The sequence below is a fragment of the Clavelina lepadiformis genome, chromosome 1, assembly GCF_947623445.1.
Source record: "Clavelina lepadiformis chromosome 1, kaClaLepa1.1, whole genome shotgun sequence".
NCBI lineage: Eukaryota > Metazoa > Chordata > Ascidiacea > Aplousobranchia > Clavelinidae > Clavelina > Clavelina lepadiformis.
In genome coordinates this window covers 8980821-9121144 of record NC_135240.1, presented here as the reverse complement: position 1 = coordinate 9121144, position 140324 = coordinate 8980821, and the positions used below count along the sequence as shown (strand labels likewise).

At 35.9% G+C, this 140324-nt stretch overlaps 19 protein-coding genes and 1 long non-coding RNA gene across 29 annotated transcripts; 11 read left to right on the top strand and 9 right to left on the bottom strand.

The window, feature by feature from the left end:
• Positions 1–13017: 13017 nt before the first annotated feature.
• On the bottom strand, positions 13018–17809 carry LOC143450327 (ovochymase-2-like). The gene is made up of 9 exons (XM_076950831.1): positions 17650–17809; positions 16987–17125; positions 16473–16650; positions 15960–16132; positions 15747–15861; positions 14403–14502; positions 14090–14196; positions 13805–13975; positions 13018–13698 (listed from the first exon to the last, which is right to left on the bottom strand). The coding sequence occupies exons 1-9, from the start codon at positions 17770–17772 to the stop codon at positions 13164–13166; spliced, it is 1641 nt and encodes a 546-aa protein (XP_076806946.1). The 5' UTR covers positions 17773–17809; the 3' UTR covers positions 13018–13163.
• Positions 17810–26534: 8725 nt separating this feature from the next.
• Positions 26535–37380, top strand: LOC143450322 (uncharacterized). Its single transcript, XM_076950817.1, has 18 exons — positions 26535–26689; positions 26830–26907; positions 27024–27157; positions 27357–27489; positions 27574–27643; positions 29031–29104; positions 29231–29434; positions 30841–31025; positions 32356–32461; positions 32574–32714; positions 32866–32906; positions 33279–33390; positions 33541–33711; positions 33820–33927; positions 34141–34269; positions 36029–36136; positions 36238–36375; positions 36495–37380. The coding sequence occupies exons 1-18, from the start codon at positions 26606–26608 to the stop codon at positions 36639–36641; spliced, it is 2163 nt and encodes a 720-aa protein (XP_076806932.1). The 5' UTR covers positions 26535–26605; the 3' UTR covers positions 36642–37380.
• A 1090-nt stretch (positions 37381–38470) lies between these two features.
• On the bottom strand, positions 38471–42315 carry LOC143473187 (uncharacterized). The gene is made up of 4 exons (XM_076970065.1): positions 42173–42315; positions 40216–40336; positions 39687–39839; positions 38471–39437 (listed from the first exon to the last, which is right to left on the bottom strand). The coding sequence occupies exons 2-4, from the start codon at positions 40269–40271 to the stop codon at positions 39194–39196; spliced, it is 453 nt and encodes a 150-aa protein (XP_076826180.1). The 5' UTR covers positions 40272–40336; positions 42173–42315; the 3' UTR covers positions 38471–39193.
• Positions 42316–45720: 3405 nt separating this feature from the next.
• Positions 45721–52813, top strand: LOC143446552 (uncharacterized). Of its 5 annotated transcripts, none has more exons than XM_076946228.1 (12): positions 45721–45799; positions 46799–47094; positions 47164–47317; positions 47472–47596; positions 47820–48006; positions 48412–48525; positions 50509–50664; positions 51137–51287; positions 51377–51509; positions 51569–51748; positions 51879–51996; positions 52124–52813. In XM_076946228.1, the coding sequence occupies exons 1-12, from the start codon at positions 45757–45759 to the stop codon at positions 52240–52242; spliced, it is 1776 nt and encodes a 591-aa protein (XP_076802343.1). In that variant the 5' UTR covers positions 45721–45756; the 3' UTR covers positions 52243–52813. The 5 variants fall into 5 exon arrangements, with proteins under 5 accessions (XP_076802343.1, XP_076802370.1, XP_076802378.1 ...); XM_076946237.1 differs by lacking the exon at positions 45721–45799 and adding an exon at positions 46144–46326; XM_076946248.1 differs by lacking the exon at positions 45721–45799 and adding an exon at positions 46404–46546.
• A 143-nt stretch (positions 52814–52956) lies between these two features.
• Positions 52957–64070, bottom strand: LOC143446573 (glycogen synthase kinase-3 beta-like). Its single transcript, XM_076946274.1, has 13 exons — positions 63891–64070; positions 62144–62294; positions 61847–61942; positions 59322–59416; positions 58985–59068; positions 58524–58634; positions 58253–58383; positions 57965–58071; positions 57347–57444; positions 56937–57032; positions 54962–55148; positions 54712–54789; positions 52957–54490 (listed from the first exon to the last, which is right to left on the bottom strand). The coding sequence occupies exons 1-13, from the start codon at positions 63921–63923 to the stop codon at positions 54399–54401; spliced, it is 1359 nt and encodes a 452-aa protein (XP_076802389.1). The 5' UTR covers positions 63924–64070; the 3' UTR covers positions 52957–54398.
• An 8822-nt stretch (positions 64071–72892) lies between these two features.
• On the bottom strand, positions 72893–74035 carry LOC143466850 (uncharacterized). 2 transcript variants are annotated; one of them, XM_076964992.1, is made up of 4 exons: positions 73934–74035; positions 73550–73672; positions 73087–73233; positions 72893–73005 (listed from the first exon to the last, which is right to left on the bottom strand). In XM_076964992.1, exons 1-4 carry the CDS (start codon positions 74022–74024, stop codon positions 72932–72934), a joined length of 435 nt encoding a protein of 144 aa, XP_076821107.1. In that variant the 5' UTR covers positions 74025–74035; the 3' UTR covers positions 72893–72931. The 2 variants fall into 2 exon arrangements, with proteins under 2 accessions (XP_076821107.1, XP_076821108.1); XM_076964993.1 differs by having other exon boundaries at positions 72958–73452.
• Positions 74036–77767: 3732 nt separating this feature from the next.
• Positions 77768–79223, bottom strand: LOC143458935 (uncharacterized). The gene is made up of 2 exons (XM_076955850.1): positions 79031–79223; positions 77768–78767 (listed from the first exon to the last, which is right to left on the bottom strand). The coding sequence occupies exons 1-2, from the start codon at positions 79200–79202 to the stop codon at positions 78247–78249; spliced, it is 693 nt and encodes a 230-aa protein (XP_076811965.1). The 5' UTR covers positions 79203–79223; the 3' UTR covers positions 77768–78246.
• Positions 79224–80837: 1614 nt separating this feature from the next.
• On the bottom strand, positions 80838–83109 carry LOC143468608 (uncharacterized). Its single transcript, XM_076965941.1, has 2 exons — positions 82644–83109; positions 80838–82421 (listed from the first exon to the last, which is right to left on the bottom strand). The coding sequence occupies exons 1-2, from the start codon at positions 82876–82878 to the stop codon at positions 81901–81903; spliced, it is 756 nt and encodes a 251-aa protein (XP_076822056.1). The 5' UTR covers positions 82879–83109; the 3' UTR covers positions 80838–81900.
• A 2248-nt stretch (positions 83110–85357) lies between these two features.
• On the bottom strand, positions 85358–89287 carry LOC143458323 (uncharacterized). 5 transcript variants are annotated; one of them, XM_076955306.1, is made up of 3 exons: positions 88585–89287; positions 87125–88224; positions 85358–86634 (listed from the first exon to the last, which is right to left on the bottom strand). In XM_076955306.1, the coding sequence occupies exons 2-3, from the start codon at positions 87315–87317 to the stop codon at positions 86546–86548; spliced, it is 282 nt and encodes a 93-aa protein (XP_076811421.1). In that variant the 5' UTR covers positions 87318–88224; positions 88585–89287; the 3' UTR covers positions 85358–86545. The 5 variants fall into 5 exon arrangements, 2 of the variants coding, with proteins under 2 accessions (XP_076811421.1, XP_076811422.1); XM_076955307.1 differs by having other exon boundaries at positions 85358–86631; XR_013117673.1 differs by having other exon boundaries at positions 85361–86634; positions 88585–89276.
• Positions 89288–89516: 229 nt separating this feature from the next.
• LOC143462593 (uncharacterized) lies at positions 89517–90837 on the top strand. Its single transcript, XM_076960823.1, has 2 exons — positions 89517–89790; positions 90041–90837. Exons 1-2 carry the CDS (start codon positions 89721–89723, stop codon positions 90502–90504), a joined length of 534 nt encoding a protein of 177 aa, XP_076816938.1. The 5' UTR covers positions 89517–89720; the 3' UTR covers positions 90505–90837.
• Positions 90838–91980: 1143 nt separating this feature from the next.
• LOC143461042 (uncharacterized) lies at positions 91981–93134 on the top strand. Its single transcript, XR_013117986.1, has 3 exons — positions 91981–92110; positions 92181–92374; positions 92477–93134. It is a non-coding gene; the product is annotated as an uncharacterized LOC143461042 (long non-coding RNA).
• Positions 93135–95417: 2283 nt separating this feature from the next.
• LOC143461268 (uncharacterized) lies at positions 95418–96850 on the bottom strand. The gene is made up of 2 exons (XM_076959125.1): positions 96309–96850; positions 95418–96144 (listed from the first exon to the last, which is right to left on the bottom strand). Exons 1-2 carry the CDS (start codon positions 96352–96354, stop codon positions 95681–95683), a joined length of 510 nt encoding a protein of 169 aa, XP_076815240.1. The 5' UTR covers positions 96355–96850; the 3' UTR covers positions 95418–95680.
• A 3462-nt stretch (positions 96851–100312) lies between these two features.
• Positions 100313–101916, bottom strand: LOC143462341 (uncharacterized). The gene is made up of 2 exons (XM_076960472.1): positions 101498–101916; positions 100313–101035 (listed from the first exon to the last, which is right to left on the bottom strand). Exons 1-2 carry the CDS (start codon positions 101740–101742, stop codon positions 100921–100923), a joined length of 360 nt encoding a protein of 119 aa, XP_076816587.1. The 5' UTR covers positions 101743–101916; the 3' UTR covers positions 100313–100920.
• Positions 101917–105417: 3501 nt separating this feature from the next.
• On the top strand, positions 105418–108867 carry LOC143469533 (uncharacterized). Its single transcript, XM_076967272.1, has 5 exons — positions 105418–105910; positions 105989–106102; positions 107131–107205; positions 107302–107439; positions 107768–108867. Exons 1-5 carry the CDS (start codon positions 105652–105654, stop codon positions 108127–108129), a joined length of 948 nt encoding a protein of 315 aa, XP_076823387.1. The 5' UTR covers positions 105418–105651; the 3' UTR covers positions 108130–108867.
• Positions 108868–116048: 7181 nt separating this feature from the next.
• LOC143459765 (U1 small nuclear ribonucleoprotein C-like) lies at positions 116049–116983 on the top strand. The gene has a single exon (XM_076957038.1). The coding sequence runs from the start codon at positions 116126–116128 to the stop codon at positions 116534–116536; it is 411 nt and encodes a 136-aa protein (XP_076813153.1). The 5' UTR covers positions 116049–116125; the 3' UTR covers positions 116537–116983.
• A 27-nt stretch (positions 116984–117010) lies between these two features.
• On the top strand, positions 117011–118387 carry LOC143459757 (mortality factor 4-like protein 1). Its single transcript, XM_076957026.1, has one exon. It carries the CDS (start codon positions 117011–117013, stop codon positions 117923–117925), a length of 915 nt encoding a protein of 304 aa, XP_076813141.1. The 3' UTR covers positions 117926–118387.
• On the top strand, positions 118370–119905 carry LOC143459748 (tubulin-specific chaperone C-like). Its single transcript, XM_076957015.1, has 3 exons — positions 118370–118917; positions 119003–119264; positions 119356–119905. Exons 1-3 carry the CDS (start codon positions 118449–118451, stop codon positions 119651–119653), a joined length of 1029 nt encoding a protein of 342 aa, XP_076813130.1. The 5' UTR covers positions 118370–118448; the 3' UTR covers positions 119654–119905.
• Positions 119906–120250: 345 nt separating this feature from the next.
• On the top strand, positions 120251–123724 carry LOC143473185 (uncharacterized). The gene is made up of 7 exons (XM_076970061.1): positions 120251–120799; positions 121001–121173; positions 121455–121654; positions 122184–122277; positions 122509–122696; positions 122778–122980; positions 123269–123724. Exons 2-7 carry the CDS (start codon positions 121034–121036, stop codon positions 123437–123439), a joined length of 996 nt encoding a protein of 331 aa, XP_076826176.1. The 5' UTR covers positions 120251–120799; positions 121001–121033; the 3' UTR covers positions 123440–123724.
• Positions 123725–125227: 1503 nt separating this feature from the next.
• On the top strand, positions 125228–128136 carry LOC143453673 (uncharacterized). The gene is made up of 6 exons (XM_076954957.1): positions 125228–125545; positions 125640–125851; positions 126373–126466; positions 126881–127068; positions 127173–127363; positions 127504–128136. The coding sequence occupies exons 1-6, from the start codon at positions 125394–125396 to the stop codon at positions 127639–127641; spliced, it is 975 nt and encodes a 324-aa protein (XP_076811072.1). The 5' UTR covers positions 125228–125393; the 3' UTR covers positions 127642–128136.
• Positions 128137–135206: 7070 nt separating this feature from the next.
• On the top strand, positions 135207–137533 carry LOC143461349 (uncharacterized). The gene is made up of 6 exons (XM_076959241.1): positions 135207–135503; positions 135734–135933; positions 136069–136162; positions 136342–136529; positions 136662–136870; positions 136977–137533. The coding sequence occupies exons 1-6, from the start codon at positions 135364–135366 to the stop codon at positions 137136–137138; spliced, it is 993 nt and encodes a 330-aa protein (XP_076815356.1). The 5' UTR covers positions 135207–135363; the 3' UTR covers positions 137139–137533.
• Positions 137534–140324: the final 2791 nt, after the last annotated feature.

The following is a 140324-nucleotide window of genomic DNA, read 5'->3' as shown; positions in this document are numbered from 1 at the left end:
TCACGCATTGTTTGATCATAAAATACAAATACGGTAGCGGCTACCGTAGGCCTACCAGTACTTCTACTTTCCTCCAAATAGCTTTTCATTGTTATTTGAGACGCACAGTTTAATGTTTTCTACTTTGACAGGATTTTTGTTAAAAAATAAAAGATTTATATTTTTACTCTGTTAAAATAATGAGTGCTGTTAAGAAGCGAAAGATTGAAGACGAAAGTCGTGTTTTCAATAAGGAATGGACTGTTAAATACTATTTTATCGAAATTGGGAATAAAGCAGTTTGCTTGTTGTGCCGTGAGTCCGTGGCTGTTTTCAAGGAGTACAATTTAAAAAGACACAAGCAAACCAAGCACGCAAACTTTGGACAAAATTTCACCAGTGAAGAAAGAAAACGGAAATGCCAAGAGCTAGTGAACAAGCTGAAGAAACAACATAGTGTTTTCACAAAACAGTCGACCATACAAGATGCTGCAACGGAAGCCAGTTTTATGGTTTCTTACAAACTTGCAAAAAAGAACAAGCCGTTTTCAGGCGGTGAGTTTATCAAGGAATGCATTTCTGACGCAGCTAATATCATGTGTCCAGAACAGAAAACCAAAATGGATAGCATTGCCTTATCGAGGAGAACTGTGGTTAGACGTGTTGGAAAAATAAGTGACGATCTCATGAGTCAACTGAAGGATACAAGCAAGCAATTTTTGTGATATTCACTTGCATTGGATGAAAGCACCGATGTACAAGACACTGCACAGTTGTTGGTATTTATACGGGGAATGGATGCTAATTTTCAACTGACTGAAGAGCTACTTAGTGTCGAGTCCCTAAAAGACAGAACAACTGGTAAGGACTTTTTTCGTGCTGTTGAAAACTGTATTGCAAGAACTGGGCTGGAGTGGAATAAAATGGCAAGTGTAACAACTGATGGAGCTCGTGCTTTGACAGGAAAAAATGTAAATGCTGACATACACCAACTTGCGTGATGTTATGAGGATATCTACCAGCAAACTTGCTTCCAATTTGCAGAAGATTGTGAAAAACTGTGAACAGTTGCACAAGTCTCATTAACTTTTGTGATGATGATTGCATAGCTTTAAACGTAACTGAGTGTGAAATAAAAAAATTGTGTTTAATATGAATATGCGTTTATTTACACACCGGGTAAATTTTCCTACTTTGTAATGAGAGTGTGCGGCCCCCCGGCTGCAACATTTTTTCAAATGTGGTCCTCAGTACAAAAAGTTTGCCCACCCCTGATATAAAGTATATATATGATAAGACAATAAAGGTAGTTATATAGACAAGCACAGAAACAGAGAATTAATACCTGTAACAGCCAACTATTTTTTTAGCATCATCCGTTTTTTTATTGCCATTCAAGCATGTGCAAATAAATAACTACATATATATATATATGTACACATATAATTCTGTTATAAATTACTGCATTGTATAACAGAATGCTTTCTGGAAATGTGACATCACTGACATGGGTATGTCTGTTTTATGGTTTAATGAGAACATGAGATTGACATGGTGATACAGCTTGTACAGTACAGTAATTACTGCCGGGCCCGGCATGCCTTCCGCCTGGGAATTTTGAGGGGGCAGAACATATTCTCAAGTTGAATCTGCTGACCTTACCTACATCACTTTAGTGATAAACAAAGAGCTGCACAAAGTAAAAAGGATTTTGCTGTATTTAGCGCTATTTTGTAGCGCAAACTGTATAACATTCAGGTTCACTTAAATCCTAATAATTTTCCTCACGATCAATTTAACTTTAAACCACTGTATAATAAGAAGTAGGTAAAATATTTTCAATTTTTTTTTCGCGTAAAGGAGTTCACATGTTACTCTCCTGAGTAAAATTTTTACAACCTGATGCCCAGTATGCTTGTAACTTAAAAAAGAAAGAAAGTGGGTCAACAATTTTCATTGTTAAGTATAAGCAATCAAAAAATTCTTGCCACCCAAAAAAATAGCAGCATTAACTTGGAAATAGTGTGGAGAATGACTATTTTACCGAAAGTAGGTCACATGGCCCATAGTGAAAGATATGTGGATAAGTGAGGAGAATTGGTATGCAAAAACATGATTTTAATTATTTAGGGTTTAACCAAAATTAGACTTAGATTAGAAGGTAATTTATTTTAGGTTGAAAGATTAACAAGAAACTGTAAAATAGAGCATTGAACAAAACAATTTTTCCAGAGAAATAGGCCTAGGCTAGTGGCCAGAGTGGAATCGGCAAACTTTGTCCACCGAAGATTTACGTCAGCAATCAAAATAGTTTATACAAGAAAATCCACCAGCGTAAAAATTGCTTTTGGTTTTCCACCGTACATCTTCGGCGGAAACGGGAAAGGCCCTAGATTCCAGTCTTGGGTAGTGGTAATCTCGAGTGTATTATATGCTCAATTACAGAATTAATTTTAATCCCCGCGCACTTAGCAAACTTTCCAATCTGGGTGTACGCCGACTATTTTACTCACGACGTCGATTTATAACAAATAAACTAAGAACTGAGGTTTCAGTCCAGTGTATACGTAATACTACACAATTTGCGTGTTTGTACGCAAGATTTCTCGTCGAAAACTGGTTGTTTGAATGCCAGAATATAATAAATAAACAAAGAATTGAGGTTTCGCGCACACCATCACTTGCGTCTTTATACCCACGACTTTTCATCCAAAACTTCCCTACTTTCCAGTTAGGGGCTACAAGACTTCCAGCCAGTTCCTGGTTTGCGCATTCATGATACTTTTCTTGATTTTCCGTCACAGCCCAAAACCGTGCTAACATAAAATAGCCTACAGTGCAGGCCCTGCACATTTCCTACATTCAACCACTTCTGCGTTCTGAAGTTTCAGGTTTTCAGATTACGCCTAAAATAAAACAAGGAAATAAACAAACCAGCCCACTGTGATAAATGGCAAAATATAAACGCGTACTTGTCAAACTATAGAAATCTAACTCGTCCAACGAAACCGAATATAAAAATTAATAGTGCATAAAAGCAATCCTTTTATAATACGTGCTTGGATATAACTGCTCTAGCCAATCAGATCTTTTTGCCGCCGTCAAGGCGTTCACGCGTTTAAGAAAAAGAACAGTGATTTGAAACGACTTTGGAAACGATTTTGCGTCTTCACGATGTAGGCTGCTTGACGTAGGCCTAGGCTACTTGGATGTTAGGGGAATGTGTGCGTTAAAGGCTTTTAGTTTAGATTCTGTAAAACTTTGTAGTACTTGAAAATAATACCAAAATAGGATAAGAAAAATTAAAGGTTCGTAAAGTAAGCCATGAACAGTAGTGTTTTGCAACTTGGAGATCGCCGTCCCTTCACTTTTGTTTGATTGGGGATCTTGAGTTCCTACTTTTACATGAGTTGTTCCGCTTTTTCCCATTTCTAGGAATGATTTTCCGCTTAATTAAGCTAATCTTGTTGGTTATTGTTGAACTCTCTCTTCTTTTTTATGAATACACCACTGACTATGAGTAACCACTGCTGCATTCCATTATGTGATTCTAAAAGACCCGATCCCCTTTTTTGTGTACCGGTTAAAAAATTTTGTTCTGGTGAAAAAAGAAAGTGGGCAGAGAGTCTGGAGAAGATTATCTTGGGTCTTAGACCAGATTCTGGCATAAAGTCGCTATATGTAAGAGACAGTGTTAGAATTTGTGCAAGACATTTTGAAGAAAATGATTATGTTAAACGTAAGTTTTTCTGCATTATATTATAACTTAGAGTAATGATGAATTATTATTATTGTCTGTAGGCCAATATTGTAACCTATGCCCTATACTCAATGCCTATTAAGCTAGCCTGCTGTGTAATGGAATGAATCATGAATCTTGCAAACAGGTCACTTTGCAAGTGTAGCGGCCTTTGGGTGTTTTGTTTGGTTTGTCACAGGTTGGCGCCCTCGCGATGCTCCCAGCACGTGTTGATTTCGGCACTGCTCGTTCGTTTTACCGACCCATTCCGTTTTGCACTGCCTGCGCGCAGGACATGAGTTTGAGTAAAGGTTAAACTCAGAACCTCGTGTTCATTTATTTCAATATATGAGCGAAGGAGACAGTGAACAGAAATAACAGCCTTCTGAGTCAGGAGTCAACAACGGAACAACGCACCCGCTCTACCTTCGCCATACAAGAATATTGAGGTTTAATTCATGGTACAGATCCAAGTAAGAACATGTTATTGCGGTTATTTTATGTTAAACGCAGATAAGTCAAGATTGGAGTTATTTGTTGGATCTATTCCTAAACTTAATTTGCCAGAAAAATCTGTTACATCAAAAAAGTGTCATCCTCGTAAACGTAGAAAGCCTTACAGCCAAGACACTTCTTGCAAAACTTTTAATGGTTTTGTGAAAGAAGCTATGCAGTCAGTAAAAAGACTTCAGTTTTGGAAGAGTGAATTAGCAAATGACGGCCAGCTAATGCTGCTGTACCCGTCAGAATATGACCAGTCAAAATACAAAGTTTATATAAACAATATGTACAAGCATATGAACAGCCATTCTGTGCGGGAAATGACTGGAGAATTGACTGGCCAAAAAATGATTTTGTGGGGTATTTTAATATCTGGCTAGACATTGTAACCAATCGTTCAAAAAAATGGAGATTCTTTTACACCTGCAGAATGTAAAAAGATGGTTTCACAAGCAACCCATACGTCAGGTTTGATTATAACAGCATTATCATTGGTTCAACTGGTAAAAATGACACTTGCTGCAGGTGCAAAGTTTGTTATGCTGAGGCGTGTGTCTCAGGATGTCCTTGATGGGTATTTTGGTCAAATTAGAGAGTAAGGTGGTTGCAGTAGAAATCCCAATCTTAAATAGTTTGGTGAAAGAGCTCGTAATTTCAATGTTATAAAATCACTAACTAGATGTCATGACCACTGCTTTTTTCAGTTGTGCTTTTATTACGTCGTGCCCTTTGTAAATAAAACGTAGTTTGCATCTAATCTGTCATTCATTTTGTGTTAGCTGAAAGCTTGAAAGATCACTTCGAAATGATGTCCTTCCCTTGCATTTTCTGTGTACCAAGTGGAATAGGTTTAAACTGTGTGTATGCATAAAATGTAAGACAAAGTAAATGATGCGATTTATATGTACATGCGTTCTGGCTGTATTTGTGAAATTATAAAGACGTTCCTGACTTTTGCAGTTAGTGTTTTCCGCTTGTGAAAAAGCTCCGTTAGACGTTTAGCATAGGAATGACCTCTGATCCTAATGTAGCCTACTCTTCAAATAAATTTTTCAACAGTTCAGGGTCCATCCCTGAAATAATATCGCCGGTAATGGCGTCAACAAGCACATTTTCAAAAATTGCTTCATAATCTAATTTTGCGTTCGATTTTTGCAGGAATAGTTTGACCTGTGTTTCTAGAATCTAGAGCGTAGAACACATTTAAAGCTTTCTCATTAAGCATTAATCCCAGCAGGTTTTTACACTTGAACAATTGTTGCCTTGCATGTGCTTTAAGGACACATCACCAGTCTTGTAGTACAACGATTTTAAAACTCTGCCGCCAATGCAATTGCATACATCTTTTTCCACATCAGAAAGATCGCACGAAGTTGATTTTGCACGAAGGTGTGAGTCGATATTGCCTTTATTCATTTTTTCAGTCAGCAACGACAAGAGCTCAGTAAGCATTGTTCTTTCGACCAGAGTGAGTGAGTTTTTGTGCATAGATTTCATATAAGCTTTCATAAATTGCTCTCGGTTTCTGTTCCGTTCGTATAGCGAATGCACTTGTTGGAGTACAAAGGCTGACATGGGTGGTTTATCTAACTTCATTTTGCAATTGCTAAAGGCTAATGACCACGGATCTCCTGAACTTTTTTCTGAAATGATATTTAACTCCGTATGAATTCGACTCACATGCGACTTCAGGCCTGCTTTAGTTATAAATTTTTTCTCGCACGTTACGCAGGGATACTGCATATTGTTATGGGAATCGTCATCACCTGCTCCATCGCCTCCACTAGGCATTCATCATCGCTCCATTTTTCAAAATTATGCATTTCTACTTATACAATTATTCTAAACAGAAGTACAGTATTCAAACTGCAAACATTGCTAGGAAAAGGTTGCAAAGTTAGTACTGTAGTAGAAGTAACGGCTTAAAGTTAACTTACAAGTGCCTTCATTTTAAATACATAGAACCAAGTTAATCTTAAGGTTGCTACTTTAGTCGTTTAAACAATAGCGAAATATTTTACTTTAGTTTAATACAAACAACGGTTATGATTTAATTTAATGAGGAATTTCATTTTTATGTCAAAAAAATGTATGTGCTAAATTTCGATCGTTGTTGAATATGAATATTGAAAACATAACATGCTGTTTTTCTTTGAATGCAGTCAAGTGTGACTTGGCAGAGAAGCCGAATCCGAGAATGCTCCAAAAGAGAAAAAGGAAATAAAGAAAAAAGTAAAAACGATTGTCCAAGCCTGTATTATAAAGGCATTGATTAAAGTGAAGGGCAAATCCCGGAAGTTCTAGGTCCTAGGACAAATCCAACAGAAAGTTGGCCTTAAATCAAAATTAGTTGTCAGTAAATAAACTGAATAAAGTTGTTTCACTAATATATAGCGATTAAGCAGTTATTGCCATAAATAGGTGGCAAAAAGGCCAATTCTTTGCTCAAGCTTGACCAAATTGGTAATAATTATTACGTCACAATAATAGAAACATCAAGTACATTGTATTTACATTGTGACGTCATAAACCCCGCGATCACCATCATAAAAGAAGACCAAATTTTTGATATAATTTTGGCAATAATGGCTTAACCCAGTGGTTTTCAAACTGTGAGGTTCATAAAGGGGTCGCGAAAAATGACTAACTCTATGAATTATGACTAGGGCAAGTTTTTGTTGCACTAAAAACGTGAGAAAGTTGCATTTATTTTTAACAAAAGTTGCAGTAAAAAGTTGCATTTATTTTAGACCGCCGAAAATTCATTTTTTGCCGGTACGCAGCAAGAAAATAACGCTCAACAATAACTCAAATTTAAACGATAGTGAATTAATGAAGCGATCTATTTACATATAGTGCCAAGTATTTCCACACATTGTCTGGGGAGAAATGGCGATCGTTTGCCAACAGTTTGCGTAGCATGCTAAAACTTCGTTCCACAGAGCATGAAGTTGCTTGGCAATTTAACAATTTGGCATACAGTTCTGGACTGATGTTTGGTCGGGTCATTTCCACAATTGCTTTTAGATCACTGTTCAGTTCAAATCGATGATCCAAATACAATTTTATTCCAGATGGATCGCTGCCAAACTCAAATGTGTAACCTCTTTCATAGGCTTGAGCAACGCTATATTTTGTGCTCTCTGCTCTTTGTATTTCATCAACAAGTTTAATATAACATTGATAAATTTCTCTTAGGCTTCTAGGAAGGCTTTCAGCCGCAACTGCTTTCTTCGCTTTCATCACTAACAGCCCTGTACCTTCAAAAGCATTAACAATCTCAAGAACTTGCGGAAAATTTTTGGCATAGTATTCTGTTGCCTTCAGCCAACTTCCCCATCTGGTGACTACGGGTTGTGGGGGACTGTTGATTGCTGAAAACTTTGCTCGTCGATCTTTATTTTTCACCACTGCAGCTTTTACTGCAGCAATTAGGTTGTCAACATCCTCATAATTATTCCGGATTCGTTCGGCTGCATTATGTAGCGCATGAGCTACACAGGTGATGTGAAACAGCCTTGGAAATGTTTCTTTAACAACACGACCTGCTGCTGTCATGTACCTTGCAGCATCTGTGAGGAACAGGATAAAATTATCTCTGTCTGTTTGTAGTGTGCGTATTGCATCATCTACAGCAGTGGTTCTCAAACTGTGGTACGCGTACCACTAGTGGTACGCGAGAGCTTTTTAAGTGGTACCGCGTACCGCTGAACATGATTTTCGATGTGCTGTGAGTAATGTGTTGCCCCGGATAGACAAGCTTGTGCAGAAGAAACAGTTGCTTCTATCAAATTAAATTGTGTTTTCTTGCTATTCATTGGTGTTATGGTATAGTAATAACGGTAATAACTAATAAATACCGGTACATTTGAGTAAAATAAGTCATTCAGGAGCCAGGTGGTACGCAGTGTAGCAAAAAAAACGAACGAGTGGTACGCGATCGCAAAAAGTTTGAGAAACACTGATCTACAGCATGTACAATGGTTTGCTGATTTGGTGATGTGCCAAGAATCTTACAATGCAAAAGATAACTTGTTTGTGGCTGTTCTATATCTCCGACAAGGGTGTTTAAATATTTGGATCCTGAAATATCAGATTCATCAATGACCATGAAAATGAGCTTATCTAATAGAATATTGCAAATTCGATTAACTTCACATTTACCCATATTATCAATTCGGTTTCGGCATGCTGACTCAGATGGAGCTTTTTGACCAATATATTTAAATAGGGCCTGCAGGTCAGGATTGTTAAGCTTGTAGAGGGGAATATCTGCTGAAAGGAAAGCAGCTGTCACTTTGCCAACATAATCATTCCACTCGAAACTAGTTGTTGGTATGCTTAGCGACTGCTGTCGTTGCTGCGATGTTGACGACATGGCCTTGCGATGCTTTGTACTCTGACGATGTTTGTCTACTGAAAATTTCCTGTCATGCGACACAATTGTAGAGCATAGTGTACAAAATAGTTCTCCACGAGCAGTGGCCATGAATTCCGCATGGTAGCGTGCTACGTAGGCTCGCACCTTGGAAAGTGACGATTCCGCTTCTTTTGGCATTCTTGTATAAATATTTTACTAAAAAGGTATCTGTAGCCTAAAAAGTAGATTTTACTGACTGCTCTATTCCTTAGACCATGGATGTCCAAACTAAATTGTTAGACAGGCTAAATGCTTACCCTGTCCTGGCAAACACATAATTTAAAAAATACCAACAGTCAATCAACACTGCACTATATAAACAAGTGTCCTAACTGACAACTAGCACTCTAACCTCATTCAATCAGTCTCAGAAGCATTATTGCGCAACAATCGGTGTTGGTGAACTTCTACGGGTTGAACGGGTTGGTGAACTTTTAGCTTGTAAGCCAAGTGTTGCGTCATAGATAACATTGAGATGCAGCTAATCCATCACATAGCTCTTTGTTATGCAAATTAAAAGGAATAGAACCATACTAGAAATAGTTTTATGGCATGCTTTTTAAATCACTCCTTTACGTTTTGCGCAATACTTGATAAAAGTTGCAGTAAAAAGTTGCATGAAAAAATGAAAAAAGTTGCAAAAAGTTGCAATATAAAATTCCTACAAACAGCTTAAAACATCATTCTACGTAAATTGTGAGTATTTAGGAAGCTGCCGGAAGCTGTAAAAAAAAGTTGCAAAAACTTGCCCTAATTATGACTAAAAAATGCTTTCACAACCAAGCTGGACAGTCAATTGCTGTCGGTTGTCAAATGTTTGGTTTTCAAAAAGCAGCTACATCCTTACCATTGATGAAAGTTACATGCAAACAAAATATTTATTTTGTTTAATGGTTTTTGATTTTGCAATACTGTAAGTTGGGGCGCGAGTTATTTAGGCATCGTCAAAGGAGGACGCGTCTCAAAAAATTCAAGAACCTGTGATAAATATATCACTTAATATAATATAAAATTGTGTACGACATAGAATTCTCGTCTATCGAATCAGCGAAGCATAACACTGCGTGACGTAATCGATGCTTCCCTCTTACTGTGCGTGCATTTTGATTCATTCAGTCTCTTTTGGTTTCTACGTTCAACGCCGCAACATGTCTTTGTGCTGTTGCTGTCACAATGTTCTATCTTGATTTGTTCGTTCAATGAAACTCCAATATAACCAGATTATACAGTTGTCGAGGTGTACAATTGATTCTAAGATTAAGAGAAGCGAAACAACGACCTGAGACTCATTTCACTTCGAGGACATTAAGCAATTCTACAGACAAACATTGTAATTGAAGTGGTCGTTCTTACAGGCAAAGGAACGATAAACCTCCATTTCATTACAAACCCTCAACCCAAATACAGTCGATTCACTTCGAGAATAGGGTGCGCATTGAATGTCGTGATTCACTGAATTCGCTGAACAGAGTATTTAGGCTACATGATCAATTGGACTGTGCATCGAAAGACGTTCCAGAATATCGGGTAAAAAGTAAAAACAAGGGCGGTCCTGAGAAACAGCCAGTGTGAGACGTTCTGATTTGGCTGGTGCAGCAGTTTCACATAATCACTTGGACATTTAATCACGCCACATTTAATCACACATTTACAGTATCGAAAATTGCAAGTCTACACATGGGAAATGTGAACAACTGCACGAAGATAAACTAAAATCTCGCTTGACAGATAACGGTCAACTGTGTTTTGCACGCGCAGTTTCAGTGCCTTGTACCGCTTTGGAAAAGAAGGTTGAGTACCAGCAATTCCTTGCAGAAAAGTTGCACGTTGCATTTGAAGGTCTTTTTCAATTCCCTGTATGAAAGTCCACAATGTCGGGTGGTGGCATTGAAAAAGCGCTTGGAGACCAAAATGCCAACCTTCGACTGCATTCGTTCTTGCAATGCAACCTGCCCCGGCTTCGTAATGATTCCAACTTTCGATTGGAAAGATGGCTAAGCCGTAATTTTCACCACGTCCCGGACATCGTCTGCCTCTGATATATGTGTGTTCGAAATACGAAAGCAGCTCAGACATCTTCTCGTGATCGGGCATGCTATCAGCTAAGATCAGAAATGACTCGACTAAGTCAGAGGAAGGGATAATGGCTAAAGCTGGTAAACACCGAACAGCTGTTCTTAATTCGTCATTAGACTCGTAGTCACATTTCATGCCAGTTTCATTAACTTTGCGCAGGACGCTTTGCGTAAGGTGAAAATAACAACTCCTAACATTTGCTGTGCGGAAAACACTTACTGCGGCAGTCTCAAAATCGAGCAAAACGCATTCCGGTGCAGCAGTGGGGATCATTCTTTTAATTGCATCAAGGATGCGATCGTACGTTGCTCGCGTTTTATTTTGAACGAGGCAGTAAACTGCTGCAGGAATAATACCGGGAACAAGTTCAAAATGTACTGTGTACAGTTGAAAGAACAAAAACGGTACAACCTTGAACGTTCCATCAGCTAGCCACAATTTCGCTCTGGCCAAACCGTCTAGACTCTAGCAGATCCCTGCTACCAAGAAGAATCAGACGATTGTTTCCAGGTCCAGAGTCGTGCAAAATCATGTGCTGGAATGTTTCTGGTATTGTGAAATTAGTATCCATCAGAGACTGTAGAGCGGCCGTACAGTGTACAGTCTGCAGTTCGCGACGTTTTCTCTGCAAGGTCCGCTTCAAAGATTGCTTTTTTGGCAGCGCCATGAGTACACCTGGTTCCAAGTCTCTGCTTACAGACCCGATGACGTTGCTTGTACTGGCTGACAGTTCACCCATATTCACCTTCATTTGACTGATAGCCTGTCTTGCCAAAGCCGACTCTTTGTTGCCGCCGTGGTTATGTTCAGCATCAGCGTCAGTTATGATTTGGTCTCCTACGGTTGTTATACGAGCCTGGCACCGACTTTTTTGGTACAGTTTGCAACGCCACTGAATCGTTCCGTTTGCGTACTCACGGTGTTTGACAAACTCGTACTGTTTGTGCAGCACCGATTGTTTCCCTTTCGATGTTAAGCTAAACTGCACTACCTTATTAGTCATAGTAATGTCCGTTGGCACCGACTTTTTTGGTAGAGTTTGCAACGCCACTGAATCGTTCCGTTTTTATTAGTCATAGTAATGTCCGTTAAATTAAAATAATCACGATTTACAACGGTAAGACAGCGGCAGGCTATAGACAAAGGCGCTGTCCAAGTGCTGTCGTGTCCAAGTGATTATGTGTCGCGTGATTAAGTGTCGCTTGATTAAGTGTCCAAGTGATTATGTGTCGCGTGATTAAATGTCCAAGTGATTATGTGTCGCGTGATTAAGTGTCCAAGTGATTATGTGTCGGTGATTAAGTGTCGCGTGATTAAGTGTCGGTACACCATGTTTAACTGTTTTAACCTATGCCATAAGTACGCTTTACTTATTCGTATCACTTTTCAGCCACACGAAATATTTTGTTCATACTTGATCCAAATGCAAAGTCATTCCCATGGTTTGTTTTATGGTGACGTAATAAGAGCCGTGCTCTACGTCATAATTAAACGATAAATTTTCGATTTTTGCCATATATTTGTAGCAATAATTGCTTTACTGCTGCAAATCAGAACAAATACTTTCTCCAATATATATTTATTGACAACTACTCCATGATTTTAGGCCAACTTGTTTTTGGACTTGCCCCTCACTTTAAACTGTCATTTAAGTTAGAAGATTAAAATGGTTGTGTGACATTAATCATGGCAATTGTTGTTTGCTCCTCTACAGTGTTTCTTTGCCGTAACCTCTGGAGTCTGGAGACAAGAATTTTGTAGTCAAATCTCAAATTTACTTTATCAATGCAGACGTGTCTTTGGCATAGCAGCAGTTATATGAGCTTGCTCCAGCAAAGTGGCAGCATACCTACCGGCTTAATGGCCCTAAACTTGAACAACATTTTGCCTCCGTTATAAGAAAAACTAGGTCAGACACAATGCAGTAATATAGTTGTAGAGGCTGTCGGCACCTTACTCACAGCCTCCTCTGGAGCCGAAGCAACATAGTTACGGTCCTGAGCAAGAGTGTATAAATTAATCAACTTTGGCCAACGCAATGTGGGACATAAATAGTCATGAAGTGGAACACACATCATTCATGATGTTACAGTTTTATTAGTTTGGTTAATTGCTTAAGCACTTCGCTTTGCAATTTTGTGCGCAATAATTTCATAAACATAAACGGAATAAAGTGTAAAAAGGATGGCTTTTAGTTGTGTTGAGTACTAATACATGTAGACCGATAAAGATCCACAAGTAAGGTTTCTACGTAATGTGAGATTGCTGCTTGCCAATTTTGGTCTCTAGCATGAACAAGCAATGAAACGTCGTTCCTTTATTTGAAAACACCTTGTCATAAGTGATAAATACAAAAACGTTAACACCTAAAGATCACCGCTTGAAGGGCAAGCTTATCTTTCTTGGCAAGATCCCATAATAATGTCATATTTTGCTTTAGAGAAAATTTTATTTTGATGATCCGCTTCGATACTGACCTAAGTCGTCCTCGCTCTCTTGCGTTGGCGTTACACGCGTGGTCAAGCCATCATCGGTCGGGCAACAGCCATTTGTTTGCTCTCTAATCCAGCTGTGGTAATAGGTGACATCAGTATAGATCCCTGGCTTATACGGAGTCCTAGAGTTGCAATACTGGCTGCCATAGCTTGTGATGCCGTAAAATCCATATCTTCGAACCTGACTTGTGCTATTTGTTTTTAAGGGCATGACTAACGAGCCACCTGAATCACCGGTACAAGTATCCTTATGTGCAGTACCCCCAGCGCAAATAGTCCCTTTTTTTCGCAAACCCCATACGCGGTCTCGACAGTCCCCATGGCTAATAAAGGGAAGTTTAACGTATTTTAAATACTGGGGAGACGGACCTCGTCCCATAGTAGCACCCCAGCCGTAGGTGGTGAGAAAGTCACCTTCTTTCAAGTTGTTTACTTCTGGTATACATATTGGCTGAACAAACCGGTTGTACTGGATTGGCGAGTTTTTCCTGCACACATTTTCTTCAAATTAAACCAGGAATATCAACAAAGTTACTTTCTAATGCTATACTACCTTCTTTGGTAATATAATCATAAACACAGTTTTGTACAAACCTCAGTTTAATAAGAGCTATGTCATGTGAGAAATTTGGCGCAAGACGAAACTGCGGATGTATGATGAAACGGTCGATGTGTTCTTCCGTAAACACTTGCGTCGCAATCTCCCTGTAACCAAACAGGCCCTGGTGGCGCCCAACGTAAAGCGAAAATGTACTTAACATGTCTCTGTAATAAAAAATATTTTATATGTTAACTTTATAACTTATTGTAAATTTAGTTGACTCACATGACTTCCGCATAACCCTTTGTCCAACTTTGAAGAAAAAGTAAACACTATACCTGTCTTGGGAAAAACCATGCTCCCTAGACGAGAGGCAATGTGCCGCAGTTACCAACCAATGTTTACAAATGATGGTAATTCCACAAAACCGAGCATGCTGATCAACCTATAGTATATCGAAAAACACCATCGTCAAACGGAGCTGAAATATGACTGGATTTCAATTTAGATTTTTGAATGCATATACTCGAAAGCAGCTGTTTACCGTTGACAGGCAATCCTGTTCTTTCCCATATTCATGACAGCATTTATATTATCATATGCTTATAGGGATAATTTAATCACGAAAATCACTTTTCAAAGGAGGCTCACCTGCTGTACCAATAAACCGTGCCACGGCCATTGACCTTTTTTGGCTCGAGATCCGCCGACGATCTTCATAATAATATTTGGATAAGGCACTTGCGATAGTCTGAAAATTAAAAATTTAATGAGAGTGGCAAAATTATAACCATAATTACTTCAAAAGAGTTGCCTTTCGCATGCAATTTACTGCACAACCTGTGCCCTTGAATAAGAAGCGGTTATGATAATTTATGAATGCGGCCTTTATTCCGGGTAATTTTTTGTCTGCGGACTGAAGTAATTATTATAATGACAACTTAATCTACAGGTTTTCGATTTGAACTTTATGACGGTAAACTATTGTCGATTTAGCTTAACGTATTATTTTTGCCATAGGGTGATGAGACAGATGTTGATGGCGGTAAGCCAATTTTATTTCGGATTTCATTCCCAGACAATTATACTGTCTACGCATATATCAAGTCCGATTATAATTTCAGGCTTTCTAAAGATCCTTCTTGAAGCTGTGACAGTTATTCTACGTTTGGTAAATTAATGGTTTCCAAACTTCCACTTAGGTTGCAGAAAGTTTTTTATATAGACTTTTAAAAATAGCTTTCAACGTATGTTTGGTTTATGCTGTCATGCGACGTGCTTGATAATTGCTACGTAGATTCCATTGCACCTATTACAAATTCAATTCTTTGATTTTAGAAAACTTCAATTAACTTTTAACCGTGAAAGGTTTCACCGACCGAACAATAAAGTTTAGTGTAATAACAACACCATTTATACACAAAACGAACAACAAAGTTAAAGCACTGTTATTGTAAGGAGTGATATGTACTTGTTTAAGTTTTCAACAGTTTGGTACAGGTTTACTATAGTTTTACATTCATAATTTGTTGTTAACTTGTGAAATACTTCCGTTTGTTTTATAGTACACTTTTAAAATAATCCTAATTTTTACTGCCTTCTTGCTTGGTGTACCTCATTTTTTGTCACATAGCGCTGCATTATGATGCTGTTGGCTACATTAAATGTTTGGCATTGAAAGAATGCCGCTTTTGATGTGCACCATCACTTTTAACAGTATAAATAAAAATTTAAATTGTTGAGTTTTCCACAAGAAAAAGCGTTTATGACATCTACGTGAATATGATGAAATAAAATTTCATTTCAACAGTCATTTATGTCAAAAGTAATGTAGCTGATTGAAATAAACATCAGGTTTGTGCATAAGCTACTTAGCCAATCATCAACTTGCTCCACAGTGTAACAAATAATTATTGATCTGTTGTGGTATAACTTACATTGAAGAAAACTTTCTCAACGTTTTCAACGTTATGAGTAATGCAGGCTTAATTTTACCTGTTAATTCGTAGCCCAAAACTTCTTTTGATACGAAATTTAGGTGTCTGTCCTTGTTCGACAGGTACCGTTCCGCAGTTTTTGGGGTAACACACTTCATTGGTTGCATTGCTACCTGTAAGTTGGCAATAAGTGTTATACGGTACTTTTTGTAATTTTAATTTTATATCCAATCCTACCACCAAAATTTGAAAGATATTATTTTTTTCCTACCTGTGTTTTCGTAATTTTCTGGTTTGGCTGAATAGTTTTTCCCCAGATTGGTCGAGCCAAGAGTTCTTGCATGTGTTTCGTCATTACATTTCGAGCACGTTCTTGGACACCAGGTCGTCATATGATCACGAAACGGCCCAACGCAAAAGCGAAACAATATGTCACAAGAAGGCCTGGACAAAGGGAACATGAACCAATAATGGAGAATAATAGAGCAATTGCCCCTTTGATTTTTCGTCCTTTGACGTTGCGAAATTCTAATTAGGTCACCGAAAAAAAGGTATAGGGCTTAGGCAATGTTCTGCAAAATAGATTTACTAGGTTATTACGATATAAAACTTTTACAGCTTTTATAACACGTGTTACATCACGTGTATTAAGACAATTTAACACATAATATATACATTGAAGTATAATAAAATATGGCGTGTGATTAAGCCGAAGGGCAAACCATCCATACAACAAATTGAATTAATCTGCTTCTCAAAGCCACGATTAGTCATGCATATGTACCGTTTATTCTCACACGCAATAGCGGAATGCTCTTTGTTTTCGTGTTTGCAGATCCCGCAGCTTTGTGGACAGTTCTCTGACATCCAGGTACGGTATCTGGAGTTTTCGTGTGTGCAGTACTCAAGCCTACTCCAGTCGTGACATTCGGTTGGGTTTGTGTCAACACATGGATGCTCACCTGCAAATAAATGGAAAAAAAATTAAATTATCGTCTGGTAAGACAGGAAGTACAGGTCTTCAAAGGCGGTTCTTTAAAAATCGTTATGTCACAAAAATTTTAAGCGCCAGGCAACAAAACAGAGAAGTTTTATTTGGTCAATTCCGGTAGAAACAAGTAGCAGTCCAAACTATGTCACTTGTATTTCGTGGATGCAACGTCGGATAAACCTTATCTTCATAATTAGCATAGGCAATAGTAATTATATCAGTACACCACGTTGCATAATGGCATATTGCAGTAAGTACTATGAACTATGAACAAGGTTTATGTCCTGTCATATCGTTAATGTCCCACCCAGTTTGAATGACGTGTGTAAGTGAGATAAAAATTCAATCTCTTCCGTAAGGCTGTAATTTCCACTTGGGTCCGACACACCAATGTTTATCCAATCAGACCAATACTCGTTCCAATCATCTGACCATGTCTCCGTCGTCTGAAAAATTTAATAAATCTCTAAAACCGCAAATAAATGAAAAACACTTCTGTTTGTCTTGTCTAATAAACCAGAAAAAATGTTCGTAATAGACATGTTATTATACCGAAATTGATTTGTTAGGTTCGTTTATCAGAATAAGCCAATCGACTTTAACGTGTAATGTAAACGAGACGGAACGTTTGAGCTAAAGGCATAAACATAATTAACTTAACGACCGTTTTTTATGGCAGACTATTTTTAAGCTGTTCTTTGAGGTTAACCGTGTAACTTAATAGGTAATGCGCATTATTTCCATTAATTAAACCCTATTTGAAAACTTTTCAGGTTCAGTTAACGATTGCGAACACAAATGAAAGCCTAGAGTTATGACATCATAATCTCTCGATACAGCATTGTGACATTGGGATACTTCACTCATGACGACATTTAAAATTTCGTTATACTTACTCTTTCCATTTTATTTTTGTATCTTATGTACAAAATATTTTTTCATACGAATCATTTTAGATGAAACCACTTACGTCGTTATGTGTAGTCATGTTCTTCTTTTCTAAGTACTGATCATCCCTGGTGGCAGTTTTACCTACCGATGCGCCGAAAATAGATACCACCGCAAAGGTGAAATAAGATTTTAACAATAGCATGGCTAAAATGTCTGAAACTGAACATGCAAATAATAAACGTTGCTTTTTATACTTTATTATACTTATCGTATATATACTTAGCGTATAGTTTTTCAGTAGTTTAAAAACCTTCACTAACTCTTCAATTAATAGGCTGCTACAAAAAAAGCTATTTTTCATTAAACAGCTTGTCGGCTATAATCAATTTACGTAATGATTATTATTCGATGTAAAACCTAGCAAAAACCATATATACAGATATTGACCTAACAACTAGCCTAGCGTACGGTAAGTTATATATAAACATTCCAGAAAATACAAACTTTGTCATCTCTAAAACAACTCACAAAACGAACGTCATGCCAATACACTTTTTTGTTTCTGAGATTTGTAAGGTACAGATTCCAAACAAAGTTTGCCAAATAGACAAATATTGAAAGGCTTTTATCTAATTTTTATGAAGTGACTACAACAGCGTAAAACATCAATTGCCTTTCCAAGCTCCCGAATACACTACAACAAAAAGATTAGGCCTATATGCCATAAATTTTCGAGTCACGCTACCAACACAAGACGAACCGTCTATTATCACAAAATTGTTAAGATTAAAGGGTTACATATAGATTTCAGTCATAACCTAAAACTATTTTGCCCTGAAGCAAAGTCATCACAAAATTCAATGAGGGTTTTTTAAAAAATTGATCTGGAAAAGTCATCTGCATCATTTCAGGTAGTTTAATATTACGCTCTTTGCGGTCAAATGTGTTTATCCCTTTTGCCTATGCTGACACTTATATTCCAGGCCCAAGTAGCTTTCCAGCAACTATAACGGTTAACCGATTAACCATTGGTATGACTATACGACATCGTATGGTGCTTGACTGAAAAGTTAAGTTTTTATATTGGTTGCTATTGCTGAGCAATGTTCATAAAAGTTTTGTAAAAAGAAAAAAGGATTTTTATTTGAAAAGGTTGAGTTGTTTAATTACTATTATTTAAAGGTCGGTAGCCCACATAAATGTCTTAAAGCTTTGCCGTTACAACCTGCTTGTCGTAGCTGGCCATAGGCCACTTATATAGTCTCTGCATTTGAAGAAGCTTTAAAATAAACAATTCAAGGGGAATAATAATACGCTGTATAAGGTTACCATGTATGCGACATGATCGATAAGGAACGAAAATTACTTTAACTGTAGTCTACTGGCTGCTAACGCTATGCACGAAGTGTGTCACAAATGCAGCAGGTTTGATTAGGTTATGCTGTGAATGAAGCGGACATCAGAAATTTAAAAAAATGGTCTTAATTATATTTCTACACACATGTGCAATTATAATTATATGGTTGCAAGACTGTGAAATGTAAACTTTAACTGTAAACAACCAACTTTATGACAAAAAGTTATGCTCCAACCCCACTACTTTTATGATTCATCTCGCACTAGATCTACTAGGCTATATTCACCTTTTATAAGCTAACATTTATAAACTAAAAGTATTGTCTGGAAGTACAAGTTTAAAGCTAAAAAGTGAATTCAGATAAAAAAGTGGATAGTAATGCATATAAGCTAAAATAAACTGAAAGCAAACCAGCACCCCAAATATCCCGCTTTGGAGAGAATTATTGTATAGTATAAGCTATACGTCGTTACATAACAGAATTTTTGTGGGCTTCACGAAAAATTATTTGTCGTAGGCTTTTGGTTGCTAATTTTTAAAGTGACACTTTAACACATGCAATTGGTATAGTAGCCTGCTTTAATTGTCTGCTTGCTACGAAAATGCCAAATACTTACCAATTTCGATGACATGACACTCTTATATTGTAGTATGATTTTTTTGAAAAAAATACGATCTTCACCTTTAAATAGTATGTGGTAGAAATGTAGTCTCCTTCCTTGACTTGTTAATTACACGTTTACCTAAATAGGAATATTGATGATAATTTTTCCTGCGCCCGAAAACCTGAATTTTGTTGTTTTAACTATCGGTTAATTATTATAGGTCATTCCTGACGTTTCGGCGGATTAGATGTGCTTGACGAAAATTAATTACAATATGTCACTAGACTAATTTTCACCGTTACACCCTCTATTAGCGCAAGATTTAAGTGAAGTATGATGCATAAAATATATAATATAAAACGTCATTTTCGTCTAAGCCTTATTATGTTGAACTTTCAACCTTGATTTTATCACTTAACTCATATTGAGACATATGACTACTCCGCATAATGATACCTTATCACAGCATATTGGAGTAGGCGACTATAAAAACTTGCGGTAAGCAATTATAGTCTCAAAGTATTATAACTATTGTTGTTTGTTTTGTTAGTATTTATTGCACTTAGCATAACTAATGAAAATTGATGTATTTTTTCATTGAAAATAGTGGAATTAAAAATACCCCAGTAATTTGTTAATTCTTACAATCACGTGACTTGGGTTGTCTGTTATTTTAAATAAAGTTATTTCAAGCTGTTAGTAAGCCAGAAGCAGCCAAACTTGTTAAGTTGCAACAGTCAGTTACTCCACTTTTGCAAAGATTTGATTACCCTACTGAAGAGTTTATACGATACCCCAAATTTCTCCAGCGCAGAAAGTCGTTTCTGAGCCAATTTTATGGCGCAGAATGGCAGTAATTTCCTATGGTGTAAGTATTACGTTAGCATGGTGCACATTTTTCCTTTGCATTTATTGGCGCATTTCCGTAAACTAGAAAGTTTGCATGATGCGTCTGGCACAGAAAGTTCGCTTCTGCGCCAATTTTATACCGCTTTTTTGTCATTTTGCCTTTTATTTTATATTACGTTGACGTGTCGCAAATTTAGGCTGTACACTTATTGGCATCCTGAAAGCAAACTTTGCAGTAGGCTATAGTGGGCCAAAATGATCGACTATAGGCCTATAGAGCAGTGGTTCTTAATCTTTATTTTCCTCGACCCAAAATCTCATCTGTGGGAGCGTTGACGACCCAAGTTGAATTTTGAGTATATTATAGCCTACTTATTTTGGAGGTCTCTCGCGTATGGTATAGAATAGAACAGACATCGCTTATAAGAAATATTGACTTTCAGTGTTGTATAGCCACTACCCTGTCGCAACCCATTTTCGAAGGCTCTGCGATCCAGGGGTTAAGAACCACTGGACTAGAAGCCTAATAATTAAAAAGAAAATCTTATACCATATTCTAATTATGTCTACATTTTTAAGTAACCTACTTAACTCGTTTTGCGCAGGAAAATATTCAATGATTGTGACTTTAAAGAACAATCAGAATAATTTCCCTGTACAGAAAATAAATCAAAATACCGTAATTATAGCAATCAAGCCTACGTATTAAACTAGGTTTATCAAAATAAGTTTGAAATGATTAGCGATTGACTTAAAATTGCTAGTTGTGATCACAATCAACGTATTCGGCGCATCTTTCTAAGCTAAAGTTATGTTATTTACCTATAGAAAAGAAAAGGAAATCTTAGATTGTTACGCTATCCATGTAGCCTTGCTCATAGTCTATAGGTCTAAGCTTAACATTCAACTAATCTCATATTACTGTTACTTTCACTTAAATAAGATATTTCACAGAAAACCAAATTACCAGCGATATAACTGGTACACACAAGAAGTGCCAATGGCACATGACGGAGGAGCGTTTGGGAAGGGCAGACGCGCCCTTTATGGAGCAAATGCCACCTAAAGGCAGAAGGGCTCAAATCAAAGAGTCAATGGCATCTCAAAAGGAAGAAGGCAATGGCAAACCATTTCCTTATTGTGCCAAGAAAACTTTATGGAATTACAAAGCAACAGTCCATATAGTCAACCACGACTAAGTGGAACCCGATGTTGATGATGGCACCTAAACATTAACGAAGTTAACTGATTGATACCTTATTGACCAGACTGCAAAGTAGGCCTACTGGTATGTCGTGGCAGTTTTTGCTGAGAACTCGCATGTCTTGATATGCACCCTAGTCCCCGACTGGAAAGTACGGCAGTTTTTGACAAGAAATCATGTGTACAAAGCTACAAATTTGGTGGCGTGCACTCTCTCTTTTGTTTATTGATTATAAATCGGTGTTCAAACAACCAGTTTTTCTTTATTTATTATGTGTAGCCTAAATTGGGGTGAAAATTGTGAGCAACATCCATCTGACCAAAATTTAACCTTTTGGAGCAGTGATTCCCAACCGCGGCTCCAAGCTAGCCTTCTTGCGGCTCTCATTGACCCCTGAAAATCCCAAAAAAAATATAAAACATCTATTTATAATAATTAGGGCGATTATTTTTTGACTTGTCAGTTGGAGTTGGAGTCAAGTTGGACATTAAATTGATTTGTGTTATTTTTCTTGTCAGTTTTGCTATTCGTTGGTACATGCTTTCATGCTTTAAAATTTTAGTTATAATTACTTTAGTGTTATCATGCGGCTCCATACGTACTCTGGAGTTTGAAATTCGGCCCCGACACCAAAAAAGGTTGGGAACCACTGTTTTGGAGTGACAGACTAGTTTCACTTTGAAGCTTTTTCAACAACATATTGCAGAGATGAAACGTAACGCTTCCAGAATGCTCATTCTCTGGTGTTGTTAGAACAAAATTTTTGCATTGAATTTTTTCTCTGATTTTGTCATAACAACATGCTGTAAACCCTGAAAATTGGGTATTACCAAAAAAAGCAGCCTTAACTTCATTTTGATTGACATTTTTGTAGTTCATTGCATAGTCTACGTGGATCACTGCTTCCCCTTGCTGCAAACCATCAATGTCCAATTTACATTGCATGCGTTGTGCTCTATTAATGAAATAATGCATTTTCAGTGAAGCTACATCTTTTTTATTTTGTCATAGGCTTCTGAACCACAACTAAAACTTTTTCAGGATAGGAACGGCCACTAATTTTCTTCCATGTATAGTACGTAATAATATTTATGCAATGAATATCATCAAAATTTGCATCTGGACATTCAGAACATAGTTCTTGGGCACAGATTTTTTTCATTGGATTGCAAGTTACAGCATTTAACAAAAGGTGGCAATTTAATGGAACAGAAATTGTATCATTAACTTTATTCACTGCTTCACAAAACAAAGTAGTGTTTTCACAAATCGGGCATAAACAAGTGTTTCTTGGAATGTCTCTCTGATACGTAAATTGTTTGTTAAGTTTTATAAACCTGTACAAAGTGGAAAATTTTATGTTGTTAATTGAGTCATCTGAAGAATCCTGCATGAGTGAAGTGAGCTCTACAATTGTCCACATTAAGTAATGCTTTTGTTGGAATACTTTTTAACCATTTTTTCTTCCTATATAAACTTGGTTATTTTGACTAGGTAACACATACGATACATCAGGTCGCTGCAAAAATTCACAAATTGTATCTGCAGTAACTTCTTGGTTCACAATTTTTGGTCTTCCTGGTCCACCATTGCTAGGTATAAGGGGCACAAACTTACAATTCAAAGACCTTGCAAGTTGAGTAACTGCTTCAACCTGTTTTGTTGGGCTTGTTGGAAGAGCTTTTTCAATTTATTTACAGATCTGTTTAAGGAAGAGCAACTTTTATATCCTTTATTGATTTTTACAACTAAATTCCTTTTTTTCTGACAGTAGCTTAGTTTTTTTCTTTCACGGTCTTTTTTCAGATAATTTTTCCTTGCTTCACTGTCATGTTTTAAGGCTTCTCGCTGTTTCTGTTTTCTTTCTCTGTCTTTTTTGCTAATTTCTTCCATGTTCCATTTACTATTATTTCTAGACTTTAGTTTCCTTTCTTTGGCAGACATGGCTGTTTGCCCGATTGGTTTCCGTCCCATAGTAATCTTATGTAAAAAACTAACACCAAAAACTAAAAATATTTTGTTAAATTATTAACTTTTACCAAAAATATGGTTAATGTATTAAAATGACATTTTGTGACAGTCGGAGAATAATTTCAAAAGATATTATTTCTACCTGAAACTAGGAAAGGTCTAATAAAAGGTATTCTGTTAATTGACAGCACCAATACAGATGGTTTTTCCATACATTTACTTTTAACAACAAACATAAATCTACATAAAAAACTGAATCCATTTTTTGTGACGGATGGAGAAAATATTTAAACAATGATAATCTAAGTCATTTAAGAAATTTCTACTAAACTGCAATAAGCTTTTTGATGATCTGTTTTTGCTTTTATTCAAGATTAAATAATTTTGCATGCAAATAAAAAGAATTTTTAAATTAAATTTGCTTTTTGTTTTTTGTTTATTAAACGTTCTCAAACATTGTTAAGGTACGCTTAATAAAAAATAATAATAAAAAAACAATCGTATAAGTTTCGGAAAAAAACACAGAGTACTTCCAAAGGCATTCTAGGTTAGAAAGCAGTGTCATTGAGTTCACTGGGGTTCGGTTTATACGTCATGTCGCAGCATTTAAAATAGCATTGGTGGTATCTATTGTCTACGAATTGGAACGAGAAATCTGTACAATTACATCGTATTAGAGCTCCATTGCATCCCTCACAGTAGACCGGTTCTTCAAATTGTGGAGCCTCTTTCGCTGGGTCGTTGCTTCTCCGGACTTGAACGTAGTTCTTGCACGCACATCGGACTTCTGTAATTTCGTCTATTGGCAACTTGGCAAAGTCAAATGCCATATGATCTATCTTACTTCTTTGTGTTTCCTGTTTTTCTAGATTTTCTGTTGAGTCCCCGCTGATATCCTTTCTCTTGTTCCCTCGGTTCGCATTAGAGTTGAGCTCCGGGCTCTCCTCCGACGGGGGCTCTATTTTTGCTCGGCTCCTCCTCACGCGTAAACTGCTCCTTTCTTTTGCTCGTCTTTGCTCATCTGTTTCTGCATGGGCAGAAACCTCTTTATGATTTTCGCTGGGGGAAGGTGATGGTCCCTCCTCGTCCGATTCCAAATTTCGAGCAGTCGTCATCGGAGAGTCTTGTCCAACCGGATTGTTCGTATCTTCCTGGAATCTCTTTGGGCATTCTTTAAATTTGTGTCCCTGTTCTGTGCAGTAAGAACAAGTTGAGATTTGCCCGTTGTAGCTTACCGCACATCTTATTTTGCCTAAGTATAGATACGATGGGAGTTGGTGCCGCTCCATCGTCTTCTTGTTGACTTTGTATATCCTTCTACCGTCTTTTATACCATATTTGTCGACACCCAGTTGAGCTGGGCCTTGGATCTCGAATTCTTTGAGGATTTCATCGAGGTGTCTCTGTGGGTAGTCGATCGGTACCCATCTGATCGTGAGATCTATTCTCTCGTCTCCATGGGCTATGGCCGACTTTCCTTCCGGCCTCTTGCGGAGTAAGTCTGCAAGTCTTATAGCATTGTTTTTCCTGTCTACAGTAATATTTACCGTGTTTCCAGGTTTCTGTATGATTCCTTCGATGTACTCTATCGGTATCTTGGTTTCTTTTAGTAACCTGTAGATGTCTTCCCTCTTGTTGTCATTGATCAGTTGGATGGTTATTTCGCGATGGTTGCTGTATTCTGCAGCCACGTCGTTATTCCATTGTCTTTTGACTCTGTCTGCATATGTGAAGGTCTCGGCCATTCTTCACCTATGCTTTCCAGAGATCTAAATCTTCAATCTTCACAATCTTCAATCAATTCTTGCGGTCTGCTTGGTTCGTGCCATTTTTCTTCAATACCATAGGTTTAGGAATTTTTAAATTAAATTTGCTTTTTCATGATTTGGATAACCTAAAACTCTTAAAATTCCTGACCCTGTCTTCAAAAGTACAATTTTTATACCAGTTTTAAAATGGGATAAAAATAGAAGAAAAAAAACCTTTAACTTGTGGTCACTAGCAATGCAAAAGTTACAATATAAAATAGACAGGAGCACTAAATTGTTTAACTTCAAGTCTTCCATGACTCATATTAAGCAAAATTTCATCATGATTCCATAGTTAAAAAATTGAGTTAGATGGTACATCATTTTGAAACACACCCATACATGGTTTTGTGTTGTGTCGATTTTGGACATGTTTTGATGATGTGTTTTGATTTGTTGTGTGAAGGCATATTCATCTGCTTTCTTTTTTTGAAACTAGCAGGTGTACCTATATACACATTACTTTGGAGAATAAAACAGCCTCAATAGAATTTTCTGCGTTTTTTGTGGTGTACTCAAATTACCCCAAAAATGTTGGAAAATTGGATATAGAGAAGTCATCTGAAAAAAGGTTTTTTTGTTTACTTAAAAGAAAGAAATTATGCTTTTACAACTACATAGTTAGAAAGTAGATGCATGTAATGTCATGTTCAATCACAGTAAATCAACAGTAAATTTACATGGACCCATACAAATTTTATTTAATGCTATAGGTGAAAATTACTCAAATTACCCCTTCCCCTACTTTAGTTACCTGCCCTGCAGATACCATGCTAACTTTTATGCATTTCACATCGCATGCTACGCCGACCACGTATCTAGATGTCAAATCCAATAAGTCCAGTGGGTAGGATTCAAACCGCTGTTAAATAAATATCAGGAAAGATATTTTTTAATGTGTAGAAAATCCATATGCTATTTACCTGAGTTAAGTTGTTTCAATTCAATGCCTAAAAGGCTTGCAATTTAATGAAGAATCAAAGTGGTTCCTCATTTCTATTGTTAACTATAGACAATTGAAAAAATTTTGATGTGAAGCATATATGGTTATGGCAACTCTATATATAATATTTAATTCTTTGTAAGTGTAATTTGTAATAGCATTGCTTTTAAAATCTGAAACAACTATGTTTGTGCTGTCATTTTACTCATTCTTGAATTTCTCTTTTGTGGAACTTTGTGATTATGCAGATTTGTGACTTACTAATAGTAATACACCTTGTTACAACCCTTATAAAATTATGTCAAGTCGAATGATGTTTTGTTCTCCGCCAAAAATGATGGAAAAACATAAAGAGGGTAAAACAAAATTGACCCAAAAGGATGTAAGTTTTATGTTTTTACCTTACTGTTATCTTTCCATATGTTATGATGCTCGTCAATATTTCCCCAAATTTTTTAAAAAGTAAATCTTAAGTTTGATTTGACCTAAGTAAATACGGCATAACATTATGTGTATCAATAGGATATTCGACTGCTTCAAGCAGAAGCGGAGAAAATCAGAAACTGGCATGTTCAAGCCGAAATGACCACAAAACAATTGGTAGGCTAGATTAGAAACATTGTTTACCAATACATATAATACATGTCATAGTAACGTAGACTTTAGTTCGAAGAACAATTTCAAACCCAACAATATTATTATACAAATTATCTTAGGAAAAATCTGTGCAAAATCTAACACAAACTGTTGAATCTCAAAGAAAGTCATTAGTAGAAGTACAAATGGAGAATGAAAGTTTAAGTACCAAAATGCAAGAAGAAATAAATAAAAGAGTTGCTTGTCTTCAGAAGTATGCTTGCCAGTTCAGTTTTTTGTGCTGTTGTTTCTTAAATTATTTGTCACTTCTGGTGTTTGATACACTTAATAGACTGTCAAATGAGGTTGTTTTCGTAGTTGTATAGCTGTATATTTGTAATCGTGCATACTTTCCAATGACTGGTGACATACAATTGTTTATCTTGCACATTTTTTCCTTATATTTATTTCAGAGTGGATGCAACTCGTGAAATGTGTAACTTATTAAAGACTCAAGCTTGTGAACTGGAAGGAACATTAAATTACTGTCAAGACTTAAAAAGTGAAATAGAGTTCGACAATGCCGATAGAAAATTAGTATTTCAGGTCAGTATTTTGAAACATTTTATTGCACGTTGGTGGAAGTTGATGTTGAATAAGCAACACAAACTTTGTGTACACATTTTGTAGAAACTAGCAAGTGATTTCAATGCCATGTCTGATGCATTCAAGAAAGAAAAAGAGACGCACAATGAAACTGGTGACTTAAAATATGAGTTTTGCAGCTATGGTTATGGTTTTTCTATATACAGTCAAAAGTTGTTTACTGAACTTTATTCAAAATATGGTTCATAGAACCTCCTGGACTTCCAGTGAATTGCATATCAAAATGCATGTAAACATCCACAATAGAATCCGCTTTATATGACCATTTTGGCACGGTCCCGAATTTTGTCACGTAAAATTTTCCGTTTACTATGTACAGTCTTCGGATATTAATTATTATGACCATTTTTCCATCTTTTTCGTAGTTTTCTAATAATTTTTCTTGTCAATTATGCAAACTCACAGTTATGATTGGGAGACTTGTATTCTCAATTGACCTAATGATGTTCACTTTTATGTTACTGCCTAATGTTAACGAAATAAATGATGAATTCGATATTTTTTTCATTCTATGCTAAACTACATCGATCCTGGTGTGCTTAAACGGTGCTGTAGCAGTTTTGGTTATCGTGACCATTCGGATACTATGACCAAAACAGTCTGGTCTCAAGGTGGTCGTATTAAACGGAGTCTACTGTAATAATAACTCAAAGCTCTTAACTTAAAATTTCTGTTAACTCGCCCCAACTTGAAATAACTTCAGATAACTTGAAATATGTTAATCGGTTCTTTCAACTTTAGGTTAATGAGCTTCCATTGTTTGAAACTTCTGGAAATAATAAAGGGTCCTTTCTTAGCACAGTATTTGTAACTTCATTTAATATATATTTTTACAGTCATACTTCAGAACAAAACCAGTTTATGTTTGAAAGCCCAAAAGATTCTAAAACATTTATTTTCCAGAGTAATAAACTATTTTGTATACAAAAGAGAACTAATACTGGTAAGAGAATTAGCTCATTTTGGAGATGTCCAAAATATCCATTTCAATTCCCAAGATCCCATGATTTCAGCTCAAAAATTCAGTTGCGCTCCCAAATTTATACTACCTAATTTTCCAATGCTAATAACTTTTAAAATAATTAATAATAATGTATAGTACGCCATACGTAAGAATGATGAAAACCAAGTAATCTACTATAAGTTATTTGTAACAAATGGTTGTTTATTTACTTGTATTGTAATAAAATAATTATATATTCTAATATTAGTTTTAATTCATAAATTGTATGCAAATTCTTTTATTGAAAACATGTGCATACATAGATTATTTCAAATTCAATGAGGCTTGAGCATATCGTTTTATTTAAAGCTAAGTATTAACTGAAGTATAACTTCTTGGACGAAATATTTTTGACGGTAAAGAAAATTTAAATTCAGTGTAGAATTACTCTAACTAAAACTCTTAAGTTCTGACATATTGCTAAAATGTTTTTCTTTACTGAAATCATTGTTTAAACACTTTTAAATTTGCAAACTAGTGGAAGCTTTCAAAAAACAGTTAAATGATGAACATGCTAAACATGTGGAAATTGCTTCATCACAAACGAGAAAGGTAGAAAATGTTTGAATTTAAGTAAATTGTTTAAATGTTTTCTACAGCCATATTTGGTTAGTTCCATTGTTGTTACAGTGGATGCCTAGTCACAGTGATCACTTTAATTTGTGTTTTATGATGAAGATCTCAGATTGCTTGCAACTCGTTTCTCAAAATGACATTACTATTGAGGTTCTAACACATTCTTTGTCTGACACTAATAATAACCTGACTGAACTAGAGAAGAATTACAACCTTCTATCCAACAAAGAAAAGGAACTTAATTTATTAAACAGAAAATTAAGCTTAGAGCTTAGTCTATTGCGTTCTGTGAAGAATGATCTGACAGTGAGTATAACTATGCTCTGTTTTTGCAAAAAAGAAACTTTAAGTAAAAGTTTATTTCTTGTTGATGAACTTAACAATAGTAAATTAGAAAGTACTTCTTTTCTCGAATAATTGAATGCTTTTTGAATTAAACTATTATGCCATTATACCATCCATCTTTGTTCAAATTAAGATTGTGAGTGCAGGAAGCTAAACAATGTATTGTTTGGTAGAAGATCCATTGTACTTTTGTAAGACGCAACCCATTTATCATAATCATGTTGCAAAATATATATTCAGTCAATGTAGATCAGGAGTGCCCAACCAATCGATCGCGGTCTACCAGTGATCTGCAGATACATCCCAAGTCGATCGCGAGGTTATTAGAAAAAATAAAGTTGTTTTACATGTAACTGTTTATTTTGTGATTTGGGGTGATTATGTCTTCTAAGTAATCGAGTAAATGTTAAGTTTTACTCAATTTTGAATAGCTATTTGTTTTTTAACAGCATACTGTTGCCGCTTTAATTCAAAGTTGGCAGTGCACGTTTTCTGTCTTTATGTCATTATGATGTATGAAAGCGATTGTTTATAAGTATAACCAAAAGTGATGCTTAAGCGTGGTTGACGGTTCAGTCTGCGACCAACGCAACTTTTTATTATTTGCCCTGTCTTACTGAAACTTATTTGGCCTTAAAAACTGAATAATGAGTCGATTACTGTATCTTAGGTACCTAAACAATCCAATATTCACCCGACTACCAATGGAGAAACCTGATCAGTTTTTTTGAATAAAATTCAATCATCAAACCTTTTAAGCGATTGACAATCTTTTTCAAATAACGATTTTCTTAACTCTGTTTGTGAGAGGAGGTTTTCTGTATGTATGTGTTTGAGAGAGGGTGGGTTTGTGATGAGATTGAGATGTCTACCCTCAACAAGGATTTTAAATTTTGTGCAGGAATTCTACGCAAGGAAGAAAATAGGAAAGAAATTTAGTTTTATTGCTTCTACCATAAAAAAGTTTTATTAATAAATGTTATTACCCAATAAAGCTGTTAAGTAGTGATTACATTTTTAATTATGCAGAATATGTCTTTGTTTCGCAAAAAACTTTTTAGGATTTTGAGTGCATTTTCATTCATTTGAATTTTGCCTCCGATTTAAATTTGCCTTATATTTCTTTGTGACATCACACAATGTATTTTATGGTAGGGTTTGGAATTTTGTGTTGGGGGGATTCGAAAACGTTTGAGATTAGCAATTAAAAATTATGAAGAAACACCGAAAACGATGAGTGTGGATTTGTGATGTTGACAATGAACTAGTAGACCGCAGGAGATTGGCTCCTTGAAAAGTAGATCAGAAAAGGTTGGGCACCGCTGATGTAAATGTTTTGCATGTCGTGAGCTTAGTTGTTTTGACAGCTTTCATTGAAAGAAACGTCTGGTAAGTTAACCCAGACCACTGAAAAGCTGAAGATATCACAACGATTGAATACTTATTTAGAAGATAATTTGAATGAAAAGTGTTTTCAAATACAACACCTAGAAGAGAAATATGAGTACGATACCGATGCCTTGCAAACTCAATCTGAGCAACAACTGGGCAGGTAGTTTAAATAATCAAAGCGCTAAAGTACAACTAGTTACAAAAATCATATAGAGATTATTTTCTAAGCAGAAGTACAATTTTAACAAGTTTGAACAGTTGAGCAAATACATTTTGAACTATTTAAATAATAAGTTGCCTTACAAATAAATGAATTTAAAGTTCGCAAAAAAAAGATGTGTATACTCTGTCATGGTAGCTGCTGATGGTTTGGTAAGTATTCTAGAATCTAGATAATGTATACTTCAGTTGTTCAGCTTGTCCATGATTTAACGGATGTGTCAATGTGCTGACATGAGTTAAAAACTGAATAAGCAGTTAGTGGTTAAGAATTGGCATATTTATCATATTCTGACTTTTTGGAGTATTGCTTAATTTTTGAAATCGGCCAAATACTATTTGATATAGTAATAGTGTGTATGCACCAAATCCTTTTGTTAATCCAAACATCATCAAAATTTTAAGACATTTATGAGTTTCCTTTCTACACCCTCAATCAGTTTAAAATACAATCGTTTTACAGTTACATGTTGTACTGATCCAGTATTCCTGGGTGTTCCAAAACCAAATTGCGAAGCACTAAGGTGTTCTTTGAGTAAAAAATAAAATCAAGTGATAGATATTAAACAAAGATATAATAGACAAATTCTTTCGTTATTATATTGTTGATTGGTAGTTATGTTGTGATTGAACGATGTAAATACTGAATACTTCCATCATTTTATATTGTTAGTTGTGTGCCTTGACATTTCTTGGCTAACCCACATCAAACTACTTAGCAGCATACCAAAAGTTAGTAAACAGGTTGTAATCTGGCTATAACTGTTACTTCTCTTGTCACACAACTCCTATTTTTTTCTAAGTTCACCAAAAACCATGATAGGGTTAGTGATCTGGACCTAACATACAACTTTGCCAAGTTATTGAATGATTGTATTAACTAGGCTTACTTTGTTTCAACTGCATCATATTCTTAACAGTCTAAAACAACTACCTAATATAATTCACCTCAATTGAAGCATGTTGTCATTCTGTGAAATTTAGAATAGAATGATTGTTGACAACTCAAAAGTTCTGCAGTACTTCCCTTATCAATCCATCCAGAAATTAAGTACACAACTACAAGAAGAGTTGCATTGCCTGGTGACACTGTTACCCGCCTAAACACTTTAAAGATTTATATTGAGAAATCATAATCGCACAGTCTACATTTACTACTGATTAGTAACATCATAACTTGTAACTCATGCTTGATGAAGTAATAACTTTAATAACTATTTTCTACTTTATATAAAATAAAGGAAGACTTAAAAGTGCCATTCCTTGTTCAGGATGGAGATTTTAAATAAAGAGATTAATAACAAAAGTAAGTTGTTGGAGGAAAATCAGATTAAAATTGATCATCTTGAAAAGACATGTTATGATGCAAGTACAAAGGTATGTTTTTCTGGATCCTTGATTGTAATTTTGGTTTTATTTGTCAATTTATGACATCCTGTTCAATTCTTCAACACATTTACTAGGTAGATTTACTAGACTCATTTACTAGATTTCATTGCTTGAGGATTATAAAAATGAACTGAATGAAAAATACAACCAGCTAGTTAACACAAAGGCAGATGATTTTACTAAGCTTCAACAATACCAGAATACAATTGACCAACTGATGTTTGAATTATCTGAGTTAAAAGTATGTGTTTGCAATGCTATGTAATTCAATTTGTTGTCTTGTTAGGTAAGAATAACCAATTGGTAAATTAAGTACCGTAGTTATGAGTTCCACATTGTTATTATAAAAAGACAGTTTTGTTTCTGCAATAAATTACTTTATGTATTTCTAGCTCATCAAAGCGTCTATGGAAGAAAAATTCTCAGAGTCAAGGTAAGACACTTCTACCGTACTCTTGTAATAAAAGAAGTAGGACTAAGGATTTCATAGTGTGTTTAAAATGCTGATTTAAAACTTGAAAATGTTATGTTTTTGCTTCTTAAGGAATCACAATGGTTTTACTGTAGAAAGCATTTAATGTCATACAAAAACAAGTTATTACTGTCAAATTATACATGTACCTAATTAACTTTTTTTTGAAGCGCTAGACCATGAGATTAAACTGCCAGCTCGTTGCTTTCTGGGCTGTTTCATTAATTTAAATTGAAAATAATTGAATGTTATGTGTATCCTAAATTACATATACTGTTCAAATAGTTGAGTAACCTTGCTGGCAGTGTGGCATAATTGTGACTTTGCGTACAGATCGGGCAATGCTATTTTAAAGGAACGAAATGAGAGTCTGCAAAAAGAATTAACTGAATTAAGAAGCAATGAGACTGACTTGCATATAAAAACAACTGATTTGGTTGAAAAGGTACTTTTATCTAAATTATTTACTGTAGTTATCATTTTAAAATGGATACCCTTTTGTTTTAACTTTTACTAATTTAAAATTAAATACTTGAGAATTTAACTTTTTTTCCACTGCATTTTTTCTAAGCCTTTTATTCACCTGTACTTTTAGCTTGAAAACTTGGAGAAAGATCTAGGTACACTCAATGAAGAGCAGAAAAAAAGTTTGCATGCTCTGACTGAAAAAGAAAATTTTATTTCGACTTACCAAGGAGAACTTAAATTAAAAACACTTACTTTAGAAGATCAAACAAAGGCTCTCAACCTTTCTGCTCAGCTATATGTTGGTTTTATATTTAAATGGTTTTATTTATACAGTTATTTCAGTTCTTAAAAAAAATAAGTTTAACAAAAAAAATCTTAAATTATTTATTATTTTTTATCTCATTAGAATGAGTTGCAAGCAATTAGGAATAGCCAAGCACTTGAACTTTGTGAACTTAATAAGCAAATCAAAGTGATAAATGATGAAAAATTATCTCAGATGAAGCTACATCAGGTACGTCTCTTTTACACAAAACGTTTTATAAGAAATATTTTAACCAGTATGCACAGCGACATTGCGAAAATTTATCGTAAATTGTTTTCATTGTGCATTCAGTATTGCAGTATGATTTGCTTTATTTATGGCACAGACCATCATAAAATCATGTTTGATTGGGAAAAATGCATTTGCTTTAAGAATAAAATTCTTTCCTCAATTTTTCTACAGAATGAAAAGCAAGATTTGGAAGAAAAGCATGCGGCTGAAATCACAAAGATGCAGGATGAAATAAAAAAAGCCCAAGACAAGTTGCAAAACGAAATATCAAAAAATCAACTGCACAGCCAATGTAATAAGGTGCGGTTTTAAATAGTATGGTTTTAGACAATATCTCAAAATTGGATTCTCTCATAGCGTTACCAGTTTAGACAATTAACCAATTACAATGCATGATACAGTATTTCCTATAGTGCTATTGTCGAATGGCCTTTATGTTATGGCTGATCCCCCAAACTCTTTGAATCGTGCCTGACTTTTTTATTTAAGTTACTTTTAATGTCTGCATAACAAAGTAAAATGTTTATCAAGTTCTCCCACGACCTACCAGTCCAGATCCACACACGGCTCCCATTGTTTGCAGTGTTTTTATCGTATTCCTCCCCTGTAATCCCAAACGTTTTGAAATCCTCCCCAACATAAATTTGGAGTAACTCCTTACTTGAAGTACATTGCAATGTCACAAGTCACATTGAAAGTAATGAAGCGGGCTTAACTTGGACGCAAAACTCGAACAAATGAAAATGCACTTCAAACTCTTAAGAAAAATTTAAATTTCTTAATGAAAAAAGACATATTTAGACATTTAACCTATTTGGAAACGAAATTACCACTTACGTGTTTTATTTATTTTGTAAATACCATTTTTTTAAATAAAATGATGTGGGCACAGAAGTAATGAAACCGAAACCTTCTCCATTTCCTCCCTTGACGAGGGTAGACATTGTGGCATATTTTATGTAGTGTGATACCCACATTTCCATGTTTAATTTGACTCTTGAAAATGGGCTGTTCCCCAGCATCGCATACGGGATACAACATCTGTAACTTTATTGAGCAAAATGTACGCCTTGCACGGGGCTTTATTGAATGCATATCTAGATCTAATTCTGGAACTCCCCGAGATACATAACGTACCAAATACATCTGCTCATCAGGTAAAGCCCTGCACGAATGCCTAATTGAAAAGGTGAGTTGGTACGATCCAACACAAAATCGCTGTAGTGACATTATATGGAATTGAATTAAATACAAATAAAGTACAAAGCATTTGGGGCGAAGCCGCCACAACATCATATCACTAACCCTTCCTCTCTCAAACACGCATACAGAAAACCTTTCTCACGAACAGCGTTGGAATAATCATTATAGGTAATCGATTGTCAATCGTTAGCATATTTTTGGTAATCGAATTTTTGTTCCAATAAATCCTTTTTGTAATCAGTTGATAAATTAAAAGTATTATTAGATCTTTAACTACTTAAGTTTTAGTAATAAGTTGAATATTCAATCTTTAACGTTAACTACTTTTCAGTTTGGCATGGAAAATAATAAAATGTTGAATAGATCATAGACTGTACGGTCAATCAAGCTAGAGTGTCAACTTATATTTATGAGCAGTCCCATTGAGACAGCATAATAACGTGAATGCAGAACAACGTGCACTGCCTAATTTTGAAGTTAAGCGGTTACTATTTTTTCGACGTCATTAGGACATTACATGTCACCTGTTAAGTCAAGACAGTCTTTGGAATAAAGATGGTATCAAAGCTCAGAAACCATCATAGATGCACTGAGAAACAAAAAATCACATTAAAATGTGAAATAAGCAGAATAATTTGCAGCTGAAAAATTTAACTTCCTCTTGTTTTGTTGCTTTTCTTAAAAGTTGAAATTTTGGCTCACACTTTTCTAAGCAAAACTATGACATATTCTTGCTTGCACTTTTGAAGTGTGTTCGATTCAGTACCTTCTTATCTAAAATAGTTGCAGACGATGCAAAATATTTTACTAAATGGTATAGTAAATTACAAAAAAGTAATTATTCATTTTTATTCAGGTCCTTATTACTCCAGGTAACACATCACTTTGCAAGCCTCTCAGTTTTTCTAAAAGCAGAAAGATATCAAAACCACGGCGCAGTTTTTATGAACCGATAGCAAATGAAGTAATCATGTTTCTATTGTACCTAGTTGTATTTTGTAATAAATTTAAATTTAAAAACTCCAGCATACGTTTCCTTCTTTTGAAATGCTGCCTTTAACGCAGGTTTCTTTTTCTGGTGCTGATGAAAGTTGGTGCAAATCTCCAATACAGGCGAGTGGTGGAAAGTATACAAAACCAAAGCGCTTCACACTAAAACACAGCACTCCGATTCAAAGGGTACTAAAGCCAGGGAGCTTGATGGTATGCATTATGCTGTAAATGACAGCTGCTAGTATGCTAATACATATTCATTTACTCACGCCTCACTGCGTCATCATTCAGAACTTAAAAGCAAGCTTATTCGGTTCTACTCTGTTTAGCGCAATACAAAATCAGCTTCCGCAAAGAAATGTTCGGTTAAAAATTCACTCGCACGAAGGCCTGCAAAGAAGTCAGTTAAGGAAAATAAGAGTGCTAACGAATACAACTGGTTTGATGTAGACAAAGTTTATGGATTTTTTGAGTAACTCGCTTTGCAGCTTCATGCGACCATACTTTGCATGAAATAAAGACCTACAGATTGCCGATTGTACTAGTTATTGTGGTTATGAATTGTTACTTTCTGTTCTTCTGCGTGCCCGGAGATTTGGCTAAGCCTCTGAAATTTCTTAATGAAATCTATTACCTATACAAACATTTACTGCCAATTGTTGATGAAATGCGTAGTTTTCCTTTTTTTGTATTACCATTATATGGGTTCAGTGTTATGTGGTTTATTACATTTATTTATTCCGCTTGTATTTGAGGTACAATGTACAGTTGTACATACTTTCCTGCCATTATTTCGTATATTATTTATACTGAATATTATGTATTATAGCAATTGTTCTTTATAGTTAAACTGTTATGTAATGTTTGTTAACTGTTCTATTAAATTCCTTTAGTTAAATTTGAACGTTCCATTTAAGGCAAACAAGTGTCACTAGCAGAGATGCGTGTTTACGTTGTCGAAGGTCTAACATAATCACTTTAGATTTAGAATAATAAAAGTTTAGCTGCCACAAGGTGATGCCTTAGATGTCTTAGTCGTTTGATTTAAACGAATTTAGCTTACGATGCGAGATGGTCCACGGCTATACGCAGTTCTACCGATCCCGCAATCGTTCCATACCCACAAGTTGTCACACTATTTTATATTGTACCAACAGTTATAAATTCAGCAGTAACCTGAAAAGTATTTGCTTGCGTAGCATTTCCTACTTGAACACAAATTTTTCCATGGTAGTTTTTAATTAAGTTGAAGTTGAAAAAATGCGATCTTGGCACATTATTACCCTCGTGCCATATTCAATAACACCGCTATAATTAAATTAAATAAACATAACGAAAAATCAAAGGTTGTTTTTGCAAAATGTTCGAATCAGAACCTAGGCATTTGTGATTTTTCTTGTTTTTGTACCGGTTCCTTATTGGAACACAGAAAAACAACACAATCGTTTTAAAAAAATTGTACCCAAGACGTCACAGAATACGCTGAAGTATGCTGACGTTAAATCGTGAACAGGTGCCGTAGCCGAATTCCGAATTTAGAATGGAGGAGGCGAGAAAAGTGCGGGAGAAGAGACATATACAGTATTACTTGTCCCGGAAACATTTTATCTCGCTACAGCTTTGGATTGCAACAATCACAGTAATACCAGCGCGCGACTCAATAACTTATTCTGCAGAAAACAGGTCTTGGTTATCTCGTTTCTTGATGTTGACCCGAAAAGCCGATCTTAAGCGCTCACTGATAAATGATGATTGCGTGCGGGCGCCTATAACCACCCCATCGCTCACAGTAATTTTCGTTGACAATTTGAAAGCTTGCAATTGTGATAATGTCAGGTTACTGCGCACTGGTCCGAGGTCAGGTATTTTGCCTGTCGTGATTGTGACGAAAGTCATCTTGAAAATATTCAGGGCGACATTTAGGGAGAAAACTATCAATTGACGTCAACAACCACGTAGATATCAATCTGGTGCCTGAAGCTAAAAGATTTGCTCGGCGATGATTTACAGGTCGACGTACTTACGTAATTAGCGCCATTCTACTGTAACACGTCGCGCCTAGCAAAAATAAGGTTGCCTGGAAAAACGTTTTGGTTAAATTTTTCTTTTCCAATTGTATATCGTAACACTGTAACATGTATGTCCAGAAACGGGAGCTGGACGTTTTATGGAGAAATTTTAGGTCTAAAAATTTTAGAAACTTAGCAGAAAGCATGGAAAATTACGTTCAAATTAGATTTATGTGTTTCCGACCTCTCTTTCGTCTTTCAAAAACAAATATCAAAGTTACACAAAGTTTTAAAAATACGGCCAGTATTTAATTTATTCACAAATAAAACGCGGTCAGTAAAGACGTAATTAATGAATATTTTCACGATTCGGTGTAGTACCTGCACCAAATATCTTGAATTGTGAAACACTAAAAAACTGATGAATTGTAAAGAAGCAGAAAACAATCAAAGCTTTTAAAAGTTTTTTCTCGTTTCAAGTACGTTTCAATAAATAGCAGCCGAAAAGCGCATTCAAATTGTCACGGAAAATAAGCGAAAACGCAGAATTTCAATAAAAGAAACATTTCTGAGCAATTTATAAATGATTTTGTGTAAAGCCGCGATTGGCTACACCGTAAAAACTGACAAATAGACCGATTTGTACGACAGTGCATCATCATATAAAATATCTTAACCACTCATTGCAAAAATAAATCGCCCCTTTATACGTTAATTGTTTATGTACTATGCTTTCTTTCATCTTGGTTGATTCAAATGACTTTTTTTAAACGGATTAGTTTGTGTTCGTAAACAAATTCTTGCAGAATAATGTAGGGATTGTATGTTATGGATCGACAAGCAATGAACAATTGCAACCGGTTTTCATAACCGCTTGTCGTTGCATATGAAGCTTCCGAGGCTTTATTTGTTCTGAAGCAGAATATGATCTTATTTTTTTAAATAACTTGCCACTCGATGCTGTTGCTCTACAGTTTGCAATAAATAGAATGTAGAAGATTACAAAAGAAGAAAACGCATCAAATTTCCGTTCTCATCGAAAAATTAACGTTGACATTCATGTCCTCTCGATTGCTTAAAAAATCTCCAACTTCACTCTCTTCGTGAATGGCCACAACTGGTCCCGAAGGCTTGGGAGTTTCGTACACCGGTGGCAACTCGGGTGTGTAGCCAGGGACACTGTAACCCTCGATAGTGACCCGAGATTGCCGACGAAGAAGATTCTTTGACATTGCGTGACGCTTTCGAATCGACCTCCATCTCCTAAAATTCGACAAATTTAACCGAAATGGACAATGCATTTGGAGCCAGACAAGAATAAAAAGTGTTTTAACCGTGTAACTTGCGATAAGAACTTCATGCTTTAAGTTTTCAGTTTAAACTTCTTACGTTGCTGCTGTTTGGTTTAATAATAATCATGACAAAATTTCCCCTACAGTATGCTAAATCCGATTTAGCAGACATTTCATAAAAAATCTATGAATAAACTATTTTGCATTAATGCATCAGTACCTGTATGAGAAGCAAGCGAAGGTGAATAGAGCAAGAAAGACACATGCACAGACGACGACGACAACAATAACGGTAGAATGTTGTGACAATCCTTTGGTTGAAAATCCAAGGTAGATCTCTTCGCAATCTTTACCGACGTAACCAGGGTCGCATCTGCGCAAGCAGAATATAGGTGATCAGCAAATTAACGGAAAAGCTGATTTTCTCCGAATTAAGCAAAATAATTAAAGGCACCTGCATTTCAGATACCAATCTAAATTTACACGAGCCTTATTTAGTCTATACGTTAATTAAAGCACTTATTATTTTTAAACCACAACATGTATATAGGGATCTAGTAAGCTAGAAAAAAATCGAAATAGCTCATTGCACGTGCGAGATAAGCGTTTAAAACAAGAACAGCTGAATCACACCGCTAAAAGTTATTTGCAATATTTACAATCAACAAAATTTCATAAATATTCAAACGTCCCATAGCGTCGAGGTATTGTTTAGCAATCAAATGGAGTGTTATTATCTATACACTTACTCGCATATCCCTTCTTCTGCGTTGATACAAGTTCCAAACATGCAGTTACACGCCATTGAAATAGATGCTTTGGGCAAAATTAAAAACTTTTTGCTGTACTTTTCTGTATAAGCGTGAAAACCTGCAAAAAATTGAAATATTTAATGACGATACTAGACAAGAATTTGTTTAAAAAATAAGTAAAGCCTATGAAAAAAAACAATATAAAAAGAATGCTCATTATTAGATGGGAGCTAGGGGTTTTCCTTTTTATTTTCAAAATGGCTTGAACATGTTCGGGCCCCGTCATTTTTAGGTAATTTCTCGTGACCAAAAATACTTCCAAAAAATGGGACCACACCTTACCGAAAAAATGTTTTCTCGTTTTGCTTAACTCTAAAGCATTAAAAACGTTTAATTTTGGCTGAAGTTTTTTGGTTTAGGTTGGTTTATATGTCTTCAACATTAATAGGCCTATTTATAATGAATATCCTTTACCACGTTTCGCAATATTTGAACCAAATTTTTTCCTTTTAAATTTCTAAAAACTTCATTATTAAATTTTCAACATTCAATCTTTGTAACATGCTTTAAAACAGATTCGAAAAAAATGAAACAGAAAACAATTTAGTTAAAAAATTTGAAATGTAATAATTATAATTTACTATAAGCATATATTACTAACAAGCTTTAACATGAATAACTCAAACATTTCTTCACATTTCATTTTCCATTCTTTGAAAATTTATCCCGTACATTCTTCCTCACGCCTTGAATTATTTTATAGGCCAGGGAGGCATGGCTCAAAACCTTACCAAAATGGCATCGGGTTTTCCAATTATTTTGTTACAAAATTTGGAAGTGCAGGCAGGTGCTTTAGATTTAAAAAACAACGTTGGAAAAACGTGTCTTCTTTCCGGAGATAAATATCAGTGAACTGCCGAGGCAAAACGCCTAAATGAGCTGTAAGTTTTATTGTGCCAACAAGCAAACAGTCAATCAGACAACTATACCATGAACTTGTACGGGCTTGATTTCGAAATTTATGATCAGAAAAGAAGCCTGATGTGCACATGTCCAAACAACAAACAGCGATTTAAAAAGTAAGCGGTTTTACTGAGAGATGTCGGGATTATTTTTCATTTTTCAAAAGTGAAAATTTTTACGGCTCAGGATTACCAGGTTGCGTAAATTAAGCATTCAAAAGCGATTTTGCGTCATATTTATTTAATAACATGAACATCAATGCAAAATTTACGTTGACATGTTGTGCGATAAATGAACCTGACGACTTGCATGAAGTGAGAAAGTTTTAAGAAAAGCACTTTATGCAAAACTAATTTCTGGTATTTCACGAATTTTCAGTCTTTTTTCATCGACGCAAAATTGATTTCTGTTATTGAATTTGTAATTTTAGCGACAAACCGTGTAGCAAGGGCATTACATTTTGCTCGTTATCCGTGAAAATGACAAAAACGTGACTATTTTCTAAAATACCATACTTGGAAAATAAGTAACACAATAAATATTTGCATAGGCCTTTATACTTTACCACCATTTATAATCATCACAATTTATAAATCACTCGTTATATCAAAAACCAACAATATATAAAGATTTGTATGACTTAAACTTAATAAATACAAGCATAATGGAGTTAAAGCTGATTTATTTAAAGTCATAAATGGAAGCATATATGCCAGAAGAAATTTACATTTTGCCAAGAGCGTAGTGAAGGCGCGCATATGCAGCAACAGCGGTTAAATTAAAGTTATGCTTAAAACATTCACCAACTTCCGAAACGCATTGGGAAAATCGGGCAAGTTGACCAATAATAATCGACAAACGTTTATTTTAATCGTTCAGCGGGTGTCAAAACTGTGAATTACATTGCTTTAATCGGATTACATTTCTAAGCTAATTTATAAAGTGACGCATTACAAGCAAGCGGGAGTTACGAAGAGCCATTTTTACTTACCGTTGTGCTGGCAAACTTTCGGAATTTCTCTTGATATCCGTGATTGGCTTTCGGTGTCAGATACTTATAACGATAGTTGTTTCACTTAATTTTCTGCAAATAAATTATATTTTGCAAATTTAGAAATATGTTACACATGAAATAAGTAAAATAATGCTTTTTACATTAGCAATTGATTTAAATAAGATATAGTACTACAACTGATCGCCTATACTAGTTAATGTTATAAACTAACACATAAAAAAATACTATTCGCCATAACTCTGACTTAGCCAACAACTTATTGGCCGTTAATGAGCAACGATAAACAACTCCAGACAAACTGCCTTCACTTATAAACTTGAGTTCTCTTTTTTCTAACCGAATGTTAGCGGCTCCACTGCTTTCTGATCAATAGCTTTAGAATGTTCTTTTGCTGGTATATAAAGCGTCCTGAGCATGTTTGCTTCCAAACAGCAAATAAACACACTGTCTCTTTGTCTAAACAAGTCAGTTTGCCCCTAACCTTTCTCATTTCTAAAAATAAAACTTTTTTTCGGATGGGTCATTGACGCGCCCTCACATTAACCTATTTGGCCCAAGCTCATATTATTAGATCCTGTAATTACCCGCGTATTGCATACAATTGAGTATAAGGATCAATCGGCTGTGGAAATCTATTCGTGCTTGTACGGACCTGTCTAAGATTCTGTGTCGAAGTAGCGGATAAGCGAACAACACAATCGCAACCTTCTAACAATTGGTGCATCACCTTAGATGCGAAGCATCAACCTGACAGGCGCTGCTGATATTATCGGAAACGTGCCGCACACCACATGGATTTTTCGTGTTGCCAGTGGACCCAAGACATAAATACACCATCCGTAATTATCCACGACCCGACGCATTTATATGCACTTAAGCAGCAATTAACAACCATTTTTATTATGCGTGAAAAAGCAAAATAAATCATTAGCGGCGTTGCTTCGTAATTTGGTTCTTTCTTCTCAGGCCATGCTTTTATAGCCCACGACACTGTTATGATAAAGGCAGGGGAATTTTGATATCAATAACGGCGGTGAACTGCTGTTGCGGATCCCAATTACTATTTCCGTACGTATTTTTTTATTGAAATCATTAAATAACATGGATCAAAAACAAGGTCTAGACTCATCACTTACTCATTAATCTCTAAAAATGATCTTGTAGGAAGTGATATAGGTGCCAAACTTGTTCTTCTTATCTTACTATCTACATGGTCCCGCTGTATTTATTGTGCGCCCATCTAAAGCAAAAAACTTGCTTTCTTTCAGGGCAATAAGGCAAGTCCAACGTTAATTAATGAATCATAAACTTTACAGTGACTCACGGCGTATGTAGACCTACTTAACAGCTTAATTACGCTCTGATGTGCAGCAAAACCGTCAAAATTATTTACTGCCAGTTGTATCATTTTGTACGATAGATCTTAAGTAGTTCTCGATTTCGCTAAACCATCAGCGCCAGACTACCAAGTGGCGTCTTCCGGCAATGCACCGTGAAATCCCGATAAACTGAACTTAATATACCGATTAATAGACTTGGTTCTTCGTACTTCGCAGTGCCGCCACCGAAACGATTATCCCATTTTCGCTCCAAGTTACTTGCAATCATTAATGTCTGTAAAACCCGCGACATTTTTGACATCACTTCGCCCGCAAGGATTTTCCACCGTACTCTGTTTACTGACGCGATTTTAATCCGCGGTTTAATACAATTATACATAAAACGCCAAGGCAGTACGCAATACCTGTTGGAACGTATTTTCGCTTTGGGCATAAACTGCCCGGTTGGGAAGAAAGTAACAAAACTTAGTTTTTGTCGTTAATATGAATCGTGTGTTTTCAATAGCTTGGCATTTATATACTCAAAGACGGTGCGTACACGTGCAGTGGCAGTGCTTCGTTTCAATGCTTGCTGCTTAGTCAGGCTAAACTGAATAGTTTAACGGTTACCAATAAACATTTGCCGACAAGTCAAAGGTCACGCTCAGGACGGTTTAAAGCCTCTGTATCGCTTTTTCGCTTCCAGGTACTTTTATAAACATGTTTCCTACTTAAATCCTCTTTTGTTTAGAAAAGTATTTTTCAAAGCACGATAATTAAATTGCATTGTTTAAGCAAACTTGAAACGAGTGGTTCAGTGCTTTGTTTTATTGCTCTGTCTATAATGGGCATCGCATACCAATGGTGACGCAAGCATTACGTCATTATAGAGAAGACTTCAACTAGTTTTCGATCACTCCTCTCGGTCTTACCAGTCCCAAAAGAATTGGAAAACTTCTCTTTATAGGATTTCTAAGTCATGAAAAAGTAATTTAAATCACTTTAGGTCCGAAACTAACTTGGAAGTGTACGAACTACTCACGTAGTCGGGAAATGTTTTTTATAGTAGGCATATGTGTGATATCAAAACAGGAAGCTTGTCACGTACGTGTCTTCGTAAAGGTGGTGAGGATTCGAGAAACCGCAATTTATGTTATTTTGACCCGACACACCTATATCAGCACTTCCTTCTGAGATGGCATCAGCAAAACGGCTTAAATTGCACAAAAGAAGCAAACAGTTTTTATGCTGCGTCACGAAATTGTTTGAATTTTTCTGATAAAATCATTAAAATAATGTTTGCATTGAAAATATTATTATGACTGCGATTCTTATTTCCAAGTTCAGGCGTTGTCACAAAACAGACAAACTCTGAGCCACAAAGCATTCTGAATTTCGGTAACATTATACATTTAGAAATCTTCAGCGGCGGTTGTTGGTGAAGAAGACGATATACAGCTTGAAGCTGTGGGCTTGACAGGATGCTCGTGCTGTTCAGGAGAAAATTCAAATGATGTCTTCTTGAATAAATCAGCTTGATTTTGATGATAGAGTCACGCGCGGTCCGTGTTGATATGATAAAAATATCACAACAATGAAAACCTTCGCTCAAAAATCGCTTTCCGTCGGTAATATTTATTTCTGACATCAATTTCCCGTGTTAAAAAGTGATTTTAGTCATATCCTCGTTTCACTGATTGATCCATCGTAGTCTGTGACGCTAAAGACTGAAAACAGAACATGGCGTCCATTGTACTTCGAAAAGCCATCCATTAACGGGTTTGCTCTAGTGTAGTTAATTCTGAAGTTGTGTGCATTCTTTATGTTTCATTTGTTTTGCCCTTTTCACACACTCGGCGATAACTAGGCCTACATCATTTGTTGACCTTGCTTGTCACGATTCGATGCATTCGGAGTTATTGGAGTTGAGAACATAATTGCTTTGCTGACGTCATGTTCAAACAATAAAATTTTTGTTTTATACCGTCGTAATTTTTAACTTATAGTATTGACGTCATTTGTCACTTGTAAGTCGTAAAATGACTACATAAAGCCATAAGTTAAATTTACTCTGTCTGCAAGTGCAGGCAGTATAATATCACGTGACCAAGGTTGCGTGTTTGTTAACAAATCCTTCTTTGTTACATAACAAACAGCGGTAAGTAGCCTTAAAATTGTGCCGAAAATTACGGCGTTTAAAAATCCCAAGTACACAATAGAAAGCACAAGGTTCACAGTAAAATGAATTCCACCAGTGAAGAAAAGATGGCCGTTTCAGGTGCAGGTATGTCGAGATAATCTTTATTCGAATTTAGGCAATATTGCTATCTCATCTCCCCGCAACCCATGAAAATATTTTGTTTTCAAAATATTATCCCCTAATGACTGCGAAAGCAGAGACCCCGTGATCGAAAGTCATGAAACGATTTTCTCCCAAAACGCATTTGGGACTTGTATTGGTGGTTGTCAGGTTGTGCGCAAATGTTCGAGATCATGTCAAGTCATCGCCCCTGTTGATAAAACAAGTAATAAATACCATACGATATAAGTTCTCGTGCACTTTAACACCAGTTTGCTGAATTAATCTTCCTAGTTTTAAAATGGAAATTTGAAATTAATGAAGTCAAACTGTATGAAAAGACACTGGTATTACTGGAATAACCAAATTTCTAAGAAGTTTTCTGTACTGCCGAAGATTGTGATTTTATCTAAAGAATAAGTGAAATATTCGTGCTCTAGCTCGACCTGATAGCCTAACCTACAACGCCATGAGTCAAGTTCAACAGCATGCGGACATGCAATGCCACACAGGTCATAAAAGTCTATTTTTAACTTTTAGGTATATACTCCATATCTATAACATTCTTAAACAAACTTATCGGTTATAGTTTAGGGATTAGGCTACATGCATGTTGCTTTCTTAGAGATACTAAGCCTGTTGCTTAGCATAAGATGTCTATTTTTATATTTGGACAAATTATGCGTCCCACGCTTTTATCTATCGCATCTCTTGGTGGATCTTGATGTTTTGGTGAGTTCGTGAAAGGGGGTTTAACTGGCATATGGGCTCTCGGCTTTATCTGGGATATCAACTGCTTTAACAACTGAAGTTTTGTGCAAAACGATTTTAAAAATACACGCTAAGTACTTTAAAAATACCAAATGAATGATTTCAATCTCATCCGACTTCTAAGCGATTGTGCATTCACCATTACATAAATCTGAAAAGATTTTGAACTTTTCGTTTGGCATGACGTAATGCTCGTCTTTGTTTAAAATATAGACGAAGGGAGAATGGAAAAACTTGAAGTGACAGAAGTCGATAACACCGTGATGGTGAAAAACCTGGAAGATATAACCCCGGGTATCCCCGAATTCAAAGAGCTCCGAATTCTCGTCTCAAACGCGACCTACTTTGTCGACAATCTTGAAAAATGCGGCGATATCTTCTGGGATATCATATCAGAAATAAGAAAACACTTGAAGAAGGCTCAAGTGTTAGTTAACACGCTTGAGATTGCCCAGAAGGAAACCGTGCTCAAGTTACTGGGAATAAAGTGCTCAAACGCATCAGCACAGGTTAGATTAAGCTTATAGTGAACTTTGGCCTTTCTGAGTGCGAAATAAACAAAAAGCATTGTTGTTTAGGTTTATACGACGGACCTGGAGTTTTGTAGAAGCGAGCAGTCTTCGCAAACTACTAGCATAGCAGAACTTTTGATACTTCTGATCGCAAGGAAAAAAATGACACCAAAAGCCGAATACAACGTGCTACCTATAACATCTTTATCCTCGGTACAAGGTAATCCAGATAATAATACGTTGGTGGTCGGATTTAGATTGTCATGTTTTCTGTATAGGCCTATAGCGACATGGGACTAAGTTATCAATACCTAAGCAAGAATTCCTGTCGAACGATCTAATTTTAGAAGAGTAACAAAATTCCACCCTGACAGTTTCTGAAACGAGGGATTCTAAGAACACCTTATCTATCGTCGAAGAAAAAGAAGAAAAAGATGAAAAAGATGACGATGAGATCTCATCCGTGGGAGAAAATTCGACGAGATACGCAAGGCGAAAGGTACTCTACTAGTGTACCCTATGTTTACGTAACATTGGTTAGTGTAATTACCCATTTAAATTTTGTTCCAAAAGGTGGTTTTTTCCAAAATGCTTTTTATTAATGGACCAATATTTAAAAATTACAATGAGGTTTAGTTGCAATTAGTATATGGTCTTGCTCGTTCTTCAGTTTATCAAAGATCTAAAAGATTCCAATCTTTTGTTTGTAAATCGTTTGACAGTCTTCTCCTAAAGGCGGAAAGAATCCAAACATCGCTTGCCTCGAACCCCCACCAGTCGAGCCTTTTTTGGAGGCGAAGATTAAACGTGATCGACGTTACGTCATATTTCTCCTTCTTCTTCTGACTGGATCAATTGCAATAAACACCTTTCTCATCCTGGCTCTCACGGATGCCTTACAAAGAAAAGGTAATACCTGAAACAGCTAAAATTTCTTTGTTTTTCAATTCATGTATGTCTTGTTTTTGTTGTGATATGCCGCGTATGTTATACACTAACCAGATTTAAGACTGTGATAACGTATGGATTTGCGGTTTGTATATAGTGATGTTTACATATTATAAGTACTTAATGGTCTCATACTGCTGGGTTCATACAAACATCAAAATTATCTTTATATAAATCTTGATTAATCCGTACTGTTGAATCCGATAACAAATTACTGTAATACATAGTCATTGATGTCACGGCCGTAAATACAGGTACTGTATTTGTATGACATTAACACATGTTCGCAAATCAGACAGTTGCATGGCATTTATAGAAATATTTAGACTAATATTAATTAATATGAGGTTTACAAACTTTTCATAGAACATGTGCTAACGCTACGGGACGAAATACGAGCTGAAGTCGAAAACACTATGATCACGTGCCCGAGTATCAGTCAGCCGGCCAATGGGAAAGTAGAGTGTAGCCAGAAACCGAGTAAGCTCAGTGCTAATAGTGGTGAAGCAAAGCTAGGTAAACAAAAAGTGCAACGTCTTCTATACAGGTGGCCCTTCTTCACGCTTGTCTGTTCGTATGAGATCATTTAAAGATTAGCTTAACACCTTGATCCACCCTGAACTTGATCATTGTTTGCCATTCACCAATTTTTACGCCTTGTCTTGGGCCACTTAGCAACTATGCTAGATCCAGCTGCCGAATCGATACTAATCACGTGACGAATTGATTTTGATGGATCAAAGTAAGTTGAAAACAGGAAGGCTGTCCACGCCATTATGCACATATGTAAATAGTTTGCTGGCAGGATGTCGATGGCGGACAGCAAACTATACACCCCATTGGATTTTTCTAAGTTTTTGTATTGGGAATTTTTTGTGGAAGTTACTTGAACTCACTTCACCAGTTTTTCACTTCGATTCACACCTTCCTAATCCGACCAATAAGGATTTTCAATTATTGTTGAGTATGTAATTGATCACAGACAGCTATGTTTTGCATAGTAGATTAGCCAGAGTTTCGATGGCGGACAGCAAACTGCACACCCCATTCGGTATTTGTACGATTTTGTATTGGGAATTTTTTGTGGAAGTTATTTGATTTCACTTCACCAGCTTTTTAATTCGATTCATACTTCCCTCATCTGACCAATAAGGAATTTCAATTATGGTTGAGTATGTAAATGATCACAGACAGCTATGTTTTGCATAGTAGATTAGCCAGAGTTTCGATGGCGGACAGCAAACTGCACACCCCGTTGGGTTTTTCTACGATTTTGTATTGGGAATGTTTTTTTGTGGAAGTTATTTAAACTCACTTCACCAGCTTTTTAATTCGATTCATACTTCCCTCATCCGACCAATAAGGAATTTCAATTATGGTTGAGTATGTAAATGATCACAGACAGCTATGTTTTGCATAGTAGATTAGCCAGAGTTTCGATGGCGGACAGCAAACTGCACACCCCGTTGGGTTTTTCTACGATTTTGTATTGGGAATGTTTTTTTTGTGGAAGTTATTTGAACTCACTTCACCAGCTTTTTAATTCGATTCATACTTCCCTCATCTGACCAATAAGGAATTTCAATTATGGTTGAGTATGTGATTGATCAAAGGCAGCTATGTTATGAATGGTAGATTAGCCTTGTTGTCCTTACATTGAGACGAGTTCAAAAAGTCACTTTCTCAAACCTAAAGGTTATTTCCAATGGCACTCACGAAAACAACAACAGAAGCGCCGCAATATTTCAAACTCATTATGATTTGTTTCGAAAGCTTCAACCCCATGATTTGGGGTAAATCGCGTCAAAAATACCGCAAACTTGCTGGCTTCTATTTTTGGTTTCACACCTTTGATTTTCATGAACGAGGTTAGTTACGCAAGGGTCTTGGTCTCGTTACAAATTAGGGTTAAATCATTTTGTAATCCAATTTGTCTATGATTAGTCACTGCAATGCTTGATTATGTTTTCCAGACTTTCAGTGAGCAAGTAACCGTTGTGTACGGATTGGTTGTTAAAGTTTTTGCAATACCTTTTAAGTTTCATACACTTGGGTATTTGATAGAAAAAGACAAGATAACAAGATTTATTCTTTTCATTATCCAGTCGAAAAAAGTTACGTATTTATATCCCTTAAATTAAGCATTGTTTTGCTGAAAGCGTGGGCTTTAAAAGATAACTCATCAACTTTTAGAAATAGCCTACTACGTCACTGTAAATGAATGATCTGTATTCACATCCAATAATTGTTGATTTCGTTTTTACTTGCATTAAGTTAGTAGGCTAAGTAAATTAAGTTGCTTGCTAGGGGAGTACTCTATATAAGTTAAATACAATTATTTAAGTAATTTTTTTTAAATTAAAAATTTTGTGTTGTCGTTGACAGATATGTGTAGCAGTGATATATCGACCTCGTTAATAAGTAACATAAAAAATATTTTTCTATAATTTATTTTGGTGTCAGATGTCAAACTTTCAAATCGTGCCAACTTTGGGTCAGTTTGTTCGTTCAGTTGCGACTTTGAATATGAACTTACCGGGTCAAAGCACATGCGTTGTACTGGCGAAAACAAATGGAATACTTCCTTACCAGAGTGTCAAAAGCGGCTTTGTCATGAAGGTTGGTACAGTTGTGTAAAATATAGCTACAGATTGTTCTTAAAATTTGTTTTTGCCGAAATGTGTATCTCGGCTATCTCTTGGTATGATCAAATGGCGGCTTTCTTAAGATTTTAGATAACGTATTCTTAGTAAAATGCATTTATCATCTTCTCCAAGGGTAGCTTAGGCTATACTTTATTTTTTACCAAATTAACAATTGTTGTTATCTATTTAAAAGCCTTATTTGATTTACTTGACACACAATTTGTTAGGCCGCTTACTGGATGAAAAATGAAGGCTGTATAGCTGATCCATGTAAAGCTTGTACCAAAAATTTAGTTTGCCAAACGGACCAAAAAAAATCTTCATTATCTCAGCTCATGAATATTGTTATACCGCATGAATATTGTTATTGATCGTATCTTTAAAAAAGTTTTTTTTTTTATTAATAATAATATAGTAATATTTATTAACAGATTTATTATTAATAGTGCAAGGGCGCGACTGTGCGGGTCTCAGGAAACTTGGGAAAGCTTTCAAAAGTGGAATCTACCAAGTAAAACAATGCGGAACTTTTAAAATGCTGGAAGTCTATTGCGATTTTTCAACCCAAGGCGGTGGCTGGACAGCAATCCAAAGAAGGTAACAAGAAAACCAGATACGTTATATAATTTAGCCAAAACACACTGATTTAATGAGAAAAAAACAATTGAGCTTGCGTTCATTTTCAGGAAAAATGACCATGCTGATTTTTCGAAACTTTTTCACGATTTTGAAGAATCGTTTGGCAAACCTGATGGAAGTTTTTGGATTGGTTTGAAAAACATGAATTTTCTGTCGTCAACTGAGCCCCAGTCGCTTATGGTGAGGAGAAATTATGATATGCCACTGGGGTGATTGACAAAACTTTTACAAATGGGCAGGTTGTAATGACAGATTGGTTTTATCCCGAATATCATCGTTCAAAAGCCTATGCCATGTACAACCGATTCTTGGTGGAAAATGCGTCCGTGTCTTACCGATTGCACGTCAGAGTTTTCAAACCAATATCGCCCGAATCGATCAACGCTGGTGATAGCTTAAGCTATTCAAACGGAATGCAGGTTAAGTAAAATCAACATACTTATACACAAACTTTAACAGCCAATGAAAAATCAGCCGAAACGGGTCGTTTGTGATAGAATTTGGAGGGCATCCATCCTCTGTATGTATTGCATTCTTTGTATGTCTTAGTTCACTACAAAGGATTCCGACAAGGACTTTAACAAGTTAAGGAATTGCGCTGAAATAACTGGGGCCGCTTGGTGGCATCGCAACTGCACTCATGCCAACTTGAACGCGGAATATACAAGTAAGAAAATTATGTATTACAACAAGACAGTTCAAAATATACACAGACTATGGCCGGAGTATATAATCTGCCAGTGATTAGCCTTAGATTTACGATGAGTATCTCACCAAGCATTACGCACGTCTAGGCGATCGCATTTACGGAGAAAAGACGATTTACTGGAAGACCTGGAGATCGTTATCCTCTCTGAAATCGGCTGAAATGTTTATAAGGCCTCAATCACTGAACCATGATCCGTACAGATAAAAAAGTTTATCCCCACAAAGATATCATCTCTCCCTATCTTGTCGCTCAACGTGCTTTCCAGAAAAAGTTGTGGCTTTCTTATAAGTTACACGTTTTCCCCACATAAAGCCCTAACAAAAAACTCTCTTACATGGACGATCGGTTAAATGACCCAGGATACATTACGTACAAAATTTGTTTATATCGAGAATTGGAAAAGATCTAGTATGGACGAAAACTAGTAACAGAATAATGATTGTATATGCTCGCAAGGTCGCGCTTTCATTCAATAGTAAGGTGCAAGACAGCTTTGCCCATTCAATCATGATACGCCAGAAAACAGGACGCCAATGTTAATTCCATTAAAAGAATAAAATCCATATGAGATCAACAGCTAGTGAACAAAACAAATTATGGCGTATCAAGTTTAGTGAGGGGGAACTATTTAGTCGTTTCAATTTGTTTGCGGTGGTGATTGAAACTCTGCTATTCATATATAGGCCTACGACAAATATTCGTGTAGATTAAGTATTTTAACAGGTTATTCTTGGGCTTTTGAACTTGCACATCGCTAACTCCAATACCAGCGCATGCGTCCAGTATTAAATTTCTATTCTTAGGGCGTGCAAATTGAGTTATGTTAAAACGTCGGCGTAGATAGTCAGGTCAGGAGAGACGGTGCCAACAGAGTTTTATTAAACTTAATGGGTTATACATTTAAGTCAGTACAAGGTGTAAGATCAGACGTTTTATTAAATATTGGTCGTACGCGTACATACAGTAGCTATTTTTGCTGCCAGTGCCACCGCAATAGTTGTTACTTACAGGAAAGCGAAAAGTAGGCGAAGCTAGGAGCGGAGGGAGAAAGCAGAAAAAACACCTCGCCAGTAGAAGTAGGATAAAACAACGAGATGCTAAGCTCGTGTGAAAAAAACAATGCGGGTTCTTTGCAGGAATCCAGTGCTGGAGAAAATGGAAAGTATAACCTTAAAGGATTTGCGAATTGAGGCCTACTTTCGAAAAGCGGTTTGCAAGTGTGGGTTGTGCAGACATACAGAACAAAACGTGATATATAGGGCCTTGAAAAGTCAGTCACTTTCGGCACTGGATACTTAGCCTTAACGTTGAGTTGTTAATAAGCAATTTATGTACAAACGACGTGCAAGAGAAAACGGAAAAGACATCAATAAAACTCACACAATACACGACAACTACAGTTTTGCCCTAAAACCACGTGACGTAAACGCTTAAGGTCAAAGGTTATGGGTCACGAATTTCGTTAAAAATGATGAAACGATCGTGTCAACTTAGAGTTCGGCAAACTTTTAGCTTTCGTATTTTTCCTACGCGACACAATGGGTGGGCCAATAACAACGTTGGATGAACACAGGCTTAAGGACAACGTTTATAATACTCACACAGATACAAAATATACAGCACGTTACAATAACATCGTAAATGGTATGAGGGCGCGAAGAAATAAAACCACGTTTTACTACCCTAAAAAAAAACAAAGAAAATATGGTAAGGTTCAGAAGTGAAATAAAACCGACGCCGGGAATTCACTTCCACGCAGAATATCATTTCAAACGTCTAACAGGGACAAATTTGAATAATGAAATGACAATGCGCACATATACCGATTTGAAAACGCGAAAACGAACGAACATACGAATGTGTTAAAGGTTTAAAAGTAAAAGACAATGTTTATTATATGCCGCAATATCGATCTCACAATAGGACTTCGAACTTGGGGAGTTAAAAACTACCGACTTCTACGTAAAATTAATGAATAAAAAGAGCGACTACTTCAGCAACGGTAGATAATAAGGCCATTTACGCGCAAAACTAACCTGCATTTGAAATGCCACCGACTTCATATTTTCTTCAAATCCAAACCGAGCTAGGCCTGGCGGATTTGAGCAAAATTTGAAGAGACGCCAGCTCAAATGGTTCAGGTATGGGGCAAAGGTAAGTTTTGCTCGGTCCTTGAGAGACGCAACTCGACGGAGAGAAACACTTGAAACGGAGGAGATGGATTTGCCGACACTAAACGCGTTAAAATACAAAACAAACACCGTTAAGTTACAAAAAGTGGTTAACAAGAAAGTCAGCTACGTCGTGGAAGAAAATATCCTAAAATAAGCGGACGTTTCTTCGGATCAGTGGTTCTGTAGTTAAGCATTAGAAGTTGCGGTCGAAGCCACCCCAGTCATCATTCCTTGTGAGCTACCTCCACTCTCCAGGGAGTTGCGCAAGCTATGATCTCCTGCAAATAATGAAATGGGTGACATTTTAAAAGCTTACCCGTAAGACATTGTTTGGCTGAAAAAATGAATGTTAAATGATCAATGTTAAATGTTAAATGATGTTGAATGTTTAAATCAGTTGATGAATTCTGAACAGAATTCGTGGGAAAGGTACTAATAAACCCTTGAAATGTTGTAAAACAATTAGAGCTGATTTTCATAAAATTCATAACATTGGTACCTGGAGAACCAGAGGTAGAGGGGTTGCGCACGTGCTGAGGAACAAGAATACTGTACAGCGACGACTTCACAGGAAGTTCTGGCATGGCAAAATGAAAGTTAAAATTTCTATTTCGTTGTGACACACTGCATTAATGAAAGAACACAAGGATGCAAATGTGCAGAAAAAGGTGAACTGAGATGCAGTCAATTTTTATTAAAACTTCTCAACGTCAATCAACTCTTTAAAAAATCTTTGTTATTCGCCCAACCTTTCTCAGTGAAGTTGAACAGAGGCGGCAATGGGTGACCTCCAGGAATTTTTGTGTTTGGCGAACGAAGCTCATCAAAGAAACTATGGGCGCATGACTCAAGAGGGGTGATTCGAGTATCAGGAGAGTATTCCAACAATCGACTGCAGAGAGATATCGCCTCTGGAGGAGTTCGTGGTCTAAAGACCTTCGAAAAGATTCAGTGCAAGTTAGCAAATCTCAATTAATAGTTAAAACCTGAAAACTTTCTATGCAAATACTCAACCAACCACTTTACACACAGATAACCAAATAACTTTTAACCTGGATAATGTCAGGCTTCTTTATATTAACTGCCCTAAGTAAGTGAAGGCAAAATCTTTGAAAAAAGTTAAGTCAGCTGAGTCTGAGTGATAAAAACGTTGGAAAACTTTGTAATAAACCAAAAGGGATAAAATTTAATTCCATTTTCAATTTGTCGGTATAAAACCAAGAGCCACCTTTTATTATTTTTATTTCTATTATAAATATTACAATCTTTTGGAGTGTGTTGTACAATTTATTACTGACTACAATAGATATATTTTTAGCTCTTCAAAATACCCACATGGCACAAGAAGAGTTCAATATGCACAATTTCTGAACCTATATGGTATTCACATGGCATAAAATAAGAGCCATTGACTATATTATAAGGAAAATACAGATCATTCAAAGCCAAAAAATACCAATAAAATCTGCTTCCGATTGACAATTAATGGCAACGCCAAAGATACTGGATGTATAGTCTGCTGCATGTACAGATATTAATGACATCAATGTATTCGCGTTTATATTTTTTGTCTGAACAAATGTCAGTGATCGATAAGCTTATCTTGAATAAACAAACATGTCAGGAGTCCCATTGAAACAATGCATTAGCAAACCATTGTGTTATTGTTGAAAAGCTTTTTAAAGTGTACAAATTATACTGCACTCCAAGCTGGAAAATCACTCCTGTAAAAAGAGTGCCGCTCAAGCTCTTGCTTTTCTATACAAAAAGAACACGCTTGTTTTGCCGCTCGCGCTCCCTTTCTTTTTAGCAATTGAAAAATATTTGCACTCTGGCGTATTTTCATTTTTGTTGTTGTAAATGTTAGCAAATTTCATGGAATCTGATGTTGAAGAGTTTTGTTTTGGTCACCACCTGCCACAAACGATTAACAGATGAGTAGAATATGAAGAATCTTTTAGAATTAAGATGCCAATGTTCAGTAAATAAATATTCTTCACTTTCAAAGCATAAAGGCCTATCGGTTACGTTATAAAAATAACGGCAAAGTGAAGAAAATTATGACACTATCCAGTCTTATTGAGCATTGTTATCAGCCCAAAAACAAAGCGTTTATATCGAACATGGTTTTAACGTTCAAAGTGTTGCGTATTAGTAGCATAAGTACAATCATTTTTTACTCACTCCATAAAATTATAGTTTTAAAGCAGTTGAAAAACTTGAAATGTTTTTTAATCCAACCGTTTGTATCCATTTTGTGAGTGTGCAGCGTTGTTTGCACTATCAAAAAGAGCGTTGCTCTCGAGATTGCTCCTGATAAAGGAGCGCGCTCTTCCAAGTTTAGCTCATTTTTTAGCTCGCCAAAACAGGACCTATTCAGAGTTTCTAGGCTGTTTATACGCACATTAGTTATAAGACTAACAAACAAGCCACAGGGTATCCACCAGGTCTTTAAACAATTAATAATACTATTTCAAAATTGTCTAAAAACGTTGTGGACATGCTGTATGTTTGTCAGTTAGAAAACTGTTCATATAAAAACAGAAAATACAACAACCTTATCAGAATATTTGCTAATATAGTAAACATTTTCAGCACACCTTTCTGTGTTTACTAATTACTGACAAATGCAAAAACTAAACTTTGCATATATATAATATCAATGTGCAGTTTTCGAATGCCACAGCACTTTATCCTAGTAAACTTCACATCAAAAATGCAAACCTTTGCCCAAGGGTGAGCTTTAATTTGAGGAAACTTGAATTCTGTGTAGTTTGGATTCATTTCTTTGATCTGATCTCTAGTTGGTGTTCCAAGCACCTATAACAGTTTAAAAAAAGAAAAAAAAAACAAAGTAATCAATACAAAAGTCAATATCAAAGAGCTAGGTGGGTGCAACAAACAACTACGAAAGATATATCTATGGCAACAAAGGCAGAATATCAGTTACCAAACAATACATCCACGTCGTAGACTGCAAATTAACACTAACAATAGACACAACACCGAAATACCATACTTTGGATATGAAAGTTGTGCGTAAATAATGATGTAGTTTAGGAAGTCTATACAAGTTACAAAAATTCCAGCTGTCTCAAAAATTTTTAGCATGAACTTGAGCTTAAATAAATTACTTTGATGATTTCCACCAGTTGATCCACTCCGCTATCTCCAGGAAATATTGGCTGGCCGAGAAGAAGCTCAGCAAGCACACATCCTGCCGACCAAATGTCTGCAGATACAAAGTTCCAATTTAATGGTGAAATGGCAGTTAAATGTGACACAGCTTGATTGATGATCAATACCATGTTGGCAGTTTTCATGCAATTGGTGGACTAATAGTTTGGCTCATGATTTATGAATTTGCATCAGTAAGTGTACAGGTGAAAAAAATGACTTACTACCAACCCAAATCCATTCGCCGAAAAACAGATTTGCGCAAAACGTAGAGAATACATTTGCAAATAGCGTATATACAAAACACTATGGCGGTCGTTAATCTTTTAGGGGAAAAATCAATAACATAGAGTTCAGAGGCTTAGTGTTATTTTCATCTTTATCACTTTTGTGCTGGCCAGCTAAAAAGTCAGCAAAGTTGTTTAATTTGTGTAAACCAGAAGAAATTGATCTAATAAGATCAACTAGTGACAAAGATTGTAAGTCACACAGTTCAAAAATATCCATGCTATTAAAACTTTAATTCACAGGACTATTACATGGGTGTATTAAATAATCCAGATAGAGAAGCTTACCAATACTTGATGTGTAATCTGTAGCACCAAATATAAGCTCAGGAGCTCTGTAGTATCGCGAACAAATGTATGAAACGTTTGGCTCTCCTCTTACAAGTTGCTTTGCACTAAACAAGTATATGGTTAAAAGTTGCAAAAGATTGTTTATTAAATTAGCAAAACCAGGAAGCACCGACAGCATTTATGTTCCAACACCTAAATAAATGCAAATATGTGACATTATGCTTTAAGGAAACAACAATTGCACCAAACATAAACACTAATTGCTAGAATAGAAATTCCAATTACCTTCCAAAGTCACATAGTTTGAGGACAGCTGTCTCAGGGTTCAACAGCAGATTTTGAGGTTTAATATCTCTGTGGCAGGTCCCTTGTGAGTGAATGTATGCAAGTGAACGAAACAACTGGTACATGTACAGCTACAAATTAAAAAAATTATAATAGAATGGTGGCCTTCATCAAACACCCATTACGAAGTATGGACCAGTAACTTTCTCTTAAGTTTATTATTACGTGAGATTGTTAAATTGTTTGATCACAAGAAGACGGAAATAGTGACCTTCACATATAAAATAGGTATTGTTTGCTTGGATTTGCTGTAGTGTCTTGCAACACGATAAACAGTCTCAGGAACATAGTCCAAAACCAAGTTCAGGTAAATCTCATCTTTCTGCAAATCCACAATAAAATCAATTAAGGTAGATATTTTTAAAGAGTATATATTCTATATAATATTTCTAAGGTTAGGCCACAAATCTGTGCTTTCAAGCTAAATGTTACAGCGACGCAACATTCACAGTGAGATCTTTTACACATAGATGTGAACAAAAATTGAAAAAATACTTATTCCAGTAAAGTGATTTATAACAATTTCATCAGCAATGTTACAGTACTTAACCTAATTGCTTTAGTAAATATTGGAAAAATCTTTAACCAAAGCTACCGACTATGAACATTCAGTGTTTACAAACATATTAAATATGATTAAAAATAGATTTCTAAATTGGGATGGGATATCACCTTTTCACCACTAGAATAGAAAAAGTAACGCAGTCTAACAATGTTGCAATGATCCAGCTTTCTCATGATCTGAAGTTCTCGATTCTGTTAAAAAGTGTAACCACAGTAAAAGTTGAATGAAGAAATAAAATTGATACTTGCAGCATACTTTGTGTTATGACTTCATAAACTCATGCCTGCACCATGACTATACATATTGCTTTCAGATCTTAGTATCTGATAATGATATTTTTATAAAGGGCGAAAGGATCAACAATTGTTCCCTATGTATATAGTAAAATGAACAAAAACGAAGTTAGAAACGTATAACATATTACGAGCTGGCATATGTGCTTACCTTAAATCTTTTGTCCTGCAAAACCTTCTTTATAGCGACCATCTCACTGGTATCAATGAGTCTTGCTTGGTAAACCACACCAAAAGAACCATTTCCTGAACAAAATGTTAGGTTCAAATTAAAAAATATTTCCAACACATTACTTGGTTAGTCTGCTAACATAATAATGGTGAATTACAGTATATAGTCAAGTGGGGCAAAAAAATGCAAAATTGACAAACTTTTGATTTTCTCGCTAAAAAATGGGCCAAAAAGTCAAGTTTTACCCTCTATTGATCAATATTAATATTCCATTGATGTATCCAAAAAATTGGAGCATTATGTTTATTCTTTTTATTTTTATCGAATATTTTGTGTTGCTTTTTTTCCCCCAGTGTTTGGGGCAATAAAAACCATGCTCGGGGTAAAAAAAAACAATCAATTTCGACAGCAAATTTTGTTTATTAAAAGCAACACAAAGCAGAAGAAATAGCAATATATACAGATGAGGATGAAACTGCAACATCTTGTTCAAACAAACAAAAAAGTTTATGCATTATGAAGTCCATATTTGCTTAGGAACACAAATTTTTCTTTCACTTCCTCTTCTTCGGCAAAACCAAAATATGATTTTGCACGCCCGACAGAAGTTAACACTGCGGTTGAAGGACCTCAAAAACAATTTTCAACGGTGACTATATCTATGTCTTCCTTTGTTTGCCAGTCCCAATACACTGCATCTTCTGAAGTTGATTTCTTGTCCCAAAACTTAAATTCAGCTTGCTCAATTTTTCCATCAACCTCGTCTCTGAAGACCTTCAGAAGTTTTCCCCAATAATATGTTTTTGGCTTCTCCCAAAACACTGCAAAGTACTTTCCAACTTGCTTTTTGTTTATTTCCAATTTAAATGTTCTCTTTTCTTTCTTCTGTTCGTTTACACTTTCTTCAGTTACATCTCTTCTCTCTTCCTCTACATCTTCCATTCTAACAACTGTGTCTTCTCTTGTTTTGTCATTCATTTCTTCAGATTCATCGTCAGACTCTTCTACCATCTCATCCTCTGTATCTACTCTCTTCATGTCTTCATCCATTTGTCTTTGAATTTCCCGCTCCATCCTTCTTTCTATTTCTTCCTCCTCCTCCAAGTCCAGTGAATTTATTTCTTTATCTTCGTCTGCGTTCCTTTTCCTTCTCCCAGCTTTTCTCTTTTTTGCAATTGTTCCATTTGCTTCAAAGTTTTCAACTTGCTCGTTAAATTCTTCATTTGTTAAAATGCTTCCATTCATCTTCACTCTTTTTCTTTTTTTCTTCTTGTCATTTGTTTGTCGTCCCCTTGATTTTAACACACTTTCTATCGAAACCGATTCATCTTTTGACACAAGCCGTATTTCATACTTCATCCCTTCGGGAGCGTGAAGTTGCAACTCATTGATGATGTCCTTTGTTGTTCTGATCCGTGATTGTACCGTGATCGACGGTGTGGAAACAGCTTAAATGTTGCGGATAGATGAGGTGGATGGCATTTCTTCCACATTACTTGACCATTCAGTTTCCTGTGGACTGGTCTTTTCCAAAATTGGATTGCCTTCTTCATCTTTTGGAGAAACACAATGCTACCAGGACTGGTTAAACTACTACTGAACAGAGACTTCTGAAACTGGTAAATGCTTACAAGAAGGTTAAGCTTTTGAATAGCTATTTGGCAGGAGTTCAACAAAGTGGAATGGTACATAAATCAATTAACTACAAAGAACAACACAAAATGATTGGAGAGTAAAACTTAACGTTTAACTTCACTCGCTTAACTTAATTTCAAATGAATCATCAGTACATTAGGATTAATGTATTTACTAGAGATCAGGAAACTGAGACAATGCAAGTAAAGCATTAAAGTGCTAGTTTAATTCCTTATAGCAACCAAAATCGTTCTAAAATGAAAGTTATTAAAGATGGGGTAAAAAAAAACAAACACTGGGAAAATAAAAACAACTGTCTTTTTTTGCCCCAACACATTGTGTAGTTTTGGGGTAAAAAAAGACAACATAGAATAGAATGAAAGGTTAACAGCAATCAAAATTGAAGTACTGGAGTACAATCATACTAAAATATCATGTAGATACACATAAAAAGATTGTGATTTTTAACCATCGTTTTCGATCCACAAAAAGTTTAGTAAAGAGCAAAAAAAGTTTTTTTGGACCGTTTTTGGGTCAATTTAGTGATTTGCATAGTTCCTGAAGAGTACTTACCTCTAGACCTGTATTGTATGTTAAAAAACTATGCAAATAAATGATGTTTCTAACCATGCAAAGCTTTTTCAAAAAAATCATTCTTAGGGGGAGTTGGGGGGGCTGTCCTTTTTTACCCCAAGTACCCCTATGTTTTTTTTGCCCCAACTGACTATAATGTAAACAAGGTTTAACTATAACATAACATTTTGTCATTCAGGAACTTTTCTGGGTGTAATTCTGTGGTTTTTAAGTGTTATTTATTAACTTGAATGTAGATTTAATGGTTCAGAACAGCTAATTACGACATCACATACCTATGATTTTTGTGTCAGTATAAGACACTTCTTGAGGTCGATCTGGACCATGTCCAGGAGTTGCCACTACCGTGGTCACTTTGGTTTCTTTTTCCCCTGGAAATGAGTAGAAGTAAATTAACATTAGAAGTGAACCGCCAAAAAGACTGATTTTTTAAAAGAATACACCAAAAATTAGTCTCAAATCAGCTGTAATCCAGAAAAAAACAAACAAATTACATATCGCATACATAGAAGCAGTTATAATACAAAATTTGAAATATGTTGTAATGACTAAAATTATTATATATTACTCACTTCCAACTTTCATTTTTGATAAAACAGACTTCGACACATATTGGGTAGTAGCAGATGGTATGATAGTCTGGTTAGACTTTCGTTTATCAAGCCGTTTATTATTAGAATTTAAACTTTCTGTTAAACTTGGTTTATTGTTCATACTATAAACCTGCAAGACAACCAAACTGATTAATATTACAATACACAATATAACAGTTTACATAAATATGTTAAGCTGTAATAAATCACAGAATATTTTAAATAATATGAATGCATACAGATACAAAATTAGTTGCCTAAGCAAATATATGTAAGAGAAATATGTATGCTTTGAAGTAAGGCACTGAGTGATGACAGTTTTGGACAATATCTGTCAAACAAAGAGAATACATGTTTTTACACAGTACACCGGAGCTGTAAAAAAAATTTAAAGTTACTTTATAGCATACAAAATAATATTAAGTGTTGTTAGCATAGTTCCAAGCACCTTTATAGACTGGAGCAGAATTGGTGGTCAGAGACAGAGCAACTTAAAAAGCGACAAGTTCCACAGTGCAACATGCAATGTTGTAGTTGAGCTATTTTGACCTACAGCCAACATGCCATGACAAAAATCATAAATAATTAACTAGGCCTGTGGTGCTCTAAGTTATTACATCACAGTTTATTATTTGTGCGCAGTAATTTTTTTCACAGCTGAAAATGCGGCTAATCAATTCATTAACTGCCACAAAGTCAAAAACAGTGACCAAGGACACCAAAGTTAACTTTCAAACAAACTTTCCTTGATATTATATTCTAGACATGTTGCAACTACTTGATGCTTAAAATGTTCCTGACCGCTAGATGGAGCTTTTGTGGCTTGCCAAGATACCAGATGTTTGAATATTGCATCTAACAAGCCAAGTAATATGTTCAAGAATGCAATGGGATCAAAAGCACAATAACGACTTCATGTGTATAGTGGTGGCTGGTAATGAAAACCAATCCTTTTTTGACAACAAGGGTTCTATTGTCGGCAGTTAACATGATAATTACAAAAATTCATATCTCAAGTATATATATGCAGAAGATAACTTAACATGTCTTGTAAAAGGTTTGGAACAATTGCTTCTTATAAGAGTACGATTAAGATAGAGTATATATGACTTAAAAATAAGAACGGGTTTTAACAAGAAACCTGTACATGCAATGACCAAGGTAATTAGGTCTTATTCAAATATGGTTACTGTGCGCTGCAAAATACGCAGGAATAGACTTCTTGAACTGTATGATTTTATTACTGCTTACTTCTACTACTACGGCCTACTATTCCCCAGCATGTGCAATACAACAACAACTCATAATGCATGAAAAGAACACCATGTGCACAAAATATGCACATGGTCTACGTACGTACTTCGCATGGTGTATATAATACATATATTTACTTCAGGCATTTAAAGCAAAACAAGGATAATGAACTTATCACACAGTTTTGACAAAACTTGAGGAAGATAACCACTCATTTTTCAACCCGGGGTAGGCTAAGTTATACTATTAATTTTTCTTAACTCACATATTTCACACCCAACCTCTATATGCAATAGTTGCCAAGCAAAATGAGACGCTGCAAAACTTTCAACTGAAAGTTTGACTTTATTTTTAAAACAATTATAATTACCTGACTTACCTATCAAACAACCTTGCTGAAACAATTAAGCCCCATTTATATGTTTAAACAACAATTATATATATATATATACAATTATAACAACACTGTTACCTTATCTACATGCAAGATCCATGCATTTGACATTACGCGGCCAAATGTCGCATGCTCAAATCAAGCTTAGTGCACCAAATAAAGCCAAGGTGTATACACATATCTGGATATCGCAAAAGGTTCGATAAGAGTAAATTGACTTGCAACGAAGTTGAATACCTTAACTTTCTGGTAAAGAGATATAGTCAACAGTTGAGTTTTGTTTTGCATCAAATTTTTTGAATGGAATTTTTCCTATGTAACATGTTAGAATGCTGTACGTATATTTCTGATATACTTTGCATATATATCAGTTTGTGTTCATGTGTTCAACTAAACCAAAAAACTGCATTACGGCTCAGGCCATAGTAGCAAGTCACAATTGAAAACATGGGTGTTGGTAGGGATGCACAATACAGAATACCTGGCTATTCTAGAATATTCTAGAATACTTAATCCAGAATTTCGAATCTATTCTGAAATTACGCGGCAATTTTTTTTAGGCAACTTTTTCCAAATAATAACGAAGGAAAAGCAAAAATATTTGTACATTATTTTGAATTGTATTGGTATCAAATGACAAACAGTGTAACATATGCCAAATCAAGCATCATACGATTCATATTCAAGCACAGAGCCGTGTAGTTCTGGCCACCTGCACTACCAACAGTCTTAATACCATACTTTTCGGAGGTAACACATTTACACATCGAATCATGGAATTAATCAAGAAGCTGCTTGTTGCAATGTAGGATATTCAGTGCTTTTAAGTGACTTCCGGTAAGTTGAGATCTCAGGACGGTTGCAGTTAGCCCTGCGCTGGAGAAGCACCTTTCTGATGCTGCAGATGATGCTGGCAGCGAAAGGTATTTCTGGCAAATGTTGTACAACATAGGGAATTCTTTTTTTTAAGTTCCAATACTCCAACACGTCTGTGTTATTGGAGTACTCTTTTAGGTAGGCTGAAACCTCATTAGTTACAATAGTGTCAATGTCAGCTCCCTCATCATCTGCATCTTCTTGGTTGCTTTGTTGCACCTCCATTCCTAAATTAAACAAATTTTCCATCATGGAAACAGAACTGGTGGTGCTGTCGCCAACAGGAATGGGATTATGGGGTGATGCTATCACTGCTATGGTTGTGTCAGAAATCATTTTTGATTTTAAATGCAGGCGAACCCTTGTTGCACGATGCGGTTTAAAATACTTTTCTTTGTATGCTGGGTGAAGCCATGTTGCCATATCAAATAAAGATGGAAATGGAACATCATCAGATGCAACAGCAAAGTCAAATCTGCATTCTATAGCAGATCTAATCTTTTTTCTAAATGCAGAAATATGCACACTAGCACTGCCGCTGCAGAGAGACTGCTTCAATTCCGCTGATATTTAAGAACACATGCTTTTTCTTCAAGTGCTTCAACAGACTGCCAGTACTGTTGCAATATGATAAAATTGTCTTGCAATGGCGACAAACCACGCTATTCTTTTCATCTGGCTTACAAAAATGTTCCCACACGCTGGAACTTTTTTTCGCCCACGACCAGTCGACATGACGCGGTGATAATAGATTACCTTATTCCTCTACACTTACATACAGTCTACTGCTTACTTGATTACGAATCTCAAGCGTGTGGTTGGTGAGTGAATCAATGCGCGCGCGACTGCACTGTACAGCACAGCACACGTAATGAATCATTCGCCCGCACACACATGCAGCGCGTGCAAACTTCAGCTTTTTCGTTGGCTTCATTGTTTTGCGTTACGGATGATTAAACTAAAATCTAGGCAGGACAAATTATTTACTCGTACGGGAACGCACTGCGTGTCTGCAGTTCTGATAACTGCGTGAACCCTATGAAGGAAGAAAATAGGCGCTTGGAACAAACAGTCTATGAAGAAAAAAGGCGGCGCGCAAGACGGAAAATATCCACTTTACATTTGTTTAACGTCGCACACTGTTAATTTAACAGATTTATTTTCGAATCCTGATATCCGAAAATAAACTGCAAATACGATTCGAATACATTGAGATTCGAATGTCTAAGATTCGATATTCTGTATTGTGCACCCCTAGGTGTTGGACAAAAAATTATGCTTGCAGACACACTAATTTAGTGTGGCAATATACACAGAAGCCTCAATTCTTTACTAAATTATCACAAATTAGTGTTCCAACAACCAATTTCTCCAGGTTTATAGTAAATCGGCGTTAACAAGTAAAATCCCGGCATGCACATTGGCGAGTCTTAGGCATGGGCGTGTGCTACATATTTTATTCCTACTGGCAGTAAAAAAATGTAGCCTGCACACGTATTACATTTGTTAATGTGCAGACCAAACTTTTTAACTTCCACGTCGATTTAGAATATGCAAAATATGGTAAATTGGTTGTTTGGATGCCATATTGCCTGAGTCTTCAGTCTGCCAGTGCACACTATTACTCAAAAATTTATATCTCTGCATGCCTAATTTCTAATCGAAAAATGCTACCCTAGTTTTTCTCGGTTATCCAGCAAAAACCATTAAAATCATGTTGTTAAAAAAGAAAACGTTACCGGCAAAAACTGTCTTAAGACAGCAGACAGTTTATGATCAAAACCTTTTCTAAAATTAACTTTGTAAGCTACTGATCATATTTTGTTCTTGTTCGATGCAAGAAAATTGTATCCATTTAGCAATAACAAGATTTGGTCAAACTTTGATAAGAATCAATGAAAATTTATCTGGCTCACAAGATTTTTTGATAGGCTGAAAGATAGATCGACAGTAATAATGGTAAATATGCACTGAAGAAAGATTAAAAAGACATATAGATGCATGGGTCTAGTTAGCCAGCTGTTGCACACTCAAGATATCAGAAAATCTTGTCATAAAATACAGATCAACGAACCTCAAAAATAAAAGGTTGCACATACATGCAATTTATATGACTTAATTTAATACGACTTAATACGTAAAAAGAAAGTGTGCAATCTAATTCTAAAATGACTTTGCGTGGGCTAAACAAATTTTAAACCAATGAAAAATATTTTTGACCCATTTAAACAGTTGTAATCAATTGGCATTTAAAGACAGAAGTTTTATTTTTTACGTCTTTACGTTTGTATAATTTTTATGTGGGGTTTAGTGGCTGTGCAGTAGGCCTATTCATTGATGTCAAGTTGCTTTTTAATTCATAAATGCACAGTTTAAGTCTTTGCTGCTTTTAATGTTCGTTGTTTATTTGCGGAGTTATTATTTATGTCAATCCGCTATGACAAAGTGGTAAGTGTGGTATCTACATGCACAATATTTATCAATGCTAACGCCAAACGTTTTTATCCAAATATGCCGATTTATATTAAACAAACAAAGAAAAATTAGTTGTTTAACTGCGAGGGTATAATAAATAAACGAAGAATTGAGACTTCAATGCACGCTATCCTGCTAAAATTTGTATTTTTGCAGGCACAATTTCCCGTTAATTTCCAGTTGGACAATTTAAAAAATCAAGAAGGTGTTTAAACTCACAAAAAGGTCGATTAACCCTAGCCTATGGCTGTATGGCAGACATGGTAATTCTTCAAATGCCGTAATAAAGTAGCTAGATTATTTGGGTTTAATACAAAACCAGATGGCGTCAGAATTTGAGTAGCTGGATTCAGTATATAAAAGCATCTTGTGGTTGTGCACTTATATAGGTTAATAAACCTGATTACTCCAGGCTAGCCTACATGTCAGAATCTGAAGATTTGTAGATGGTCATGATTGTTGGAAAAAACTATGGAAAAATGACAGTAGCGAAACTGGCTGCCAACATGACAAAATCATTACCTTATCAGTTATAAATCACGTATGATACAGTAGGCTATAGGCTACCGTAATCACCAATACCGGTGCGGCGGTAAGCATACCTATTAGACTACAATCTAAGGGTTTTTACTTCAGTACTTTCAAAATTTGTAAAAAAACGTTTTATTTAGCTTTGGTTTGTCGATTGTATTATCGGTAGACAACAACATTTTAGACTTTAATTTTAGACAAGCTTACCGTTTTACTCTTTACCAGTAGGCTATTTTTAGACGATTTTCGTTTAACAGCCTGACAGTAGAATCAAAAAAATTGTGGATGTTATGAGAAAGAAAAAATGATATTTTTAAGGCATATTTTCTAACTTTAAACCAAATTATTGTTGTCCACGCACTACATTTCCACGATATGTCTCTGAATAAATTTTATGCAAAATTTGCAACAAGTTAGGCTAGGCTAAGTTATGCCAATTTTTTCTTTTTCTTTGTGCGCAAACGTCACTGCTTCCTTGATTTGAAATAAACGCAAAGAAATCATAGAAGGAATAATTTTCCTTCTAAAATTTTCCTAAATAAAAACAAAACTACGTGTTCACAAAATTACTGCTGTATAGTTAGAGGTGAGCAGTTGGTACTTGGCAAAAATGTACGAACTGTTCTGGTATTTGGTACTATTTCGAAAAAGTAGTTCGGTACTTTATGTATAGCGGATCCTATTGCAAGTGCAATTTTTGCCTATGTTATGACCCCGCTAAAGGGGTAGAAAAATATGTGAAATCACTCTTTGCGACTTAATTAAACATTTTTAGATTACGAAAGAACAAAAAGCGCAAAAATGGCAATAAGTTTTAATTAAAATAAAATTTTTAAAACAAACTTCGCAAAATTGTGAAGTAATCATTATAAAAGAACCGAGTACCGGGACCCACTTGAATTTCTTGAAAAAAGTAATTCGGTACGTTTAGAAAAAAAAGTTGTCATTGTCTCATAAAGGATTTGACTCAGTAGAAAACGTGCGCATATTCAGTGAGTGGCTGAATAGTATGATACCGTAACTGTTGCGAATGCATGTATACTGGCAAACAAAATACCGTATGCAGGTGACAGGTGTTGGCCTACTTCTGTCTGTAAGTTCTGTGGGCTACTTGTGTATAGACCTTATTGCGTATTGAATGAATGAATTTATTACGTCAGAAAGGGGATTAATATTTGGCACCACACCGGTATCGTTACTGAAAAAGTACCGCGGTACTGCCCACCTCTGTGTATAGTGTAATAAGTTAAATCTTTCCAGCACAAACCCACGCTTTTGTACTTATCTTACGGTCTGATATAGGATAATCTAAGTCAACGAGAAATATCATGTTATTTCTCATATTATTATGTTCTTATATTATGAAATGTTATATTAATTATTAGTAAAAGCACAATAAAACATATGCTGGCGCACAATTAATGAGCTTGAAATGTGGCAAAGCTCAAGGGCTTAAACATGTACGATAGCAATAACACAATTGTGCTATAAGATGGTAGGTTAGCAGGATCACCAAATCCACAAAATAGTTCATAAGTTTAACACATTTACTCAAAATTTTACAAACAACGAAACAAGTAAAGTATTGGGAAATATAGAGGACATGTCCCCTAACATTAAAAACACTGAAATTAACAACCGAAAAAGAATATACAACATAACTTAAGATTTTGCTACAGAAACGGGATTCCGGTCCCTGGGATGGTGTTTCTTTTGTGCGGTTTTATTTAACAATCCATTTGTTGTGCACTTAAGATGTTCATTGTCACTGTAATCAAACTATTACTTTGATTATTACGTTTGATTACAGCTATTACAGATTGCAGTTCATAGCCTACATTACTTTTGATTACAGTGACAATGAATATCGTAATATTGAGGCTGACGAGGCTATTTAAATATTAGAGCAATTATTACTATTGAGGTTGTTTAAATTAACTTAAGTGATGACATTGGTAATTTAAACGTAGGACTAGTGAAATAACACTTTCTGCCATAACAACAGCCCGTTTTTTAAATCTAGTTAATCGTTTTTGTCAACGTAGCCTAAACAATTTAAGTTTGGTGGCAGTGCTAAAATTTCATTGAGATAGCATCACTGTAGGTTTGTAGTTAACACTTGCACGTTTTAAGCTTCCTCGGCTTGCCGATTTTTCGTGTGTGTTACTTGTTAGTAGGCATATTTCTTGTTATTTTATTATGACAAGTTTAGCATCATTCTTTTTGCACCCCGCAGTCAATGGCGACAAAAAATGATATGATACTAGGCTACAGGAGAGGTGCATGTAACTTCGTTTAAATCGTGGTTTGTCAAAATTACTGACACTGTAATGAAATGATTGTTTATCTTTCCTTAGTCTGTAAGGGCGACCACTTCAATTACAAAGTTTGTCTCTTGAATTGTTGTCCTCGAAGTAAATGAGTCTCAGGTCGTTGTTTCGCTTTTCTTAATCTTAGAATTAATTGTACACCATGACAACTGTATAAACTGATTATATTGTTTCTTGTTTAAACGATTACATTAAATAAGACATTGGGACAGCTACATAATAAAGTCGACCACTTTCTAGGGTTAACTTAGTAGACTGTGACGCAATGAATAGCTATATATGAAAGAATAACTCACGTCACGATTTATTACGATACACAGGAAGTCATGCATAGGCGACACGTAACGCAATGCTTTGCTTTGCCGATTTCCGTATTCTATGCGGCATTCGATTTGCAAGCAATTTTATAATATCATCACAACACCTTGAGAGATTTATTAATTTCTTCGACTTTATGTTGAATCAGTTGAATTAGGTTAAAATATTCTTTATAAATTTTAATTTTAATTATAGACGTGTATTTCGAATGTTGATTTTTTTGCATTCGGTCCAAAACAAAATTTTTGGAAAAAGAAACGCATTTTCCGCCGAATCATGCATTTTAGTTGGCCTAATTGGGTATAGAAAATACTAGTATCGTAAAAGTGAGCTAAACATAAAGCGAAGCTATGAACCTGTAAACCTATAAGCCTAAAGCGCGACCACCTAAATAATATCAAGGAAATGTGGTATTTGTAGTGATTAACCAATGTACCGGTACAGATTGCGTAATGATCCAAATTTCTAGCAATTTTGTAAATAAATCCAACTAAACGTCTCAACTTTTAATCAGGCAATGGCTGTAGGATATTTGTGTTGTGCTGTAAAAGGTGTTTTTTGCAGTAGAAACGGGCAGAAAACATTTTATTCAAAACATTCAAAACAGAAAACATTTTATTCCTGAAATGGCAGCACAAGCAAGCAGATTTTCGCAATCCGCTCTAGGATCGGACACTCAATCGGCATAAGGATAGGTTACATGGGCTGCATGTATAATTGTATATATATAGGCCTATATTCATAGTCCATTCTGAGCTGCTACTTTACAACATGCAAAATGCTTGTGCATGAAAATTATATCGACACCTAATTGCTAAAGGAACAATTTCGGTAATTGTTTAATGGTGAAGGTTTGCAAAGAAGTGAAGGTGTTTTCCAAGATTCCACTCAAATTAAGAAGGATTGTGAAGTGCATGAAACACCAAACCAGGTATTTGGCAAGCGATCCAACAACTTACTGATATGAAATAAAACCACTTATACCCGCAGTTCCACACGTAGCCTACTTACGATTACGGTAACATTATTGTAACGTTTAGATGCATTGCGCACAAAACAACGACGAAAAGTAAGTCGTTGTGGATGATCTAACCAAGCCGATGCGATGTGGGACTATATACCTATGTGCAATATATTTGTGGAAACTTCAGTTATAACATGTCATTTTAATCATTCAACAAACCATACGAATTTGGTTCAAAAAGTCCTTAGGGCATAAAAAGCACAATATTACGCTTTTAAGAAATTTTATTTCACCACATTCAAAACAATTTTCTTGAGAGCTGACACACTTCTCTCAGCGGTCCTACCATTACTTCTATATTATAACACCTAAGTTATATGAAACATTTTTTTCTGGAATGCTAAGAAGCTTTTCCGTCGTATGTTCCATTCGTCACTCAAATCACACCCATTTTACCATGGATTTCAATTTAGGGAAGAACCAGAAGTCAGGCTTTGCCTGAGTATAAGATAGAACAAAGGACCTGTCTTGGAAACTTTTGGTTAGCAGCATGAGCGGTCGGGCTCTTGTGGTAAACGTGCCAATAACCTTCGCTGCCGACACGTTTGAATGCTTTTGCAACGCATATGCCCGTTGGGTAGTAGCCTATTTCTATAAGAAGCCAAATGGATTCTGTGCTGCACAAGAACAGATGAACGTTGTACCTTGGGGAAAACCAAAGTTGTTTTCTATAGTGGGAAAAGCGATTGTATTGTTTCCCGCAGTGGTGCTGGTAAGCATGTTTGTTGCGGTAATCCGACTTCTATTTTTACAATAAAATATGATGCTTATGAAAATTGTGGCAACACTCGCAACTAGCAGAAGAATACCCACTATTGTTACGGGTAGAAGGGGTAATAAGGCCACAAGAATTGTTGTAATAATTCCGGGTAGAGTCAGTAAAAAGAACCCAATATTGCCCAAACACCAAAACGCCATCACTTGCGGGTTTGCACCGGTAACCTGGTATCAATACCCATGTCCTGGTATAAAACAGAAACATTTTACAAATAAAGCAAATCCGAATAATATAATTTTTAAGTTACTTCTTATAGTATCTTAGTTTGTTGGAAATTTGCTTCATTTAATTTCAAGTTAAAATGAAATGTAAACTGTACGTCCCATTCACAATTAACACCAACACATTGCGCAGGAATATGATGAGTATATCGCTGTAATTAACATGATTATTAACCCCACCGGAATCATTTAAATCTATGAATCTCTATAATGAAGATTGGTTTTAGGAAAGTATTTCAACAAGGTGCTGTATTTTTTTCAATAAATAACTGCGCTTGGTTTCAAGCGGTATATAGCGATCAGTATATTGTAAATACTTATCACAAACTTTAACGCATACGGTAACATTCGTTAAAAAGACAAAAAGAAGTTTCAAATTCATTTAGGCCTAATGGACAAATTGTTTACTATTCTCAAAACCGAATTGGAATTAAATGAATATAAATTATTCACATGCTGAAGTTAGATACGTAAAAACATGAAATAAAGCACAACACACTATACATGAAGCAACAAACACAAACTTCTTCGACATTATAAATATAAACAGTCTAATACAGGGGTTCTCAACTGGGGGTACTCGTACCCCTTGGGGGTACGAGATTGAACATCGTTTGAACCGGTTTAACGTTTAATTGAGCTATAAAAGAAATTTAATTTAGCAACATATATATGAAAAATTCCATCAGAATTTTTTTGGGGGTACGAAGAATGCTCTGACCTGACGAAGGGGTACGAGCAGCAAAAAAGGTTGGGAACCCCTGGTCTAATAGAAGAGTGACGTGGGTAGGTATGATCATGAAACTTGGACATCTTTTTCCTCTGTTGATGTTGATAGGTGTTGCCTGTTGTTTTCGGACCCAAATCTCTTGAAGGACAAAAAGTTTTGATCAAAGAGTTTTCGTAATGGACAGAGTGTTACTTCCCTATGACGGCGAGGATTGTACTGCTACCGTTACCGGCGGCGGATTTTCATTTTGCCGGTATTGCTCTTTCTGAAAAATCACATTCGTTGGATATACGTGTTTGGACGTTTGGTGTGAGCCTAGATTGGGTGTTGCCGTCTGAAAAGCTTGGAAGTTGGTCCCTGCAGGAGTTCTCACATGTGTGTTTTTAAAGGTACTGGCTGCATTAATTATCGTACTTGTAATGTAAAACAAAACCAATTAAAAAGAACAGAATACCTAGAAACAAAACAATGATTCCAAATATCATAAGGGCTAGAATGCCAACGCCGTGTCCAGTTATTGCAAGCACCATTCCCACCCATGTCATGAAAAATGCAAACGCTGGAAAATTTTCATATCCTAAAGGCAGAAATATTACAAAATATTACGCATATATGCACACAAACGAATGAAAAAGTAAAAAATGTAATGTTAACATAAATAGGTTAAACAAACGCTTATTTAATTAGAGGTTAGATACAGAAAAAACGGATAAATTTTGGAAACTATTTAAATTCACGAATGTTCGATACTGAGGCATAAAGGCAGATAATGGGTATAACGAAAATATTTGAATCATATTATATCGAGCTATTTTTTTATAACTAAAACAAAGTATACCTATACACGACGCGACGTCGGTATTGCTGCTGTTGCCAGCATTCCCTGTTAGAACTTTTCCATCTATGCCAACACTTGATTCACCATTCATACTTTTTAGGTTGTGACTATTTCAACGGAAAAATTGTACGTTAAAAGTTGTTTTTCGAGGTTTCTTGTTAACCTAACTTAAATATTTTAAAATAGTAATTTTAAACCTAAACCTAACCTAAATTTTCCTTCCAGTTTAAATCCAACTTCAATTAAACCCTAAACAGCTTAAATTGACTTTTTGCATGCCCATTCTATACTAACCTAACCGCCTATCTTTAACAACAGGCTGCGTGACCTACTTACGGTGAAATAGTCACTCTGTAGTTTTTGTATGCTGGATTAATGTTTATAACGATACGAAATGAAATGGGATTGCTCATTTATTTCCAGGTCTCCTGAATATAGGTTATTCGCTGTTTTTTGATGTTTATTAACTGACTAAATTTTAAAGTTTCCAAGGCAATGTTATTGACTAAAACTATGTTATACAGTAGCCTATATATCAAACTCTAATACCCTGCTATGTTGAAAAAGTCAAAACCTAATTTTCAGACTTACTGAAATCTGAAGATTTATTCATAACAAGCAACAGTTATGCACAATGGAAATAAAGCAGATTAGAAAGTTATAACTGCACATATAGAGCTTTTATACACTCTTTGCATGATGTCAACATTTTGCATGATTAATTACGACTTGCGAATGTTAAACAAAACTTTTTATGCTCATTTCATATTGACGATATATACACACAACAAACTAATTTCAACTTTAAAACAGAAAGGAAAAACAAACAGTCAAATATTATCAGCATTTACAGTAGCACATTGCACACATATAGCCAATATTATACTTAGTATTCTGTATGTTTCCATGCTATACTCAAATCCTATATAGTGCAATGAACTGCATATAGGCAACAACATTTTGATTCCCATACAAACTCTTTTTATTCTTGGCATGTAATCCTGTCGAACGACTTGTCACAGACCAAATCAAATGTGAAATATAAAATATACATTATTTAAACGCTTCACAAACAATAAAATGTAAATCCAGAGCGATTGATTTCATAACTTAACAATCAGAATTAGAAGGCTATTTGACCAGAGCTCCACTTAGTAACGTCAAGAAATATCGTTATCTATACATGGTTGGATCAAGAGTAACGATAACGGCCACATTTCATCGACAAAAGAAAATGTTCAAGTTTTCACCGACATGCTACAAACTTCAAAAAAAATGCATCTAACCATGATGTGATACTGTGCTGCATTAGACTTTGTTTTTTTTGGACACGCTGGACGAAAGTTATCCTTTGTGTCGCCGTCCATAATTCAATTTCAAAGATGTTTACGAGAACGAAGTTTCACTTTAGCGCACAAATAAAGTTTCACAGCTTTCCAGCTATACTGTACATTACAAAAGCAACTACTGTATTAATAAACTGAGTGTGAACCTGTCGATTGGAATCCCAACAGCTTTTACATGGTCTGCGTTATATGTCGTCAGTTTGCATGGTGGTTTACGACACACAAATATAACAGTAACTTTTGTGTTTATTTCATAAATGTGCTCATTAAACCAATTTCAAGATTAAAAAGAAAGAAAAATAGACAATTGCATCAGAAATCGCTTGTAACAACAAACATACCACATGACTATTTCTGTCTAAAGTAAAAGGCGTTGATGATCCTCTTATTATACGAGTTTTTATGCAGAATCCCTTGGTCAGTTTCTCAGCAAACAATCTTGTTATTAAGATCAGCAGCAGGCTATACCTTAATCAACCAAAGTGTTCCATGCGTTGAATAACATTGAACGCATCATCATTGAAAAAATGGTATTTGAAGCATTTTACTCCACTTTACAAATTAAGACAAAAGAATGGTCCTGCTAAATTTGATCATTGGATTCGGCAAATAATTTTCATCGAGGAATATTTTAATATGAGATGAAACAACGCTTGCAGGTATAACTAAAATGCGAATGTAAATATTGAACATGTGTAATTTTGTACTTATCATGACAATACATAAAATAGAACCGCATGGTAACGGCTTGACAATGCTGTACATACAAGGAAATGGAAGCGACATATGCAGTTACATAATACGAGAATTGTGCGTTAATCAATTTAAAAAAGGCAAAACTTAAATCAAAACGAACAATATTGAAACTAAACAGCTAAAGCCATTACAAAACCGGTTGTACCAGAATGGTGGTGTTGTAATTGAACTAGATGATGCAAGCACCTACCACTACCGAACCAACGCATTCGCGCAGTTGGGCACCTTAAAGGGAACACTGGCGGTAGATGAAGTTTTGACTGAACGATCGACGAAAAACTCGTTGAAATTGTTTGAATGCAAAAACAAAACAAAGGCATTTTATAGAAAAGAAAAAATCGTAACACTTTTCTTGCCAACCAAGTTTTTGCGTAAACGCCATTCCAAAGAGGGTTTTCTCTATTTTCCATCCATTTTCTCAAGACAGAATAAACAAAAAATTTGTTCATACAAAAGGAAGTCACAACAGCAAAAAACAATCAAACAAAAACAAAGAAAGACTGCAACAACAAGCATGATCAGTGCAACGAATATAAAGTAACATATTTTTTCACATCAGCGCAAGCAAAAAAATCTCTAAACACTTGAAATAAGTTTTACAGTTTTACACTCTTGGTTTACATTTTTGTAAATAAGATTATAACCGAAGTGTTAGTTACGATAAACAATGTCATGTTAGAAAAGTATTCGTTCCTAATTTTCTACACGGAGCAAAAAACAGAACAACTAATTAAGCACTTTCCCAAAGCTTGGGCTAGACCAGTGGTTCTAAACTCTTGGGTCGCGACCCAAGCAGCCCCTTGGTCGAGGAGCCTTCGAAAATGGGTCGCGACTGGGTTCTGGCTACGACAGTGAAAGTGGATATTTCTATATCTGTTCTATTCTATACGATACGCGAGAGACCTCCAAAATAAGTACAATATATACTTAAAATTTAACTTGGGTCGCCACAGCTCCCACAGATAAGATTTTGGGTCGCGACAAAAAAAGATTTAGAAACCCTGGTCTAGACCAATAGACGTTTCATATTATTAGTGACGCTATATAATGTAAGCAATTCATGACGTTGTAGCCTCATCTGATGACGCAGCATGCATAGAACAGGAAGCTGTATATAGTTCCTTTATATGTGCAATAAACTGTATGCACGTTGCAGCCAACCTCGTTGTTTGTTTGAACGACAAAAGATACACACCATGATGACGACGCTATCCACAAGTCCACACATAAACCGCTGTTTCAATGGCTGCGTCCTGTCGACGATCGATTGTACACAATATTTTGCTAGCAGTTAAAGATTCTTTCTTTCAAAGTAATTTTCCTAAAACTTTCCTGCAACTTGTTATCCATTGAACACCAGCGCTATATTTACAGAGGTTTACGGAAGTTTAGCAAAGTTATTTACTGTAGTGGTTGTATCACTTGTATGGCTAAATTAAGAATTTTATGCATGTGTTGGCTGAAACTATTCCCTGGCTAAATGTACCGCATGTTCAAAGCGACTTTTTACGGTTCAGTGTTAACCTAGCATAAGTGGTGTTACTCGTTAATTCAAGCCTTATGTTAATATGTTTTCCAATTTAAATTCAATCTAAACTTTTCTCAAAAAATTAATGAATGCTGTTTATTTGCCAGTATCCTCATCTGGTAATGTAGGCTACAGTTGTGTGATCAAACTGTTTTATACCGAATCAGTCTGCGTTAGACTGAAGGTAGAGGTGGTGGTCTAAATTAGAATAAAATAACTGAAAGATATGAAAAATCGAAATGGAAATACAGTAGAACGAATATAAAATTCAATTGATTTTTTGGTGTTTTTCGATGTCGTTGTTTGGTTTTAAATCTCGATTAACTTCTAAACAAATCGAAAAAAGTTCCTGCATGTCAATAGAAATGCAAAATTTATGTGTACTGTATATGCTACAGGTCTTATTCCTAATCAATTAGGTTGAACATTGAACAAATCCATTAATATATATCTATTACAATACAATAAACGTCTATTCAAGAAGAATATGAAGAATAATGGAAAGCATTTTTGTTTTCATTTGAGAAATGTTTAACGTATTTTTTCGGCATTATGTCAAGTGTTTTGATAGCCCAATATGACTATCCCGGAATTGGGGTTTATTCATTTGTCTACAGACCCGTGGAAGATTCTCATCATGTACGGTAGTTAACAAACACATCCTACGCAGTTTTAGAAACAGCTTATTTGTAGCTTGGTGGATAACTAGATGCTGCTTGTGTTGTTTCTGGAACAGGAAAAGACTGCGACGGATACGCAGAATTTGACTGGGGTATTCCGATGGACCCATCAGACGGATATCCCGGTTGAAACAAGTTTGGCTGGACCGCGTTAGTTCCTGGGGATAGCTGGGTATTTGATGTGTACGGCTGCCGCTGATAAATAATAGTTGTTGGGTGAACATTCGTTGCACCTTGAGGTGAAACATGATTGGGTGTGCCAGGTTGATCATGAACAACACCGACGGCTGCGGTTGAAGTGGCAATCGTGTTTATAGCATAGCTGTGAGATTTGCAGCGCAAAACGCAACCGATTGACACTAACGCTATGCCAAAAACTGCAACAACAATTCCAAATAACATGATGGGTAAAACGTTAAACGTTATCCCAACGGATGCTATTGCGATTCCAACTACTGTCGGAAATACTCCGATAACTGCTATGCACGTAGCTCTTGCTGTTTTAGTACCAGTGAGATGATAACCTGTACAATAAAGAAAATATAAAAATACTGTTTATACATTTTTTCGTAAAAGTAGGCACATAACAAAAAACTGTAAAATAACTATGCATAGCACATGTACAGGGTAAATAGAAAAATAACTTATTTAAAGTTTATTTCAAAATCTATTTTCTTGTATTAAAATAAGCGGCAAATGCAGAAAGAACAGTAAAAGTCTACGTTTTATACTGAACATCGTAGAAAAGTTCAACAGTTCGTCGGCATATCAACATCACAAAATTCACCTGCAGGCCTGGCAGGAACGTACGTAATCCTTGGCTGATTAGTCACTCCGCTTTGATGAATATTAGTGAATGTGCTGTTCACCGGATAAGTGTTGTTGTGGGCTATATTTCCTGACACATTTGCGTGGAAACCATCTGCTGTATGAGGACACCCAGTTTCACCTATATCCATGCTTAACAGTTATGCTATATGAATAAAAGGCCTACCGTGTATTACAAATGTTGGTTAAAGACAAAATTTTGTTATGACTTCACCTAAAATCAGCTGACGAATTTTAGACTAAAAAGTTGTCGAAAAATATCAATTTATAACTTATTGATTTGGCTGATTTGTGGAAATGAATTTAACACAAATATATAGCCAATATTTGACGACAACTTTTTTTACCTAAATGGATCATTTTCTATATTAAACGTACAATATACGATCATAGACCTAAATTTGATAATGTGCTAATTTGTTTCTTGAAAAAAATAAATAAAAATTATGTTTTTGAAAATTTTGTGGGCTACTCAGCGTGTTTTTCCCATAAAAACGTTCATCCATTTTTGGACCTAAAATTTTAGTAGCCTAAATTACAGTGGATGGAAAGTCAAAAATTGTGCTTCGTCTTATAGTTTCAAGAATGGTTTTGTAAAGCACAAAAAGTATATTGATTGAAAGACAAACATTCTTCTGGTATGTGCATGTTTACAACGCTTTGAGCTGGTACGTTACCTGTGTATATCGCGTGTTCGTTTGAGGATTAAAAGATTTCAGCAAACGTAGCAGAATGACACATTTTAAAGTAAATTTTTTGAAGACAAGATGGTTTCTTACTATTAACGTTGATAAACTTAAAAATTGTCTCTATTGACTCTCAGTAAATTCCACAAACTTATTGCTAGGTCGTTTTCTAGAAAACAAATTTATAGGCCTATACTGAAGCTGAATCTTAACATATAACCAGTAAGGCTCACTCATGTAGGCCTACAAACTGCATTGGGCCTTATGATCCGGAATAGTTGTTTAGGCGTTACAAATCACTACTTTTGTTTTTTGTCACCATGCAACCCTTTATGTTGTCATAACAACGTCATACAACGCTTTTAACTATAAATGATTGATTCAGTTTGATATGATTCAATTTGATTCTATGATTCAATATTAATGATGACAGAACATTTTTTCAGGATAAGAAGATTGATTTCTGTTTTTGGCTCTTCGAAACATGTTTAACAATACGAGAGTTAACATTGCTGAGATCAAGTATCATGTCGTTAGCAACTTTAAGACAATTATGGTGTAGCTTTAATATCGGAATGTTACTATGTATGGCGCTGTAATTAATACTGTGAAAAGACAGTTAAAGTAAACATTTTAATACTTTTTTTCTAACGAATATTATCTATAATTTTTTACTGAAAAAAACCTAAGAGTCCCTGGGGGTCCCGTTAATAACCACCGGTTTAGATTCAATCGCATAACCTGCCTTTGTTAACGTTGTCTGTTATACTTCAGTTATCAACTTATCATGAAGTACAAACTACCATGCAAAAGATATATCAGGTCCCAGATAGGGCTCACTCTTTTAGAAGTATAGCTTTTGTACACTGTTGCTATAATTTAGTTTCGTCTGTTAACGAATGCATTTTAAGACGACTGTAAAATATCATCCAAGTATTCTTTTAGTGAGCTTTCTCCTTTACTTCGAGCTAAAGTAACGCTCAGCCTTGTAAGTAATTCCGTTACAATATCGTTTTGAACAACGTTATTTTCCGTTATAATCCAACACCTTCTCAATCTCTTATTTGGAACATTTAGGAGTATTTTGCAAATTGGTGTTGCAATTGCACACACCAATGTATCATTATAGAAATAAAATGTAAATAAATAGAACAGAAACATTCGTCGTTAAAGCAATAAGTCATCATACGGTGCAGTTCATGCAAGTCAGTGACAAATAACGCTCAGCAAAATAATCAACAAAGCTTCGCTCGTCAGACACCTTTTACTGTACATTATTTTCATTGAGAGTCGGGCCGATACAAATAACATCAACCCCACATTGCTCTTCTAGAAACACGACCACTCATACAACCGGTCACTGTCTTATGGGTTGTACATAAGCAGTATAACCTCGTTAATCCAATTTTAAGGTAAGAATGTATAAAGAAAATTGACAGTGACAACTGGAAATTACCTACTTTCGTATACAAATGACGATATTAAATTCTTATGGATGACACTGATCAAGACTGATTCATGGAAATAACGTACCATAATGCTGGTAAATGACAAGTCGTGGATTGATTTAAAGGCTGCTACGTCTCAACATGACGCCGTATTACAGACGTACATTATGGTAAACGTAGTTTCCATTGAACGATAGACGAAAAGTTCATTAAAATATTTCCAATATGCGAAAGCAAAAGGAAGGAATTTCGCAGAAAGACTAACAACAAACAAAATAATAAACATTTATACATACAACATCAAGTCACTTATAACCATATATAAAACAAAAACTGCAATAAGAAGCATGATAACTTCAACGAATACAAAGTAACATATTTTTTCACATCATCACTTGAAAATTCTCTAAACATTTTATAACAGTTTTACAAATTTGTAAAAAGGAACCTACTGAAAAGATTTGTTACGAAAAGAAGTTATCTACATAAATATACCGCTAACTTTGAGGGAAAAGTAAGAAAACGTGCAGTATGAATAAAAAGAAAAACACGAGCTAAACAAAACAGCACTGTATAACAAATCTACAAAATATTAAGATTGTTAAAATAGAAGTGTTAGTTACGATAAACAATGTCATATTGGAAACTATTTGGGCCTAACTTGCAAACACGGAAGCAGAAAACAGAACAACTAATTAAGTACTTTTTACAACATCACCATAGCTAGGCGGAGGAGCACTAGGCGCTGTGGTTGGTATTGGTGCGGGAGTAGTCCCCAAAGGATAGGAAGGGTATGTTTGACCTGCCCCAGGAAACTCACTGTAACCTCCTGGAGGTTGAACCGCACCTGTCCCTGCTGGAGGGTTTGGTACGTACTGAGGTTGCTGATAAATCATAGTTGTCGGATGAACGTTGGTTGGGCCCTGGGTTGTACCAAGGTTGGTTCCACCGGCAGGAACAGCAACCACGTTAGTTCTTGTAGTGGTAGTCACAAACGTATTTGCCGTGTTATCGTTATTCCGATATTTGCAGCACAAAACAATGCCCGTTGTAATTAATAGAAACGCAATCACGAGAAGTATGATTCCAATTACGGTCATGGTTGTACTCCCAAACACAGCTGCAGTAGCTGGTAAAGAAATTCCAGGAATTATGAAGAAAGCTCCAAACATTATCATACACACAGCTCCTGCCAGTCGTGGATTACCTTGATATCCTGCAATGAATGAACAATAAATATATAGATAACGCATGTATTAAGAAATACAACTTAACGAAGTTCAATTATTATCCACTTTTATAAACAACATATATATATAGCTTGTTCATGATACAACTTTGAAACGTTTCACATTAAAATTAAATTGTAGTTTTAAGATTGCTTTTTAGGCTTTCCACTGGCAAGCTTTTTATGTGAACATTTTTATGACGTACGTACCAGCACGCGCAGGAACATACGTCATTCTGGGTTGGCCGATAGCCCCGGCGTGATGGACATTCGCGCTGGCGAAAGTGTTGTGTGTTTGATGGATGTTGCTGTTGCCATGGTAAGTATTGTAAGATGGGGAATGTGTGTTGAAACCTGCATTACAATCTGCTCCTCCGCTCGACGAAAAGCCTCCTCCGCCATCACTAGAAAATCCGCCACCACCACCACAACCACCACCGTCCATGTATATTTAGTTATTTAACGAATTAAAGCGGTACAGTATTAAAGAAACTTCTACAAAGAAGACAAACATACATTGTTAAAACCTGAAACACGCTTTAGTCTAACTTTCGCCTCTTATCACTGCCCACTTCAACATATTTAATGCAAATTCAAAAGCGACAGAATAAACGACACGCCTGAGTGACGACAGTCAATACTTCAACGAAAAGGCCTGAATTCGAAACCATCTTAATAGATATTAGATACATAAGGCAGATACAAAGCCTTTGTCCTAAGCAAATAGTCGCAAGAGTTGGTTGCAAGTATAACGGGTTTCAAAGCTTTTTGTGTCACTACCAGCAAGCCTATCCCTTATATTATTCATATAAGTATTCAAACTTAACGTAGCTTGCAACCTGCTGATTTTGAAGCCACGCTTTAAACAGGCCATATACAAAAGCCCAACAACGACGCTTCGGTCGTTTAAGTAACATTTCAGAAGTGAGGTTTTGTTTACTGCGGCAGTGCGTAATACAACTAACGTTTCGTCTTTAACCATGAACAACTTTATACTTTGCTTTAAAACCTGAAATGTACGGTTGTAGCCCACTGTTCAAAGCTAGTAGACTTTCGATAGAACACAATATCTGTACAGTGAGTCTATAGTATTTGGAAGCCTAGCCAACCAACTGTTAAAAATTTAAACTTACAAACTGGCCATCAGTATTTCATCCAAAAGCTTTGTACGTTACAAGCTGCTTCTCCCGGTTTCAAATAGTAACCTAAAACGACCTTTTGATCTATATCTAACTTAACATTTACCTTAAAATATAACTAAAATGAACTTTTTGCAAATTCTGTCTCATAAAGATTAGCCTAACCGCTCATCTTTGAAAGCGGGCTAGCTGCACTAACATTTCCCATGATTAGTGACACCATAATGGTATGTAATTCAAAGTGTCACACATTCGTCTGATGACGCAACATACATGAAGCTGTCTGTAATTTTTATGTTTCCAATAAACTGCTTGTTCGTTTCAGCCAACCTCGTTGTTTGTTTGAACGGCAAAAGATACACAGCATGACGCTAGCCACAAGTTCACACTTAAACTTCTGTTTCAATGGGGTATTAGCGGCGCGGCGGCGCCCTGCTTACAGTAAAAGACTGTAATTCAAAAGCCTACTTTGCTAGCAGTTGTAGGTTCTTTCTCTTTTCGCGTAAGTTCCGCGCGTCACTGGATAAATAGCCCGCGTAATGTTTACGTCATATCACGTGAAAATAGGAAAACAACAGCTACAAAACCGTGACGTAAAGCATACCAACGAAATTACCCAAAACTTTCCTGCAGTATATGACGTTCATTAAATACCAGCGTTATAATTGCAGAGGTTTACTGAAGTTTATAACGGTGATTGTATTGCTAAATTTAGAATTCGGTGTAGGGCTACGTTTTGACTAAATCTATAACTTCACTCGTGAAATTGCCTGTTCGAAGCGACTTTATACGGTTCAATGTTAACCTATAGCATAACTGATAGTGATATCACCCGTCAGCCCAAACCTAAACTTGAGTTATTTTCCATTTTAACCATAATTCAAACTTTTCTGAAATACTTAATCATTTCTATTTATATGCTTATGCCCATTCTCCATACCCATAGCTACCTGCCTTTAACAGAGGAATTAAAAGCTAGTATATAACATTAGCTCTACACTCAGTGAAACTTTCCCGTAAATTATGGTCGATGTTGAAACAAATATTAGCTGGAGGTTATCACTATTTCAGCCGAAAAATAGTACATTCAAGGCTATTTTTTCGGGCCTTGGTTTCTTTAGTTTGATCGTGATAACGAAGTAACATTAGTCTAACTCAATTTTTTCAGTTAACCCTAAACTACTAAAATCTGCTTTTTGCATAACCTGTTTCCTAACTTGATTCCTTATCTTTAACCGAAGTGACTATTATTTCACCGTATGTAGGTCACGCAGCCTGTTGTTAAAGGTAGATGGTTAGTTTAGGAGAATGGATAGGCGAAAAGTTAAAGAAACCAATAGGCATACGTAAAAGTTTAAAGCGTTGTAAATAAAAAGCATTAAACAGTAAGCTTAATCGAAAAAACTTCAAAGAATATACGCTAATGTGAGTTACGGTCACTGCCTAGTTCTATAGTGCATATACCAGTGGAGGGCAAACTGCGGCTCGCCAGCATGTTTTTTGTGGCTCTTCTAGACGAATCGTAAAATTTCAAAAACATTGTAAAGGCTACCAAGAGTACCGTTTATGAACGTTTCTCTCTTTTTCTTTTCCTTATTTAATCCAGCATTGATGACAAGTTGTTAATTATCCAAATTTATAGATATTTTTCGATTGAGGAATGCAGATATGGAATAATTAAACGACATAAACTATTTATGACGTCATAAGTTCTTCTGACTTGGCTCGACAGTAAAAATTTAACAACCAAAGCGGCTCTCGGGTTCAAAAAGGTTGCCCACCCCTGGCATATACTGTTTAAGACTAATTCGTCCTGACGGTAAAGGCACTTTATGAGTTGCCAGCGGCAAGCTAACGCATACGTGTGCTAAAACCCAATAAAAGAACTATATAGATCTGCTACGTTTATAATGATTGAGTTAGAACCGATCTCACCTGATAAAGGTCTATACACAGCTATACATTACCAGCTGACGCAAGACTGCCCGTTGATACAGGCTAGATGTTTTAACTTGCTGATAACATTGTTTGTGATAACACAAATTGTGATTGATGTCAACACGTCGAGTGGTAGCCATCAATGCCCGTTTACGTTGTTTTAACTCAAACATATAAAACTAATAGGGTTTGTTTTAATGTTTGCTTTTTCAGGAACCTCAATACGATGACAAACATTAAAAAACGGTATAGAGTGAACTATAACCCTGAGTTTTCTTTATTCCAGAGCATTCTGTGCAAGAACACGGTATTATGATTTCTCAAATTGCAAGTTTGCAACAACACAATAAACCAGGAAAATGATCACAGACCATCAATGAGAGAGAGATGGAAAAGCCCTCTGGGCTCAAAACGTACAAAATGTAAACTACACAGTGACGCTTTAAAAGAATGTTCGGATAACACGGCCACCAAACTCTGCACCCTGAGTTTAGTTAACGCAATTGATACCTTTTGCATTTCACACTGTAACTTAACAAAATATGGCCCATACTTCCGGATCGAGTAATTATCATTAGTCTTAACGCATGCGTTCGCTGCAATTATATGTGCAATAACTACCAACCCCAAAAAGTCTTAAGGATTTATTTAATCTAACAAAAATAATATATAAAATGTAGCATGTGATAAATACAAAGAAAATGATCAGAAATGTGCAACTGTAAACTAACATTTCTCGCAAATTGCGAAATGTGATTATGTCGAAATGTCGGTCATTTTAAGTGATCAGTTGATCACATATCAAATATTTACCAATAAAACGAATTCTGTCATTAAACAACATTAGCACACTTTTATTAAATATATGTTTTTGCAACTACTAAAAATCCAACGCATGAGATAGGTTTATAATTTAAAAGGATAATGGACACCATATTAAAGACAGTTTCTGGGTGCATAAGCCGTGTGCAATATTCTAAAAACGTCAATGTTAACCTTCAGGTCAGGAGAAAAACTTGCAAACTAGAGTTCAACTTAAGAACTGTTGCTTGCAGAATCCCCACTGATATGAAGAACGCTACCAATAAGACAAACCATCTTCCCCGTTCCTTTTGAAGCATCTACTGTAAATATTGTAATGTCGTTATTATTGTTACAGAAAGCGCATAAATATATACTCATTTCATTATTAAAGTGTCCGAGTGATTTCTGGTATTACGTTTCGTTGTAGTATTCATGCTTTGCTAATACGGTTTTTGAGGTTGTTGTTTCAACCGGTGAAGGCAAGTTACTATTTTCAGCACAAAATTTTAATTTCGAACTAAATGAGGTCAGTGGTTACAGCATAGATAAACTATCAAAGTATCGTTACGAAATAAGCAAAGAAAAAGGTCCTTATAACCTTAAGCCCCAAACTTCAATCTTGTAACTATTCAAGGCACAAATAGAACTCTTTCGATGCCATGTTTTGTGTGGAGAATGAAGCTAGTACGCAGTTGTCAATTACTTAAACATATCATTCTAACTAAAAAGAAGGACGTTGTTTATAGTCATAGTGCAGATACGTACATATCTGAATGCAACGTTTACAGCTTATACTTTATCATTACTCACCATCTCGTGCAGCACTTCGATGAAGAGCGAGATGGGTGTTGTCAGCAGCGCTGCTGTGGTGATAGTGGTAATTGTCTGTTTCTCCAAACATCCCCTCCCCACCAGTTCCTTCAGATCCACCTCCTACAAGTCCACCCCCTCCGGTATAATCACAACCTCCACTTCCGTTAAAATCCAAACCTCCATCGCCCATGTTTGTTAATTGTGTATATACTATGACAAGATTGTCAGATTTGCCAGTAAATTAGCTACGCGTGTTCACGCATAATTGATCAGTTTTCTCTGCTGCAAATGATAACACAATAATATTGTTTGTCAACAACTATAATTCGAATTTTGTAGTAAATCTCAAAAATACTTGGAACAAAAACTGCACAACTTTTCTGAAGTAAAGCGACTGAAGTGAAAGGAATACTTTCTTAAGCTATCTAGTGCTCATACTTGAGCTCCTAAATACGAGTATAAAGTCTCAAATGTAATGAAGCCTGGTATTACGCCTTGAGCTAGCCTAAAAGTCATTCAGTTTCATGCTATACGCTCTAAGTTTTGCACCAGTTAAGTTAACGAACTACTCTTTCGAAAAAATACATGACCTGCGACAGGAGATTTGAGACCGTTTGGACGTAAATAACAATAAATTACAATTTGTCTTCAAGAGACATAGCGACTTTATTTAATGTTCAAATATGCATAATTTTACACCAATAGAGTTTGCATTATCACAATGCGTTGCTATGAACAATTGCAGATTACTTGTTTAAAAATGCAAACAGCTTAGTTCACACAATGTAACATCCTATTGTTAAAAACTTTTAATTCAACTTCATCACTTTATTTCAATTTCTAAACTTACAAAGCATAACAATAGTGACTATAATTATTATCGAGCCGCCTAAAGCAAGGCAAATGTATCCCATTACATGTGTGCCATTAGAAGTAAAAACTTCCAATTCCAGAATTCCCATCACGATGAAAAACATTCCAAAAAACGGCACGCAGCAAGGTATGGCCTTGATCTGTCTTGAACAATCTGTATAATGAGTTTGCTATTAAGCTTGTTTGCAAAGCGTTCATACTTCTCACTGCTAATATTTTGCAACCTGAAGGAAATAAAGCATATAAGCCTAGTCCTATATTATAAGTTGCACAAAATATTTGAAAGAACAATTTTTTTGCTGTTGATGTCTCTTAAAAACCTAAAAATTTCCACATATTCGTGTGTGGTTGCAAGTTAAAATTGGTAATAGTTTTATCTCTAGTAACTGCATGCAATAGCATGTAATAGCATGTAATAGCATGTAATAGCATGTAATAGCATGTAATAGCATGTAATAGCAGTAATAGCATGCTATTCAAAAACCTTAGTGTGGTAACCTACACAGTTTTGTACATGCAGCGCATACTTAACATAGTGTGCATACAGCTTAAAGAAAAAGTATAAATGTTTCCACGTGACATACTTTTTGATTCAGTCGGAATGTCGTTGGAGCACGTATCACTCTTTGTCAAGGTCAAGGCAATCTGTGTTTTATCAGTGCTACTTTGCTGATCGTAGTGATGATCATAATCAAACGATCCTATTCCTAACATCCATCCTTCAACGTTCTCACCACAACCATGAACTTTGGTTTCCACTCCTGCATGTAGGTCTCCACAGGAGTAATCGCAACTTCCACCTCCGAAGTTATTACAATCTCCACCCCCGGAGCAGTCACATCCTGTATCACTCATGTTGGAAGATTGCGTTGGGAGTCAGGATAGCTTTACTCTTTCACAAAATCTTAAACCTAGGAAGATAGCAAACCGTGTGCAACCTTATCCGATACCATGTCATCACAATCATTGAGAAAAACTAAGATCGTTGATTTATCGCAACTGTGTTTAGTATAGAAGTAAGTTTCTATATGAAACACACTAAGTCATTTTCGCTTGAACCATTTTTCGAAATAAACAGAAGTTATATGTGTTTATTTATCTTATAGTAACTATTCTCATTTCCTTGACCTATATCTTCCTCTTTTAACTATTTCTTTATTATTTTAGCTTAACATAATTCCTATAAAATAATATTTTATATAATATAGATAATTGCGTTATCTACATAAAGAAATAAATTGTCAAATGCATCTGAAAAAGGTTAAAACTAAGCAGCTCTGTAATATGTTTAAAATGAAGTAAGCACTGTTACATAAAAGCCGTAGAAAATTTTGTAAATAGATCATAAACACCAATTGTGAAAGAGAATCTACAGACACCGGTGTACAATAGGACAGTATCTTCTTACATCTTAAACAATTGAGTATGCCTGTTGCTGAAAAACTGTGAAGAATGTATTTAACTTATAAGAAGCCACTAAACACAATGGCACTGTTGCTTGTCCAAGAGAAATGAATTGAAAAGCGACAAATTTTAGCCACTGAGGGCAGCTTCTAGACGATGATAATGTGTTTGATGACTTGCAAGATAAGCAAGGGTGTTCAATAAAACTTTCTCCAAATAGTTTTAGAATAGATAGCAAACCATTTTCTATGATACTAATGCCATAACTAAACGAATTGCGAAATTGATTTCAAATGCCAATTGTTTATCAAGAGCAATGGAGTTCGGGAATCGCGGCGATCATATTTTTGGAAACAACTATGATGTATTTGCTAATCCATCGGCAGGTAAACTTCAATAGCATAAATCAAATTAAGAGAAATAGGATAATTTCCAATCACAAAGCTAGAATAGTTATGAAATAAATAAAGAATAACACAGTTCTTAGATATTGTTATTAATCTCCAAGAGTTTTCTAGCTTTGACCATCGTATGATAAATATGTATAGACTTTTTAAGCCAATTTTATTTATACATTAACAAGGTTTACAGAACGTACGGATTACACATATTTTTCACACTTCTGTTTTCATGCAGGTTTCCTAAAGAAGGTGTTGGTAAAGGCGTCATTATGCGCCTTCATAGTGGCTGGGCTTCTAACACTTGCTGTCTTTCCTGATTACAGCAGAAGTCCCCAACCATATCTAAGCGCCATTTGGCTGACGATGGGTGGCGTATTTCTCACATGCTACGCTGTTCTTTGTTGCAAGGCGAACAAAGGCAAACATGCATACATAATGTCTGTAACATCGCCGTCTCGCAGAGTTTTTTCTAGTCCGACACGCAATGGTCGTTTGCCTCAATCATCAATGAGAAAACACGTGACAGTAACGTTTAATGCCAGACAAGAATACATTTTAACTAACGCACAAGTGTTGTACGCCGATGAACCACCAACGTATGTTTCTGTATGCAATACTCGTGGGAAAATTGATGCAGAATCGGCGGGTGCTTCCCCAAACAACCAAGATGCAGTTCCAAATAAAGGAGATAAAGAATGAAGACAAGGTCTTAGAAAAAGTGGAAAAGTAAAGCTAATAAAAACAAGTAAAAAAAAGACAGCAACTTCTGTATTTTGGCGTGCAATTTACATTGACTATCCTGACATGTATGATCGACATATTATAAGCAACCATTCTAGAATAATGAAGTTCATTTGTCAGCCTTTCAGGTGTTACACAATGGAATGGCAGCCTGAAATTATTTTTTGTGGTATGTATATAAAAAAATCGTGTTACTGGCACAATTATTCAATTTTCTTTTATACCCCGTACAATTACGTTTTTTTTCCTTTTGCTAATGTAAAGAGTAAATAAAGATATTAGATCAACTTTTTCCTATGTCAAATTGATAGAAGGTAACAAAATCAAACAAAAAAATATATTACTCATTCAAACGATTTTGCGATATTTCTTCGTATAGCAGCTTGTTATGGAAATAAGCTTGACTGAAAGACGTCTACAATTTCTGCAGCAATTTATAATTTGTTTAGCAAGACGTTTAATCAAACATATGTTAAGAGCGCTCTGATAACACCGTTGAAGTCCCTTTTTGGATACCAAAAGTGATGTTTAATGAAATCCGACACTTTAAGGTTTCGTTGATTTAAAGAAAAGCTTTTTTTATGGTGTTTATACTTAGTGATTAAACTGTAATCCATTACGCGCAATCACACACATTCCAGTTTACAATATTCACTCATATGTCTGTACATAAGTAACAAATATAAACCGCAAAATTGGAACACGATACCAGAAATAAACAGCATTGTCAATATCATATCTGCGGACCTCAACCACAGCCGCAACTTAAGTTGTCATAAAACGTTGCAGAAATGTCTTAAAATACGTAGAAAAAACGCTATCTCGTTAACAAAAACTTTTTAAAACGTTTTTGAAAGTTCACGGTTTTAAAAAACATTAAACACAACGTAAACTCCTATCGTAAGCGCAACTACGTGACGACGTTATTGTTGCAATGTTTTTTTTGTTAGCTGAGTTGCACGAAAACAATTCACTTGTCCATTGACTTTGTTGTGCAAACTGAACAGAAAAAAGTGTCAAACGTACCACTAACTTCTAGTCTAGACTCTTACTGATGGAAGTATGAAGGCTGGAAATTAAAGTACGCTACAATAATGTATGACGTTCAAGTACAAGTAACATTTACGCAAATTACATAATTTTGCCAAGACAACAGCACCATACAAGCTCGGGTATATCCATGTATTTGTTTATTGCTGATATGGACACGTTTTATATGATGATAACCAATATGGTGTAATAGTGTCTGCTACATAACTCTATGATTCAGTTTTTTTGTGTCACACATATAGCATTATAAAAACATTGCAAAAGATGAATGAAAAATTAAGTAAGACGACAAGGTGGTTAATAAGTAATCGGTAACACTCATCGGATTGGTCACTATATCACTTGCATATCCAAATATTAAGTCACTCGTACTTTAACTGAATGTATAGTTCTTAGTTAATGACAGTTTCCGTTATATATACCCAGCTATATCAAGGAATAGATCTGATTCACAATCTCAATTTCTGACAGCAGCTTGTGTTTAATCATTGCTGAGCTTTGCCTGGATTATTGGGTATGTTACAAACTGTTATAGGTTAAATAGCAGGAATAAAATGTGTTTAGTAAATTGTTATTGATATCAGTGCATGCATGACGGATATGAATGATAGGAGAAACATAAACACAAAAGGAGAACTTGAAGGTGTTAAACATGGAGGAAATCATAGACCGAACGCAACCTTTGCTCAAGTTATTGCATTTCTTAATTTTTTCTTTGGAAGCAGTCATTCTTCGAAGACTCAAGTCAACACAACCGTGTACATGAAACATGATGGAAGTGAGAAGTTTATGTTTTTGTTATGGATTTTAAACCCACGTGCTTGGTCTGTAACTAGTATATTGGCAGTTGGTGATAATACGATTGTATATTGTTGTAAAGGATTTCGTAAAAGAAAGTGGAGGTCGGCAAGACGACGTTCTATTTCTCAAGTCATGCGAGCCGCCAAACTTGTTGTTCTTGTGCTCCTTGGGGGCGTACTTTTTGCGTTTACTTTATTGCATGATGTTATGGTATCAAAACTTTCCTTCCGCAACAAGCTTAACAGACCAAGGACAAGAAAGTTTTAATATACCGCATACAAGTTATGTAAATGTAATATGAATAGCATATATATGCCAATCTGGTCACCTATTTCTTGCCTACTGAACATTGGTCTTCCCAACGCACTGTAATATTTTCAATCATATCCAACTACCTCAATCCGCCCCAATGAAATGCACTTTTTCATAGAAGACATGATTCAAATTGAGAAGAGCTTAGTTTCCTTAGCACTTCTAATATTTATTTAGAAGTGCATGCATTTGGCGATGTTTCGTGATAAACATAACTTTCATGTCAGATCAGGTTTTCGGGACATCGATGTAATTCATTTCTTCTCATAATTAGATTTCTATGTATATAGCTGTTGATGGGGTGTTGATTACTTTGATTACAGAAATACATCCACTAACCATGCTATACTTCGTATATAGCAACTTTGTGACACGGTTTACCAAGGTAATCGTAAAATCTATAGACATCGAGTAAATCAGAATAAATTTTGTTGAATAATAATCTTTGTGGTGTGCAACATTTGTGGTTTGGTAAAGGTTTATTGAGTTTATAGTATTTATCAAGTTTACTGCTTTTTGCTGCAAAGGTTTTACGTTGAATGCAACCCTAATCCATAGAAGCATTATATCCCAATATGGAATACAAAAGAAAGGTTGTCAACAACCTTCGTACATTGCCACTTTCAATGCGTGAGTCGTCCAGTATGTTCTTTCATAAGTCAGTAAGTCAATATGAGCATACAAGTGTAGGCCTACATACCGAAAGGCTTGATGCCATCAGACTGTAGATTATGGGGATTATTGACTAGACTTTTGTCGTACGAGTTGAACGTATAGACTTTTCAGTGCTCCCAGCTTCTTGCATTGTTGTATCTGTTCACGGAGCATTTCAACAAAGTAATTCTCAAGAAACGCGTTTAAGCAACTAATCTTTAATGAATACAAATATAGGAGTAAAGCTATACACGTATACAGACCTATTGCCCACAATAAGCAAATAAGCCTATCTAAGTTACTACGAATTTCTCAACGACCTATGGATTTGCATCTTCTTCTTAGAATCTCTAATGTTTCACTCGATGTGTGCCTTGGGGAAATAATGCATGATTCAGTACTGTTACGAAGTCGGAATGATTTGTGCCACACTGACACGTTGCATAACATATTGATTACAAGCTTTGACAAAGTGTGTCATGACTTCCGATTAAAACAACTTACAAAACGCGAACAAGGACTAATCATGCTTTGGCATACATCAAAGTAATCATATAGCCTACTCCCTGTTTCATGTGATGTTTAAAATATTCCAGGCCTGGAAATTTACACACTGTCAGCGTTAGTACATTAACTTTGAAATGCAAGTGGCTTTTATGAGCATGATAGTATTCTGTCAACAAAATTCATCGGGTTACGTATGTATCAAATCAGAGAACATTCATTTGGTGCGATCGTTAATTAATTAATCGAAATCACAAATGACCAACTTGAAGCTGGTTACCGGTTCCTGGTTACTCATTCAATATATGTAAATATTTTTATTTAAGAAGATTAGATAAATAAGGAACTAACATGTAGCGTGTTCATCAGCTTCTTCATCTGCAAACAATTAAAGTAACTGAAAAAATAACCATATGATATGTTACTATAGTCCAGGTCTTGAAAAAGCAGAGTCGTAATAACTCGACTCGAATCACATATTTCAAACACTTGACTTGACTCGAGTCCCTTTCAAAGAAAGTACAAAAATAACTTGACTTGACTCGAGTCATCGTTTGAAATGATTTTTTAGGTGTTTTTCAGGTCTTTTTCATTACGTTTCAGCATTAATGAAAACGAATCTCTATTCGCGGTTGTCACGTGTCTTGTCTGCATCAAAGATTGAGGCAAATTGTAGTTTCGGTACCAGGAAGAGTTCCAATATAGTAATCGTCTGTAGATGCAGGATTTATTGTAGCAAGATCAGAATAGTACTCCGCCTATTCCGATGAAAATGGTTGCTACATGAAGAATATCCTTTCTTTTACGGATATTACGATAGTGCAGAACTAAACATAATACGGATGTTACAGTATACAAAGATACATGGCATAAATATTAGGGATCGCGTCTTTTTTCTTTGGAAATCTGTAGGTGCAAAAAAGCATGCAAAATAGACGGTATGGTATAATGTGCTGCATAACATGGCTTTCACTAAACCTTTTTATGAAATTTGCTCTATTTGACAAAACTGCTTTAAGTTACGTTGATTCCTTTATTAATTTAACTGCATGCTTATAGGGTTCTATTCACACATTAATGAGTTATGACTGCTATTCTGATTCGTAAGGCGTTTTGTGATTCCATTTCATGGCTGTTGTTCATTGTTTAAGATCAAGTCAATTAACTCTTACCAGTAGCCTATACATGCTGATCGCAACGAGTTTATAGCAAGTCTACGCGTTAGAAGAAACAAAAGTTTTAATTTGGAAAAGGGGAAAAGCGCTATCGTAAGCTTTGTTAAAATTGCTGTTCGGTAGTGCATAAAATAGTTGCTCGCTTTATGAGAAAACTTGATTTAAAATTTTTTCTCTACAGGTGCTTTGAATTTTTTGAAGTTCCAACCTACTTCATTTGACACCATTTTGACGTGATCATGGAAACGCTTAAGCATAAACAAATAAAGGCTTTTTGCTCAAAGTTTTCTTTGAAACCTTTTAAACATGCTATGATAGGCTACAATCATGCTAAAATTTTTCGGCTTCGCTGAAGTCAATACATATACGCTCCGCTGGCCTTGAAGGACTGTGTATTTGGGCACCCGCTCCATTTACAGAAATACGTTTTTCTCCGTGACATTTTCTCGAATGACAATATTTAGATGACAATTGTTCTCCCAGTCATAGACGTTGCAAAAATTCGAGATTGCAGGATTGATGGTTTTCCGAACAGCGTTATAGATTTGTGTATGTTCTACCTTTTTCGTAGAACTTCTTTACAGTTACAGTTTTAAGATACTTATTACAAGCAAAGTTTTGTTTGGTCTTTATTTCAGTCACATGCAAGCATCATCATACTTTGGGGGATTTCCCAACGATGCTGCACTTTTATTTTTCCGCTGAACATTCTCCAGAGAGGCATATGTTGGGGGTTCATCTGTGTACATCACTTGGTCGGTAGTTGATCTGCGTTCTTGTCTCGCACGAAACGTGAAGACCAAGTGCCTTCTCATCGGTGACTGTGGCAAAGACCCATTTCTTGTTGGGCCAGGTAAGTCACCGCTTGACGGCGTTGTAACAGATTCAAACGAATTTCTGTTGTTCCTATTTTCGTATTTGTACTTGCAGTAAAGGATAGCGTAGCATAAGAGAAATATTCCGCCTATTCCCAGCAAAATGCCGCTTAGATATGGTTGAGGAATTCGGTTGTAACTATGAAATATAGCAATGGTCAGAACCCCCACCACTAAGAATGAGCATCCACAAAAAGCAAGACTTGATAGCGCCCTGTTTTGCAAATCTGCATCAATAACGTCAACATTCAAGATATGTTTTATGTCTAAATAAAATATACCACATGGCTTTACTCAAATCAACTATATAATGAAGTTATCTACCTAAGTTGTTTACACTTAAAAATTTTTCATTAAGCAATTATTGCTTTTCTAATAATGAAGCCGTTACCTGCAGACCGCCTTCGTAAAATATTTCTGTTATTACCAAAATCCATCGTTCTTGAGCAATAACTTGCATTAAATAACTTGAATAGTTAAAACATTATGCTCAAGCTTCAGCGCGCGCTACGCGAATGTAATCTGGATGTCACAGCCAATAACGTTTACAAATCGTCCAGAGTGTTGCAGTGCTAAGCAGTGAATTCTGTCCAACGCTACACGCATGATTTATTAACGTCACGGCCACAGACACCGTCTTTGCTGACAATCGAACTCAAATTGTTTGAGATTGTTGGTGCATGTCGAAAAATCTTCCACTATTCCTATCTCAGTGCATGAAACGTAGGCTTTCATGGCGGTTTCTTGATACAAAAAACAATAGAGTATATATATATATATGTACAGTTGTTCTTTATGGGAATCCCCATGAATTCCTTTATTGTTTACATTGATTGTAATACAGTCTAATAGTTTTTTCTTTATGGTTATCCTCACGGTTAATTGCGGTTACTGTGTTATAAAGGTAAGCACGATTATGATGTTTTACACTTACAGAAATTGTAAGAAAGAGGTAAACACATGACGTTCGAAGCAAGATAGAAATCTCAGATTTAAGATCAATATTACACCGCTACCATTTTTCCTATCTAAATTGTTGTTCAATAAATTTCTCCTAAACATTACAAACCCGCATAGTATACTGACGTATTGTAAACAACCATTGTTGTAGTCAGCCAATGCAGTCGGACGACATCTCCATTGTTTTCGAATACCACTCTTGTGCCTAACGTTCGAGTAAGCTCGGGTTCGGATAAACACTTAAAATGGTGTAATTTGGGCCGAGCCTTCGGGTTTATATTAGGCACATCCCTATAACCAGAGCTGGGCATGAGTGCGCTCAAACTTGACCTTGCTCCTTTTGAGCGTTCTGGAGCGCGTCGCTCTTTATTTGCACAAACAACGCTGTAAACGCACGACTTGTGCCCATATTGTTGGAAAAAAGAAATTCTTCAACATCGAATTCCATAAAAATTCCTAACATTTACAAATAATGATAAGCAATTACTAAGTTACAGTTAGACACAAGTTTTACTTTACAAATTTGTAACATATCAATGCGATCGGTTTTCGAAAATGCGCGGGAGTAAAAGTATTTTCAATTGCTAAAAAGAGCGGCCAAACGAGCGAGCCTTTTGTTTACGGAAGAGCCAAAGCACTGATGGACGATCTCTTTTTCACGGACGAGCGAGAGCTTTGTTTAAAAATAGCAACTGCCCAGCTCTGCCTATACCGGTCAAATGTTATAATCGTTTACGCCCTTTTCTATGTATAAAGCCATCATAACAGCAAGCGCTACCATCAGGTAATGGAAATGTTACAAGATGATTGCTTCACAACTGTTTTTATAGTAGCCACAAGATCTCGCAAATCGATACAAGTTTTTTGAATTACGTGTCGATTGCCATTAGTTACGACCGCTGATAACTAGCAGTTATAGCTGCGGCACAATGCGTTACTATTTAATAATTAAGTATTCAAGCAATACTTTGCAGTGCATTGAATTGTCTGCATATGTTGATTTGGTACCTGAGACACCAGAGGTCACATTTCTCTTTCAATTTTCTGTATAAAAAGTTCAGATGCGTATTTATCCAGTTGCAGGTAAAATTTTCGTCGTCGTAACCGCCTGACAAGGTGCAGCAAATAAGCAGTGAGCTGAAATAGATGTCGGATCGCTTCATGCGTTATACACAATAAATTAAATACGACAGACGGGAAATGGCTCATTTATAGCAAGCTTCCTTTACACCAACGTATATTCAATATACGATGGTAGCAAACCCACAAACATGAAATGCCTATTTATACTGGTTATTTAAACATATGGAATCACTCCGATTTCGCTTCCAGACTTCCAATACAGATGGACGATCTAAAGGTGTTGTAAGAAGTATTTCATGTGATAACAGCTTAGCATGAACGTTCGCGTGCAAAGTGGCAACGAAGGTAAAATTTGGGTTTTAATCTTAACAAATTATATAATTCATAATATTTTTTGCCGAGGTGTTAGGGCTAGCTCAGAGTTTTTCGTTATATGCAGAAGGTGTCTTGTTCTTTCTTGGTTATGTGGTAAATACAATATTGCATTAACGCAAAAGAATCAAGCCAGACAGATGAGAATACTCAATACCCACAAGGAAAATCTTAACAAAAGTAATATACTATAATAAGCGTTTGGTTAGTCAAAACAGTGTAGGCAATTTCCTACACCACGGCTGTTGGTATGCCAGCTATAAGTTTGCATGTAGCTTTAATCAAATTCAGCATCAATTTCGTAAGCAGCTCAGTGATTAATTTTCCGATTACAATTACAGATAAAACGACTCGAAGGGCATGGGTGTGCTTAATGCTCTTGTGGATGGTAGCACTGGGTTGCATGATAGCAGGTGCTGCTATATGGGTCAAAGGAACAGCGGAAAATAGGACATCTATGCAAGTCCTCGGCAACGTCGTGGTCGCTTACCTTCCACTAATATTTTGTGCGGTTGGAGTCTGTAAATGCATTTATAAGAGCCCACCTGACGATTCGATTGTTTGAACATCGACTCAAAACTTTTCTAGAAATGGATTCGTAAACTTGCCGATCTATTTCATTTGCTTGTGTAATTCTCAGACACGCCAAATCAAAATCGTATTAACCATTGTAGTTGCTGGTTTCGTTTTCTCAGTTACTAGGAAATGTTTTGTGTAGTCACTGTAAATTAACGTGCTAATTTGTTCTGATACTGTTTGCACCGTGCATGACTGCATGTATTTCAGAAACAATTTTTGGTTATAGTGCCGCAAAATTTCCCTACTATATAAGAATTTCAAACCGTAATGGTTTTGGAGAAAAATTCGGATTCGGATTAGAATGAAGTTGGGTATAATTTTTTTATATATAGTAACAAAAACGTGGACAATCGGTACTTTCAAAATACCGACAGTATAAGGGTACCGGTATTTGGTAAAAATGTACGTATAATGTAACCAATGCAAGCCATATTCGCTACTGTTCTAAAAAAGTAGCTGCTGGATACATTTTACCAGTACTTTTTGTATGACAGATCCTGCTGCAGTTCAATTTCTGTCCCAGTTCAGGCCAAGCTATATAAATTATTAAAGGTCAAAACATATGTGCCTTCACTCTTTGCAGCTTTCGTATAGACACTTGTAGATTGAAAAGATCAGCAAATGCTAAAAATTTACGTTAATGCTTTAATTAAAATAAACTTTTAAAAAACAAATTTCTCATAACCTTGAAATAATCGCTTGAAAAGTACCGGGACCGAATAAAATTTCTTGAAAAGGAATTCGCTACAGGGATTCAGTATTTTTTCCAAACGTCCAGACGGTGTCGACATCGTTTCTGGAAATGTACCGCGGTACTGCTCATCTCTGTAGTAACATTGCCGTCGACATCAAAGTTAGTCGTGATTCACCCACAAAAAACAGCTTAGAACAGCGCAAGGCACCACTTGTTAAAATATCAAGAAATTTTCCCACCAGATATAATGCTTCTGCTAATTACTAAAAGTGGTAATAGCTTTATAAAGCGATAATCTACTATATCATATGTCATTGCGTTGGAGTTATCCTCTCAGTTTACTGTTAAATTGTGACGCAACAATTAGACCTCAAACTGGCAAAAAGTTTTGAAATTGGTAATTTTTTGCCATTCATGACATACTGTAGATTTGCTGCACTCTGCTGTACAGCACAAACATATAGCGGGAAACATTATTTGCGTCGTTAATCCGAACAAATGGAAATTGAGAACTTTGAGATGGCTGAGGATTTTACCTCCCCGCCCCTGTCCCACCTGGCGTCGCCACTGAGCTCGTTTGGCATTATAGAACCTGATTCATTGATAAGGACTATAGTTTAGTCATAGTTAGTTTAGTTCAGGAATACTGCAATCAGTAACAAACCTACTGCATCAGCGATTACATAGTTAACTATCAAGTGGTAAAAGATGCAGAAATACAAAGCATATTCGATCGGCCGGAACCAACAAGAAAATAGAATCGCAAATATTCTCTAATGTACGAATATTATCAACCTTGCAATGACATTCTAGAAACGCGAGATATATTCTCAAAAGGTATAGTATCGCAAAACCAATTCATAGTCTTATGGTCTGAGGTCATTATACCAAATGTGTCAAATATCTAAAGCGATTTTAACCGTTTCAAAGTTTTGTTTATAAAAACGTTAATGTCCTGTAGCATTGCCAATTCAAAAAAACGCTTGGCAAAAAGTGTGAGCTATATGGCCTACTTTTAATATCATTCAACTGTCTTAAAACTCCATGTAAACTGTCACGTGTGACGTCTGTTACCTGAAGCTTTCTCAATGTGAATAATGGTCACACTGCAACCATAATTGGGGACAACAAACTACTTTAACTGAAGATATAATCCGTTTTCCAATTTATACGTCGGCGTTAATTAGCTTGCATGCGAGAAGCTTTGTGTGCTTAACGACGTCGACACAGACAGTATTCAAGGTATCTGTCAACATGGTTCATTATCAGTCTGATTGATTGCACGGGACCTGTAGTTGTTTTCGCTATGCGGCCTTCAATTTTCTGCAGTGTGAAAAATTTTTTCTGGGTTGGAAAACAGTTGATCACTGTTTGCTACAACGCGGGGCGTTGCTTCGTTATTGAGGTTGATATTTCTTTCAGAAGTTGTCCTGTAAAGGAATGTACAGTGTAAAAATTGTTGAAACTTGTGGTATAGACTGTTTAACGTTTCGTATGAAATATCGCCGCCATGTTACAAGGCACATGCAACTAGCATTTTTGCTACATCCAATGACGTTCTAAAGTGTATAGCATAAAACAAGCTATTACATATGGTTTTATATCTTCAAAATCAATTCCAATTTAAAACACAAAAGCCTCATATAGAGCGGAAAAGGAAAAAACGACTAATGTCTTCCGATTGCTATACATCAAAGTATAAAACATGGCTTTGGATCTACTTAACTGTAGTTTTTCAAAGAAGTAAGATCAGTTGAGTAAAGTCAATTCCTATAGGCTTATATCGATCAGAATGGACAGCAAACAATTGAAATGTATCTTGTTCAATTGCCTTGGTATTTTTGCTTTATGGCATATATACAAATAAAGATAAGACAACGAGACAAACTTACCTCTCCTGCCTCTTGTCATCTGTGACAATTCCCTCATCATCACGTCTTCTTCCTGCCTTTATGCATGGAGGTGAAGATGAATTTTGTTTCAATATTCGGCGTTTTTTACGATCTTTCAAAAAGCATACCAAAAACACTACAACAGACGGTATGATGACGACGCAAAACATGAAAGCAAATATCTTCATTTTGGTCTCAAAGGTTAAGTGGTACAGAGTATAGTAAACAAGATTATGTTCCTCCATGTCCTTAGCAACTTCCTGGATGCTGCTCTGATGCGATGGAAACGTAAAGTAACGCTTTGATTTTCAGGTATAAAGTTATCTTCTTATACAAGAAATATCGTTGAAGTAACGCATACATTTAGATACCTTAAATGTCTGTCTTTTAAAACCATCACTATTTACTTAGTTTCTCTTTATGCTAAGAAATAAGTACACGATGGGAAACTGCTTAATTGTATTGCCTTTTAAATAAATAATTATCTCAGATTTAAACTTAAAAGTCACAGTTTTTAAACTTATAAATACATAAAGTCTTAATCTACACATTTAAGAATGTGCAATTCCATAGTTCATTGCGTATATGTTAAACGATAAACGCTTTTTCTACTATACCTATAACTGCTTAAGTTAATGTCTAGCAAAGCAGATGCTGAGTTATATAGTAACGACCTTATCGTGTACGAAGCTTTAGAAAACTGCTCTGACAAAGATTATCACGAAATCCTTTTATGTCGCTCAGGGTTATTTTTTCTAACGGCCATGACCTTTCTTCACCTTTGCTTCAGTTGCTTCAATCATAACTACAGATTGTCAACGGCGGCAAAAGGAAAATCCCTCCAAATCATATTTATAATCTCTTCTTTGACGACGACAACGATCAAGATTGGTTACAATAATTGGCGAGAAACTCAACTTTGGCGACATTCTGTTGCTAGGATTAACAAAATTAAACTTGATTTATTCCAATTATCAATACCCTATACTACTGTATACTCATCCATTAGGACGTAAATAGAAAGAAAAATTCTTTTCTTGACATAAATGTGCTTTCAACACGACGAACATTTATTACTATAGCATATTTTTACGCCTCCAGGGAAAAAGATTTGCGATCATAATATTCAAAATCGATATTAACTTCGTTTTTAACCTGTATTAGGGTTTCATTTGAATGATATTCAGACATGGGAACCTTGTTAAACATCAGCTACAAGCTCTATATGAAGCAATGACACTGTGTGAACTTTAAATAATGTCTTTATAAGTATACAACGTCACTGCTATACAATTGAAAAAATGACATACCGGCAGAGAGGAACTTGAAATGAATAATTAATTGCCTTTCTATAGATAGCGTCAATAAATCTGCTTCTGATGCCGAGGTCGCAAAGGTCTAACTTTGTCATATAGCATATCAAGTATTCTATATTTTGAACAAAATAGAACGAGCTATGCATAAGATATATCTTGCAAATCAAAAATCGAACATTTTCATTGTCATTGTTACTAATATAACGCAAAAAGTCCAATAACAGTGGAAAAACTAAGGAATTCTTTTTCTCCGTCGATTGCCTCACGTGTTTACAGCGCTTTTGTGCCAAGAAAATGAGAGACGAGCGGATGACACAAAAAGGAGCTAACTACTAGCAATATGTTTCACTAAGTGCAAGGGTTAACGTGAGATTAAAAGTTTTTTGCATAGTCATATACCAAGTATATTCAAGAATGCTTGATTAGTTTGCGCCTCTGCTTCTGGCGTTATTTCTATAAAGTGGGGTCAGTATTACGGATTTTACTCCAAGTATTGCATTCTATGTGTGGCAATCTTTTTCCTTTAATTCCCTTTGGTTGTCTCTTCAGCACCCCTTTGGTTGTACCACTGCCACATATTGTATGCAATTTGAAGCACAATGCACTTTAAGGTTTCATTAAGCTCATTACGATTTTTATTCTACGTAAATGGTTTTACAAGATACCTTAGTGATACAAAAGTCACCATCACGCAAAAAACTTGCAAGCCCCCAAAACAATTGCTGGCGACTCCTTTGATCTCTCGGGGGTCTCGGACTCTAAGTTAAAAGCCTATGACTTAAACAAGCCATAGAGGAAACAATGCTCGCAATTTGTTTTGTAGCGCTACAATTTTTCTTGCAACATTATTTGTACAGTATGTAATTTAGAAATTCTGACGCCTTCACACAGTTTATGGTTTAATAGATAAGAAAACCTCGCATAGAAGCAAATCTGTCAATTTTCGCTCATTGTTGTAAGGCCAACATGCAAAAAGGAAGCTTCCGTTTTGTTTGTTGTTATCTTCGCTATTTATGATGAATATTTTTCATGGTTCCATTACTTCCGTCTCGCGGTCATCTGCACGGCTGTATGACCAATACCAAGCAAATTTAATTAGGTGTAATAAATAGCTCATAATAAACCAACAGTTTTCTTGTGCAATTTCAAAGTGGTGGAAATCGTCAGTGGGTTTAAGAAACTAACCATCGTAACGACCTGTGATATATCTGACACTGTTTTCGCATTTCCTTGGCATTTGTAAGCTGATATATAGTTTGCTTATAAACTACCTGTTGAAAGTTGCCCTTTTGGTTTTGGGCATGGCGATACTTTTTGACAACAGGTGGAGAGTTCTTCAATTATTATTATCATTAAAAAAAGGACATGACATAACGCTATATGATGATCCATACACAAAGCTCCCGAAGTCAACTTTTAACTTACCCGCTAGCAGGCCTAAATGTGAGCACAAGGACAACAATACTACAAGGCAAAAAACTTTAGTCGCCCATTTTCATTTCACTGCAGTGTAGTAAAATATTTTCAAAAATTGAAAACTTTATTCACGGTAAACTACGACAAAAGTTTGAAATCCCGTTGTATCAATATAAAATTTGGGTACTGGCAGCAGTTATATCTCATATCCATATATAGACATACTGTAAATATGAAAATATTCTAATTTACGCTATAAGCCAATAACAGTAATTTGCATGATACAATTAGTCGGTTTGAAGATGTAGTGTAACATCCACATGCACACAACAAGCTTCTCTTGCTGCCAACAAGTTAGGTTCGGCAGACAATAAGGAAGTTCCGGCTTCGGTGATTGGTGCTTCAGCATTTTCTTCCGGCCTGTGTAGTCATCTTCATGACTAAAGATAGACGAAGTAAGCAATGATGGTAAACATCTAATTCACTTTCAGTACTCTAGTCATAGGTGCAAAGCTATAAACAGAATTTATGAGAAACTTAATTGTTTAAACAGTAGGTAGAGATAGTGGAAATATTTAAGAGACGACAAAAGCCTTTCGACATGCATAGTTTTATTTGGTAATTTGAAATCCCTCTCAATCATTTTCTACATTTATTGGTAAAAATTGCATTGGTAAAAAGACTGCTGATGTCAAATTACGATGACTTGTAATGCGAATTTATGTGTGTTTATCAGCATACTTTGTGTATGATATCTATAAATATCATCTCCATATATCGAGGATAAAATGAAGTTATTTTTCTTCCGGGTTTATACGCGATGAGTCAAAAATATCGATGGCGGAAATCAAATTCCAAACCGCACTACACTACACTACAGTAACCTTTAAGTAAAGTCAGACAAAGTTGTTTTGAGACATTTCATAAATAACTTAAAATAAAAAAGAGTCAGACTAAGTTTAATTGTATATACGGTAATACAATTCCAAGTTTAAAAACACTAACTCATCAGTTTAAGCTCAAATGGCAAGTTAAATCTAGAAAAGAAAGCAGCTTTAAAATTGCACCGCTGAAACCTCTGCAGCGAAGAACAAGAAAGAGTTAATTCTGAAATAAAACAATAGGCAAGTATAGACTGAAAATAACATAAACGGACCAATCTACACGTATTTTGTTCACCAATTAGTAAGGGCGTCGGACGCACCTTTAAATTAAACAGAACAGCAACCGACCACTAAACTTGTACCTGTATTATTTCTTTGTATAATAGCCTATTACTTTGTGATCGAAACAAAAATAATAATTTTCTGTTGGTTTACAATTCTATTCAATTTCAATGTCAGTTAATCCATCGCGATAAGACTGTTTCCCCACTACTGTTAGCTTGCCTTTTGTTACTAATTTTGTGACATCGAGTAAGACATGTCGGAAGAAAATTCAAGTGAAGCAGTTAACATAGCAATGGTTGACATGGAAAGTAAGTCAACGGATAATCAAAATACCAAGCACGCCTTGCAGAGCGCAGATGATGGAGAGCCATCCAGTCCACAGAACGACGATACGGAACGCTCTTCTTCACTTGAGCCAAAAACAGAAAATACAATGTCCAATAAAAATCAAAGCGATGAAGAGACATCAAAAGTCGAATCTTCAGATGAGGAAGACGAAAGTGATGAAGATGGTAAATAATGTGCTGTTTTTAACGTAAATCGTAGTAAAGCATGCACAGCGGCATGCTTTTAAAAATCATTTTTTTTAGAATCTGATTCGGAAAAAGCAACTGACCAAGCCCAAAACACAAACCTATTACAAGAATCCTCAGAAAATTTAAATGAAGAAGACTCTAGTGACGAAAATGAGGAAAATGAGACCGGTAAAGTGATATTATTAAGTATAGCATTATCCAGAAGGTCAGCAAAGTGTATGCACGCACATATGCGCCCCGTTTCAGCTGAAGCTATATAATAGGAGGAAATTATCACTATGCGACTTTATAAACACATATGGGCGTATACTAAAAACCATACTTGGTTTGAGCCAAGACCATATAAGGCAGATATGACGAATCATAATCTTTTCTGGGCTGGCCGAAATAAGAACGTATTTTGTATGGAATCACGCAGATCTAAAGCTACGAATATTATATAAAGCAATTTGGCCCTAATATACGTCGGTATATATTGCATCGTCTTTGTCGTATATATTTGATTTTTCGTCATTGGTTGAGGGAAAGTGACAAATAAAATACTAACCATTATAGCAGGATGAAAAAAAAGCTTCACAAACAAACAATGGACGGAAAAAAGCAGCATAGCCCAAGGGCTTAAAACGTGTAAAACTTGTAAACCGACTCAGTAAAATTTAATACAGGTTAGAACGGCCAATAAATCAAAAATGTACTCGTATAACATACAAACACCGACTTTAAATTTACTATAGTATATCAGTAAGCATATAGAGTAGCATTCAGCTTGCATAGAGTTGGATTGTATAACTCTAAAGTCCGCTAAAAACTTGTGCTTTTCAATCTGTCAGACGGTATGTCCTGAAGGTGTGACGGTGAGTACAGAAAAAGTATAGTAAGGATGACAAACATGGTGCAAAAATTAGAAATCGCTATATTGATTTAATCTCGTTAGAAATCTCGTATATTATTCTATTTGTTTGTTTACATCATCTTGTATAATTGGTGACTTTTTTCTTGAAATTTGCAAATGTATTAACAATAACAATAAGACTAATTTTCATTCATTAATTATTGCTATTCATTTCACGTTTGATTAGCAACGAGGCTTGGTATTTGGATGAGATTTTTGTGAAAAAAATTGCTAAAATAATGCGATTGTGTTATTATTGGATGAAAAGCACTGACCTAAATCATGTGTATGTTATTGTTACCAGATAAACATTTCCAGGGCGCTTCCGACAACACAGGCAACATCAGCAGCAGTAACCAACAGAAGGACATAGAAAAAAGTTAGAAAGTTTACTATTTATGAGAAAATCTTTTCTTAATAAGCAAAGAATAAAATATGCATATGTATATATTATTAATTTAAACGTTTTTTATAGATGATGATGCTGGTGGTGCAACTTCAAGTCGCTTTAGCAAAACTTATCTTAAAAAGCATAAGGTCGAATGCACTATTCTTGGGTTGGTTTCATTGTTAATTTTAGTGGTCATCATCGTACTGCTGGCAACACAACTGGGTAAGGTATTTAATACTTTTTATGTAATGCTGTTAGATAGGTATGGTTATGTATGTATAGGGTCGCACCACACTGGTATCCATGTATACTTCATTATTACCATGAAACTTCAAACAGAAACAAAGTTTTGTTCGTACCTAACCTTAATGTAGAGCTTCTTGTTTTGAAATAATTGGCTGGTCACAAGCACATGTACCAGATTGATTATAAATGTTAGTTATTTCATGAAAACATGACCAATTAAAATCTCTCTAAGCTGGTATATTAACAAATATTAGGCTTAATCAGCAAAAAAGTTAAAACTTATATCCCACTGTTGAACTAACAGGGTCATCCGCGCCAACAAATGAGCAGAGTGGAGTAAACCAACAGACCACAGCAACAACGTCCAGTTACGTTTCTACGACCATTTCCAACTCGTTCACTCAGAAGACGACAAGTTCAAATGTCGCTACTACGAAAATGGACCTGATCAACATGACTTCACCAGCCGTTACAACCACTCCGAAATATTTCTCAACTTCTCCATATATTCCATCCGAAAACCTCACCACCGATGCAAATATATCAGCTCAACAACCAACCGAGTTTAAGAATTATTCAAATACCGAGCTCCCGAACGTTTCAACTAAGGCTACTGTTGTTTCTGCACAGACTGTCATACGCATAGATACAACATCGTCGGTTTGAGAAAAGAAAAAAGACTATCCTGAAAATTATATCTTCAGTAACTTATAAGCTGTTAAATTTAACGTGAGTTTTCATGAACATTATTTATCAGCTTTGCACATTTATGTAGGCACTGAACTTAGTCGTTAAATAACCCATAATCGCTTTAAAATTTAACTGCGATAAAATATGAACAACTAACAAATCGAATAACTAATCACATCTGTTACAGTTAAAAAACTTTTTAACTTAAATTTTTAGAAAGCGTTTTAAATCTATTTTGTCGCCAGGCAAAAATTCCTTGTTATAACTATAATAATTAGCAAATTTCACGCACATCAAGGGTATAAACGGTAACGCTTTTTTGGTTTGTGTAAAGGCCCACTCTCTTGAATGGCTCACGGTTTGCTTGTTTCACTTGCTAAAGCGTTGTTTGTGGTTCAGTTATAGGTCTTTAGTGTTTACATATACTGTATATAGAAAATCTTAATCTATTGGTACTCACTACTATATTGAACTAGACCAGCATTATATGTAACGCAATATATGTTTGTGTTAGACAGTATAATTGTAAATAGTGCAATTAGTATGTGCACAACTTACATCAAGCTAGCCAAACTTTTCTGGTATTGTAGCCGGATAACTTTTAAGCTAGGGTAGCCTAGCAGAAAATTTTTAAATTGAACACTGCTAAGCTAACCAAATTTGCTGTTTATTAAGAAGAAATTACAAGACACATAATAAAAGAACTTAAAATTATTTACTTGTTACTGACCGCAAATGCAGTTTGCAATAATTTGGTTTTATCATTTACGGCTTTACGCTAAATAACCTATAGTCTTAGCGTTAAAAACTCTATCAGGCAACAATATACGACATAACAATTTGTACAAACATTTATTAGGACTATATGCCAGAAAAACTATTTCCATAAAATGCAATATTTCGAAAATTATGAATCCCAATTATTTTATGTTATCTTTCATGATTTTCATCTTTCCTTTAGCAAATAATGAAAACGACTCAAGCGTTTAACAAAATTAATAGACATCTAACACTAATAATATTAGCAATAAATCTGGTTTTAAAAGAAGCTCCCAAGTAGCGTAATAATGGTTCATAATCTCTTAACGGAAACGGGTTACGCTATAGACATTGAAATGGGCTGGGCTCAGAATTTAGATGGGTTGGTCCGAAGAGACCCTTTTGGACTCATGAGGATATTTTTACTTAATTTACCTGTTAAATTTTCTAACTCCTTTTTTGCTTGCGGTTAGAATACTCTAACATATTCTTGGCCGAAAGGTTTTAATATTACAACAGAAATAGTTTATAAAAAAGGTTGTTTTACAGTAGATATAAGTCGAAATCAATAAAGCGCTTTTAAGTTACCGATACCTTAAGTAGAAGTAAGGTACCTGTACCGAATAAGGCCCGGTCCCTAATAAGGCCCATTGCTCATATTTCGCAAACCCGTGCAAATAAATAAAAGATTTTGTCCCTACATAAAAACTAATATAAATTCATGATGGTTTACCAGATTTCATCCTTGTCACGTGATCAACCGATTCGCTAGAGCACAACAAAAATTTGATACTTGCAGTTAAGGTGGTTTTGTTAATTTAGAAAAAAAGTAAGTGAGAATTTGGCCGGTTAAATGAACTGTTGTCTGCCGGCTGAAGTTTTCATGTAACAACCAACTTAGTATTGAAAAGGATAATGCACTTTTTTTTGCTAAAACTTTTCTGATGATAAAAATGTGACGTTTTTTTCGTGGATGCCACATGCGCCTAATAAGGCCCATACAAGATGCTTGGCTAATTGATGTCCAGACTTCAAGAGTGGTTCCAGTCATCATTGGCAAATTGTTGCAATTACTTTGATGCGCCTAGTGGAATCTTTTTAAATGTTTGTACAACTTAAAATGTGAAATTTCTAATAATGTTATATGTTGTCTATTACTATGTTTTGAATCAAAATACTCACAAAATTGGTGGGCCTTATTAGGAGCCTATGCTCCTAATAAGGCCCATTTTTTGGAATTTTTAATTTCTTTATAAATTTTTTTTGAGGGGTTGTCAGTTATTGTGGTTTGAATATGTTGTAGTCATATACCCTCACTAATACTATACGATTTTTCAGTCTATTCTCATTTATGGTTCTTGAGTTATTTTCAAAAAAGTGTTAGGTGGACCTTATTCGGTACAGGTACCTTATTAGTACTCCCGAAAAAAAATCTACTCCACTACAATTAAAGTAGAAGTATGACTTTTCAAAACTACTCAAGTAGGAAGTAAAAGATTTTAAACTATTTGAGTAAGAAGTAGTTATCGATCTAAAATATGAGGTTGTGAAAATACAAGTTACCAAGAGTTTTCTAAAAGAAATACAACTGCAGGGAAATACATAATTTTATGAAAATAAATAGTTTCAGAAATATTTTTGTTCTTCGTCAGAGCATTGTTACACGAAATAAGTGAAAATCAAGTTGTAGACGGTATATAAACCTTTTGTGCAGATTTGATTGCAAATGAAAATTAGTGCAAATTGTTGCAAAGTTCAATTCGAGCTAAAACACTGACTAGACCTACTTTCTACTTCGACGTTTGGTAACCGACTCAAGTAGGTACGTTACTTTGGCCTAAAAACTACTTAAGTAAAAATAGAAGTACCCATGCACAAAAATCTTTAAGTAAGTAGCCTAAATAAAATCAGATTTTATGCTTTTTACGCTTTGGGTAGGCTAAGCGTAGTCAGAACACTGTTTATTATAGACCCAAAACAAAAAATAAATCGTAATTAGTTAATTGTTTGTTATTTGACATGTGTTAAGTCTTGTACTTGGTTCACGTTACTGACTCGACTTGGGAATGTAATTAAAATGATTCGACTTGACTCGGACTTGTGTAGTTAGTGACATGACTTGTATCACGAGTTCACGACCATCAAAACTTGTTTCCATCACTGCTACAACCCTTTATCATAATACATAACAACGGAAGCCATTAACTTCTGGGCCGCACAAAACCTTCAAATAGGCAAAGAGTCGGACTCTTGTGTTCTTAGTTACTGTAGTTGTGTATCCTGCTCATACTTGTTGTTTCCACATTTATGTTGAGGGCGAAGAGCTGACTCTTACCAGTTAGTTACGGTAAACAAGTTTTAATTAAAAAAAACATTTTGATAACACAATAAAGTATGGGATTTGGTGGTGTGATGGTTTTGGGATGGCCTAAGCCCAACCCAGTCTTTCAGTTTTATTGTCTGACTCCTATGATTGTCTTTGACTCCGTTGCGTTTACTGTCTCTATATTGCTTCTTAAATCAACACCAACTTCATAAGTTCAAATTTGTTATATTGTCCGAATAACTTGTCCGAATTAGGATATTTACACCATGATTCCAATTCCCAATATGTTAGCAATTACTTATTCAAAATAGAATAACTCAGAAAAGAATTCAATTCGTACGAGTCAGAGAAGCGCGATTTAAACAAAACATTTCTTTTTATACTAAAGTATTGACCAATCAGCTTTTAGCCAATCAGCCCATAATCACGTGTCAGTTCCAATTTAAGCCTTTTTCTCACAAAGAATTCACATCGATTTGCTATCGTATACAGAAAACCACTTGACACACTTAACTACGTCACAGGTCAATTGGAACTACTTTTATGACTACCATTTGCTAGAACAATGCATTAGCTACGTACAACTATTACACGATCAAATACCACGCTACTTGAAACACTTCAATCTACGTCAGCCCGCTACAAGCTTTGCAAACATTATTATCTGCACTGGAGAAAAATCAAACTTTATGCAATGCCAATATATATAATTATTGCAATTATGAAATTGTCCGAACGCCACAAAAGAACAAGCCACAAATGAACCTAAACAGTGGACTTTTCTTTCAACTAAAGGATGGCTGACATGGTCTAGCTCTAGCCCATTGTAGTTCTTCTCAACCATACCGAAACAAGATTGTAGTTATCTGTGTCACTGTCGTAGGCGCCTTGCTAATGCGTGTTTCAGGAACTGGTTCATTAGCATTACCTTACAATGGTCACTTGGGTGCACGATACCGGCAACCGGTATACAATTAACTCTTGCTTCATTAGCTTGGTAGTCTAACGTCTGCTGGCCTTTTCTGCGGTAGTCTTCTATTGTGGAGTTTAGAGATGAAGTAGTAGGCCTACATATCTGGATGACCACCATCAACAAAAGATGCGATTCAAGGCTAGTATATAGTAAAGTAGCAAATTTAAAAATTGTGTTTTAGTCAATGCTTGTACTGACGTCAACAAAATCCCGCGCAACTGGTTTATAATCTCATGCGTCACACTTTTATTAAGCAAACATATGGCCTACTGTAATATAGCCATCAACATTGTTTATATTATATCTATGTCATTCACCCATGCGCTACCGTCTGAAAGAATGCATTAACTCAGGGGTGTGCAACCCGCGGCCCGCAAAGGAAAAATATGCGGCCCGCGGAGAAGTGACAATTTTGAACGGTGTGCGGCCCGCGAAACGAGTTTTAATTTAGTTTAGTCTGCTATGTGCAATCAATTCCAACCCCCTTGCAGTGCTGAATCAAACCTTGGCTGAATGTCTGTGACGCAACAATACCCTAAAGGTTAGGGTATTGTTGCGTCACAGACAGACGATTAGGGCCTAACGGCTAGCTTGTGCAAAGCAAGAACGCAATTCACAAAGATGTCAATTGCTGAGCAGTTAGCATTTCAATTCCTGCGTCTTAACTTATATTTCTGCAAGGAGATAACCCCTAATAAAGTCACAAGACCAATAACGAAAGAAACTGTTATTGATTTTGTGCTTTTAACTACGTGTATGTTAATTAAAGGTGTGGCCCGCGGTTTCAAACAGTTGTTGGGATCTGGCCCTCTTGTACAAAAGGTTGCACACCCCTGCATTAACTGACTCACGAGCCAATGGTTCACAAACTTGAACGGCAGTTGCTCATAAAACTATGCTTAGTAGGCTGAATTTACCCTGTCATAAGAGGTTATGCAGGCAAATTCATCTGTTTTTGCGGGCAAGATTCTATTTATGAAAAACTTTTTGACCAAAACAAAAAGGAGGACATAATCATAAACACGAAAAAGTGAAAAAAACTTCGAAAATTGATTTCGAGGTTTGATTATTATTTAGCCATAGGTTAGAACGCTAGGTTAATGATTAAAGAAACTTCGGTAAGAATCGTCGGAAATTTACCTGGACCGTGACCATGTAGGATTTTTTGATAGACCGGTAGTGGTAGATAAATCGGGTCTAGGTTAGTGCAGAAGTGCACAGCCACAGGATACATTGTACATGAGACCCAATTACTCAAATAGCGACGTTATTTGGTTGTGCACTAGACACGATAAATCCGTAAATCTATAGTTATAGCCTAAGTGTTACAAATGCACTGAAGAAAGACTGAATAGGTGCCTAGCCTACTTGTATCTCCATTGCACACGTGAGCCGTAGCGGCGTAGGCCTACAGGCTAACCTAGGAAGGTAGTATTGCCCGAATTTAGAACTGTCCACCGGATCCACTAAAAAGAGCAAGCGTCGTTAGTGCTTTGCCCAAGGACATTACAACAGTTTTGACAAGCGCCACCAGGTATAGTATCAAACACGAGCCGTATTTATCACAGGTCAGTAACCACTCGGCTACTGAGCCAACAAGTGGCCAAACTCCAGTGTGGAAAAAGTGGTAGCTGCACGCACGAGATCTATCAATGTCAGTGTCAAACTTTTTTATCTTTATTCAGATTTATAATAACTAACCAAAGAAAAGCTAGGCTAATATTTTAAACGCCAATTTATTATAAATAAACAAATAATTGAGGCTTGGTGCATCATATCACACCAAAATTTGCGTCATTCCACGCACGATTTCTGGTCCAAAACTTGTACTTACTTACTTGGTGTTCTGTCCAGTTGTGACCTTAGGCTAATCTGATACTAGGTTAATGGCAACCCGTCCACATAGTGCCTAGTGGAAAGTGTGGTAGCTGTACGCATGAGATTCATCAAAGTACATGTAGAATTTTTATCTCTTTGTCGATTTATCATTAGCAAACAAAGAAAATCTGGTTGTTTGAACACCAATTAACAATATATAAACAAAAAATTGAGGCTTCAGTGCATGTCATCACATTAAATTTTGCATCTTTGCATGCACGATTTCTCATCAAAAACTGCCAGACATCAGAGTCGAACACATGAGTTAGCCGGTCTGCACACTGGAGATACAAACTGACCAGCTTTATTTCCTGCACTCGTTATCCTCCACGAATTGTTATTTGACTCTCTTTTGATTTGCAAAAACTCTTTTTTCCTGAATAATGAATTCAATAATAACATGTAGCAAATTGCTTTACAATATCTACCCTACTTCAGTACGTTCAGAGTTTGTCACTTTATGTTTGGTAGTTTAATTAAGTAGGCTATAGCTTGTGTATCTATGTCCTATATCTATTACATATTCGGTTTTCCTCAAATAAAGTGCAATATCAAGTTACTGTTGATTGATTTTGCCGATTTATGATTCAAAAACTGCAGTAAAAGAGATTGCTACGTTATTAATGCTCAATATGGCCTGAACTGGAAAGCATGGAGGTTTTTAGCGAGAAATCATGCATGCAATTGGTGGGAAGAGGCAAATTTTGATGAACACTTAAGCCACTAATCCTTTGTTTACTTATTATAAATTAACATTTAAACATCTAACTTTTCTTTTTTTACTTATTATAAAACGATGTGAAGATAAACACATACGGTGTGTATGTTGATGAATTTTGTTTGTGTAGATGCCACACTTTCCACTATGGAACATGGCTATAACACATCTTGATATCAGGCTAAATTTATCATAAATTAAAAACTATGAGCAAATTTTTTTATGATTCCATTCCATTCCACTGAAGCCTCAACTCGTTCTTTATTTATTATAAATTGGGTTGGGAATAAAAAAGTTACAATTACAGTTTCATTGTAACCATTACTATCACACACTAAATGCAGGAAAATTCATTATGTGATTTTTAATAACACTGCTTGAAAGATGACAAGACAAGCACCTGAAAAGATAAACAAAATTATAAAGATAAAGACGAAACCTGGAGCTTAATTATGAGTTCTACACTGAACCTACCTAAACACCTTTTTTTCTTTGGTGCAAGACTCGCCGTTGACGCCTCACGCATCCAGTTGCGTAGTACTTAAATCGGCATTGTGAAATAAACCAAGGCAATGTCTTCGGTGCAAACAATGCGTGGATTAACCTTTGCTGCTTTGTGGTAGGCTGATCGCTTTACATTTGCCATCATAACTTAACTCCTCCATTGCAATAATCGACAAAACCTTGAGAGAAAAGCTGCAGACAACCCCAAGACCTCATTTATATTGCTTTGATTTTTGTATGCAGAAATGCATAGATATGTGTGTGCTGAGTCTTACCAATTAAAGGCTAATCATTTCAACTAATGAATTATTTTAGTGTCATCCCAGCGAACGCATAGACAGCAATAACGACTTTTTGTAACACAAAACCTCTCGCTTCTCATGCGTGGCCAGAGTGTGATCTTTCTCGTGACGCACTAGCCAGGGCATGGTTATTCATGCGTAACTGTGGATTTACTAAGTACCGTCCAGCATTTAATGAAATCATTTGTTACAACTACTCCTATACCACGTAACGTCAAACTTTTGTTAGTTTCCCCAACTCAAATGCAACAATAAAGACGAAATGCAAAGACAATAGGTCATGATGAAACGTCTTTATCATTAAGAAAACTAAAATCCCAGGGTGCAAAATGCCGCCCTACCCACCTGCCTTAGTCGCCTATGGTTTGCAGCATGTACTGATTATTGTTATATAAATAAATAAATTTAGCTATCAATTACAATTATATTAGCTTGGTTCGGTATTTAAGAGACTTAAAACCTTATTTAGGAGTATTTACGAGACTTAAGACTGTTAATATTGTCTAAAGAAAATGCCGAAGTATTTTTGTGATTATTGCGATGCTTATCTGACGCATGACTCACCGTCAGTGAGGAAGACACATTGCTCCGGTAGAAAACACAAAGACAATGTGAAGATGTATTATCAGACATGGATGGAAGAGCAAGCACAAGAACTTATAGACAAAACCACTCAAGCCTTCCAAAAAGGTCAAATAACAAATAACCCGTTCGGCCCAGGAATGGGTGGAGCTGCAATTCCCCCTCCTAATGCAATGATGGGACCCATGGGCCCACGTATGGGAGGTCCCATGCCTATGGGAGGTCCAATGATGCAGATGCGGGGCCCAGGCCCAATGATGATGCCAATGCGGCCAATGGGTCCTCCAGTTATGGGAGGACCAGTAATGATGATGGGACCTCGACCTGGGCCACAGATGTAAACAGACTTTGGTTCACATTCGATGAAACTGTTGTTTCTGAAACTCCAAGTTTGGACAAGATGGTCGGCTCGTCACTGCCGCAAAAATGGGCTGCGGCAACACTTTGCATTTATCAAGATAATGAATAATTTAAATGCATGCATGTTTATGTTGAGATATTATTTAATGGACAATAAAACCTTACGCGATAGACCGTGCTTTACTAAATGTGTGTGTGTTAAAATTTTCGTTTGTAGTTTAACTTTTCCCGCAATTTATTGCCATTTTTTGCTAAACACGTCTTGTCTAGCTTAATTTGTGTGTGGTTTGTACAAACCTTCAAGCTAATTTTTATCAAAATAAGATGTCTGTGTTGAGTGATATACATATTTTGACTGAAAATGTTGCTTGACAGTGTAGCCATTGTAATTACTGACAATTGTTTTTCTATTTTGAATGTGTCTAGAAGTGTTAAGTTGAGGTAAATGCCAAAGAATGAGCACAAAAGTTTCTAAATTTGGTGATGGTGAGCGGATATTGTGTTTTCATGGACCACTGATGTATGAAGCAAAATGCATAAAGTCAGAGTTACGTGATAATAAAAACTACTTTTATCTTATTCATTACAATGGTTGGAACAAGCATTGGGATGAATGGGTTCCGGAAAGCAGAGTTCTGAAGTACAACGATGCCAATTTGCGACGACAAAAAGATTTGTTAAAGCAACACGGTAAAGACAAAGCCAAGAGAGGGAAGCCTTCTAAGTTTACAAAAGGGGAAAATGGCAAAGAAACTTCTGAGAAACCAAAGAGAACAGACATTCCACAGACATCTTCGGAGCCAAAGAAAAAGAAATCAAGAGTAGAATCATCTGTGGAAAATGAAGATGCATCATTAGCCAAGGTTGAAGTTAATGTGCAAATTCCAGACGCACTAAAGCCCATACTAGTGGACGACTGGGACTTGATAATGCGACAGAAGCAGGTTTGTCAACTTCCTGCTGAAAAAACCGTTGAAGACATCCTAAAAACTTACATGGAAAAATCCAGTGACTCTGTGGAGAATAAAAGTACCCTTCGTGAACTTACTTCTGGCATAAAAGAGTACTTTGATGTCATGCTTGGCTCGCAGTTACTTTATAGATTTGAACGGCCGCAGTATAATGAAATATTGGAAAAATATCCAGATCTTACTATGTCCCAGATTTACGGCAGCTTCCATCTTCTGCGATTCTTTGTCAAGATTGGATCGGTGCTTGCATACACGAACTTGAGTGAAAAGAACATGGCAATATTAGTCAGGCAGCTTCAAAAGTTTCTTGACTATCTGCAAGAAAATGTATCAACTATGTTTGATGCAAATAATTATAAAACCACCACATCTGAATATTGTAAAAAAGTGCCTGAATAAATGAAGTGATGAAAAACTATTAAACCTGCTGCATTTTTGCTTTGAGACTACTGCATATGGCTAAGCTTTTCAATTTAAATGCAAAAACTTCTTTTGTAAAATCATGCAATATACAGTATGTTAACGGCCAAAACCTGATTTTGTGAGAGATGTATGTACGGTAACTGGTATTAATGTAGAACTTATTTAAAACTTAGACATATTTAAAAGGCAATTATGCCTAGTAAAGAGGTTTACTTGAAAGAACTTATTTGCCAAATATACCAATCATATTATTGCAGCAATGCTTTGGAACTAATCATTGGTCACTGCCAGTTTGTTTAGTAGGCCTTTGTGTAATTTCAGGAAAGGTGCTCCCAAGTTATGTGTACACTACCGTATAATTTCCTTTGTTGAGGCTGCTTTTTACACTTGCTATGTAGATATTCTATTTTTTTTTCTTAAACTACATTTTTCATGTAGGATTTTTTCAGAGAAATTGCCTGTACTCATATATATATTTTTGTGTAAATCAGAGTAGAATATGGCAAGCAAACCTGCTGAGGCCCTGCACCTCACCGATTCTGATTACAATCAAAAGAAGAAAGAACAAATTTCTTCTCGTTTACAGAAACGGGATCAGACACGTCTCACTGATGCTGATCGCAGAAGAGCTGTGAGGGAGGAGGCAAAGGTGACCGAGGAAAAATTAAGCTTCTTTACTAAGCATTTTCAGGAGGAATTCCAAAACATAGAGAACATGATAAAATGTGAAGCGATTTCATCTGGAGACCGTACAAGTCTGTTGGAGCATTTCGACTCGATCACTGCTTCTTTTCAACGTTTGCAAAAATTTTTCAACGACTCTGTCATGTTCTTGAGCAGTTATGAGTCTAGAAAAGCTCAAAGTCAACTGACATCGTTGCAAGCAAAAATAAATGACAAAAGAGCTGAGATGTTGCCCAAAAAGAAGTTTGCTTTCAAATCAAAGACTAAAAGCTCAACTGATACAGGTTAGAAATTTCTTGTGGAATATCTTAGATGTCAGTACATGTAATACTAACGCTTTCCTGTTAATAATCTGCGTTGTTTTTGTAGTAACAGCAACAAGCAAACCATCAGTTATGGAAAAGTACAGCAACAAAGCAGCACAATTTAAGCAAGACTGCGAAGTTTCTGGGCAAAATAACGAATCCATTACATTGAAAAGTGACGACATTAATTTAAAAGACGTTTCATTGAGTCATCTTACTGGTTGTAAAATTTTTTTGTTCGGAGCGCCAGGTACAGTGCATATTAGTGACGTCAAAGGATGTACAATTGTCATCGGCCCGGTATCAGGTTCAGTGTTTGTCGACAGGTGGGTCACTGTGTCTACTGCGTTGCAATTGCCACCGATAAAAACTGCAACTTAATTGCTTATAACAGTCACTTATCTTTGTCGTGTTCAGATGCCACGATACAACCATTGCCGCTGGGTGTCAGCAGCTACGCGTGCACCATACTCACGACACAGACTTCTACTTGCACGTGACCAGTCGGGCTATCATCGAAGACACAACCAATGTTCGTTTCGCCCCCTACAATGTTGAGTACGTGGACCGAGAAAAACACTTTCAACTTTCCGGTCTGGATAAAAGCAAAAATAACTGGACCGAGATTGACGATTTCAACTGGCTTGCGATGGACACCGCTTCGCCGAATTGGAAGTTGATCGACGAAAGCGAAAGAAAGACAACGTGGGAATGATTACACAAGTTCAATGTTGAACTTCTTTTTTTATTTATGCCTGTATTGCGCCATCCAGTGTTGTGCGTTGTATGGCTTCAGAGGTGACCTCTGTCGAGTTTTTCCTCTGTATAGTACTGGACATAAATTTATTAATACATGCTGGTGACCCTTCTGCTACGATTACTCTTCTTAATTTTGTAATTTTTTTGTATCATACTTCACCGATCTTGAACAAATATTTTTCAATAAAATTTTAACGAGATAAAACAATGCAGCGTCCTGTTAGCTTAATTTACGTATTGTTGCTTGATATTTAGCGAGTGGAAATTGTTTGTTTCGAAACAATGCTCTCGAATAGAAAGCTGCTGCAGTGCGTGTCATACAACTAAAGTTACAACAACGACCAATACCATCTAAAGCGCGAGGTAGTTTAGCTTTAAAATAAGCCACCGTGCCATGTTTTTCTACTGAAGCCACGCAGCGGAAATTTAGCTACCATTATTAACAATGACGTACACAATGGTCACGTGATCTAAGTTTATCGATTTCGCTTGGTTAGCCAAGCCACACAAAAATTTATTCGGTGGGTAAAATTTTTGCGGGGTGTAGATAGAATGTGACCAGCAGTTTCACGCACAGCATTACTTCTATAGACGAAGTTAAGCTTCGCTTCAGTATGAAACAAACCGAACGGGGAACAAGTTTATTACCGAACCGAAGTAAAATTATGAAGAATTTATACAAATTTGATCTTAACTTTTCATGCGGCTAGATAAAACAACATATTTAGGGCAGATGGACCTAGGGCAATTGCCGGAAGGCAGAACAAACCGCAAAGAAAGATTGTGTGACTAAAATTCTTTGTAAAACTTAGCTCCCTGTTGTTGCGTTGTTTTCATAAAAGTATGTCAGGACAATAGCACATTAAATTTAATGTGTTACTGTAACCTACTAACCGGTAATTTCCTGTCTTTGATGTGTGTTTATCAGAAATCGTTTCTAGATGTTTCCTATACTGCATGAACTTACACATAAGCGAGCGATACTAACGGAAGTTAAATGATTTGTTGCCGTATGAACGGTCGTCGTTTTTTATACGGAAGTGATTTCAGACAGTAGCTGACTTTGCGAAAATATAACCAGCCCAAAATAAGTGAAGAACAGGTAAAATAGGTCGCATTAGTTCCACCAAGAACGTTCTGTTTAGCCTATTGTTAGTCGCAGACGAAATAGGCTTTATCGCAAAAACAAACTTGTCTAAGCCTTAGAAAAAAATACGTTATTGAACACAGTCAATTTTAACGAAAAATGTTGTTGCGATAATTGTTTATTTTTGCGAAAATTGCAATGCGGTGTTGATTGCAGTGTTGCCTTGATTGAAAAAGCATAGCTTGAAAGATGAATCGCAGCCAAAATAACTCTTATGCCGGGTTGGTGGACGAAAGAAGAGCTACGGCCTTTATCGTCATTGAGACGATATTCTTGGTTTGCGACATTTACCTTATCCTGGCTTTGCTTTACTACGCTGCAACCAAACTGTAAGTATACATACACGTACGTGGTCATGTAAATATGATAGGGATGGGTTATCGTTATGGTTATAGCCTACGTTGGTTTGGATCGATAGGCCTATGCGTAGACTAGTGCGACAAACAACTTTGTTAAGCGTATAGATATGTACAAGAACAAAAGCATGTACTGTAGAATAAGAGTGCTTCAAGAGTCACAGAAGAAACTGCTTCCAAAGATGGAAATTTGTTTGGAAGCATAACAAACTCAGACTTGGCAATGACACAGTCTATTTCAATTCTTTTTTCAGAGCGACTTCCCTGCAAGGTGTTGGGAGCCGAACAATGGAAAGAAGAAAGCTCATCTTATTTGTTCTTGTGGTCTATTTCGCACTTACTTCAGTCGGAAAATTTGCTCTGGCCCAATGGATTTACTACATATCGCCCGAAGTGGTAACTAAGCGATATTGCGCAACATTTTCTTTGGTGTTTCAAGTTTTTAATACTACAGGTAAAAGTAGTGCAAAAAATTTAATGTTTTGCTATTTACTTTTGCTCCTATGGTGCTATACGCCTGTTTCTATATCTTAACCAAAAGTATATGCTCTTATTGTGTCAGTAATTGATTTAGATGTGCACCTTTTTGCCGTTTTCATACAAACAGCTGAATGCAAAATGATATTTTACATACTTTAGAGAAAACTTTGGCAATAGAAAAATAGCGATAAATACATCAAAAAAACTTTTTGTGATAAAACAAGCATGCAAATATGCGTATGTATATTTGCTAGAGTTTATTCTTATTTCGTGTAAGTTTTATACACTATATGATTTACATTAACGCGACGTCAATTTCAAGAAGTTAGTAGTTTAAAAGTTAGTCATAGCAATAATTCATGGCAAGCGTCGCCGTCACGCTACATCATATGCAACAAACTTTTAAAACCAAGACCGAATCGCGAAGCGTCCAATATGACGTAATAAACAAAGCTATATTTCAGTTGCGAAAGTCGTTCTCAGCTTTGTGCTATGTTTTATAGGATTAATTTCGCTTTACTCCTTTCTTTGGCTGCGACAGTACACTCTATACCTGGAACCACACTTGAGACATTATTCCACGGTTTGCATTATTAGGTAGGTCGAACTTATACTATAAATTCAGAAGAACTTAATTATTGAATAGCCACTTGTTCAATGTTATATTGTGAATTTGTGATTTCATTTTTCGTTGTTTGTTTAAATATTGCTTACAGCCATACCCGATCACATTTAAGAGAACTCTTGTTGCCACGGGTCTTCAGAATAAACGACTAAAGAACAACCTTTGTATGGTTATTTTTCTACACTTATCTGTATTGCTTACAGGTTCAGCCGTGTCTTGCTGGCAGTTATCATAATTATTGGAACAGCGTCTCTGATTGGTGTTATTCTGTCCAACAGAGAAGAGAACTTTTCTGTCATCGAGGGCAGCAACGCTTGTTTGCTTACCACTGAGAGTACTTTAAACTCTGTCGTAATATACACCGGATATTCGGTCATCATTATATTGCAAGGTATCTTCCCTCCACAAAACAAAATTAGAACACGCTTTCGTTTAAAAACCAAGAAATAAAAACCAACATATATTTCCTCAGCTTGCATCCTTTCTCTCTTTGTTCACATCTTGCGAAAATATCAGGCGTCCATGCGTGTCAACCTGGAAGGTTCAGGGTCGTCGATGGACGAGAGGATCCACAGACTCGTGCGCAACTGTACGATTGCTGCCGCGATATCCGCAGTATCCGACGTGACTGCCATCATACTAAGGATGATCTTGAGAGGAAATATTGCTGAGTTTGTAAGTTAAGAGTTTCCACAATTTGCTACAGTTTGCCATTAATGTTCCTATCGTTTACAAACACTCAATGGCATCAAGTGTAGATGGCGAAAAGGGTAGTAGAAGGTGGGCCTATAGGTCCCTCTACTTTTACAAACCAAACGTATTAAAAATTGGTAGACTTACGGCAAAACTCGAGTGCCGTTGTTATAGATTTTGCATGCCAGCTCACATGAGCCCACCCACTTTAAAAAGGCTGCTGGCATCAGGGACATACACCAGTCACGTGTGCATTGTATTCCTTTGCAGACAATCTTCACGATTTGGGACATTGATGCCTTCATAAATCTTACTTGCACCATTTTATGCTTTTCGAACTGGAAGGAAATTCTGTGGCCGTGGCCAGATCGTACTGAAAAGGGAGCAGAGCAAGCTCAGATTTCAAGAATCAGCGGAGCCACTGTATCAACTAACACATAGAAGCTTTAGTGGCGTCTTTCTGCTTTGTGAAAGTACTGCGTCACTTTATTAACACTACCACATATGTTGTTTGCGATTGTGTGAACTGATGCACAGGTGATTGCGTGGTAACAAGCAATTAATCAAATACATTGACGTAGCTACGAACCTTGTCATTGCAAAAGATTTCCACAACTGCTTCTTTAATTGTGCTGTCATACCCAGAAGTAACAGCGTGTAGCCTATTACGAAAGTGTACATAATGCACTGTGTACTTCTTTGGCCAATATTAAAAAGTCACTCCTACACAGCAGTTGTAGTATCATGCTTCCATGCCCACTTAAAAATAACATTTATTTAAGTAAGAAGGACTTTCGTTTACAACAAATATGCTACAATACTATTGTTGTTACCAATGTTATAGATAGAAGAACAATGCAGAAAGGACGTATACTGAGCAACGGTACTCCAAAGTAGGTCGGTAATCGAGGTAAAAAAAGCGATCTTGCAGTTGAAAGAAGATAAACATAGGTTTCATCACGTTAAAGATGATTTCAAGCTAGCCACTTCCTGATTTTGACAACATGTAAATGTTGTTGGTTACTTGTTCTGGTCTTATGATAAAGCTTTAAAGGAAGTCATTGAAATTTAACCATGCTTGGTTCACAAACCTTTTCAGTTATGAACTATAACGTGCTGCGTTTTCAAAGTATTTGCATATGCGCTAATTTTGTCTAAAGAAGACTTTTGAAAGAAAGTTTAATTCGTACTGCTGGACAATCGGGCCGTTTGGTTATGTTTTGCTGATCTAAGACCGCACCTTAAAGATTGCACTGGTCAATTGTTATCGAATAGCTGTAAAGTGGTAACGTAAAAATTTCTGTTCTATTCATTTTGGTTGAAAACTAGGCTACGAGAGCAAATATGTGGAAAGTTTTTTAGGGGTAGTTTTATGGTAGTAAACACTGGACAGTAAGAAGATAAGATACTGCAGATCGAGACAGCAAGGTGCTCCACTTTTCACATAAATTAATCAACATGTCAACAAACTGAACATTCGTCGGGAACTTAAACTTTTAAAGTTGAAACCTGTCTGTATCTGCGCATGTGATTAATGAAAATCTTTGTTGCCATTACAGGTAATGTTTTATTTCAGGTGTCAATGACTAACCTCAGATCTCAGATAAATAATAAAATGTCAGCACGTAATATGAAATAATGTAAACGCAATATATACTGATTGAATCATTAGTCAGCCCATTCAGACAAGTTTTGATCAATATTTGACGATGTATAGTATAACTCCGATGATTGAATGTACCAGCAAATACATTTCAACGTGTTTCCTTTTGTTTATAGTGATAAAGAATGTCAGGGTTTTCAGTATAACTTTAAAAAAAAAAAACAGAATTTTAACAAATTCTTAACAATAAGTTATCTTTAATTCTAAAACTATCTTTTCAGGTTTGAGTAACAGCTTTCTAGTGAAACATTTTTGATGTTTTCCAGTTTCTAGTCAATACACTAATTTTTATACGAAACCCCATAACAGAAAGTGTAGATGCCTCATTTCAAACAGCCAGGAAAGGTTTGCATTAGGCTAACACAAAGTTAAGAAGCTTTTCTCGTTTGTCATTCGTTTGTTGCCGGTTTCAGTTGAAACGAGTAATGAAATCCAATTGAGTAACTTGTTAAAATAAACGGTAAACACGACCCTTTGCTTAGTAAACTTTAAAAAGTTTATGTCATGGTTAAGAAACTCTGTGTAACTTATGTTATAAAGTTTGTACCCAAAGTTAAAAAGCTGAAGGCCAAGTTATAAGAAGCTCCAAGTTTCTCTCCAAGTACAAAATGATTGTAAAGCAGCTAATAACCAGTATTTTCAGTCTTTCGATATACGTATTGTATTTTAATTAAAACATACTGGTCTTCTTTTATAGTGTTGGTTCAGTTTTACTCGTAGTTTGAAAGTGCAATGGCTAAAATACAAATGTACTTTAATAATGGCACGGACGACTTCATAAGAACAAACGCCAGTCTAGCGATCGCTTTCATCGTCATGGAAACGATTATGTTGATCGGTGGAGTTTACCTGTTCACAACTTTATGTATATATTTGAAAGAAATGTAAATAATGCATTTTAAATTCACAATAATAAATTAATGTAAATGCAGAAATTGTCACTGCATTAATTGTCATATATGATAACCAATACCGCAGATTTCAAGAAAAATGTTCGAGTGCTGACAGCTTAAGAAGAAAAAGGATCCGTCTGTTACTTTGCGGTCTTGCCACCTTAAGCACTTTAGCTGCCAGCATAAAGTTTGCTTTGGCCCAGTGGACTTATTATGTTCCTGAAGATCTTGTCGCGCAAGATCCGTTAAAATACTGCATAGAGATTGCACAGATATTTCAACCAGTGCATTGTGTAGGTATGTACAGCAAGCGTATTGCCATGTGATTTCCTGTACAGATTCTTAAAGCTATGCTCTCGGCATATGAAAGGGAAATACGGTCTGAGCAATGTATGACCACTGTGCGCGTAGTTGTGTGGGTGCACTAAGGCGGTTTGCATAAGGATATAGAAAAGCACGAATATAGGAAATTTACGAGCGCACGAGCGCAATACTAATTAAACAAATCCTGTGAAAACCTGAAGTTAACTCGCGCACACATAACACTACATTCACATCCTTCGCACCGGATCAAAAACTGTACAAAAGCATAAGTTTGCCCAAACGCGTAAAAAATTAAAGGTAACATTGTTTTAGGGCAGCCTATAACTTTATAGATTTGTCTACTATTTTTATTGTAAATGTGACTTATATGATAGATCTTGGGAAATATCCTTGACGAAGAACACCCTGACCATATGTTAGTCATCTAAAGTTTGTTGCGTTATTAATGAAAATTGCTTATTTGTACATTTTAAAATATCTACAATTTTTATTAGGTTTTTTGATGATATACGTCTTCTTGTGGCTCAGGCAATACTCTTTTTACAGTGAACCATTTCTGGAATGTTTATCGAACAAGTACATCAACGCGTAAGTCGGTTTATTGCTGATCATCGTAAAAATATGCACGGTTTTATTTTTACCACATTTGATTTTTGTTTTACCTGACTTTATAATTGTACACCCCTGTAGCAACTCATGAAATCATAGCAGGAACCCTGTAATATTCCAACACCTGAATATTCTCAGCGCAAATGTGCTGAGAGCCGAGTTAACGCAGACAATTGTCGATAATTCCAAGTTCTTGGATAATTTGTCAAAGTTTGGTTTAGTTTGAGCATTAGTATTGAATAAAACTGAAGAATTTGCGAAAATATTTAGCTAAGATTCTTATCACAGAGTTCAAATTATTCCGGCGTTGGGATGAAGGTGTAGGGACGCATGAAACAACTAATTAATAACGAAGTACATGCAATAGATGGAGCATATTTCCTTTTATTTTAGAATAAGTTGGACTCTTTTGGCAAGTATACTTTTGGTCGGAGTTTCTGGTACAGTAGCTTCTGTGTATACAGTTACAGAGGAGGAATTTATCTACATAAACGGCACAAATGCTTGTGCTTTCAAAGAACACACTGGGCCAAATGCAGTAATAGTATATACTGGATACTCTCTCATTATCTTCGTACAAGGCAAGACGGCTTATTTGAGAAAAGCTTTGTAGCCTTTATAATCAAAATAAACTTACCAGCACGCCGACACTATGTTTAGTATTTCATAATTACGCTATGTTTAGGTTGCCTGGCGCTACTGTTTTTCTACATTACAAGGCGATACCAAATGAATATGAAAAGAAGTGATATTTCGGGCACCAACAGGCTGCAGGTTTTATTGCGGAATTGTTCTGTTGCCGCGATTGTCTCTGTGACCACAGATCTGGCTGTGACCATACTTGACTGGGCCTTAAAAGAAAAAGTTTACGAACTGGTAAATAAGCATCTAATAAATTGAAAATAGGTTATATTTAGGGCTTTGATAACTGTATTACTTTGTACTGTAATTGTACAGCTTCACACTTGTGTCCACCTTTACACCAATCGCTCTTGCAATCGTTTTTAAACTTTTAGGTTCAGCTGGGAATATGGGACATTGCTTACGCGATAAATTTGGCTTGCATTCTTTTTTGCTTCTCAAACTGGAAACAAATAGTATGTCCTTGGTCTAAACAAAAAAATGGTGAAAGAAAACAGTCTTGTGTTGTTTAAGACTTAAACTTAAAGAAGTATCATCTTAAGCAACTGTTTCCTATTGTCCCGGCCTTTCGAGTGAAGATCATGATTTCATGCGGAAAGCAGCGGATCCTTGATAGATGGTGTCCCTTCCAGCCAGGTTTGTCACCGGCTTGAAACCATTGCAAAGAAGTCAATTTACTGTAGCTGCTGAACTTCTGCAAATATTTCCTGGTCCACCTCACAAAACACATGTATTGTCTCCAGAAATTTTCTCTCCACAAAACGTCATCTTAGTTCTAAGATACGTGATGTAACTCACGCATGCATAATGTAAATACGTTACTGTTGAAGTACTGTTGTATCTATGTAGGCCTGACCGATTGCATGCACAAATATGATACAAAATGTGCTTAGTTATTGCAATCACCGCTTATTAATTTGCTATGTGATGCCCTTCCAAATTCTTTAAGTACATGTCAAATTGAAAATTATAACGTAAAGATTAAAAAACGATTACTTCTGCCTTAACATGGACCAGTGTTGAAAATTCGATTGTTGTGTTGGTTTGTGCTGGTTAGAACAGAGATGAAACTTCGAATCAGACAACTGCATTGAACAACGACTTGAAGCCTTTGGGTATAGGGACAAGGATATAAATCAAGAAAAAAATATGACCATGCATCTTCTGGTTGGCTTGTAACGAATCGAAAAATCGAAAACAAAAACTTGCATGTTAGTTTTTTAAACAGGTTTTAATGTAAGGTCAGTGTAGACGTTTTTAATGTAAGCTGGACGTACTTCACTGAACCGTGAGCGTTTCTGGTACAAACGCTCTGGGACAGTTCTGGACCATATAATAAAACCCAGCTGGATCCGTTAGTACACTTTACTTTTTAGCTATTGTTAGAATATAAGACATAATATATTACTAGTGTCTTAACAAGGTTTAGTAATTCTACGTGAGAACGGGATCACGCCATCACGCTAAGTCCATTAAAAAATGTATTACGTTAGCTACAATTACATAGAATCTTGTTCAATCATTGCGTATAGTCTTACAGATATTCATTGTAGGAGAGCTTCTTATGGTGGTTAGTTAATTTATCCCGGCAAACTCAACCCCAGTCAAAACAAACGCAGTCGATTTTATCCCGCAATGAAACGCAAAAAGTTGATGAATTGCTATGGTAGAAAAATACTGAAAAAGTAAACATCATCAAGTACATGGGGCTGAATTAACTGGGGTTTAGTTTACTGTAGTTGAATTGACCAGAGTTGAATTGCCATGGAAATGTGTGAAATGCCTGTTACTCTGTTAATTGTGAACTTACTGTTTAAAATTTTACTACAGTCTAATGTTGACACATTAATTAAATTAAGTTTCTTTAGTAAATAAAACTGTCAAATTAAATTGAACACATTCACTAAATGAAACTATACTGTAGTGCGTGTTATGATTGCCTGAACAATAACATACTGGTTCCCCTGGGCTTCTACCCTAAAACCTTCGACGCGACAATTCTCGTTTTGAGCCGTTAAGAATGGATTTTGGTGACCGCTAAAAAATTTTAAGAGACCGAATTTTTTAAAGACTAATTGCCAATTTTCTGCTGTCATTGCAAAAGCATAGCCTACTGTATAAGCTTTGAGAGACCATTGGTGAAATCTGTGACCGTTTCAGTCTCCAAAAGCACTTTGAATATTTGTTGTTTAATATAGTTAATAGTAATAGCTACTAAATACTAAAGTGCATGCAGCTAATAAACTACAGTGTGTAACTAATTTAGCTAACGTAGCTTATGTTACAAATATTTCTAATGCAACTACAAAATACTTTTAATACTACAAAAGCTACAACACCATTCGTTCATATGTAAACATATACTACGGATCATTCTAAATCAGAATTTGTACTTACTACCTTGGACATTTCATACGATATCTTTGCCACTAAATACAGTGGTAAATACCAAAATGTAATTAATTTAACGATTGTAAATGTAGGGTAAGGTAGGAGCAGATACCTAAATTTGCAAAATACACGCAGAATACCAGCTTTGTTGGAATTAAGCAACGTGTTTAGCTTTACAGCTTTGCTGCTTTTTTCTGCTCGTTAATTGTTTGTGAGCGTATTGTTCACATAAACTACGATTTGCATTCACGTTCCAATTCACGCTCAAGTTTACGGATAAAGTAATATATTTTAATGTCACAAAAATGAATTATTTATTATCCAGCAAAATTGTAAAGCGTTATAGAACCAAATATACGTCATGAAACGATACAAGAAATCCGCAATAACTACAAACCCACGTAACGTTTTTCCGGCCGGGTTGATGAATTATCTTGATTTTAAATTCAATAACTGAGTGCCTTATTATTTTGGCCTACGAGCTACTTTTTAAATTTCAGGTTGAAATAATTAATTAGAGTAATAAATGAGCTTTTATATCATATGCTTAATATAGGTTATTTCTTGATATATATATATTTGTATATAAGCTCCTGGGTATGCTTTACTTGTAATCTGTATTAAACGATTTTGTCTTAATAAAGAATTAATGGAAGCGTTCAAAGGCCAACAGATATAAATAATAGTGCATAGTTAATAATTGAAACGGTTTTGAATGTTTTGTTTGACTCGATTTGATTTTGCGTTTGACCGTTTAATCACGTTTGACCTATTGGGTCTCTAGTTGTGTCAACACTCAACAGTAGTTATGAAACCACCAACGTTACTGTGATGCAGATGTTCAAGCCGGTAGTTTTATTTACTTGTCTTGAATGGCACAACAAAACAGCATCGCTTTGCCTTTGCTTTTAATTAGTCGATCACATTGATGTATCGACATTCCTCATTTATAGGCGGTAGTCATGACGTAATTAAAACTTACGCAAATGTTCAGGCCGCCTGGTTTATGTTTACGCCGTGCAAGGCACAAAGAAAATTCAGTGTATATTTGCTTTATATATTCGTTGCTATACTGACCAAGATGGCGGCTATTCGTGTATTGGACGCATTTCTCTATAACAATAAATTATCAATAATGCAGTTACGTTACGTACTAACATGGTTTATAAAAACATAGCTTAATGAAGTGAATGTTTTGACTTTTAAGCGTTCATCCCACTTGACCATCTTTGTCAACATTATGAGTTGAATGCAATCTTTTGTACCACACTAAAAAGTCTGTAACTGTATACTCTTTGTTCATAAACGTTTAGCTCCGCCGTATTACGTATTTTGTACGTATATCAGTTGGCCAGCAGCCCAAGTGCATACTGTTGTATTTACAGAATTAAAGGCACAAAAGTTAACGAAGTTGTATTGTTATCAGTATAACATAACATGATGATTTGACACAGGTATGACACTTGTTAAGCTTACGTTTAGTCACTTACCAACATTCTGCTATATTAATATCCCGAAACAATTCTCCTTTTACCTTTTACCTCTAAGATATAAATACAAGTAATGACGTCTATTGGGCAGCATCGTGAATTGACGTCACCCGACAAACCTCTGCCATTGAACTGTTTCCAGCAAATACACGCGTATAGGCTACTTTTAGACACTCTATACGTTTTAACTGCACGCACTGATACATCGCTCCATTTAGATGGACAATTTTTTATTTTTGGTATGTTTGGTTGTTATGAAAATTGGAATGTGCTTTCTATATGATCGGATTAAGTGGATGGAAAAATTTCTCCGCACAGAAAAAGGACTCTGTTTCATCTGTATTATAACGCAAACTAAAGTCAAATAATTATAATAATTAATCATTTTATTTTTCCGTATTGGCGCGGTATAGTGACAAACCCAGAGCCCTATGTTAAGAACATATGCGCTAATGCAGCAGCGGATAAGGGACAAAGCCTAGCAGGTTTAAAAAGTGCATGAATAAATTTTTAATTGTTGCTTATACAGTAAGTCGCCATTGTAAGTAGCACATCGTAACCTTTACAGTTTACATGCAAGTTAGGACGTATTATAAATTTGAATGTGTGGGTACTGTTGCTAGGACAGTAAGAGTAACACGTCAAAGAATTTTGCTGTTGACGTGATTTTTCGCCAGAAAGCGCAAAAAGCACCGAAGTAACAATATAATCCAACTTTTAAAATCGATCCTAAACTAGACCTCGTTAACTTAATTTTCTTGCCTCCTTTGTTCCAAAGTCTGAACCAATCACGTCGTTTGGGCAAAAATTCTTTTGCAACGACTTTAGATTCCAAAGTCGGCTTATTAATTTCGGTGACAATGTCGCTGTGACACTTACATGATATTAAAAACAAGTCTAATTTCGCTAGCAGTTACATATCCTGGTTCTATGGCTAAGTAAAGTAGAGCTAATCACACTAACACTATTTTTTATATGCTATGTCAATGATCAAGATCGTTGTGATGTCGAAGTGGGCAGCTTTTTGTTTCATCTGCAAGAAATCTGAATCGGAAAAATGCTAAAACTTTCTATAAAAATACACCGGTTAGTAATAAACAAACAACTTTAATCCAGAACGTAGGATGAAAGTCCATGGAAACGCCCCAACGTTACAGTTAATAAATCAATCGCTTTTATGGCACTGTAATTACGTTTCTCGTACAAGTCTGTATTCAATTCCTAAGGTTTCATCACCTTCATCATCTCTGTTGCTTTAAGTGAAATGACACCACCAGGTTTAATATAACTCCAGATTGCCTGACTTTTTATTTCTTTACGGGTTCAGTCGCGTTCTTGTGGCAGTTACTCTTATCGGCGGAATCGCATCCATAATCGTGGTTATCTTTACTAACCCTGACGGTATTTTTGTTGTAATGAACGGAACAAATCATTGTTTTTTTACGCGAAGAGATTCCATTACATTCCGCTGCTATTTATGCAGGATATACTCTTGTTTTCACCATGCAAGGTGAACTACAGTAAATTTTTTTTAAAAAAATGCGTTTAAAGATTTTTACATTCTGTATTACAAATATAAGTTATACGGTAATGTTGTGGAGAGCTTCAACTGTCGTTGCAACTATAATAATTAGTATCACAAATGAAAAGTTCATTACAAAGATAGTTTCATAAATTAACGGCTGCTTGTTTCCTTTGATGAGTGAGACTTTTTTGTTGTAACCTTGGCGATGTCCATCACCGTTACGTAGCATGACCATCACCGTTACGGTCTACTGAAATTGTGCAGTTTTAATGTAACGTGTTAACAATTGCTTTTCCAGTTGGCTAAACCTGTTTCTTCTATACAGCATGCTTCTTTTTCCTTTTTTACAACATTTTACGACGATATTGTCAATCAATCACTGGATCTATTAATCTCCAAGCTGCGGGATCTAGGTCTAAGCAACGTTTACATCGACTTCTGCGAAACTGTATAATCGCAACTGCAATATCAACTGTTTCCGACATATAGCTGCAGTCGTTTTGAGAATTTTTTCCATAAAAGCGGTCACAGAGTCGGTAAGTATGAACGTTTCCGATGTTTTCAAACTTAGGGCTAAAAGTTTTCAACTCAGATATAAGCAAATGTGTTGCCGAGCAACGAGAGTTACCAGCAGCCTGGTGTAAAGGTTTCAAAGTAATTGTGATGAAAATGTGTCATGTTTTGCTTACTGTTGTTTTGTACAACCATGTTTGTTGCTGTTTCTTGCCTAACTTATAACTTCTTTACAGGTAGCTTACGCAATATGGGACGTCGACTGCTTTATTAACCTCGCCCGCACAATTCTATGCTTTTCCAACCGGAAGCAACTTATCTGGCCGTGGCCAAGCTTATGCAGAGATGGAGACGCTCAATTGGTTGAAAGAAGTGAAGCGATGAGTCGAGTGTGGAGGACTACTTCACAAAAAATGAAAAAAAAACTATGCCAATGGGAGTACGGATTCTACAAACAAAAATATGTTTACCGTGTTTAGCTCAATTCAAGTTTATATAGTTGCACCAGTTTTGACTCACACGTTCAGGTTTCCGCTTTTCACAATGTTTCGAAAAATATTACATAGAGTTAACAAACTTTCCGTTTTTTTGGTTCTAAATACTAAAAAACTATATTAAATCTACGATGCACACATGTTAACTCAGCTCATGCGCCACAGGTTAGTACTCATGCCACGGTTAGCCACAGGTTAGCCACAGGCCACTCAACAACGCATAATTCGTGTTCTGAACATATTAGCCGCATGGCTGATATTCTACTCAAGTGGAAACAAACGTTTCAAACCTAATTGGAACATTACGAAGTACCATGCAGCTATGCTTTTCGTAACGTTTTTGATCTACAGTAGCCTATTTGCAACCTTTTAATTTGGAGTCTCTTCATGAAGAATAAAGCATTTTTTTAAAACTGAAATCAAATTCTGAAAGAGTATGGGTGGTTCCAAATCGCCTTTCATCTCGTGCCTGTCCTCTTAATTTTTTTGTTTCAGACCCTATAGCAAATGCTTAGTTTTAACTGAAGAAAATATTTTGGACAGCTTGTTTGTTTATTTGGTATAGGTTATAATTACTCTAGTGTTAGAAAGCTAATTAATACATCAGTTTCGATGTGCAATTTTGGAAAAAGTGAAACTGTTTTAGCTTTCTATTTTTGTTGTTTTTAGCATAAAATGTTTTCGTTGAAACACCTTTTGCCGCATATGCGCCATTAGCAACAGCGTTAAGCTGTTTCTGTAAGACATGCGCATATAGTTTAAAAGCAATTTTTTGTTATTAATTGAAAAAAAATCATATAGAAATGTGTGACAAAATGCATGCTTTGTATTTTTTCACTTACGTTCATAGAATTTAAGATATTCATGTTTGTAACGTATTGTGACGTACATCATAGTTTGTTTGCCGTGCGCTCATAAACACGTTTATGCTTGTTATATATTTGCAAATCTGATTACTATAGTGATTCACTTCACGTAGGATAAGTTTGTAGTTTGACTTTTTATTTTGTGTTTTTGGTAGAGTATTCAGAACACGCGCAGTTAAAGTGTATATTTATCCGTGTGGTTAATCACGTGTTGGTTGGACGTCTCACTTTTTATTACTTGTGCAATCATTTTAATGTGTAGAATTGTCTCCAACCCGTTCACGCCTTCCCTATCCTAGGCAAGTAACGCCACTCATTGCTAATATTAATTAGCTTGGTGGGCTATGTGCCGTTGAAACGTAGCTTTGGGTTCATTCGAGTGATTGCGACGATTGTGACAAGTGATTGAATGAAGTTGTGTCAAAAGATTAATGAGATGTTACAAGAATTAGAAAATCTGTTGCTGTTATTCTGCCTACAAATGGAGGCATTTGGGAAGTTGTAGTTTGGCCACAGTGACTAACCGTAAGAGCGGGAAGTTTCCTGGACAGAAGATTTTAACGTTAAAAGTGCAATGGTTAAGATATGTATCCGTTATCCTTACAGCTTACTAAACTAAGGTGAAAACAAAGAAACTACTTTTTACGGGAAAGGTTGTTTAATGATATAAACCGACATTTTCCAGCGTGATAGGCAAGGCTTGTGCAGGCCCAAATCTAGCTGCAACATTACATGTGTGTAAACTATGAATAGAATCACAGTTATTAAAAATGAAAGGTATTTGATGGACAGATTTAAAACAGGAAAGTCCAAAAATAACCTCAGCACAAACGCATTTTATATTGTCTGTATAGAAAGCTGGTCTTGTGATGATCAATCGGTTGATACAGTTACATTTAAAACGTATATGATAGCTATATTGGACTGATACAACAATATAGAAGAAGCTTTGACCATGAATCAGACTAGAAATTTTTCATTGCATTTGTATAGGAATGAAGGACGAGCAACCGCCATTATTACACTGGAAACGTTTTTATTGGTGTGGGGAATATACCTGTTGATCTCTTTGATTTATTACGTTGCAACCAAACTGTAAGTTTTAATATGTAATACGGTTTATATTTCCATATAATTATAACGAAATTGTTATAGTGGTTTCAAAACTTTCTGCGGGAAGTTTTGCCACTCTGTGTTGTATACAATGTGTTCATTAAAACATTTAGTTTCGACTTAAACATTAAATTATTTGTTTATAGATCATACTTAAAAAACAGTAAAAATCTCTAAATCAATTTAAACTTCTGTTCGCAATTAAATTGCAGTCGAAGCCTGCCTGATTGTATCATAACTCAACATTGTCAAAGAAGAAAAAGAGTTTTATTTGGTCTTGTAGTATGTTTTGCGGTAATTGTTGTTTCCAAACTCGTACTTGTTCAATGCATGTACTATTTCCCCACTCATTTGGCAACTGGAAGCGTGTGTGCGACGTTTGCGTTAGTTTTTCAAGTTTTGAACTCGATAGGTGAGCTTCTTATCTATAGCATACAATCATACAATAAAGTTTTTTATTTTCTGCAAAACTGTTTGTCGCATACGCTGACATATTATTAAGACTTGAACTAACTGACTTTTCTGCAGCTATTTCTTCGAATTTCAGGACACGTTGCGCTTTATTTGTTTCTTTGGCTCAGACAATACACGCTCTATCAGGAACCACATCTGAGGCTTTATGCGACCCCTTGTTTGCTGAGGTAAAGTTCTACCTTAAAATTCCATCTTAGATCTAGAATGTACAACTAAGTTGTAATTATAAAGTTTGGTAAAATCTCCGGTGTAGATTTTACCCTTCACTACAGTATAAGTACTCAGCTTAGTATGGTACAACTTGTATGCTTATTCTTACGGAAAAGGAGTTGATTGTTTCTTACAGGTTTAGTTATGCTGTCTTGGCTGCCATTATTATGGGAGGAACAGCTGCGATTGTAACCATACCTCTGTCAAATGCCGAAGCCAACTTTAATGTCATTGAAGGAACAAACGAGTGTGTTTTGATCATGGAAGACCAATTGAATTCCGTCGTCATTTATGCCGGTTACTCTCTCGCCGTCGCAATGCAAAGTAAGTAAAATCTTCGTTTAAATATTTGATAATAAAAAAAACTTTATACTGTATAATTCTTACAAGTATTGGTGTATATGATATATGTAGGCCTATATGATACTTACAATATATATGTCATGTCATACGCAGTATGCACTCTATCCCTTTTCATCCACATACTTCGGCGGTATCTTCAGTCAATCAACGTAAATGTGAACCTTAAGGCAGCAGGATTCAGGTCTAATAAACGTTTGCATCGGCTTTTACGAAATTGTACGATGGCGGCGGCAGTATCTGCAATTGCTGACGTCATTGCCGTGGCAATGAGAGTCACCTACTTGCAAACTTCACCGGAGTCGGTAAGTTTTAAGGCTTGTGTACTGTTAGTAGCTTATGCAAGTACACCTTTGCAACTGACTTCTATAGTCAGCAATTTACTGACTTGTTTGGTATATTGCTTTTCAGATATTTTACGCAATTGCTGTCACAGATTCTCTTATTAGTCTTGTGTGTACGATCTTCTGCTTTTCAAACTGGAAAGAACTTCTTTGGCCGTGGGTTCGTTCCCAGAATGTAGATAGACAAGTTCGCAGAGATAGTAGGCCAAGTATATCGTCATGGTTGTAATTCTCGTGGGTGATGTTTTGATTGACTCAACAACGGCTATTTTTAGTTGAATGTGAGTACGCCCCATTGTCTCAGCAAATCACGATGATAGGATTGCGCAAAATTGATTAAGATTCAAATGGTTAACTGTAGCTCGCATTCGTAATACATTTTACATGTGTGCTGGTCCTAGTCGAAATACGTTCTCTTTCTCTACGAAATATTGCAATTAATATAGTAGCTGTACTTATAACCTTAGTTGTAATGAAAATACCATTTCATGAAATTGAAACGTTTTAGGGCAGTGGCTCAGTTAAACTAATTCAAATATTTTGTATGATATAATGGCAGAATGTGCTTTTATTTGTTCAATTGAAATGATAAGATTTGGTTTTATGAAATTGTAAATAAAATGATTACCGGACAATTGTTGTTGAAATTTATTGTATGCTGATGTTTCACTAAACCATTTTCATCCAGACGTAACAATAAGTGCACTGGTGATGGTACGATTTTGGTGGCTTTTTAAAAGTGCGGCTTTTACATTATAGATTAATTATTATAGAAGTATAAATTGTGCCTATATTCGCATATTTATACTTTATATATAAAGATAGCCGCAAGTGTACATACCTGTTGTAGTTATGTTTAGCTTGGGGTAAATGTGGCAAACTCAGCCCGCTCATGGTGCTTGCAAATTCTAAGACCTTTTGTAGATGACAAATGCACTTTGCTTCTTATTCGCTTGCGTTTCAGTGCCACAGAAAGAAATGTCTTGGAATGAACCTGGAAAGCTTTACAGTAAAAACAATTAAATTGTAATCTATTTTTGGCACTATTTTGCTATAGTACTCTAGCTTCTATCTAATAAGGAAAAAAATATTATAACGTCACGATAAACAACAATGGTAGTCGAATATTCGGTCATCAGCGTGTGATCTCGCATCCCATGCACTTTGTTCAAGAATGAAAACTGCGTACTTTGCTGTTTTTTCTCGCCAAAATAAATTAGTTTTGCAAGACAACAGAAAAGACAAAAGCAAAGACTTTTCGAAACTATTGAATACTGCTTGCTTGATTAATTATATACCAAATGAAACTTGATGAAACTAACTTAAAAGCGCCAGCAGGAATAAAACTGCAAGTTGATTCACGAAGCAGAATTGTAAGTCGGGCCGGGCTTTTCGGCTCGGATCCGGGCTTTTCGGCTCGGATCCGGGCTAATTAAGTTTGAATAAATATCGGCCCAGACTGGAGTCCGAATTTATAGTCACACTCTGCCACAGCCACGACAGCTTTGTGTCGTAATTTCACTTTCTTCACACGAATGTATTTGCGCGCATAGTGCTAAAAACCTCTCGCAGAGCGCAACTTACAAAAGGATGACAGTCAAAGAATGATTTCAAAGATGACTTTGGTTCATTCAGGAAAATTGATTTTCGAGCCTAAATCGGGCTTCAAATAAATTGTCTTATTCGGTTCGGGTTCGAATTAACAATGTAAGGCCCGTTTACAACTCTGCCTCGAAGGAAGAGTCGATTGCACTTTGGGATTTCAACCAGGGCAGCTAAAGTGTTGTCTTCGTTTCAACCACCCCAAATTACAAGACAAAGCGGCTCAGAAAAACTGTCACGCTTAGAACTTGAACCACAGAAAGTATTAATATTTTCTGTGTCTGCGAGAGTAGGAAGTAAATTTATTTTAAACCAGTAAGTTCTTAGTAACCTATGCACTATAGGTTCATGGGTCGGTATATATAAACTGCAGCTATACGCAAATTTTAACGACGACAAGTCAAAATACAAATTAGAAAGGAAAGTTATGACTGCATGACACAGTGGCCAACTAAAACATCAAAGAGGCAAAAAGACGTGCACTTAAGCATCTTTTTATTAATAGATTTCCTCGTAGATGCGCTACACGTCAGGGATTTTTGGCGTACCGGCATTCACCAATCTTAACTCGCACCATCGTCTTCTTCTCGGGCTGGAAACAACTATATGGGTCGTCTACGAATTGCATGGATACTTAAGAGGTCGAACCAACAACAGATCGTTCAGCACTTGATTTCCTTCCGTTATGGGTCGAAATGTTTGATTCCGATGCTTCTTGTTGTTGCTTTGTATTCTTGTTATTTGTACAGTAATGGTTGGCCGATGATAACTAGATGAAACTTTGTTCTATGTTCGTGATAATTTCTATGATGATGATGATGATCCTGATGAAAATGATCATGATGAAAATGGTACCTGATGATGATCTAAATTTTCTTGCCTGGATATGTTGCTGCTTTGCGGGGGATTCTATCAGTTCGCTCTCTAGTGTATGCGAAAGTATAAAATTTTGATTGAAACTGGATAGTCTCTTTTGACTGTCGTCGGTGTATCACAATGATGAAACTCCATTCATCATGTACAATAACAAAGCCTTCCCGTGGCGAGAATGCAATTTTTCTACTTAATCGTTCTACAATGAAAGTATTCCAAATCTTCGATGTGTGTGAGGTGATGTTCATTAAACACTGTTTCCATAGGCAATAACTTCATTTTGGATCGTAACAGAAATCCTTTTCTGAGACTTTTTTGATTTCGATCTATATGGAGATTGGAGCCAATCCCTCGTTTGTTTGGCATTCTCGTTACTTTTGTGTACAGTGGATCTATTTACGGCGTCAATGCACACAGAGTTCCAGAACTTTAATTATTTCGTGTATGTGTAACATATATGTGACTATATGTTGTTGCTGTGTTTATTGTTATACTTTTTTAATTTGTGTTTGAGCACTTATTTGGATTTCAACAGCTTTGGTTTTATTGTTTGCGTATTTTTTCTGTTTCGTTTGTCGATCGGCCGTTTTTTTTTTATTTTTTTTAGCTTTTTTCTGTTTACTCAAATGGTTTATTTCGTTAATGATTCGCATGTTTTGCGCTTTGCATCTTTGTGTTAATGTGATTTTTTCTTGTCGCATCTGTTGCGTGAACCAATAATGCCGCCGGCTTCTCCCGCTAATTGTTTCAAGTTCCCGTCGTTTTTTTTGAAATAATTTGACTGTTCGGTTTGAGTGTTGGATGGAAAGGAGGTTCGTGATATAGTCGTATAGTTGTTAGTTTTATCCGTTCTAATGTAATCTAACGACTTTAAGTCAAGAGCAAGTTCGCATGAGAATATTTTACACACGCTCGAGCTAAGTGCTACGTGAAGAGCTAG

Coding starts and splice junctions, on each gene's coding strand:
- LOC143466850 (XM_076964992.1), bottom strand. CDS start 74,024: ATGAATGGTGAATCAAGTGTTGGCATAGATGGAAAAGTTCTAACAGGG. Junction 73,234..73,549: donor AATCATTGTTTTGTTTCTAG/GTATTCTGTTCT, acceptor TTGTCCTTCAAG/AGATTTGGGTCCGAAAACAA. Junction 73,006..73,086: donor TGCTCGTACCCCTTCGTCAG/GTCAGAGCATTC, acceptor TTTCTTTTATAG/CTCAATTAAACGTTAAACCG.
- LOC143473187 (XM_076970065.1), bottom strand. CDS start 40,271: ATGGCGTGTAACTGCATGTTTGGAACTTGTATCAACGCAGAAGAAGGG. Junction 39,840..40,215: donor GCAGAAGAAGGGATATGCGA/GTAAGTGTATAG, acceptor CTGCTTGCGCAG/ATGCGACCCTGGTTACGTCG. Junction 39,438..39,686: donor TTCGCTTGCTTCTCATACAG/GTACTGATGCAT, acceptor GTCGAATTTTAG/GAGATGGAGGTCGATTCGAA.
- LOC143461268 (XM_076959125.1), bottom strand. CDS start 96,354: ATGGATTTTGGTAATAACAGAAATATTTTACGAAGGCGGTCTGCAG. Junction 96,145..96,308: donor TTTACGAAGGCGGTCTGCAG/GTAACGGCTTCA, acceptor TTATTGATGCAG/ATTTGCAAAACAGGGCGCTA.
- LOC143458323 (XM_076955306.1), bottom strand. CDS start 87,317: ATGGGCGATGGAGGTTTGGATTTTAACGGAAGTGGAGGTTGTGATTAT. Junction 86,635..87,124: donor TCGAAGTGCTGCACGAGATG/GTGAGTAATGAT, acceptor CAATATTTACAG/TAGATGCTTCAAAAGGAACG.
- LOC143459757 (XM_076957026.1), top strand. CDS start 117,011: ATGAGCACAAAAGTTTCTAAATTTGGTGATGGTGAGCGGATATTGTGT.
- LOC143462341 (XM_076960472.1), bottom strand. CDS start 101,742: ATGGAGGAACATAATCTTGTTTACTATACTCTGTACCACTTAACCTTT. Junction 101,036..101,497: donor GATGACAAGAGGCAGGAGAG/GTAAGTTTGTCT, acceptor ATTCCTTTACAG/GACAACTTCTGAAAGAAATA.
- LOC143446552 (XM_076946228.1), top strand. CDS start 45,757: ATGAATTCCACCAGTGAAGAAAAGATGGCCGTTTCAGGTGCAG. Junction 45,800..46,798: donor GATGGCCGTTTCAGGTGCAG/GTATGTCGAGAT, acceptor TTTAAAATATAG/ACGAAGGGAGAATGGAAAAA. Junction 47,318..47,471: donor ATCTTTATCCTCGGTACAAG/GTAATCCAGATA, acceptor CCACCCTGACAG/TTTCTGAAACGAGGGATTCT.
- LOC143469533 (XM_076967272.1), top strand. CDS start 105,652: ATGTCGGAAGAAAATTCAAGTGAAGCAGTTAACATAGCAATGGTTGAC. Junction 106,103..107,130: donor AAATGAGGAAAATGAGACCG/GTAAAGTGATAT, acceptor TATTGTTACCAG/ATAAACATTTCCAGGGCGCT. Junction 107,206..107,301: donor ACAGAAGGACATAGAAAAAA/GTTAGAAAGTTT, acceptor CGTTTTTTATAG/ATGATGATGCTGGTGGTGCA.
- LOC143450327 (XM_076950831.1), bottom strand. CDS start 17,772: ATGCTATTGTTAAAATCTTATTTCACCTTTGCGGTGGTATCTATTTTC. Junction 16,651..16,986: donor ACACACGTCATTCAAACTGG/GTGGGACATTAA, acceptor ATTTATTTGCAG/GTGAGCATCCATGTGTTGAC. Junction 13,699..13,804: donor ATAGCTCTTATTAAACTGAG/GTTTGTACAAAA, acceptor AAATGTGTGCAG/GAAAAACTCGCCAATCCAGT.
- LOC143462593 (XM_076960823.1), top strand. CDS start 89,721: ATGGAGTTCGGGAATCGCGGCGATCATATTTTTGGAAACAACTATGAT. Junction 89,791..90,040: donor ATTTGCTAATCCATCGGCAG/GTAAACTTCAAT, acceptor GTTTTCATGCAG/GTTTCCTAAAGAAGGTGTTG.
- LOC143450322 (XM_076950817.1), top strand. CDS start 26,606: ATGTCAAGTCGAATGATGTTTTGTTCTCCGCCAAAAATGATGGAAAAA. Junction 26,690..26,829: donor CAAAATTGACCCAAAAGGAT/GTAAGTTTTATG, acceptor GTGTATCAATAG/GATATTCGACTGCTTCAAGC. Junction 34,270..36,028: donor TGCACAGCCAATGTAATAAG/GTGCGGTTTTAA, acceptor ATTTTTATTCAG/GTCCTTATTACTCCAGGTAA.
- LOC143459765 (XM_076957038.1), top strand. CDS start 116,126: ATGCCGAAGTATTTTTGTGATTATTGCGATGCTTATCTGACGCATGAC.
- LOC143446573 (XM_076946274.1), bottom strand. CDS start 63,923: ATGTCAAATGCATGGATCTTGCATGTAGATAAG. Junction 59,417..61,846: donor TACTGACACAAAAATCATAG/GTATGTGATGTC, acceptor CATTTTGTTCAG/GAAATGGTTCTTTTGGTGTG. Junction 55,149..56,936: donor AAGCTCACCCTTGGGCAAAG/GTTTGCATTTTT, acceptor ATCTTTTCGAAG/GTCTTTAGACCACGAACTCC.
- LOC143461349 (XM_076959241.1), top strand. CDS start 135,364: ATGAATCAGACTAGAAATTTTTCATTGCATTTGTATAGGAATGAAGGA. Junction 135,934..136,068: donor TCAAGTTTTGAACTCGATAG/GTGAGCTTCTTA, acceptor TTCGAATTTCAG/GACACGTTGCGCTTTATTTG. Junction 136,530..136,661: donor TCTCGCCGTCGCAATGCAAA/GTAAGTAAAATC, acceptor TGTCATACGCAG/TATGCACTCTATCCCTTTTC.
- LOC143453673 (XM_076954957.1), top strand. CDS start 125,394: ATGGCTAAAATACAAATGTACTTTAATAATGGCACGGACGACTTCATA. Junction 125,852..126,372: donor TCAACCAGTGCATTGTGTAG/GTATGTACAGCA, acceptor AATTTTTATTAG/GTTTTTTGATGATATACGTC. Junction 127,364..127,503: donor AAGAAAAAGTTTACGAACTG/GTAAATAAGCAT, acceptor TTAAACTTTTAG/GTTCAGCTGGGAATATGGGA.
- LOC143473185 (XM_076970061.1), top strand. CDS start 121,034: ATGAATCGCAGCCAAAATAACTCTTATGCCGGGTTGGTGGACGAAAGA. Junction 121,174..121,454: donor TACTACGCTGCAACCAAACT/GTAAGTATACAT, acceptor TTCTTTTTTCAG/AGCGACTTCCCTGCAAGGTG. Junction 122,278..122,508: donor TCCACGGTTTGCATTATTAG/GTAGGTCGAACT, acceptor TATTGCTTACAG/GTTCAGCCGTGTCTTGCTGG.
- LOC143459748 (XM_076957015.1), top strand. CDS start 118,449: ATGGCAAGCAAACCTGCTGAGGCCCTGCACCTCACCGATTCTGATTAC. Junction 118,918..119,002: donor TAAAAGCTCAACTGATACAG/GTTAGAAATTTC, acceptor TTGTTTTTGTAG/TAACAGCAACAAGCAAACCA. Junction 119,265..119,355: donor GGTTCAGTGTTTGTCGACAG/GTGGGTCACTGT, acceptor TGTCGTGTTCAG/ATGCCACGATACAACCATTG.
- LOC143458935 (XM_076955850.1), bottom strand. CDS start 79,202: ATGGATATAGGTGAAACTGGGTGTCCTCATACAGCAGATGGTTTCCAC. Junction 78,768..79,030: donor CGTTCCTGCCAGGCCTGCAG/GTGAATTTTGTG, acceptor TTTATTGTACAG/GTTATCATCTCACTGGTACT.
- LOC143468608 (XM_076965941.1), bottom strand. CDS start 82,878: ATGGACGGTGGTGGTTGTGGTGGTGGTGGCGGATTTTCTAGTGATGGC. Junction 82,422..82,643: donor GTATGTTCCTGCGCGTGCTG/GTACGTACGTCA, acceptor CATTCATTGCAG/GATATCAAGGTAATCCACGA.